Source organism: Acanthopagrus latus, chromosome 4 (assembly GCF_904848185.1).
Source record: "Acanthopagrus latus isolate v.2019 chromosome 4, fAcaLat1.1, whole genome shotgun sequence".
NCBI classification, from domain to species: domain Eukaryota; kingdom Metazoa; phylum Chordata; class Actinopteri; order Spariformes; family Sparidae; genus Acanthopagrus; species Acanthopagrus latus.
The window spans coordinates 27895826-28040004 of NC_051042.1; the positions used below are offsets into that span (position 1 = coordinate 27895826).

Here is a 144179-nt window from a genome sequence, read left to right on the forward strand (position 1 = left end):
AGGGCATTGAATTTAATGTGGACAAGCAGCTGATAGAAGACAGCTCATCCATTATTTTTATGCCCTAAATCTAATTATAATAAAAGTCAGAAAGCGGGTACGGTTACTGATGACTGCAGCATGCCACATAGCAAGTTTAGAGGCGCCATCCACTCAAGACAGTTGTGTTCGATGTGAGAATGTGGGCACCATTTTCTTCCCAGCTTCCTGTGACCTGCTGTCAATATCCAATCTTTCAGCATTTTCTTTTCTAGAATAAGATCACCGGTGTCGCGGTGTTGCTCCGCGGATTGGAAAATGACACATATGTTCCAACAAGCAGTCATCGCACTGATATTTTCTCATGACTTCACAAATGAGCTCTTGCGTGTCTGAACCGTCATGATGGGCTTGATAAGGCTGAATCACAGCAGGAGGTAATGTCTGACTCAGGAGGAGTTGGTGGAACACTGACATTACTACTCCTCCATATTTTTAATTATGGAGGAGGAGGTGAGAAGTTCCAGTCTAGACACTAACAATGAAATCATCGCCATACTCTACACTTTTGTCTGGGAGCTGCTCGCTCAGCTGCCTCGATACATCAGCGATGAACCACTCCAACAGCTCCGGGCTTTTAATTGTGGTTTGACTAATCAGCGTTTTGTTTTGTTTTTTTGTATTTGGTCTGCTTATTCCTCTAATTACCTGAATTACAGCTGTCGCTATGCTGAGCTGTGACGCACCAACCAAAAACCAAGCATCTATATTTAGATTTATGAGTTCTTCACAACAATAAATCAGTTGTGCATACGCGGCCATCAACAGACAATGGTCCCTTAATGAAAATCAACTTTCAGAGGTCTTTAAACTTCACAGGTGACTCTTCAAAAAGGTCGCAACATCATTGTTACAGGGACAAATGCTTCCCTGCGTGATGGGAATTGTGGGAATACTGAGGCCTGTGTCAGTTCTCACGCCCGCCACCATTAATTTGACTCACGGTGAGAATTCTTGTCAGGTGAACAGATTAAGTGAAAGTCAGATGTTTTGTCCAGAATCGTAACTCAGTACATTTACTCAAGTACTGTAACTTTTTGAGGTATTTGTACATAACTTCAGCATGTTACTCAATACTGCACAAATACTGTACTTTTTACTCCACCACATTTATTTGATAACTTTGGTTACTTTCAGATTTCATGCTGCATCAGAGCCAAATTTGTAAACTGATTTATTTATGCAGCAATCAGATAAAGAAAAACAAAAACAGTAATTCCAGTATTTAAGATAATGCTGAATATCAGATCAGATCATCAATTTGGCCGGCTGCTCGGTATCTCATACTTTTACTTGTACTTTTCATATTTAAGTACATGTATTGCTCCAAAATTACTGTTTATACCTGAGTATATTCAATAACATATACTTTTCTTTTAATTTTATTCAAGTACTATTTCTGCAGGTGAGTTTCACTTTTACCAAAGACATATTTTAACACCATATCTTTACTTTTACTTTAGGGTATACAGCACTACATACTGTGGATCTTCTAGTGAGAAATTAGACCTGTTTTTGCAATTTAGCGCAAGTCTGGCAACAGTTGAGAAGAGTTACAGTAACTTTAAACAGACTTTAGGTTGTGGCTTGTTCCTTCCATTAATGTGAACAAAAGAATGTGAAGAAAGGCACCAAGTAATTGTGAAAATGACTTATTGTTTTTGCTGTAGGCATAAATGCTCTGAGCATGATGTCCAGGACCATTGTAAAGACTTAGGAAGAGAATATAAAAACACAGTCAACAGTAAGTGTGTCTGCACTCAGAGAACTCCAGGTCCAAGTATGTATGTATGATGTAAGTGTAAGTATGATATTCAGACCCCTGAATCCAAACCCTCAAATTAATCATTAATTTTTGGACGGGTACAATGTGGTGATGTTCATCTCTCTAGCTATATGGGGTGCGAGGGTGACACGGATTGCGCCATGAGCCTCTGTGATCTCTGTATACGACAGGCATGCCTGGCTGAGTGCTCAGCAGCCCACAAAACACATGGTGGGATGACAACACAGTGACAGCTGACCGCCTTAAAAAAGCTCCGCAGGAAGGATATCAGACCGGACCACCACAGAGATACAATACTGGAGTATAACGCAGAGGGACAAGTGACTCAAAGTTATAGATATAGATTACTATTTCTACCAGGTTATTGAAAAATAATTGTCATAATCAAGTGTTTATTCTTCATTATGTATTTTTTGCTGAATACATTTTAATCAAAGGAGGAATATCTTCACTGATGTTTTTTTTTTATTTTTTTTTTATGCCTGAACAAAGTAAAAAAACTAATTAACTCTTTCATGACTGAGAAAACTAAATAAACAAACATCCCTTTTCATACTGTTTTACTTACTGGTTATATGTGGCGGACCCTGCCACCTGTTTAGCTTCAAACAGTGTTCTGTGGCACTTATTTCCCGCCAAATATGTATTGTTTATCCAGTTATGGGATGAATTAATATGTCTGTGTTTGTATATTGTAAATTGAGTTCTGACTTTGAATTTCTTCACCAAAAACCAATAAGCAGTCACACTATCATTACTGGTTCTGGGTTTATCCAGCTAATTCAGACTTAAGACACGTTGAGGTGTTTGTAGCATGATTTATCAAAACCAGACTGCTTGTTTTTATTCAGTTTCCCCCCTGATTCCCATCACAAATTAACCAAAATAGTATACGATCTGATAGAAGAAAGCTAAAGGCCATTTTCTAAATGCCGGGTTCAGTGAGAGTGGGAGCGGGCCACAGGGGCCATGGACGGAGTCAAGCAGGTGGAGGGAGTAAAATCCCAAATATACGCACTCAACAAAACTCAAGAAGAGTAGTAAAGGTACGGGGAAGGAGGCGAGGATGCTTGAGTCCAAAGTCTCCTTAGTAAATGACAGAATGCTGTCAGCTGGGCTGTTATGCCTCGAGGACAAGAAGGTGGTGCTCCTCATATAGAGTTACACAACATCAGTGCATGTCTCTCCGACATATAACCTTTCATTACAACAAATCTACATTTCACCCATTAACTTAAATTTAGCCACATTTGGAGATTCTTTTTCCCGAGCTCCAATTTCCCTAACATGTAGAAAAATTAATTACGGTAGTCGACCGTAAACTATTATTACTCAACCGGTCCTGGCCGCAGGTTGTGTGTGACAGCTGCTGCTGCGCCAGTGGCCCTGTGAACTATCACAGAGGCGCTGTGAGGGGGGCTGTTGAAATGCCAAAGCTTCTGTAACTTCCACTGTGCACGCTTCTGCCATATCAACTGCGGCCCATTTGAGATATAACTCTCAGGCATGTATTAGCTGAGAGAGGAGTTGGATGAGCTTGATGATATACCTCTACGGAGAGCAAAGCCCCTATCTGATTGCTGTCTGGATGCTGAACTATGCTGTGAGAGGGAGCCGCTGAAATGATCCCTGGAAGACAAACAAGCCGCTTTGGCTAACACGACACCCCGCAGAGGGAGAGGAACTTTCACAGGGGCTTATCCAATCAGATATATTTGTTTTTGTTTGAATAGCTCCGATGCTTGGAGTGCGGGGAACAATTCATTCTGGTACCCATCACTGTTGAAATGTGTTGTGTGAGCACATGATTCATTAAACAGTGCCAGGTATTCTTCATGCTGGCAGAAATAGACGTTAGAAAGCCCAAATGATTGGAAAATAGAGGTCAAGATTTTGCTCATTTCTCTTTTCGCACATGCAGTTTTATGGGTTATCTTCCTGGGTGATAATTAGGTCATTACTATCAGTATGTTTCTCCCAAATAAACCCCATTCAATAAACCACCTCTTGACACCCTGCTTCCTGCATGTCACTTGGAGGGTGTTGGTAAGAGGAGTGGACGTCTTGGTGTGAAGGGGAGGGTCCTCCTGACGTCCGAACCCCATGTATAGTCACATAAGCTGTCAAATCTCTTGGAAGAGCCAATCACCGCAGAGATCCAATAAAAAGATAGGTCCCGCGCTGGCAAACAGCTGCAGTTGTTTCCAAAAAAGTATTGGGTATCCAGTAACTTCCCAGCCGAACTACATATTGGACTCACTGCAGCCCAAGCGAGCTCGCACTCCAGCTTGGCGTTCGGTGTGGATCAGACGCTCCGGTCCTTTCATTCACTTTCTTTTGTTTTTTTTCATTTTTTGCGCGGACACCCACCGACAATAAGCAGCCATGGATGCCATCAAGAAGAAGATGCAGATGCTCAAGCTCGACAAGGAGAACGCCTTGGACAGAGCAGAGCAGGCCGAGTCAGACAAGAAGGCAGCTGAGGACAGGAGCAAACAGGTCGGCATCCCGATGTGAAAGACCCTCCGGTGCTTTTTACGCACCGGTGCCAGTGGCACGGTGCGCCTGGCGCTGCACGGTTCCCGCATGTCCAGCGAATGAGGAATAAAAGTGTATCCCCCACAGGATTAAGTCAACGCTTAAAAAGCACGACGTCTTTGCGTTTGCGTTATTTGACTTTATATTCGGGCTGCGTGATGTTGGCAACAATAAGGCGCACTTTACATTTACTGGATTGCTTAACATTTAGCTGTAATGGCTTGCAATAGGCATTATAATAAAGGCCTAGAATACATTTATTTCTTAATAGTTGATATACAAACAGTCATGTATTATTTTCACACTTTGGAGATTATTTTAGACACTATGTGGTGTGCATGCTGAGGAGTGTGAGAGTGATCATATCTGTCTTCTGCATGTCGGTAAGTGTCATCTTGTCTCACTGTGTCTCCCAGCTTGAAGATGACCTGGTGGCACTGCAGAAGAAGCTGAAGGGAACTGAGGATGAGTTGGACAAATACTCTGAAGCCCTGAAGGATGCCCAGGAGAAACTGGAGCTGGCTGAGAAGAAAGCCGCAGATGTGAGTTCCGGGCTGATTGCACCACTGACTTGTGGAGAAGCCCCCAGTGACGCAGCCCCTTGCCTAACACTTTGACCTTGAACCACTCCTTCAGGTCCCCTCAGGAAACTAAGATTACCAGCCACCATACAGATGTACTGTAATGATTATAATGCGGTCATCAATTATAAAAGGCTTATGGGCCATACAGGATGAAAAAATTGATAGTTAAATTTAGCCCTTGTGCTGTATATGGTAAGGTCACAGCTCAGTGGCTTACCAGTGCACTCCACAGCCATTTGGACAAATCTGATGGCCAGTGTAGGGTTTCACTCGAGTGTTTTACAAGCATATTTTGGCGTGTAAAATCCTTGACAGATTTGTGGTTGTTCTGGTTTCAGTTGGCAGCTCTATCCAGCCCTGATGAAATTACCAGTTTATTGGCTGAGTTTAATATTACACCAATTATGGCTAATTGATGACCTGACAATCAGCTGCACAACAACACATTATATGGTGGCATATAAGAGACACATAACATGGCATGAGATAAACTTCACTGACTCCTCACATGTGAAATTAGTCATTTATTTGGCCTTTGTATGGCTTTATTGATAAGACAGCTTCAGAGATGACAGGAAACAGGGTGTGTGTGTCGGGGGGGTGCTCAGGTTGGGACTCAAACCCAGGGTTGCTGCAGCGAGGACAAAACCTCTGTACATGAGACAGTTCACATTCACCTGATTTGGGAAACTAAAGAAAAGTACACAAACACATTCATGATAGAATAACAGAAAACAAGACATAAAATAAATAGTCTAAAAACTAAAACTACAACAGATTCTGAACACTTTTGACCAGATAAATGACAACATTTTTTTTTAAAGTAGAGGTACTCAGTACACCCCACACAAATTAAGTAGAAGAGTTGCTGAATCACATGAAATCACAAGAAAAATCAGGACGTCATGAAGTTGCATGAAAAAACAAAAGCAAAAAAACCCCCAAAACAACAAAAAAGGGACTGCAATAAGATGAGGGTCTGGACTGAAGAATCAGTGTTGGAAGCAGGATGCAAAGTTATTGCACTTGAAACCGGAAAAGCAATGTGTGAAGTCTAATTAGTGCCGACAAGAGGACAACAACAACAACAACAACAACAACAACAACAACAACAACAATAATAATAATAATAATAATGATTACCATAATTATAATGTGTATGAAAATAGTTTGTGTTGTGTTCATTAATTAGACTAATAACTACGTGTCCACAAGTGTAACTTTGCACTTGACGTCGCTGTGACTCATGATGACCAATGAGTGTCCAGTGCCCGGAGCTGTGATTTTATAGGGTCGGCTCAATTTACCAATAGGGGATGCCCTCAAAACAGCTCACGAATTAAACAGTCGTTTAACTCGCAAAAAGTAGAAGAAACGGCACGTAGTCAATTCGTAACCGCACTGAAAATCGTCACAACTGCGATATTTTCTCATTTAAATGGCGAAATCGACTCATTTGCGTGTAAAATCAGGTACTTCCGGGGTTGGTGGCACATCCCAATCCCCATCAGCCGTTGATTAAGGTGGGGGCAGGGATCAAACGCGCCGCATCTCCAAGTGTATGTGTGTCTGAGGCAGCCGAGAAGGGGGAACAAAAAATAACTAGCTTTAGCTGAGAAACAGACACACACATACAAGAAAAATAGCAAAAAAAAAATGGCCGGTGGGAGCTCTCTGGAAGCTGTGAAGAAGAAAATCAAGTCGCTGCAGGAGCAGGCCGATGTGGCGGAGGACCGGGCAGCGTTACTACAGCGGGAGCTGAACCAGGAGAAGAGCTCGAGGGAAGCAGTAAGCCGCCGCTAATTATTTAAGGCAATTAGCCCTCAGACTTGACTGTCGACGGCATTATTAGGCGTGATTCTGGGTTTTAAAACACATTAAATAAACGTGGCTTGCTAGGCCCCGAACAGCGACACAAGCGCTCAAAAAACAGCCAGGTATCAGGTAGACGTGTTTTGTAAAATTAGCCCAGTGCGGGATGAGAGTGAGTACAAAACGATGGGGTGGATGAAGGGACACCACCCCGGCGGCAGGTCCAGAATAAACAAACAGAGCTGTAACAAGTAGGCTAACAATGCAGCAGCAGCAGCACAGGTCCTCAGATAAAACCCCTGTGTCAAACTCCCGCAGGCCACTAGCTACTTTGAGCTCATCTCATCCCATCAAAACACTTAATTGTATCCGTATTATGTAGCTAATTTGTTTATGGGACAGGATGAGGATGCAGGTTGGGCTAGGGTTGGAAAAAAAAACAAAAAACGTAGTGAATGTGAGGCTATCAATGTCCTGAATTCATCAATGCAACATGTCTTGAGTTTAAAATATGTGTTTAAAAAAACAAAACAAGCAGTCATCCATCACTGCTAGATATATTATCTGCACAGGCTGAGCAGATAATGTGCACAGTGGAGCCTCCATCTCTCCCCCATGGGCGTGTTCCTGACCCAGCCCAAACTCTCCTCAGAGAGTCTGCAGGAGCAGCCTGGGATGCTTGTGGCCCTGCAGAGCCCAGCTGAAGCAACTGTATAGGTGGTTTTCAGGCTGTGTTACTGAACCTGATTTGACTCTGTGGGACTGTGTTGTTGTGGTCTTCCTAGGCTGAGGGCGATGTAGCTTCCCTGAACAGACGCATCCAGCTGGTTGAGGAGGAGTTGGACCGTGCTCAGGAGCGTCTGGCCACAGCTCTGACCAAGCTGGAGGAGGCTGAGAAGGCTGCTGATGAGAGCGAGAGGTGGGTAATACGCAGACCCCAACACAATCCACTAAGAAACCCTGCTGTTAGTCGTTGGTATTAGTCAGAAGAAAAGTCACAGTTGCACTCTGAATCCCACGGATGTTGTGAATGTTTAGGCTACCTATCACTTCATATAATTAGAAATTGTGAAATAAATTCCTCCTGTGACAAACAGTGTCCTGTCAGGATTAGGACAGGAAGTTTTGGGTTTAGAAGAAAAATGGAAAGTAACTTTTTAGGGCACAGTGATCATTCTTGCACTGGAAGCTTTTAAGACTAATGGGAAAACAAGTTTGATGACTCTAGTCAAAGATTTCATAATGTTTGCCGGTTGAGTACCACTCCCGACATTTTGTTGCCACTGGTGGCTGGAAGTCATATTGTGCTGATAGTAACAAGTGGGGACTAAATTGAAATATGGGGATAGACATAGCTAACATTTTGCATAATAACATAGCTAAATCATTGTGTTTACACCATCTTTAGCTTTAATGCAGTATAACCCACAGCCAGAGGTGGCGGCAACACATGTCTTTTAAGATGTGTGAGAAGGTCCAGGGACTGAAAATATGGATAACAAGTTACACTCCTCATATCATAGCTCTATTTGGAGTCATTCTTATGTGTCCAGACCATTGTGTCTGTAAAGTATCCAGATAGTAATCCAGTGTTAGTGGAAGTATATGTAGACATCAGTAGGAACCGCGTGCTCCGTGTTAACATTCTCTCAGTTTCCCGGGCCCCTTATACTTCTGGTCTCTTATCAAAACATATTGGCGCTCGTGATGTAAATGCCATGCTGTTTTCTGTCCCTCAGAGGCATGAAGGTCATTGAGAACAGGGCAATGAAGGACGAGGAGAAGATGGAGCTGCAGGAGATCCAGCTGAAGGAGGCCAAACACATCGCTGAGGAGGCTGACCGCAAATACGAGGAGGCACGTTTTTCGCAGCTGTTCACACCATTCTTGAAATTTGATCGTAGCATTTCCTACATTGTTGAACCTTGATGTACTAGCTGGCGTCAGTGGCGGCTTCCTGTCAGATGCTTATTATTGCCACAAAGTCTTCAATGACTATTGGAATTACAGTAGATACATTTTTATTTTTAGGATGTCACACCACTATGGGACTAAACTTTTGTTTGTGACTTCAGGTGGCCCGTAAGCTGGTGATCATTGAGAGTGACCTGGAACGTACAGAGGAGCGTGCTGAGCTGTCTGAGAGGTAACAACTTCCTTCCCTTTGCCCTGCAATTCCTGACTTGATGTAACATTTCAGGCTAATTATCTTGTATTTTTCATTTCTCCTGTCTGTGGCCTCTCCCTGCTTGTGCAACCCAACCCATAAATCAATAGCAAATGCTCTGAGCTTGAGGAAGAGCTGAAAACCGTACAGAACAACCTGAAGTCTCTGGAGGCCCAGGCAGAGAAGGTAAGCATGGGTGACCAAGACATTCAATACAGTTAAACAGTTCAATCTGTTAAAAAAAAAGAAAAAAAACAACTCTTTTGCGATGTCCTGTATATTGACTAACTTTGGCCTTTGTGTGCGACCACAGTACTCACAGAAGGAGGACAAGTACGAGGAGGAGATCAAGGTTCTTACAGACAAGCTGAAGGAGGTGAGTTAACTACAGTTGGCGTAAACTGACGCTAGTGAGTCATTTTATAAGAGTTTTATCCATCCTGTGTTTTTGATTATATGGCATTTTATAGAGTTTGATGTGTTTAGTAGCTTGAATTAAGAATGCTGATGATACATTATGTGTCTTTATTACGGCACTTGAACAGCACCTAAGTGCTTTAAGTGTCCTGTAGGGTTGTGGTTAGTAATGCAAACCTCTTAATGTGAATATCTAACGTTTGACTGTGATTCTCCTCTCAGGCTGAGACCCGTGCTGAGTTCGCTGAGAGATCAGTCGCCAAGCTTGAGAAGACCATTGATGACCTTGAGGGTATGAATCTTTTCCACTTGATTTTACACATTGGTGTTTTTACTAAATGTTGGAGCGTTCATTACAGTGCAGTTTTCCAGTTAATACTCAATAAGTCAGTACAAAAAGGTAACCTTGTTAGGACTTATGGACTCATCATAGAGTCATGGCATTTTTCATAAAGTAAACACCAGCTACTCTGTGTTTTCTCAAAACGACACTCATAAAAGAGACAAAAAGCACCTCTTTTATAAATGCTGGTGCAGTGTGAGGTTATTCATCTGGTCAGCAGGGTGTTAAATAGTCCTCAGGACAAATATCTGCACCGTCAGTGGTGCACCAGGGAGAGAATAAAAACAAAGAGGTGATCCACAGAGGCTGGCGTGATATTATTCATGCTGGCAACAACATTTCTCATCTCACCACAATGCTGTTTGGCATTCTGGTGTTGTGACTGTTCAAGGCCAGCTCGGTCCCAAGCAGTCGTCCCAGGGTCACGGAACATGTGAGGCAGTTTCTCTGTGACTCCTCAGGAATCTGACACAACATCACCAGCTGTTCCATGAGCACTTCCTATTTCTGTCTTGCCTCTTTTTCACTTTCTCTATTTGCGTTCAGACTTTTGTTCACTGACACTTATTATTATTCTGTTGTCTTCTTATTTTTGTTACAAACCCTTCACTGCCACCCTCATAATAATTACCACGCAATAGATGAGCTGTATGCCCAGAAACTGAAGTACAAGGCCATCAGCGAGGAGCTGGACCACGCCCTCAACGACATGACTTCCATGTAATTCACCATATGCTTGTTTCTATTCTTTGGCTTAGATCTCAACCCCCCTCCTAACCACCAACCAGTACACAACAGCTCCCTCTTGTGGCATGTATGAGTGCAGTGATTTGTATTTTGCTGTATTATAGATGGGGTGGATTCCTCTAAGATCCCCCTTCACTGCTTGTCTAACATTGATTTGTGTTGAACTAAATGGATGTTTCTGACTAGTTTCTCAGGCTAGATCCCCCAAACATCTAAAATTGGTAACTACTAATGACATTTAGCAGTAGAATTAGTTTCCCTTTGTTTCTTCCAACACAGCCACCTTTCTTCATAAGCTTCCTTCCTTTCTTGTTCAGTTCTGCATCTTTTTTTTTTTTTTGCTTCTGCATGTGATTTATATTCCATTCCTCCTTTTTAATACCTCCCTCCAACACTTTTTGTTCTCCTTTTTTTTCCACAGCTAAATCTTTACACCCCTTACCTCAGAAGCTGGTTGAACAACATCATCATCTTTCTCCTGTGCAGCTCAGCCCATCTTTCTGTTTCCTCTGTCTCTGTATTTCTTTACTTGTGCACATTGGGCCGTTACTGCCGCCATCCATCTGTTCATCTCTCGTACAGACCTCTTTGAGCCGTATTACTTCCTGTAAAATAAACATTATTCCATCTATGCCAGCCCTTTCCCCTTTCTCCTGCCATGTTTCTTCATTTCCATTTGTCCCATTTTTTTTTCATTTGTTGTCTGTCATGTGTTTTAATTTGTTTTGTCGAGTAGCTTTTGAATAAACTCTTAAGCTCCTCTCTCTTTCACCGTTCCCTTTTCTGTTTGAGAGGACTGTTACTTTGTATAATGGCACTATTGGTGTGGTGAAATATACTATTCACTTTCAACAAACTGTTGTCAACATAGGAATCAACGGTTTTCCTCTCAGTTTTCCTCTTGTATTAGAAGAATTCAGTTAAATCCCAGCTGCCATGCTTGGATAGATACTTTATACGGCCATTTGTGTTGCTACTTTCTGTACTTTATTTAATCAAGTTTTAAGCTAGAGATTACATATTTCTGTGTTGAGCACACTTAAGTTGCCAAAAGGATCAGCTGCTGCTTCAACATGGATTTTACATTTAAATGCTGTCTCAAGCATCTTAACAATGATCTCTAGCAACTAAATCCTATAAGTGAGAAAGTTAAATCACAAGACATTCAGACCTCTTAGGAATGTATTTGCTTTGATATGACAGTTACCGGCCTCAGTCCCTGCGCCAAAGATCGCTGACTCTGAATGTGGATCAGTCATTGGTCACTTATGTGTCGGCTTCTTCCAGACTATCTTTAGTATCTCAGTAAGTATAAAGTCAACAAAAGGGATAGTGAGTAATTTGCACCCAATTAGTGACAGCTTGTGAGACCATTTGGAAATGTGAATGACAAATGGAGTGAGTTATTGGTTCATGAGGAGGCCAGGTCGAATGCAGAACTGTTTTGTGATTAGCCTCGAAGCGGCACTAACTCTTTGTCTGTTGTACTAACCTGCCTTCTGTCTCTTTCCCTTCTCTCTTACCTGCTCTCTGACTGTCAAGACCATCTATACAAGCAGCTTGAGAAAAACCGTCTTCTGAACAATGAACTGAGAGTAGCTTTAAACGAGGCCTAACCCCGGACCGGCCTCTCGTATGCTTTCATTCTTCTGAAACTCAAATGTCCAGGCATATTGTCTAATGCTGTGGTATATAAAGAGTGTAGACAACCGTGTCCACGACACAAAAAAACTAAACCAAGTCATGCTTTCAACAAACGGGATACAAACGTACGACTTTAACATTATGCATGCTCAAACTGCAGATTCAGGTGGGAGGTCAGACGACCTCAGGTTATGAATGGATTAGTTTTTTTTGTTTTTTTTCGCTGTTATCGACAGGGCTGTACTGTAGCAAATCAGTCCAGTTGAATCCTGCATGGTGCTCCGGCTCATGGGGTGAAAGCTGGAGAAATGCTAGAGGTCGATGGCTGAGGAAGGCTCATAAAATGCTGAAAGGACTCCAGAATCCCTTCCAACATCCCAGAAGCCCCCTTGTTATGTCATAATGACGAACCAGAAAGGATACGTTTTCAACCAAAAAAACTCATAAATTGAAAGACGCAGTGTGTTCGGCGTTGCTGAGAACCAGAATTGGCTTGTTGGAGTTTTTTTGTATTTTTTTTTATCTCTTATCTGTAGCATCTCAGTCAGGACACACATCAGTGTTTTTGATCATTTGCTTTGCATTAACAATACATTTGATTTCGGTGATGTGGTTGTGAACCGTGTGACACTCCGGAGCAAGGTTACAAAATCACCCCTCAACTCAAATTAAATAAGCATGAGGACTGGTTAATGAAAGGAAGATAAATTGGGGGTAAAATCAGTGCTCAAGAGTTTTTTTCCTTTGAGCTGAGCCTGTTCTGGCAGGGTGCTTGGACACGATACTGTAGGTCACAAAATCTGTTGCCACACAGACTTGGTCAAGAGCCATTATTCTGTCCAAAACCCAGCTCACGCAGTCTTAAATACAGCCCTGTCTATAGCTTATTTACAGTGAATTGGCTCACAGACTTGGAGATGAGGACATGTACTTACTGAATGCTAACTTCTGCTATCAAAAACTAAATGTTTGTAACAATACCACCAGATGTCTAACACCTTTTTGCGGGACTAGAGCTTCGTCTGTTTATATTCTGTGCATCTTTATGCTGTCTGCCTTTTTTTTTAACTGATGCAATGCTATATTAACAGATAAACTCACACGTGCTAAAGAAGAAGGCCTGAGCGTAAAGCAGATGCTGGATCAGACTCTAATGGAGATGGTTAACCTTTGACCCAGCCACGTTGCCTCATCTGCTCTGAATATGGCTGGCTCCTATGTACGGCTGCTTCACATAATGCTGGGCCTTATGTTTTCTATGTGTCCTCTGACCTTGACATCGGGAAGAAAAGAGCTCTTACACAAGGTAGCACAAACAGCCTCAATGGCCTACAGTTCACCGACACTGTTTCCGTCACACACTGTAATCAAAGGTCAGTTTACATTCACTGTATCTTTAATAGGTTTACCTGTATATGTTGGGAGAATTTGCACTTTTGTAGGGAAAAATACTGCACATAATCATCGTGAACAAAGCCATACGTTCAGCCAAGGTTATGTAAAAGGGACTTTTATTATGTGTACTTTTGTAAAGTTGCTTGTGTGTATTTTTTTCCCCTTTCTTCTGTATTATAAACATTCATTCAGTGTCGGTCATGTTGTACGCTTCCAGTTTGGCGAGGAGGGAATTCTTGGCGCAGTTGCTTGAATGTACCATTATGTACAGCTAGGTGAATGAAATGTTTGCACACTGTACGAACTGTTCTGTTCATTTTGATAAACTGATTTGTTTGATTTTGGCTCTCCCATTTTATCATGGAAATGTAAAGAACATAAATAAATGATTCGATCAAGTATCATTTGTCGGGCATGATTAAATGATTTTTTTTTTTTTTTTAAATATATATACTGGAAAGGGAACAGAAAGAGGGGAATGTGAACTCTGCTGTCATCACAGTGGCTATTTTTTAACATCAAATGATCTATATGTCTGTGCAAACTAAACTTTTCCACTGGAGTTGTTGTTGAATTTTAAATAACAAGGCCAACATAAATACTTCTGATAAAAATAGTTACACATGACCTCTTAGTATGTTGCGTTTCATCATCAGTGCCTTCAAGTGTGCCTTATGTCAGTCCAACCTGTAGAGTTTCTTTGTATATTTACTTAAGCAGTGGCGCACTACTCTTTCATACTTACAAGGCTCTAAAATGACGCGATGTCTCACTTATTTCAGCTTATCACAGGTTAAGGCCTCAGTGTGGACATGCGTTGTATGTTTTTCCTCTTGAATAGGTTTACAGCTATTTGAAAGGCACATTTCACAAGAAAAAACAAACAAGAAAATTAGAAATATCAGCAGAAATAATCAACAAGTGTTTTCATGAAAATATACACTTTAAATATTAGGGGACAGTTTAGCCGCCATCGCTCCTCCAGGCCGCAGGGGGCGGTGTGACACCTCCAGGCGGCCCCGCAGCGCTGAACGAGCAGAGGTGAAAGTTCGCGCTGTCGGCAGCTGTGCTGGGAAAGCGCACGACTTGAGAGTGAAATATGGACGAAAATGAGGATTTTGCCGTTTCTTTACAAGACAGCAAGGCCGCATACGTACTCAGCAATGTCGCCGAGGTGGTTGAGCGAATCCTGACCTTCGTACCGACCAAGTCGCTTTTCCGGATCGCAAGGTAACGGAAAATATTCGCGTGCTAAGCAGTGAAGTTAGCTAGCGTTAATGTCTGTCGGGTGGAAGTGAAACTACTTCTCAGAAATACACGGAACAACTCGAAAGCTAATACCGGAGCTGGATTTTACAGATATAGCACCTGTATCTGGTGTAAATTTTCATTCAAGGTGCTCAGTCGTGTTTGACAGGCGCACGAACTAAGTAGCTAGCAGTTAGCTAACTCATCCTGCCAAGTTTGTACCAAGCTAGCAGGAAAAGTTGAACATGTCTGTGTTTGTCCTCAGTGTGTGCAGGTTGTGGAGAAACTGTGCCCGTCGGGTGCTGAGGACTCAGCAGCAGCTGACCTGGGTGTCAGCTACTGGACCGTCCAACACCGAGGTCCATGCCCTCTGCAGCATCCTGGCTGAGGAGGTGGAGGTAAGTCATCGCACCTACATCCAGTGGAGAGTAACGGGAAGCTGCTTGTGACAGAAGATTATTAGCCATAACAACACTGAACTGCACATTTATAAACATTTAAATGTTTATTTAACATACATTTTCAGCCAGGAATGATTCAACCTATCAGCCCTGAGGTGAAAACCCTAAAAATGTGCACAGGAGTTGATGAAATATATTTATTCTCTCACTTATTTTAGTTTAGAATTACTTCAGTCATGTGTTGTATTGTTGGACCATGTTTTGTGTCCAAAAAGCACTGAACAAATGTTTAAAGGCTGTTTTTTAATGCATGTACTTTGCCTCTGATTTTTTTCTTTCCCAGAAAGTGTTTCTCCTGCCCAAAACTGTTCTGGCAATGGTAGACTGCGAGGCCTTCAATGGACAGGCTTACTGCTACAGAGAGAATAAAGGTTGGTATTAGGTAATAGTGCACATTGCTACTGAACTATTATGTAATGTTAAATGTTAAAGAGCACATGTTTCATTCATACATTTTGTGTGGTTAGAAAAACCTGAATGGGGCGATTGAAAGTAGGACTGCAGGATATGATAACAGCAAAATCAGATTGTGATTATTTTTGATGGATATTAAAATTGAGACATTTTTACATCAACATTTTTATTTTTTCTGAATCAGCTATTAAATTCACAGTGATTGTTAGTTGCAGCTGCAGCACCAAAAGACTTCATCATGATGCTGTTTTGTCAAGTCTTTGACCTTAATCGAAAAATTGGAACTTTTTGTAACACTTTGATAAATTGTGCAACCTTACTTGTAAGTCCATCTCCTTGAAATTGCTTTTTTGAATACTGAAAGATGTAAAACCATAAAGGCCTATGCTGCCCTTTTTTTTCAGGCTGGTTTACAGTAGGTGTTCTCTCGCCGTGTATCTCTGTTCCCTTTCGCTCAGTTTCAACTTGTGACTGTTCCTCTTTTTGACTACAGCTTGAGTGGCGTATGTTTTTTGTTGATGTCATTCTGACATTATTGTAATGACTGAACAACAGTAGCCATAGTGTGTCAAAGAGCATTACATCATGGCTGACTTAAAAACCAAAGAAGATTACTTATAGTTGGTGTTACAGTGTGATGTAAAATTGTACTTGCTGTGATTACCACAAGTTTAATATACTTTGCATGCTGATAAAGAATAGTGGTGTTGATTAGAACTAACAAGAGACCTACAAGCTAACCAGAATAGTGTACTAAGGCTGATGCTATATACTCATTTGCTAGTATTTGCAACACTGTTTTACAGGTGGAACTTTCTCTGAATTATCTCATTTTAATCTCTAGCTACCTCTCCTTCAGTTGTTATTAAAATGATACTCATATAAAATTGTGACCTTTCTCAAAACATGCTCTTTTTTTCCTCAACGACTCTGAAGCAAAAAGGAGTCGCCACAGTCCTGACACCGTTGAAGAACTGAACCTGCTCTTCCCCAAAGGCTGTGACATCATGGGCATCGCAACACCGGGCATCGTCTGTAAGTGTTCCTCTTTTCTGTCCTTTTAAATTTTGCACATTGACCATAAAATCCCCCTCGCACCCATAATAAAATCATGGGTGGCTACATACAGAGAATCGCTTAATTCACTATTGATTGAAAATGTCTCTTGAATGGGCTTTTAAGCTGTGAAGAAACAAATGTGTGGCTTGAGCGTGTTCATCTACTGGGACGCTCTTAAAAAATGAGAAGCTAACCAGGTTTCTTGGATATATCGAGGAAGAATATTTCACCTTCCAGCCAAGGCGGACTCCACATTAATCCCCACTGGTGCTGCCTCGTTGGAAAGCTCCACTGGTGGCTGGCACCTCCCCGCCGCTCCCTCTGATAGATTGCCGAGTCCGCCTGCTGCTGCGCTCCCCATTTCTCCCTATAATCACAAGCCCGCGGTGAAGCGACTCTCCATCAGCCACGTTCTCTCTCGGCAAGATGATGGCTTATCAGGGCGCTCGTCGTCTATCAGGTTTAATGGCGGCCTCAGCTGTTTGTGATAACACTCATTTTGTGTTATTGCAGCTGAGGGGTCACCTCAGGGTCACTCTGCGCATTAAATTCAAATAAATTGAATCTTTAATTGGATAAGGTTGGATCTTTAGATTACTTGTAATAAGTCTGTCATACAACATTTATTACAGCTAATTAATTATGCATGTTGGTAGTGGGGCTGCACAGAATTAAAACCATGACTTGTGATACACCTACACGTTGTATTTCAGCATTATTCTTCGTGATTAAATTACATAGTAATGCGCAGTATTTCTTACACCACTTGCACACCAGAGGTTCAGCTCAGCAAAAAATTAAACCCTAAATCCAAAAGCTCAAGTAGCAGTAGTTAATGAAGCTGCCAGTTTTTATGATCCTCTGAATTCTACAGTACAGAAATCACGCCCAGTGTGTTGTGGTTCCTGAGTGATATGATGTGTACACTGATCTTGTTTGTGCTATTGAGCAAAAATCCTATTAAGCGTCTTTAGTCAGTGTTGGTGAGGGTCTGCCGGTGACTAGAGTTTTTATCTATGGTTATTAGCATATACTGTCTCACTTTGAAAATCGATTCCCAACCCCCAGAGATAACTCACACAGCTGATTGGTGAGGCCGATGCATTACTGCCCTTAACTGCACTTACTTGAATGGCCACTAGATGCTGACTCCAAGGAACTGAAAATGAAAATAAAAATGGTGTAACCTCTCACTACAGTGTCAAACATGATTTTCTACTTAAATGTAGTAAAAGACCTCCTCACATCTGTTTTTCTCTCCTCTGGCCAAATTAGGATCTTTTGGCTGCAATATGGCAGCAAACAGTGAACCCAGATCAAGTCCTCGACCCTCTTTTGACGCGAGGGGGATGAAAGATGCTATGACTGCTTTCTTAGTAACACTGCAAACAATAAGAAAAGTGGTGGTTACACTGAGAGTCTCAAATAAAAAATAGAAGTAAATAAAAAGAAAATAAATAGGCAAAAATAAATAAACACCTCACTCACCAAGTCCTAGAGTGGATATTTATGTTATTAGTGTGCATGTCCAGTATATCACATGTACTGAGTGGTTCTTAGTCATGTTTCAGTAATATTCAGCAGGTTTTCTTTCCAAGTAAACATGAAACAACGGTTGATGTCAGTTATGTCATCACACTGTCGGGTGTAGAGGAGGAACCTACTCACTTTGACCATAACAAATAGTCGGGCTCATGGGCCTCCATGATACGTGTAAGGTGCTGCATGTAGCTTATATATGAGTGTACTTCATGCTTTCTCCTCCTTGCAGTAACTCCCAGTGGCTCCTCCTCCAGCCCTCCCCAGGAGTACCAGGAGGGGGAGGCTGGCTTTGCGATCATGTTCCCCAGCATGGACGGTGTCCACATCAAGCCCTTTCATTTCTGCAAAAAGTCCATCTCCCCAACAGCCCTGAAAGAAGCAGGTGAGTGTAGGCTCATAGCAGTTATTCAATAATCTCAACAGAGCAATACAAAACAAGTAAAAAGAAAAATCTTGCAGAATATATTTTCATATCACTCTTTTAATTGTTGTTCTTGCTTTTCAGGACTTGTTGACAACCCAGAGCTTCGTGTTGTACTGATATTTGTCTATGAGGCTTATAAATCTGGAGGAGCACGCTTCCTCAGCCAGATACTGGAGCCGCTGGCTAAGAGCAAAGCTCTCATCGCTGGAGGGCTGGTAGAAAGTGTCTTCTCTCCCACCAGACACTGGTGAGTTAATGTCCTCTCAACAATCGCAAGTGATTTCATGTAAATTCCTGAAGTTCAAATAATAATTAATGGATATTTTGCTAGGTTTGGATTTAATTAGAGTTTAATGATTTTTTTTTTTTTTTGCACTCTCTCCCTCTCCTCCTCACTCTGTAGCTGTAGCCAGGGTGCGTATGGAGTGGTGGGTCTGGCCCTGAGCGGCCCCAAGGTGCAGGGGGCCTCTGTGCTCCTGGACCAAGACATCAGCAACCCAAAGGCAGCCGAGGCCACGATTCGGCGGCTAAAGGCGGCCAAGATTCCCGAGAGGAACACCCTTGGATTCATGTTCGCCTGCGTGGGGAGAGGCCAGAACTACTACAACAACCAGACCAACGTAGAGGCCGACGCCTTCCGCAAAGTGTTCCCCAACACCCCGCTCTTCGGCCTGTTCGGCAACGGCGAGATCGGCTGCGACCGAATCATCAAAGACGACTACACGCTGTGCGACACTGACACGGACAGTCTGCAGCACGAGTACACTACAGTCATGACCCTGGTGCATCTAGGCTGACCGACTGACCCGCAGTGACAATAGACACACAGGACGACCTGTCACGCTCCTGTTTGTCTCAGCAGTTGGGAACAAGAAAACATTCTGTACAGCGTAACTCACATTACGACTCAGAATGTCGCCGTCATCATTCCTGCTCATAAAGTAGGAAAATGGTCCCTGTAGCCATCAGTGTAATGGCATCGTTTGGGAAACTGTGTCCCGCCCCGGACGCTGTGTGTAAACACAGTTTCTTATCAAAACCAGTGAGTTTCACAAAGTTCAGATTTAAAAAGATGAAGCGATCGCCTCTTTTTACGTTCAAATGTGATTGAGCACTCTTGTTAAATATATGTGTTTATATTTCCCCACACTTTCAAGGCATATCTTACCCTCTGACATTAACCTCATGGTCTGTTCGCTTTGCAGGTGAGTAAATTATATACTCTTGTGTGTCCCACAAGCTTTTTGTTGTAGTTGTTGATCCAGCGCAGGCACTTTTTATTCTCGTAAGTAAGAGGAGTGTTGTCCCTCTTCCACAAAATCAAGGTGATCTTGATTTGAATTCTCTTCCTTGTGATGTAGATTTTACACTCATGGTTTTTACACTTTTGTCTTACCAATGGAAAAAATAATAAACCATGTTAGCCTACAAATTAATACTTTTTTTTTTTGCAAGATATCTATGTACCGTGGCTCTAGGTACCAGGAACGCAGTCAGGATTTTACAGTGCCTCTTCTTTTTCTTTTTTTTGTCCGCTACAGGTCATATCTCCTATTACTTGCGTCCAACTGTTAATAGTTGGGCCAAATGGTCACTTAATTTAGCTTCTGCAGTTTAAAAGAAAGCTTCATTTGCAAAAAAAAAACAAACAGAACAGGACTGTCCTGTTGGCTGACTTCACTTTACTTGTGGCTCTCCTACAATTATTTAGGAAATAGTGGTTAGAAAATGAAGATAAACTGTTACAGGTCTGGAAAAATATGTGATTGAGTTGGTGGAGATGATGTTAATATGGCATCATGTGCTAAAAAAAAATAAAAAATAAACATGTTAAAGTTTATAAGTTAATGTTTCTTATAAATCTTGATAGTATAGTCTGAGACTACCTACCTAGTTGTGCGTCTGGAAAAAAAAAGGCAAAATGAAAAGATCATAGAATATTCCTCTGTCAGAATCCAGTAACACGTCCTGTCACTGATCGATGTCGAGAACATCCTGCAGACACAAAGGTGCAGTAACACGACTGCTGATTGTTATTTGCTGTTACGTGTTAAAGTTGAGCTTTTGCAAACATGCTGCAGCAATAACTGTTGCAAGAATGGATGTTCCAGTATTTCCCCCCCCTTTTTTTTCTCCAAATACACAGAGCTGGCCTAGTTTTTGAAGAGATCATTCAACTGTATTAAGTTAGTGTTTATGGCTGATTCAAACAAAGTTCTGGTGTTGATGCACTTTTTTTTTTCTACATGTGCCAAATCATTTCTGTACTGCTCTCTTTTTTGTTTTCCCTCCTCTCAATAAATGACAGAAATTCAGTCTGAAGGTGTGTGCTTTTGTTTTTTCTTCAGTCCACTAACGGCAGCGTCCTTCAGACCTCCCTCTGTGCCTGATACAAAAAAACCTATTAGGCGTTACACATCCCTCGCCCCTCCTCAGTTGTAACCACAAGCTCTACTACACTCGATTCACATCACCACTTTTTTAAAAAATGTTGTTTTATCCCCCCCCCCCCTTTATTTGCGCACACCCTGAAACTTTGAGCCTCTCAGCCTATAGCATCCTCAGCAGCCCACGTCCAGGCGTGTTTTTAAATTAAAAAAAAAAAAAGGAAAGCGGCGCTCCGGATTGATTGATGTGCGCTTTAACCATCGACTGGCTAATCCCGGTGAATGACAAACGGTTAAGCCAATTGCTGTGAAGGCAATTTATATTCCCATAGTATCTTTATTTTGGGAAACCATGAAAAAAAGAAAAAAAAAAAACCCGCTCATGACACGGGAGAGGGACGACCTACCAGGCGTAAAGCTAATAAAAAAAATCATCTGTGGCGATAATCCGCGCACAAATTGGCCTGAATCGTTGAGGGAGAGGGGGGGAGACAGAAAAAATCTTTCTCACATCCATCTCTTTCTTTTTCTTTCTCTCTCTCTCACACACACACAAACACACGACCAACATTTTTTTTTTTCTATGTCGTGACCGGAGCGATTGCAAATGTCACACGATTCGTTGTCTGCTGTCAGTCCTCCGGCACGAAAGCGTCAAATGTTTTGATGGCGTTTGGATGAAATTTTGTGCGCCTGCTGCTGCTGAAGGAGCTGAAGGAGCTGAAGGAGCGCGGGGTTCAGGGGGAAGAGAGAGGGAGAGAGAGAGAGAGAGAGAGAGAGAGAGAGAGAGAGGGGGAGAGAAGAGACGAGCGCTTTCGACTGGGGGGGCTCTTCAGCTTTTCAGCACCTGGACAGCTCCTTTTTTTTTTTTTCCTCGCAGGGTTCCCCGCTGCGCTCGCCGGGGAAACCCTCGACTGAGGAGCGGAACCTGGATCTGGATCTGGAGCAGCGCAGCCCTCAACGAGGAGGAGGAGGAGGCGGAGGAAGAGGAGGAGGAGGAGGAGGAGGAGGACGAGGGGGAGGAGGAGGAGGAGATCGCGCTGTAAAGGCTCGTTATTTCATCTGAATAACACTCGCAGAGCTAATATGATCTCGCCGGGGGACGATGCTTCTTGAGCTCTTTTGGTTTTGCACTGAAATCCAAGCAGCGCAAGAAGAAGAAGGAGCAGCAGCATCAGCAGCAGCAGCAGCAGCAGCAGCGGCGGCGGCGGTGGTGGTGGTGGTGTTGTTAGTGGTGGTGGTGGTGGTGCTCGTCCAATGCAAAAGTGCTAAGGATAGCTGCAGCCTACACACACTGCGAGCCTGCTGCTGCCTCACTTACTCTCATCACCACCGAGGGAGACATTACTATGAGCGAGGGGGCAGCGGGAGGCACGATCAGCCCGTCCACAATGTGAATCTCTGCACAGGTAAGGTCCTCTGCTCCGCTCCGGATACATCACTCATTTATGTACGGGCGAGGAAGCTCTCTGTAGTTTGTGCACCACAGATCTCGTTTTGCTTTTTTTATTTCTCCTCTGTGGAATCTGATGACAGCAAGTAAAGAATAAAAATAATAATATTCGGTTTTGATCACAGGCGCGATTATTAGTCGGATGGCAGGGAGGTGAAAAGTCCTGAGCCAGGTCTGTTAGAGAAGGATTGTTTCAAAGTCAAAGGTGGTGATAATAAAAAGTTCATATGTACACAGTTGGTTGATGTTGGAGGTGACTTCTGGAGCTCAGACTGTGTAGTCTAACTAGTCTGACATTTCCATTTAAATCAGCCTTTTTGGAAACATTTGTGTCTCATGGTGCTGAAGTTTTTTTTTTTTTTCTTTTTCTTTCTGATTTTGATATTTGCCATTTTACCCCAAATACAATCCCCTTAAAGGGGTTCCTCGTGGAAAGTGTGTGTGATGAAAGCAAGCAAGAAATCATAGGATGCAATAGAGGAGTTTTGCTGGGCTCATCGATTTTCTGTTTTAATCCCAAATCCCTAAAATCAGAAGTTTTGACGTGACAGTTGTAACTGATATCGAAATGCCGCTGATCAAAAGCTGCTGTTCGGATCTCCTGCCATGCTTTTAACTGATATTAAAATTTTGCGGATAAAAAGCAGTAGTTTGAATTTAAAAAACAAAACAAAACAAAACAAAAAAAAACAAGTTTGGATGAAAAGCAACAGTTTGAGTCTCCTGCCACGGTTTTGATTGATATCGAAACGTTGAGGATCAAAATGAACAGTTTGGATAAAAAGCAACAGTTTGGATCTCCTGCCACACTTTAAATGATTTTCAAATGTTGCAAAGTCCCTAAAATCTGAAGTTGGGATGTGACAGTTTGAACTGACATTGACTCCTTGCAGACTGTTTGGATCTCCTGCCACATTTTAGATTGATACTGAAATGTTGCAGATATAAAGCAACAGTCTGGATAAAAAGTATCTCCTGCCACATGATCTGATCATCACTATTGAAATGTTGTGGATAAAAAGACCTGAACCTCTAAAATAGTTTGGATCTCCTGCCACTCTGCCTAGTTAAGTTACCAGCCTCTCAGATAGTTATCAGCCCTTTTATGAACCCCATCTTACATTTCTTCCCTTGTGATGACAACTGTTTGTTCCAGGGTCAACATGAAAGCAGCGTCTATCCGGAGAGAAGGTGAACTGCAGCACTAAAAACAGCAGGAACTGAGCGGAAACATTGTGACAAGCGACGCCGCCATCTCTCCCTCTCCATCAGCCGGCATCATGGCAAACACTGAGTAAGTACAGTCCTCTCCCTCCCCAGTCTGAAACCTATACATGTGTATATTCACATAATCAGGAATGTTGATTTGGGGGGAACTCGCTGCAACTTTTCCTCTTCATATCAGTCAGTCCGCCACCGTCTCTCACCATTTCTCAGGCTCCTTCGCCTCCATTTCCACAATAATGACCTTTCTTCGCTCAGACACTGCCACCGTTGAGGTGTCTCCGACCGGCGTCACTCTGAATGCTAAACGCAGATGCGCGCCGAGATGCAGAAACACACCTGCACACTGCTGACAAGACAGAGCGCCCATTCTGCAGCCCTGAACAGAGGTCACTATGTTAATCCTCCTCTCTGCGGAACAGCATACAGTATATTGATCACAGATGAACATCCCCTCTCTCTCTCACACACACACACCCCTCCCCAAAGTTTCCTCCGAGCTTTCCATTTTTAATCTCTCTGAGTGTGTAGTGAGAACAGCTGATGCATGACGTGCTGCGTCTCCTGTGTGCGTCTGTGAACGTGTGAAGTAGACAAAGTAAAGAAGTTAAGGAAGAAAGGTGGAAAAAAGCGGTTATTTTCTGTCAACTCATGGCTCCCTCTAATTTGTCTCGTCTTAACTAGCGGCGTTTGTTCTCTTGACCTAGATGAATGGCCCGAAATCATCGCTCCGTTTGTGCTTTTATAAGAGGACCGGCTCTGCTGCTGCTCCCATACAGAGCTCAGCTCAGCGGGCCTCAGCAGAGATGTCATCTCACGCTGTGGCTGAGGTGGAGCGCATCCTAAAACAGATGACTGTGGCTCACAGTTGCTTTTTTTCCCCCCACTACCCACCAGATAAAAGGGTCATGTCGAGAACATATAGTCGAAATAATAACCAAACGCAAATGAGAAAAATGAATTCAATACATTTTTTTTTTTATCTTTATCCGTACGCACAAAGTTATTTTAACCCGTCTTTCTTAATCTAGATATCGTGACGCTGTATTTAGGATCCTCATGTGGTGACTTTTAAGCAAACTCAACTCTACTTTATACAAATGAGTGCTTTATTCTATGTAAGGAGTTTACTTATTCTCAACATTATACAGATTCATGTTCAAATTAAACAAAGTAGATAATACATCAGTCTTCTTTAAAACCAGTCTTACAGTTTTAGTGATGAAGGATTAAGTTAAAATTAGAAGAAAACTAATAAATGTTTAATAAAAGTACAGTAGGATTATCACAGCCCCACTTTTTGTCATTTCATCAAATTGCTAATGATAATGCATCCGTCTTTAAGTATCATTGTCCTGTTGTAGCTGTATGAGTTGATTTTTTTATGTTTTCTATATTGTTGGCTGGTTTATTCCAGTGGCTCCCAACATAAGAGTCACGGACCCTCAAACGATTACAGATTGAATCCGAGGGGTCGTGAGATCATGGAAAGAGGTTTGATGGAAGAAAACAGTTTTATAATTGACCATGTATGGGAGCCACTGGTTTGATCTGTGTATTTTAATCAGCTCATCAAATGTTTTTTCAGTTAACCAGTAACCATATCAGATGAATATAGTTGAGAATAAATACTTGTATGAATATTTCCCTGAGAAAGGAAAGTCTTGCTATACTTACGATACTATATTTTGGCCGCTGCTTGTTTGTAGCTCACCGTAATAATGACAAAATGATCAACTTGACTCTGGCTTCAGAAAGAAATGTGTTCACAAATCATATCTTAGGCGTCTGTATACAGTAAATTACACCTGAGGCTGGATTTTTCCCCCTTTAAGATTCTGAAGGGTCCTCTGCGCTGGTTGGGACCATTCATCTTTCTCCCCACGTCGCTGTCTACCCTGTTGTTTATTCAACGCCATGGGAGGGTGGAGAGGTTGGGCGGCTTTGCCTCTTTTGTTCAGGGTGGGAGTTGACAAGCACATGGTGTCTGCTGTGCCTGTTGGGAGGAATACAGTCTACAAGCGTGGCCCAATTGGCTCTTTTCATAAACACGCCGGCATAATGTTCGCAGTTTATTTACTATGAATGATAATGTACAGAAGGTGAGGAGATCCCCACGATGTGCATTAGTGCTGCTTTAAAGGCAACAATGGGCTGTAAAACATTTAGCCCGAGGAAGTGTTTCCTAACTGTACAGTCGGCATTTAAATTAAAGGGGTGTTTCTAAGTTTTTTGCGGTTCTGGAAGGAGCTTTCCAAAGTAAAACAAGCACAAACATAATCTAATCTACTTTCTTTCAAGTTAGTGTTGCAGTTGGAGTCCTGCGAGTGTGTCACAGTTCATTGTAGGAGTCATAGTACGTCAAGATATTACCTTCTTTTACAATCTTTGAGAGCTGCTGCTGCTTTGAGAGCTCCGTGTGACATCACTCACAGGTTTGTTGAACACTGTTTTAAAGTATCGAGATTACAGCCATCGCCATCTTGGGTATTTAGAGTCATAAGGGACATATTTGGATAATAGGGTTTTAGCTGTGGAGGATACTGAATGGATCTGACACACTATGGTGGCAATTTGTTAATCGATTTTTTGTCTGTTTTACTCTAAACGGGGACATAACTTAGAAGACCATAAAGTCATTAGGAAACTGTTTCCTGAGGTACTAAATCAAGTGAGAAGTAGGGTCATTTTTTCATAAGCTTACAGCAGATTGGACTTCTTTTTGCAACCAGGGGTGTGGACCCTGCTGATCGTCGGAGAGAAGGCAAGTTTAAGGAACTTCCATAATGGCTTTACTTTCCAGACCTGGAGGCTCCGTCCATGTTTTATATAAGTCAGCGTGATAGACTCAACGACTTCAGCATCTTTATCTCTGATGACATTTGGAGCCCGAGGTTCCTTGCCTTTAAATTGTTCCAGGAAATGCCATTATAATTATAATTATTCACTCTGTGTTTACTGAATTAAACCTTCACAATTTAATAAGATGATAGCTGTTGCTGCCAATTTTGCATAATGCTCGCGACGCAACAGGCGGCACCTGAATACTGATGCGCAGAAAGTGCTGCACGTCTCCTCTGTTTGCCCCTGTATGCAAAAAATACAGCACAGAATTAGTCAGTAAAGTCAATTTCACAAAGTCTACAGAAATCTGTCTTTTCAGTCATTAAGTCTTTCAAGACCCATATTCCCTGAAGCGTCTGTAGAAATTAAAATAATCTATTATTGGAAACTGACACAGTGTAAAAAGGTCCACGGACCTCTACATTATGAAGGAGGCTTATGTACATCTGCTGTCTTAGTCCTGCCCCACGAGGGTCTCCGTGTCTCCTGTGTCTTCTACAGCTTGTATCTGTAAAGGTCAGATAAGAGACTGGTCACACCAGGGCCAGAACAGTCCATTGTGCAGTCCACCAATTCATCATAGTTTAATCTGTAATATTATTAATGAGCTAATGTGCCGGGCAGACTTCATTAATATCCACTGGCGTGAAATTACCAAAGTTTCTCTGGAAGTTTTTGGGTGTTCTAAGAAATTACCCGAAGCAATTTGTGAATTCTGCAGAAGTGACAGGTGTTTTGTCCTACATCATGAACAGCAAGTTACGTTTTTTTTCCCCATGTTATTGCATTAAGAAGAATGGAGGGTGAGTCGTCTGAGGTTTATATTGACCCAAATTCACTGCTAAGAAAGGTGAGGTGAAGTTTTTCTGCAGATATCACTGTTTCAGCACGGCTTCAATCTGGAAGCTGATAAAGTCCCGCAGGTAACAGCTGACGGTTTCTTTTGCCTCATCTTCATCTTTTATGTGAAATCCATATTACGTTGTGTGCGAGTCAGCAGTGCAGATAAACATTACTCACTGTCTTAACTTTGCTCGAAGCAACGAAAGACATTTCTTTAGTTTATAACAAACAGGAGCGTACAGAGTCTGTCAGCCGTCGCATCTGAGACACAATTATTACATCAAACTGATTCAGCCACTGAGTCTGAAGTTAGAAGTTTTTAGAATAGTTTGCAGTGTTGGCTGTTTGCTGACAGTGTACACACTCATCTGTAACACTAATACGCAATGATGTCCAGCTTCTCCAAAGTTCTCCACAGCAGCTGGTGGGAGCAGGGAACATCTGCTTCGTGTCTCCACGTTCTGGCCAAATATTTCGGCGCGTTTTAGATCCTCAGGCGTTGTGCTCGGACCGCCTAATCTAACGTGCGTGTGTGTGTTGATCTTATAGTCTGCTGAGGACTTGGACAGAATGGAGTTTGTGTGCCTGGATGGAAATACATTTTCTTTACTCCCCCAGAAAGTGTATTTTAAAAAGCTGCTATTGGGCTTCTTTTTTTTTCAAGGTGACGTGCAGTGTGTTTGATTTGATATTTGAGAATTATGGCTCATGGTTTGTGTGTTATCGTTCTTCTAGATGCATATTTATTTTCCCTCTATATGTCAAAACATGAAAGTGGTTAGGATTTCAGATTTTATTTTATGGCAACAGTTTTAACTGTGATGAACACACACCATGTCCATCACCTGATGTACCAAAACACTGCTGATGTAATGGATCTTATTCAGAGGATAGCAGATCTTATTTTCATAATTCAGACTGTAAGTGGAATTTCTAATTTATGAACAGCGTGCAATAAAAGTTTAAAAAAGGGTATATTAACACACTCAGTTCACTTTAAAGCACTTGGGAATCAAATGGATGCAAAAGAAATCAGAAAGTCCATAAAGTTTTCCTTTAATAGTGTGTTTTGCGGCATTTAATGCATTTATCAGCCAGCTGTAGAGTTTAAAAACTTATTTTACTTTAAAGTCACGTTAAAGAAGAATCTCCGGCCATGCTTTCAGCTAAATGCTAACATCCGCATGTTATTATACTCACAATGACACTATCGTGCTGATGTTTCGTAGTTTCAGTGTTTACCATGTTGACCATCTTTGCAAACAAAGCCAAATCCTTCCTTGTCCCCTCTCCGAGCCTGCTTTTAAATCTGTCTTATTTCATACGGGGTCACGAGGGTCACGAGCGAGACACTTCTAGTTGTCTGAGGAAGAACATTCTTCAGCGCCACTGGCTCCCAGTCACTTACATGACCTTCTGTTTTGGTCAGTGAAAATCCCTTGAGCAACTTTTGTCACATAATGACCTTTCCTACCCAGCCCACAACTCTAACAGTCCGCCATGTAATTTTATCTGCCGCCCCCGGGGAATCCTGCTCCCCTGAATATCACTTCTTTCCTGTGGGTGCTTTTGCTGCACTTGCAGTCTTTTTAGTCTTTCCATGAAATAATGTTGTTGAGAATTTTGCAATTGCCACTTTCTGTTGGTAAGATAAGAACACCGGGGTACACGGAAAGGTCAGTATTCTTGTTTAAAACAGCAAAAATGTATTTATATATTTGTACTCGGAGAGAAACAGACCCAGGTTTGTCCTTATGGTTCTTTTCATTGACATTGTTTCGACTTTAGGCTGTTAAAGTTATTCCCATGAATTATATCGATGCATTCTAACAACATCACTGCAACACTCGTCAGCTGAACAGCGACCTTTTAATGAAAGGAGTTGTTCAATGCATATTATAACTTTCATTATATTCATACTTTATGTCTCTTTTGGTGCAAATAAAATGGATATATATCATGTAAAAGGAAAACAGACATTCACTGTAATATCATAAGCACGACTAACCCTGTGAATGCTTCACATGACGGCTTTGCTGAACATTGCACAAACTCGACTGGCAGCCAGGCAGCACACCAGGTACATTACTGTCAGCTGTGAGCCGGTGGGGTCTGGACAGCTTGTGTCTGTCATGAGTAGTTATGTGCACGGTCCTGATTGTTTGGGAAGAGAGCCAACGCTGCTGCTGCTGCTGCTGCTGTGCTGCAGATGAGAGGTGGTATGGATGAGGTGTTGTGTGTAGGAGAAGTGTGGAGAAAACAACATCTATCAGGCCAACCCACTGTGGCACAATACTGTACATCCACAGTCTCAGAGTGGGAATTAATCCTTTGCCAAATAAAATAAGCGTTGAGGTATTTGTCATGGCAGATACACACACGCATGCACATCGACGACCAACACACTGCAACAACGCGCAGGTCCACTCCTGACACGCGTTATGCTCTGCGTTGCCATTTAAAGCCCTTGAAGACTAAAATCCTACACATTCATCGATAACCTTAAAGCGACGTTATGTAACTATTTTCTCTTAAAATAACAGCAAAATCATTTTGATGCTACGGTTTCTTGTAATAGGGCGAATGGTGTCCCTGTCTCAGCCACTGTGCACACCATCTGTTGTTTCTGCACTGTGTAACTTCAGTGAAAGGGTCGGATCACACGTTTACCTCAAGATAGAAGTTACAAACACATGACATTGTGATGATGTGATGAGTTTTGTTGTTGTAGTCAGCACCTTTATTTGTCTGACAACTGTTACGGACCTTGGATTTATATTTACGACAGCGGCGTTAACCTCGGAAACTGTGATGGGCCCCAAATTGCACACAAAATGCACTACATAATGTTGCTTTAATACGAAATATTATGTAAATTTTTTTTTTTTTTAAACATGGCTTTCTCAGCGTGATTTATACTTTTTTTTTTGCCCCTGCTGTGTTTCTGTTCATTATCTTATTTATTGGATTTTGAAGGTATACATCACTGAAATCACAACATTTTCAGGCGAGGAACAGACTGCTGCCCACAGAGAAAAAAAAAGTGATGTACTTTAATATCCATTTTCTTCACTCATATAACACATATTGCATTGAACATGAGTCAACAGCCTCTAGTGACCATGTTTCTGACTATACAGAATATGTATCTTGATCGAAAAGTAAGGCCCTTTTTGCCGAGGGGAAATAATCCCATCAAATTGGGATGAGGGCAGCTTCTCTTGAGACTAGACTGCAATAACACTTCCTCCCTGAAAGCAAAAGGTTTTCATTAATGAATGCCGGATGCTATACATGCAGAGTTATGATAGACGGCTCCGGGGAAACAGCCGCCACCTCGACTTTTGAAAAAGAAGCTTTTCAATCTTAACATCCTTATCAGCATATCGGGTTAGAGAATCAACAGTCTGGCAGTTATTATGTGTCGTAATTTGCCTTTGTGTCGTCCAAACTCTTTCTCAATCTGCTTCAGCTATTTTTCCGAAGTCCTTGAAAAAAAAACCCTGCCATTCAAAACAAACAGATCCGTCTGGCTGTTCGGTGCAGGAGTTTTGCAGTATTTCCACGGGACAGAAAGTGTGCACAGCTAAAGTTCTCTGCAGCCAGCGGGCACACGGTTACTCACCTGAAATAGTTTTTTGAGAATACACCTGCTTACAATGACTGTGACTCACTCATTTGGTTGCTGTGTTCATATGTTTGGTTTGGTAAGATGCTGCTGGTGCCTTTTTTTCTTGTAGTCATTCTCTGTTTGTTGCTCACAGACTCGACTTTTTTTCACTTGTCGTGCTCTGCTGTAGTGTTGGTTCAGGTTGCTGTCACATTATATTGTGGTGGGATGTTTTTTATTACCTGTAGTGCTGGTTTCACTATTGAACCAATAGCCATTTGTATTTGTTTTGTGTGATTAGAGCCTTTTTCATTTAGTTCATATAAATTAGACACACCTGATGCAACTCTTAAAGATTGATTTGTTTTGGAGCGTCAGATACTTTGCACAGTTTAACCTCCAGTTTATAGATTAGGGAAAATGTGATTTGATTAATCTTTATAAAACTGTTTCAAAGCTACCAATAAAAAATCACGGCAATGATTAATCGTTTCACTCATATAACAGTTATCAGAGAAAAAAAATGCTATGCTCAGAGATGTGGGAGGTTGACGGTGCAGTCAGACCGAACATCAATCCACATTCACCCTAAAGAAAAAGGGAGCAAGGTTGTTAATTGGTCGAGCCTCTTCAATTCAGTCTTCATTAATTGCTAGTATTGTTCTTGCCAATTTTAGGCGGTTCAGCAAAGTTCAACAAGATTCCAACATTTGCTGAGTAAATTTAGCCAAATCCTGTCTGACAGCACTTTGACACTGCTGTCCCTCAAAAGGGTGGCATGCTCCTTTAAGGCCTCGTTTCTTTGTCATTAATGTATTCATGGATCAGTTAGGTGCCGTTTGGTGCCTTGTACGACGAGCAAGAATGGCGATATTTCATCCTTTACGTTGTGGATATTTGATACGTCCTTCCATAGGAAATTTGTATTTGGCCGTTTACTTGCAAGCCTCCTGGTGTTTGGATCACACTGAGTCAGAGTTTAGATCAGATCGGCCATCATCATTATTTCCCCAAAGCTTGAAACCCACGATTCTCTGCCAAACACACACACACACACACACACACACACACACACACACACACACACACACACACACACACACACACACACACACACACACACTCACCCCAACACAGCCTCCAGTCACTCGCAGAGAACAGGATGCCCTCCAACAGCTCGGGTCGCTCCAGATTACATCAAAGGTCCTTTAGCGTTGACTTTATCACTGTACATTTTAATAAACTGTGGCTGGGATGTGGCTTGGGGTCATGGTGTGTATGTGTGCTTGTTCATGTGTGTGTTGGGGAGAGGTCAGTCTTTTATCTCGCTGCACATCCGTCCTTCCCGTCCCGCCTGTTCACCTACATCTCCCGTCTTAAAAAGCATGCCTGTCTGTCAGATTGCGTGTCTCTGCTCTGAAGGTTTTGGGTCACTCAGCGTCGTCTGTCATGGCAGTTTGAGGAAGTCTGAGGGAGGGAAGGTGAAGAATTTGGAAAAAGAAAAGTGGAAAATCAGCAAGGCAAATGGCTGCTGGGAATACCCTTTGTGTTCTGTCTTCACACAGCCGTTACTAGACTCCCTGTGTTTTATGAGCGACTGAGCCACGAGGTAAAATAGAGACACAAGACAATAATGAAAGCACCTAAGTGTTTGTGATTTTTACTGCCAACAGTGTTTTCTTGTCTCACCTTCTCACCTCTACGTTTCCGATTTTTTTCATTTATGGTCAACCTTCTGTCCTCCGCTACCATTTCTCCTCACGTTTTACCTCCTCTCCTCCTGAACCTTTGTGCCCCAATTTCACCACTCCTCTCTTTTACCTCGCTGCCCCCTTTCAGCTTTTATCTCATTCTCTCTGGTTCCTTTTTTTTTTAAAATATCCATCTTCCCCTCTTGTATTGTTCATAGCTCTTCATTTTCTTTATCGCCACTCCTCTGCTTGTTGTATAAGCCCTGAAATCCAGCCCCCCCTCCTTCTTTTTCTCCCTTCCCGTTTACCTTTTTCCCTGACTTCCTTTGACGTTTGAAGGAGAGTGGGGATCCACTCAGCTGACAAAGAGAGAGGCGATGACGTCACAGCAGACATGATACACCAGCATCTGCTCTGGTCTAAAAATACACACCACAGGGCACACACAGTCAGTCTACAGCTGCACTCAGCATTTGTTTCCACCTCCACGCTCTACTGAGATGGCCCAGCTTTTACACAACTGGGGCTTGTGGGCACGCTGGGTTACATGCCGTTGGTCCACAACTGAGCAGCTTCAGTGTATTTGGATATTAAGGTTTAAAGACTCTCGGCGGATAAGGGTGGAGGTTTAGTTATGTGAACACAGAGGGAAGCGGGCATGGTTATCAGATGAATATCCAACCTGTCATCTGTGAATTCATTTAAACGTTTTTATCAAGTTTGACTGTTCATGTGTTCATTGTAAACTCCATGAGTTTAAGTGGAAAATACTGATCAGAAAAGTGGGACACACAAGATTTAAATACATCCTACAGTCGTGAATGGCAATAACTTATTCGGTTTACCCTCAGAGGGACACATATGACCTGTCTGGTCTTTAGTTTTTAGTTTTTTAAATCTTAATCTTTTACTCTTTGAGTAAAATGAGTAAAACAGACAAATATAAATTCTATATGTTCTATCAGTTACTGCTGTCAGGTATTTAAACCAGCCAGTGTTTATGAACACAGCAAAGACTGTAGCTTATTTTAGCTTTTATACATGTAGGTGTTGTCTATATCTTTTACCTCAAAGTGGTGAAATTACTGTACATTATAGCTAGCTAACATTAGCTATAGCTGTGGACTAGCTGTTGCTAGCAGAACTAAGTGGCAGCTTGATAGTTCCAGTGCTAAATAGCATAAACTCGAGAGATAGAGGCTATTTGTATGGTTGGTAATTTATGGAAATTAGATCATAAACATTAAAAACATTAAATGACATTGTTGTAGCATTTATTTAAAGGCGCAACATGAAAGAATCCTGTCGAATTCATACTACCAACAAATAGACCGAGTGAAAAATATCACCACAGCTTACTGTGACGCTAATGCTCCTGTTAGCTAACTCTGCCTGGACTAGGAGCTTGGAGTGCTGGGGGAGTGTCGTTTAGGATCCGACGACAGGTACAAAGAGGCTAAGGGGCTAGCTGGTTAGCATGCTAACTTAAGTACATACCTCACAATACATAGACGTCTTTGACTCAATGTCAGCACTGTTATTTTCTCACATGATGATTAAAACAAATTATTAAAAACAAAATTCTGACTTAGTGCACCTTTAATTATTTTGAGCAAAATTATGAAGATACCAGCTATTCTCAGAATCTGGCAATGACAGCAGGTGAAACACTGGAAGCACTTAGAGTTGTTGAATGGAGCTTGTTTAGTGCTGGATGATCGTGGCTCAGTTGCAGCAATATGCACTCGACCTACAGTAATCGCTGTCTTTGAGCAAGGCAGCGTACCTGCAGCCCCTCTGCTCCTCAGCAGTGGACCATCGTGCGAGCGCTCGGTAGCTCCCTGCTGCTTGAGTGGGTGTTTGTGTGTAACCCTCTCTGACCCTGCATTTACTCCCCGAGGCCGTCACTGTAAATAAGAATGTGTTCTTAGAGAAGTTGCTGGGCTGAATAATTAGTCTTTTTTATCTCTGCTGCTTTTGTGCTCGCACATTTCTGCTTCTTCAAGAAAAACCCCGTCTGTCCTTTTCTTCCTCTGCTCCGTTATCTTGGCTGCATCTGCTGCTTTTATGATAATTGATGCATGTCATTATGGTGCGGTTTTGATATTTAAACTATTGAGATTTTTTTAACCTAAAAATGGTAAAACGGAATGACTTTTTCAACACATTTAACCAGAGACTGAAGCTTATGTAGCATCTTTCTGCCTGTAGGTCAGACGATGTGGATCAATTTAATGGCGTGTAATAATTCCTTACACATCTGACAAATGTAGTTTTCATTTCAAAGTAATGTATGTTTTTTTTTGTGTATTCTCTCTCCTTCTCGTGCATGTGTGCGTGTGTGTCTTCTGTCTGTGTGTTGCTGGTGGTGGCATGTAACTAGGGAAGTGGAGCAGGCAGGTCTGTCAGACTTGGAGATCATCTCCCAGCCAGTGGAGGATGAGAACCAGTGCTTGGCTCCTCCGGTCCAGCTGGTGAGTTTTGGCTACAGAGATCTGCCCCTCGCAGCTCTGGACCTCTCGCTGGCCGGCTCGCAGCTCCTCTCCAATGCAGACGAGGATGAAAACAGGGACGGGTGAGTGAAACTTTTGTAGCGTAGCGAGCCTTGTTTCCTGTGATGGGGACATTGGATAAGTTTGTTTTTTTGTTGTGTGAGTGACACACAGGTGATTATGTACTCGTTTCAGGAGCGACAGTGATCTTCTGCAGGGAGGTGTGATCGACACACCGGTGATATTTTCAAGTACTGTAGTTGACTTTTCTGAAATTGTTGTGAAGTGGCACAAACACACTCGCTGGTGGTGTTGAGTCAACAGATGCCTGCATCTTCTGAGCACTGGTTTGCTTTAGGACCTCAAAAACAACTCAACTTTAAAGCCCCAGTGAATGTAACGCTTCCAGCCTGCCAGTGAGCTCATCATGTGAATAGGTTTGTCAGAAAAACTGACCAGATTTTTACCTGCACAGCTCTTCAGTTATCCCGCTGGCTTCAGATCCCCCCTCTCTCTTTATGTTCACTTTTACTACATTGTGTTTTTAGAGATTTCACACGATAGTGGATCCAATCTTCTAAAGATGTATTAACTTGGAATTCAATATCAACAAATGAACAGCCTGACTTTGAAACATCTTCTTATTAGTACACAAGCATAAAGTGCATCCGGGCCAATACCCCTCTCTACAAAAACTGATTTGATTCAAACACATAATGTGGAGTGACACGATTAGCAGGATTTCCATTTCTCAGTTAACCTGGCCATATTGGTTGTCCTTGTCCAACTGTACAGTAACAGATCGACAAAGTGTGTTTTCTTGTGCGCGTGTTTGGTTTGCTCCAGGATTAATACAGTTATTTTGAATGGTAGTCAAACTTGTTCAGGCCATATTGTTCCTGACTCTTGATACTTTTTTCTCCTTACAGTTAAAGTGTTAAGAATTTAAGTTGAAAACATTCAAAATTTAATAAATTGTTAATAGAAGTTTTGACCTAATGATGTTTATGTATCGTTAGCACGCTAACCAGCTAGCCTCAGCCTGTCCCAGTCAAAAGCTCCAGTGTGAACACCGACACTCTTCTGGTGCTCCAAGCTCCCGGTCTGAGCTGCTAACTGCACAGCTAACTGAGCTAACTAGCTACGTAACTGCAGCTGCAATTAGCAGCAGTTAGTAGTAATTTTGGTGATATGCTGCCAATCTATTTATTTTGAGTATAAATTCAGCCATTTCTTACATATTGCACCTTTAATGTCACATATTCACTCAGCGGCTATGAACAGCTCAGATTAACATGACCATTTTGGACTTTATATTGCATTAATATCCACTTAAACAGCACCTATTGTTTTAATTCTTTGAACATAGTGACATTCCATCAACAAATTTAAGTGTTGCGTGTTGTGACGTTATTCTTACATCTGCTGTCGGGCCTGAATCATCACAGATGTTAGGACAGGGTCAAATGCAAATTCATTTAAGGTGTGTAATAACTGCAGCATCATCTGATTCTAAATTAAATATGAGATCGATAAGATCTTTTGCACATGTATGTTGTGGAAAAATGGTTCGTACACTAACGTCAAAGATTGTTGTTAAAGGGTAAGCACTTACAAACAAGATGTAAAAAATGATTCAGAATAAAACAGCTCTGTGACACATATTAGTACTCAGAGCTCGTCATGTTCATCCCGAGGTGATTACATTGGCCACAACATCAGACTCATGAGCCAGTGACAGCAGTGGCCTCTCAGCGGCCCTATCCAAACATACAACTCTATTATGAAGGCATCCATCTTTCAAATTCCCCTGATTATGAGTGTTCTGAAGACCTTGTTGATGCAAAGTAAACTTCGCTGATCTTCCCACTGTCAGCAGTATAGCATGATGAGATATTAGTTTATGAAAATATGGCATAAATAAATTAGAGGGACACACAGGTAAGCACAGGTTGTAAATTCAAAGACAGTATGGAAAGGGTCAGAAGTAGACATGCATCATGCACGGATGGTGAATCACACTGCTTCAGTGAAACCAAAAATGACTGGAGCTCTGCTGGACCTGGATGGGAAGGTGGTCAGTACTTTACCGCTGTTGATGGTGACCAATAATAGCAGCCAAATGAAGTTACCCAACACATGGCACTATTTATTATAGAAATGTCACATACATTTTGTGCACATGGTTGTGACAGTCAAGGCTGAATTATAATGCATTAAAAAATAACTTTCGAAACATTACAGCTATAGTAAAAGTAAACTTTTAGGTAAAGATTGTGCCTGGTATAGAAAGTGTAAATTCTTTGTATCTTTGTCAGTCAATAGGTGCACTTCAGCCTAGTGTTGTCACAAATTGTGTGAAAAATGACATTTTTTTCACAGTATCAATACTCCAGTACTAGCTGTATTTCTTCTCTCTCCCCCTGACAGCGAGTTGACACATTCACCACCGTGGGGCCCACATAGAGTCACCTCCTCCAGAAATACACAAGTACTTACATGCTGGTATTCTCAACACACAGTTCACATGTCTCCTTATATTTATCTTTAATAAGATCTTAAATTTAATTCCTTCAGCGTTTTGTCTAGGTCTTGTATCGAAGGTTAGAAATTCCAGTACCATGACAACAATAATACAACCTGTGATACAGCTGAATTCTCTCTTCTTTGGCTCTGGAAGTAAGAAAAATAACCCCAGTGATGTCATCAATATACCTAACCAAATTATGCCACACAATAGAGTAAAAAATACTAAACATTTTTTGTATCGTTTTAGAAAGCCTTTGTTATGTGGATTGTGAAAGTCACCAACATTTCCCAAGTAGGGCAGGTCTGTCAAAAGCATCATTAGTTGCATTATGGGAAATGTAGTGCCTAGTATTTATAGAGTTTGGCTGGACACATGCAAGGGACATAAAGTTAGGACCTTTTAGTTCCATGTGCTTTTATTTTGAAGGTTCCTATTTTCTGTCTCTTACAACCCATTTTTACATAAACACATTTAAACTGCATTTAACTGCTCTAAATGAAAAATATCACTTAAATCCTCCTTGTTTCAAAAATTTAGTAACAGTCGGGTTTTTATATAGTTTTTCTTTATAGTTTTATTTCTTCATGGTACTGTATATGTATAAACATGTCAACAGTACACATTTGTAAACAGGATGCCATCATGTTCTTGGCATGAACAATCTGTGCTCTGTTCAGAAGACCATGATAGAAACTCAATGGTGGCACAAGAACCTAAAGCTGTTATCTGCAAACATTTCATGCACACACACACACACACACACACACTGTCCCCATCACACTTGCATTAATGCCACATAGTATGCATGATCATCATCCATCATGTGTTAAGTCTCCTTCCCCAAGTCCTTGACTTGCTGTCCCTGTTGCTCAGTATTACGTCCATTTATCATTAAGTGACAACCTCTGGGTTGTACAGCGTCCATAAGTTAACTGAGATCAATTCATCATTTCAGACTAAATACCGCCCTCCTCCCACTGCCTGCTGACAACCGGAGCCTTTATTGTGAGCGACATTTTGCGACGCGTGTGCCAGAAGCCGATAATATCGCACTCTTAATTTTTTGTAAGTCTTTGGTGCTGCCTAACTGTACATGCCGTCGCATTCGATTATTTTATTTGGCGATCAAAAGCAGGCTGTTTAACGTTTGTAGTTCAACATACTTCCAGTTGATGCCGTCAACGTTTTTAAGTCGTTTTAAACCTACAAATTATCACAGGTTGTTCTTGACTGATTTGTAAGCCTGTTTTTAATGACGTGTAATTATTCAGGCGTCAGCACGTGGTGCTCAGGGGAATTCTGTTTGGATGCATGACGAGGAAGGTTTACCTCTGCCTACACTGCACCATGCAGGTCAAAGCTTAGTCAATAAATACATTTCAAGTTGAAGATGGTAAACAAAGTCAAAACAGCCAATAGAATAAAAAACAGTCATGGCTCAGGTTTTTGATTTAGTTAGTTCCTGTTTTATTTTGGTAAAAATAAATTCCCCACATTTCTTTTCTGTGTATACCTGTGGCTTATTAGTTAATCACTCCCTGTGTATTTACGGTTGTATTTTGCCTCCATTCTTCGTTAGTTTGTTTGTTTTGTCCAGTGTCTTCCGTGTTTCTTGGTCCTGTCTTCCCGCCGCGCTCTCGTGCATTTCCTGCCTGTGTCCTTGTGTTATTCTCACAGTCATATCAGTCAGAGACACATTAAACTTATGACCTGCTGATAACAGGTCTTGTTTTTCCACTTTACTGTGAGTGCGAAATGCTGCGATGGCATATGGATGTGATGTCACATCACAGCCGTCTTTTTGATTAGTCACAACCCTAACAGATTTTCTTGCCCCATCCTTAAAACCTGCCCACCGTCCAGTCTTTCCATTCCGTCCAGTAACCGTGACTCAAACCTGGCTCTGTGTGTGGGCTCTCACCAGGACGCACATAAACACCATAAGCTGTGGCACCGAATCCAATGCACGTACGCACAGGTACACAAGCGCCAAATCCATACACGCCGCCTCATCCAAGTGCTTCGTTTGACACCAAATCAGGTCTCACTCCATTGGTTCCCCTCAGTCATGGCCAGAAACAGATGGATTTAACAGACGCACCGTCAACAGAAGGCGGTGCCGACACTCACGCTGCGCTTGTGTCGCAGGCAGCACACAACTTCATGTTTTCTGTTTCGCATCGGGGGAGTGATGGCATGTATTTCCGTCCCTGTGCATAACAGATACAAGCGAGTGTTTTTGATGTGACTGTCCGAACTGTCTTGGCGTGATGAATTGTGCATGCAGCGCTTCCTATTGTAGCTCAACCTGTGAAATACCTGTAAGTCTGCTCAAGCTAAGAATTGGTCGGTAACTGGGTCACAGGCCTCCTGTTGTCGAGTAATCAAAAAAAAACAAAGAAAACGAGACCACCAATATGTTCAAATGAGCTTGGGTCCGAGGTTCTTCCTCTGGTCCCGTAGAACCCCCGCTGCAAGGAGCACTAATAACAGCTTCACCAGTCACTGCGGTGAAGGTTATTTTACCAGAGAGCTCAATTTACTCAAACTGTGCTTAGTGCGATGGGGTCACTATTTCATATTGAAGTCATTAGCATGAAATGTCTGCCTGTAAAAATGCTGCCAGTGGGAGTTGTAAAAGTCATCATTCTTTCTTTTAGCTCTAATGAAATCCCATTTAAATCCACCAGACAAGAGCTACAGTAATGTGTGCGTTACATCTCCGCTATGCTTTAAATGCTACACTAATCTCCCACATTAATCACTATCACCGGGCCTCGTGTCTGGCCATGTATTGGGAAGTTTCAGAAGGATGCTCCGACACCTCTTGCTCTGCGATAACAGAGGTGAAGCATCAAGAACCCCTGCTGCTCACAGGTCTCGCATCGAGTCAGGTGTTTCTGCCAAAAACAGCGCGTGTCAGCATCGAGAGGGAAGCTCCTCTGACATTAAGGCCACGTCATTAGAACCAGTCAGATGTAGGCAGAGAGCGTCCCGGTGAAGGTGTCAGTCAGGACCCGATGCTATTCTATTCTGTGGATTTCAGCACCGCTGGGCTTTCGGTGATTACGTCTGTGCATCGGTCTCCTCATTACCGTATCGATCCACCTCTCAAACAGACAGCGGCCATTAGCCTCCCTTAATGACATTCACGAGCACCACGCCCGTGCACCATCATCATGTTGTGCAATGGGCTCCCGTGGCTCCTTAAAGGTGCACTGTGTATGTAGGAGGCTGGGACAGCTAAAATTATCCTTTATAATTTATTTGTGGTACTTTATAGTGGATGGATGTATTTTTTGTTTTGTGCAGACTGCACCTTTAATGTGTCACTCTTTTGCGAGTGTATTTGTAGGTAATGTGAATTTGTGGTCAGTCAGGACAAGCGGGGAGTGGAGCCAGATAGTTTTTTGACCTCTTGCTCTCACTCTCTCTCCCTTAGGACATGATTTGCATTTAATTTTGTGACATTTTTTGTATTATTCCTACTTGAAAGCAAACGTTTCAAGTTTGCCTACTGGTCTCTGTGGATTCTTTGGATGTGGACACGAGGGAGACTGTCACGAGAGTCAGACTCAGGCTTCATCTACAGTGTAGTTTTGGGAAAGAAATGTTAATCAGAAGAGAAAGATCTTCATGGACTGATTCTTTTTTTATGCCTAGACAAACTGAATAAACAAACTGATCTTAAAGGACAACGCAATGTCATACCGTTTTACTTTGTTTATATGTGGCGGACCCTGCCACCTTCTAGCTTCAAGCCATGTTCTGGGGACCCGCATGTTTACTCATTCGTGTAAAAGATCAATATTTCTGAGTTAATTAATATTGTTACTATTAAAATTCTGAGTTTGATTTTTTGTTCCTCCAAAACTACATAGTGCCCCTTAAAGTCAGGGCTTTGACATGAGCTACCTGTGACTTGATTTTGCCGGATCATGACAGGTTGTAAGCACCATCAGGCTTGTGTTTGTACTTGCCGTCAGAGTGCAGATAGGAACTGCCGGAGAAACGATTGCTAAACTCACCTAAAGGGAAATGGGGCGGAGGAAATGAACCTTTTTATGGGCGTGTTGAATGATGAAGTGTTGTAGAGAGAAGGCGAGACAGCGATCCACAGCCATCAAAATAAAAATGCATGTGGGAGAGGAATCTATTGACTGCTCCGCTGACTCTACCTGGGAAAGTGGATTGCCCCAACACCACCACCACAACCGCCCCACACACACGCACACACCCCTCTACTCCCAGTCTGTATTAGCTGGCTCATTGGCTTTGAGGCAGTGAGGGAGCATGATGGAAAAAAAAAAAAAAAAATTAACTGCGCATGGGGAATGTTTAGGCATGCTCGGTAGTGATGTTTGGCAAAAAAAGAAAACTGAGAAGCGCTCCTGAAAGTGAAACAGGGGTGTTTCATCAACATGGCGACGGCTCATTGGACCAGTCCTGGAAGTTAACTTCCCCGGTAGTGTCACTGTCAGCAAAACTTCCCTCCGTCTACTCATTCCCAGGAAGAAATGAACAGCTAAAAACTGACACCAAATTGAATATACTGGCTCGAAGTGTATGTTAAAGTTATTGAACTAATCAGTTTCATCGACAAGTCCCCGAAATTGAAAACTGCAGGAAGAAAAATCATATATTTAGACAACACACTAGCTGTGTCTCCCTTCCAACACACACACGTTTTGCAGCTTAGACGGTAACCGAACAGATCCTCGCGTTATTACGGTTTGCCAACGCTGTAAAGGCTGCAGCGCGTCTCATAGCAGGAAGCAAGCAAAGGAGGATTAATCAAGAGAAGAGGCTCCTGTGTCAAGCTGCCACCGTGTGATGAAGCACCCACTGTCAGCCATGTTTGCATATCATAGCCTGTAGCATTGTGAAGGTGGAGCTGACCTTACCGCTATCTCTCGTATAGTGCACTGCCCTCACTTCACATGACGGCAAAGTGGTCACTCGCATAGAAAATAGAAAAAAAAAACAACCCTCTTATCACTCTCTCTTTCTTTCTCACTCTCTCTCTCTCTCTCGCTCTCTCTCTCTCTCTCACGCACACACACACACACACACACACACACACACACACACACACACACATACACACACACACACACACACATATTTATGCATGCATGAACAGAAACACAGCACATAGAGTATTTATACACAGAGAGAGGAGGAACAGGCCTGAAAAGCTTTCTCACTGCACTACATAGTGGTTGTTAATCTAATCCTCTGTAATCATGGTTCACTTCATATTCCAGTTTATACCGGGCTGTCACATCTCATTAGGAACAATAGTGTTCCTTCATTGATGCTACTGCACATTTAGATCAGCTCCTCTTCTTCCTCTCCCTTTCACCACCTTTTCTTCACATTTCTATATTTCTCCTGATTTGCCCCCCCACCCCACGTTATCACTTCTTCTCTTATTCCAGTTTCACACTCACTGTCTCATCTTTTTTCCGTCCTTTTCTGCCCTCGATTTCACACAAAGCATCCCTTCCCCATACCGAATACCAATCTGCACTGTATAAAACTAAAAGCCAAGAAGCAGCCCCGTGTTTTCTCATCGCTCCACGCGGTCATCAGCTCATCACGCTGACCGAAAACTACCGTGAGCACCTTTCGGGAGCCTCCAGGACGTCTTTTAGGTTTGTCGTCCTGTGGCGAGGGTGAAGGAAGGTGGACAGGTTGGAGGTTTCCAGCCCCCGTTTCGCTGTATTGTTGCCGAGCACAGTATTCCTATCAGGAGAGACGTGGGCGACATTGTGGGAGGTGGTTGTTCTAGCTAGCATCAGGGGGCAGTTGCAGTGTTAGCAGTTTTGGCGTCATGGTAAGTGGAGTGTAGTTATTAATAGAGTTGGGCCCATCCATCTTCCTGTCTAGGAAAAATGCTGGGAGGACCAAGGTGGCGTGGGCTTGTGTTCAGCACTTTCATGGCCACCCACTCTCCTCCTAGTCATCAAGCTGCTTTTGTTTGTTTGCTCACTTCTTTTTTTTTTTTATTTAGGTTGAAGAGTTTTTGGTGCATTTCAGCTTGTATTTGTGTAGGCTGCTGCTGCTGGTGGAATTATTTTTTTTTTTTAAATAGAAAAATAAAGCCAGTTTTAACAAAGAATGACATCATTTGAAGGGCCTGGCATCGTCTGCGGCTCACATTGATGGTTTATACTGGCAATTAAACAAATCTTTAAATAGAGCAGCAGCTGATCAGAAGCGATATTTCATTGAGTTTATGTTAAATGATTATTTTGTGAGTTAGAAATTGTCACGTATGGTTAATTTCAGAAAAACAGACAGGTCAAACTAAGGGAAAAACACACAGAACTGGGAATTCTGAATATAGGCAATGACAACCAAAGCCATGGCTGTCAATGAGTAATGTGACACTAAACTCTGAGCCAGAGCCAATTAAAAAACCACACAACAGCCACTTTTCAGCAAAACACCTGACACTCTGCAAGCTGCAGCAGTACAGTGGCAGAAAATATCCTGCTGTCATCGCCTGTGGCAGGATACGCACATAAAAAAAGGTGTGGAGAAGGTCAGGGTGGAGAGTACGATGCCGACAGTGCGATAAGGGATGAGGAGAATTACCTGGGCCTATTATTGTCTGACGACGGTGGGGATAACACCTGGATGAAAGCACGCGGTGTAGAAATATCTTCAGATTGAAGTTGCCCCACAGGCTCACCAGACCAACCCTTCCACTGCCATCACAAGTGCACACCTGAGCAGTGGAATGATGTCACCTACCATCCCGGTGATGGGTGTATGGTTGCCAGACGCGGAGACAGAAGCATATGTTGCTGATACGGCTGTTTCCAAATGTGCAAGGCGTCCAGGGTTGGGCCCGGGCACCAGATGGTTCGTCTAAATCTGTAGCAAGCAAAAGGGGGTGAAAAGAGGAAAAAAACAACTTCTTTCTGTCACCCACCAGCTTTAGGCCAAGGGTCCAAATGTTCCATTTTGGAAATAACCACTGGCCCATTTGCAAGTTTCATAATGTGGTTAAAGATGGAAAATACACATTAACTTTGCATAATGGTCACAGCCATCTCTGGGGAATTCTGTGGCAAGCGTAGAAACTCGACTTTTGTAACCCGGACATGAGCTAAATTATAGCATTTTTGCATAACAAAGACATTTCATGGACACACAACATGATGTCCTCTGATTAAAGGGACACTGAGGAGTCTCTTGTCTTATGTAGGCATGTTCGTGGCATGTGGAGTTACTTTCAACATTGTATCTCTCTGTCGGTACGGAACACTATAAAAGCCCGACTGTTCACGGGTTCAAAAGTTAATTATTTTGTCATCTTGAGACAGAAAGCTTTGTTTTCTCAAGAAAAGAGTTGTGTTTATGTCATGGTCCTCTATTGTGAATCGGATGGAGTTTTTTTTTCCTCATTATTCAGATATCTTTATATATCTATCTGCCTGTTGTTAAGATAAATTAACCTGCTATCGCAAGTAAAACAAGCTTTGTTAACTTGTGATAATGACATGATTAACTCATGGTCTCAAGAGAACGGCATTAAAAAAATTATTTGCCTCGTCGGCTTCCATACAAAACCAAAATAGACTTGTGTAACCTTTCTCTGTGGGTCCACCGCTGCATTTTTACTTTACACGCTTTACAACTTTGTTAGAGGAGGGGAACCAAAGTCAACTGTTTGAAGCATTTTGAAATAATGCATTCTCTGAAGGCTCTCACCTGGTCGAGCCAATTTGGCCTGATTTAATTAGAGAGCGCAGGAAGTTGTCTGAGAGAGCGACCAGAGAGTGACCGGCCTCCCTGTTATCTCCCAGGCTTCTTAATTCCTCCGCCACAGGGAGGGCTGCTGGCCCATGTCAGCGTAGGAGCTAAATGTTCAATCATTTGTCAAAGAGATGTTTTTTCCTGTCTGTCTTCAGACGTCAGAGATTCCCTAAATTATGAAAAATACTGAAATAGTGCTTCTTTCTATAAATATACCAATAGTTCAGATAGACCTAAAACTAAAATGCAGCTCTATATTGAATAATGTACACTATGTCCTTTTCAACAGTAATCGGTTTTGTATTTTGCATGCCCCGACATCTCATACTGTGTGTCCACAGGCTGCAAAACCTCAGTATTGATAATATGGCAGTGGTCACAAAGAAAGACCTGCAGAGCACCATGCGTAGCTCAGTTAACGCCCGTCCTCACACCCGGCCCCTAAACTGCCTTCAGAGAGGAGGTGCAGAGTGCTGACAGAGTGGTTGATATTCACACACACAAGATGTGTGAGGCTGCTGTTCCGGCTATTAAGGAAGAAGGATCAAGTGCCGGAGCAGAAACCTGTTAGTGGAGTCCAGTGCAGATGTGAATAGATAGATTTGTCTTTTCCTCTGTGTTAAAAGATAGACGATTAATGATAACAGGATTAATCCTATCACCCCATCGTATCCTCAGACATGACGCGTGGGTGTTGTAAAAGGTAACATCAAGACATACTCCCATCTGGAAAGTTTTAGGACTTGAAGATAGAAACTTCCTTTTATCAGCGTGCCTCTCCCTGAGCAACTCACGCTGTTCACACCTTGTTATTACCGGCCACCGCTGGGATAATCTTTATAAATAGCATATGATTGCAGAATCCACATGCAAGGGAAAACAGTTTGGTATCGGAAGCGTTCTGGTTTCTGTTTGTAGTCCAGGAAGGTTTGACCAGGGATGATGAGTGTTTACAGGCAAGGTTATTGTATGAAAATGTAGATATTATATCAGCTATGTTAAACTTATCTGCATTTACGTGTCCTCGTATGCCACTGCCTACACTGGATACCTACAAAACACTGGTGTATTTTCCCCAGATGCTAAATTGTTGTCCAGTTGTCCATGTTTTTTGGATTAAATGTTCAGTTGAGCAGGACACACTGAGGATTGTACTCTTTGTTCGGCTGCTCTGCCCTAACATACACCACTAATCACACATGTTAAGACCAGTTACATGAACTGATTCCCAAAAAGACTCTGACATGTATTGTTAGTTATGCTAAATCGATTTGTACTGTAGAGAAGAATACTGTTACGGACAGTGTAGTAGGGAACTGATCATAGTGACTGTAGATGAAGTCAATGACCAAGCATCAGCTAAGAAAAATAAAGCCCATCTTTGTTCAGCTCTGATCACAGGAGGAATAGTTGCACCATGCACGTTAGTCTTTCTCTGTTAATGAAGTCGAAATACTTTAATTTTTTGTGTGTGCTGTATGTTTAAACACGCTTCAGAGCGGCTTCCCTTCCAGTTCGACTCACGTCTGTCACCTCAGCTGACATCCAGAACCAACTGCAGTCTATAGGGTACTGATCACGGCTGGCTCTGATTGGCTGTGCACATATGAATGCACACATATGGTATATACACACACAGAATACAGAATACACCGTTGCAGACAGACAGACACACACACACACACACACACACACACACACATGCATTCACACACACAGACACACACTGACCTTCCTGTCCCCTTGTAACATACAAATGAGTCTTTTCCCAGCGTTCCCACAGGACTGCGAGGGAGAGCCGAACACCAGTTGCCCTTGTTCATTGTGTTGTGTGTGCGGGAAACTGCTCACGGTAAACTTAACTCACTTAACCCTATAAGTTCCTTCTTATATTGCACATCACATTTCATATGATACAGTTCAATGTGGGGAGTTGAAGCTAATTTGGCTGTAGTTTGACATAGTTCAAATAATGTTATCGGCTGTCTGTATGAATGTCTATACGAGGTACCAGGGAACTAGAGTCTCCAGTCAGATTCCATCTTTCTTCGTGAATGAGATCTGTATATATAAATGGGCCCTGGGTGCCTTTCAGTTTAATTAGAGTGTCCATTACAAGTGAGAGGAGGATGTGTTAAGATGCACAGAGCAGCAGAGTGCATCCAGGCAACTTTCAAAATAAAACAGACTGTGCAGACTCGTACAACAGCACAACAATGTCAGTAATAACAATAAAAAAAATCAGTTAAACAGGCAAGAAAAAGAAACCATTAAAAGATTAAAGTCAAAAGTCAAAAGGAAACTTTATAGTACATAGACACCCGGAAACAGGTCAGCTCTGCCGATCGCTGCTGCAGTCAGGCTGATAAACAGGAGTGAAGATAAATCAACTTTAACCCCAAATGTTAGAAAGTAATCTACCTCATGTCATTAAGTGGTTTTTGTTCAGAGCAGGATCTGAAGTGACTCCAGGTGTTTATTCTAGCCCCCCTAAGCAGCTGAGCAGCGGCTCTCGACCCACCGCTCCACCTGGCCCTCCAGACACTCAGCAAACATCTTTTATTTTGGTTTGATCGAGAGCCCCCTAGCAGCAGAAGTTACATATCGTACATATTGCACTGCATAGCTCACTCACCCAAGGTAGAAGCACACAAATCAAGGATAAATGAAGGAATAAATAGGAACTGAACAAGTTAACAACATCAGGCAGGAATGACGTTCTTCTTCTGAAACGCTCCCGGTGGGGTATGAAGCTGCGCGGAGGACAGAACAAAACTGCGTCACACATGCAAAGTCACAGAGACGTGCCCGGTGCAATGAAGGCATTAACCTTGTAAACTGCATTTTATGCGGGCATTGTAATCACATACAGATTGACAATAGCTTCAATCAAACTTTGGATTACCCTCCAAATGCTAACATTTGAAGTGTCATACACAGTAGAGTATCAGCTATTGCTGCTAGAATGACTTGGAGTGAAACTAAGAAGCTGTTACGTAACTGTCACACATAAACAAAGGAACAATTTGAATAAATAATACGCTTGCCTGACAATACTGTTGATGTATGAAGGTAGATACTGTTTAGTAATAATTCACTTGTCTTATTTCCTTTTAGCTATTGCCAAGTTTAAAAAAAGGAAAACAAAAACTGCTCGATCTTTGAGCCTCAGAGATTTATATCTGACTCCAGGGTCAGTCATTTATTCCTTTGGTTCTGTTTCCCCTGAAAGTGCTGCAGGAGTTTTGTGGCTTGCCTCTTCCCTGCTGATGTTTTGTGATCAATGGTGCACAGGCATTGGTAATGGGGAACCTTTCAAATGTAAAATTAATTACCTGCAATCTGACAGCATCAGGGAAACTCAGCATGTATTTTATGCTTAGTTGGTACTCCTCCTTTTCCACGCTTGCTTTAGCATGAAGCATTGTGTACGTGTCTGTGAGTGTGTGCATTGGTTGAAATGTGGAGCCTGCTGGAGACAGGAGATGATAGTCTGCGGATGGCAAAGTCAGCCTCACCTGACAGGCAGCATCCTGTGATGTTGCCCGGAGGGACGCTGGACCTGTCCCTTCTCTTCTTTCCTGATAAAACACAAGTCCACGAGCACTGAAGTGTTTCTTGTCGTTTGGCTGTAAGTACAGTGGTTTTTACATTGAAAAACGTTTGCCCTGAAGCCACTGCCGGGAGCGCTTGCACCAGAGGTTGATGGTGTATTTAATGCCAGACACATAAGAATAAACAAACAAACAAACAAACAAAAAAACTGAAGGGCAATAATCTATATCCAAGTTTGTTTTTTTTATTTTGAAATTGTCCTCAAGGAAATCAGGTGACATGTGGCCAGAAGGTATCCCGTGTTTTTATGTTTCTGCTTATATTTGAATAATGTAACATAACTTGATAAGTAATTTGTATGCTATAATGATGGTATAAGTTTGCTTTTGTGTTGCTTCCTGACCTCTAGTGGTCAGATATTACCTAAGAGACCTAAACTAAACTAAACCGTAAATTTCAAGGAGACATATTCTCATTTTCAAGATTCAGAAATTTATTTTTGATCACTACTAGCCAGTAAGTTATACAAGAGAATGACCAGGCGACGTAGTGTTTTTCATGAAGCGATAACACACAGAACAAAAGAAAAAAGAAAATGAAAAAGCACAATATGTCTCCTCTAATGACCTTGATTAAATACATCTTGTTTTATCCCTTTTTCTGTTTCTCGTTTAGGGTGTAAATTAGTTTCATGGTGTCACATTTCTTGCGGAGCAATACAACATAAAAAGTGTCAAGACGATCTCACTGAACTTCTTCATTCACGACCGCAGCTCTCATCCTCAGGAATAGTTGTCATCACCAGATTCAAAGCACCCGAAAAGTGAAATCGCCAATAATAGAACTCGAGTCAAAGAAAAAGTAGGGAGTAAAAGTTGAAAATTAAAGCGGTCATTGAAGTTGATTCATTACACTTAATTGAGTCTGTAAGGGTTGTATATGTTCTTTTGAGCTTACAAAAAACGCATCAATCCAACGTATCATGAGTCTTCAAAGGACTCAGTCTGCAGCAGCACCAGCTGTACAGTGAGCTTTTCCCCCATTGATAGATAAGATAATGAAAATTTGATTCCAATACCTCTTTTAATTGGATAACTATTGTACAGAGAGTGGACATAAAATTTAATTTAAGGAAGGCATCAAATTAGCAGTGTTTGTCCCTTTCAGAGCTAAATAAAGGCACTGACATTGATATTATTTTCATTTTCTCATATTTCCTTAAAGTCCCTGATAATACACAAACAAGTCAAGAGCAAAAGGCAAAGTAGAAACAAAAGCATCATACTTCCCAGTGAAGAAACCTTCAAACTTAAGTATTTGAGTGAAATTATTTATTTCCGTATTGTGTTCGATCAGAATGAGGATGAATGAATGTTACGCAACACAACCTCCTGCACTGAGCTGGAGTACTTTATCTGATGAGACCATCAAGTGCTCTGAGTCTTGACAGTCCCAGTGTTTGGTGGCTCGCTGGACACGCTGTTATCGATTACTTTGCCTGATTTAATCTCCCTCCTCTGTTTCCCCGTCCAGCCCCACTCAATCTCGCCGACAGTGGGAAACAGTGACAGCTATATCAAGCTGCTCAGCGAACGCTGGCAGCAGACAGGAGGCAGAGAGAGACGGAGAGGACGGACGGGGGAATGAAAGCGGGAGCGACAGAAATGCAAAGAGAGAGCAAATGCAGGGAGACCCATGGTGCTCCATGTTTGTGTGCAAACGCTCTTGGGATTTGACTACATTTGCAACATGGCTTTAATTTTGTAAATCAATATGAGGCTGGGAAAAATGTTGATGTGAAAATCCATGAGGCCAAAGTGAGTTTGAAAACGGGCAGTTTGAGAGGTGACCTTGTCCGCTGTTCGTGCTTGTCTACTAGTGACTTGGGCCAGGTGGTTCTGTCAGGCCGTCAGGGCTGAGTGGGTCAGAGAAACAACATTTGCTACTGTTCTGTTGCTTTAATAAGACTCATTAATATACTGCATGTGTCACCAGCAGCGTCTGACTGCGTCCCCTCTAGGCTGGGCTAGTTTTGGCATGACATGAAGTAAGGACACACATTCACTGGATTTAGCCTATTTGTCTAACGCATCAAAGCTGAGTCTTTGCACTGCCTGTGAACTTGGACCCCTTGTACTTCTGTGTGTGTGTCTGATGAGTTGGCTTGTACGGTGGAGTTATCCTGTTAAAAGACGGCGCATGTTAATATCCCAAGGTGATGGATTTGATCTTGGCCTGGATGTTGCCTTTGAGGTGCTGGCTACTAAATGTTGTGCTTATTTTTATTTTTATTTTTTTTGGGGGGGGGGGATTGTGCTTTTGTTTTCCTTTTGAACCAAAGACAGACAAACTCACACGTCTGTTTTGACCCAATTAATGGTTGTTTATCGGATCAAGCTCTGCTCAGTGAGGAATGGTAAAGGAATAGTTTGACATTTGGGGGAAGTATGCTCATTTACTTTCTTGACAAGACAGCTGAGCTCACTGAGATGCGTCACTGGAAATGTGTTGCAGCAAAATCTTTGTTATTCCATCGATTCTACTGTTTGCCAGTGGTGAGTTTTTCATCAGTTTTTAAATAGTTTTAATATTTTCATTTTTCACCTCAAGGCCCGGGATTGTACTGCTTTTTCCATTAATTACAAATGACGGTCGGTTGCACATGCAGACAGGCGCACCATGCTGCTTTGTACACTTTCCCAAGATGTTTTCAAACAGCCACCGTTGTCTTTACGAGTCTCCATACCATGCTCATGTTTCTTTCCTGGATATGAAGCTGTCTCCAGTCACCCATTAGCTTTGCATAGACTGGGAACAGCTAGTCTGACTCAGTCAAAAGCTAACCTCCTGTCGTCACCCTGAGGTTGCCGTAAACAAATGAAAGAAATCCCACAACTTGCCACTTTTACACTATCAGAGCCAGACGAGCTGTTTCCAGTCTTTCATGTGTGTATATATTTATATATATATATATATATATATATATATATATATATATATATATATATATACGTTGATGACAATACGTTTTATTTTATCATCTCAACAGCTTTTAAAGTTGTGATTACCTGCATGGAGATGCTACACCCACTCAAGCACATAGACATCCGTTAATTGAAATACGCTCGGCAAGGCTAACGACACTAATCACCATTGTCTCAAATTATACCAAGAGTCAGAGTTAGGGGGGCAGTGAAAGACAGGGTTTATTCCTAGAAGCAAATTACCTCCAGGTTCCCCCCGAGAGATTATTTTGATTCCTTTGGCCCATCCCATGACCCAGAGACAACTGACCTGGTGCCCCCTCTCTTTGTCGATGGCCCTAATGGGGAATCTCAGTGTCCCTAAATCTTTGGCTTTTGCCCTATTTTGGGGTTAGGGAGGTAAATAAAAATGACTCCTGAAGCGGATTTCCTCACCACGTGATATATTCAGTAGCATTCATTACGATTAGCTGCACTATGCCATGATTCCTGGAGCCAGTAAAGCCTGAGGAGATCACGGCTCTATAAAGTTTGTGAGATGAGTATTTCACTTTTACCACTTCCTTTTTACTACTCCCACTCATGGAGTTTTATTGTTCTGGTAATTTTTTTTCTATTTCTTTTTTTTTTAACTTCCCCGCAGCAGTTGAATGAAGCATGAAATCATTTGATATAAGATGCACTTTGATGGACTTTCTAATCATATGGTGGAAGTTTGCTAAACCATAACCTCTGGAAATGGAGGTTTGTTTGAACCAGTGAAATGTTTGGATGACTCAGACGCACAGATCTTCTTTTCTTCTTCTTTTCCTTCAGCATGAAGTAAAAATTAAATGTACTCCAGAACTGCCTGCAGTCTCACTTGCACTAACATGACTCACCAAGGGAAATACTATTGTTGGTGAGACGTTGTTGATTTTCATTATTCCATTTATTATATTTCATATAATCAGATCTGATAAAAAAAGGCTTTTGTTAAATTAGACTCTGCTGTGCGCTTCTATAAGTAGCCACAAATCCATAAAGGTTAGAGAAGGTTATTACTGGAGGTTTACTGGTGCAAATCCCCGGAGTCTCGTGTAAAATGTGGGTGGAGAGGGTGAATGAGTAACTCTCCTCACCTTCAGCAACTATCAAGGTGGCCTTCAGCAAGGCACCAAATTCAACCTGCTCCAGTAGAGCGAATCAGTGGCTGTCGGTGAATACTGGAATGGAAAACAATGCAAAGCTGAAGGAGGTCATTCCCTCAGTTCATGTTAAGATGGTGATGTTTTATTTTCCGCGCTTAATGGCCCCATGAAAAAAAACTGAAATGTTTCCCAGTGACGTTGGCTTCCTTTTATTACATTTATGCAGTTAAATATAAAGAGCTCTGACACTGTAGATTTCTTTGTTGAAACTTTACATTTCTGTCTGATGAAACTTTGAGTTCTTTTAAGTTCCATTTTGTAACTAATGTTGTGACACTCCCGTGCTTTTGACTGACTGATTTTATTAAAAGGTACAAAAACCACTTGTTTAGGTTTAGAAAAAGATCGTGTTTTAGGATATATCTGTTTTAGTCACAAAAAACAGAGCTGGAAATTAACCCGCGGTCTTTAGGTAAAATTATCCAGTGGTGTCTTGCTTACAAATGTTGAAACACACAGTCACCCTCCTCACCCAAACTTTCTGATTTGAGCGTGGAGTGAGGATCTGTTTTTTTAACAAACCAGTGACCACAGCCTGTTTCATGTCCTTTAGTATCTAAAAGGAGGCTGTGGGGGGAAAAAAACAAACTCACAGTCACCCACTGATTCTTTCAAAATGATAGGCAGACAAACTGATTGGACCCAAAATCAAAAGGTGAACTTGGAGTCACTGGACAAGGGGGAAAAGAAATCTATGGAAACAGACCGAAAGGAAAATCTCAAACACACTCAACTGATTGCAGTCAGCTGAAAGAGAACATCACAGGTGCAGCCAATGGCTCCTGATGACCTGTGACAGTCTCTGCTCACAGCAGGATCTGTGGTGAATCTCTGATCTCTGCGGTCTCGAAATGCGGCCACTGAATCGGCCACCTTCTAGCCTGTAACTCCACCATTACCCTCGTCTACCTCCCAGTATGAAAGTCAGGTGATAAACACGTAACGTGAAGGTGATATGACACATTTTGTAGAAATGCCAAGATGGTATGTGGACTGTACAAAGTTGACGGTATCAGTGGTTTAACTGCCAACAATTTGACCTGGCACATTGGCTGAAAATGTATAAATGTGAAATAAATATTAAGAGTTAAGTGTGGACACTGAGTAGATAAAGGATTGTAGCTGTGACCAGTGGTCAGTTGGTCCTTGCTCACAAAGTAAAGTCTACTCATTAGAGCTACACAATCTACCAAAATCACTCACAGTACTGAGGTGAAATCAAGTGAAATTTCAGCTCAAGTATGTGTCCAACATTTCTTTGGATAATTCTGTTGTGATGTCACATGATGATGCAGATTCATGCAAAATTATTTGGTGTCTTTTACTGTTAAATACCTCAGAACATTTCATCGGCTTGTCCCTTTGAATTTGTATATACACAGTATATAGGTTGGCATGCTGGTTCTCAAGACGACACGATACCTGGCATCCTCAGAGTCTCGCCGAGACTCTGGAGGAGCAGATTCTCCACCATCTGGAGCTCGCGCATTTGTGCCACCCCACCCAAAGCCAAGAAGATGATTGCTATCAGCATGATTACGCCTTTATTAGATTAGCTATGCATTGTTTACAGGCTTGTGGCTCTGCCCATGCCAGCCTTCCAACAAACACTTTCCTCTGACAAAACCAATGGGAGGGTGGAGCGATCAACCCAGCAGCCGCGGAGAACATTTCCCTTATTACTACATGAATGTGTTACTCTGGGAGAAAGTTATAAGTCGAGCTTGAGAAAAATTATCTCAATTTGATTCTCCAGTGATGCATTTCTCTTCAGAAATCGTCTTTTATTAGGGTCAGACACATTTCTATAACAGGTCACGGCAGCTATTAAAGCCCAAAATCTTTCAAAATTGATGTCAAACATGAGAAATACGTATTTTGTGGTAATTTGAAACAGGAACTTATAAGATTGTTTGAATACAGTGGTTGGAATATTTATTTTCATGTTGATTATCGTTGATCTGTTGTGAAGGTCGTGTGAAAATTCAGCAGTTCCTCTTGATCAAATAGCCAAGGAGCCACACACGAAATAGGAAAAAAGACACATGTGTGGCCTCTTCCACTCACTGAGCTCAAGTTAATTTGTCAGAGATGTGAGGCGGTGACACATAAATAAAAAGTCTCTCCCTTGGGATAACTTTTGCAGTTGAATCAACCGCAGTAAATGCTCAGGGTCTGTTGTCATGTTCTTACAGTGGACGCTGGCCAGAAAATCATCCACCCCACATCATCCTATGTACAGAACGGACTTTCACATGATCTGCTGCGGAAGGAAGTCTATATATTACCATTAAAATACCATATCATTGTCATTTCAGAGCTTAATTTTCTGAAGTTAGATACACAACAATGGACTTTTACTGTGGCTGATGAATTTGCATCATCTCATTCAAATAGGGCTCTTATAAAAGTCAAGGAGAGAACTTGTCCTCATCCAGCAGTTTGTGATGTGCTTTAATAGGCTGTAACTGATATTAAAACAGATAAAATATCCCCAAATCTTCCGTAATGAGTGCAGCAACACCAGGTCTGAAGCCGCAGAGGAAAATAGAGCCATTTTGCCACCGTTGCAGCTCATATTAGCACCACGCCAAGGAATGAAGACATGATCAGAGGAGAGAAGTGCTCTGCCAATGTCTGTCTCCTCCATGCCAGTGCATGGGGAGAAGGGAAAGGTAGTGGGCAGAGCCAACTTTCCACTCCAGCTGGAGAGCTGGTGAGAGGCATTGTTTCTCTCATCCCCTACTGTCAGCCCTTGTAGTGGCTGGTCTGTACGACTAGCCACTATTTCAAAATAGCATTGAGTCATCTTGCCAGACGCTTTAATGGCCTAAATGCTGCATTCTTACGCTACTTGGCAGGAAAAAGTCTTAAAAATGTTCACCTGTTTCCTCTGGAGCCTAATATTTTTTATTTTCTATTTTTATTTTCTAACTAATGTGGCTGATGTCAAAATGTCAGGGTCAGGCTAACATGTAGATGTGAATCTAATTTAGTTTCTTTACACCTCAGATTCTGGCTTCAGCCCCCCCCCCCCCGGTTTTGCAGAGATCCTCCCTTCCAAGCAGCATCCTCTACAGTGACTCCCTTCATGGCCATGTAAAAAGGAGTCCATCAATATTCCAGTCACACCACACCCACGCCACTCGTTCACAGAGCCTCACTGTCCCTTGTCTGTCAATGCTGCCTCTGACCACACTTCCTTTTCTTTATCTCTGGCTTTATACCCCCAAACTTTACTCGGGCGGAGGACCTCCACTTTCATAAGTGTGAACTACTGCCCTCTGTTGGCCGTGTCAGGGAGTTCAAATATGAAGCTCAGAACCACTGAAATATTGTTCAGCCAACTGCACTCAAGCTGGGAATCAGTGCACGAGTAGATTCATCCATTTGTCAGTTTAAACATGCTGTGCTGCTATATAATTATTATTAGTTTAAGTTTCACATGTCTGTATGTTTTTGTTTAAAGGCAAAACACTGAATGATTTTATTTGAGGATGTCAAGGATGGACCATCTTTCAGTGTGTAGGATTTAATTGGCTCTGTTAGCAGATATGGAATACAATGTTCATTATAATGTTTTGTGTAGTGTATAATCACCTGATACTGAGAATCATTTTTGTTTTCGTTGCCTTAGAATGAGCTTTTCTATCTACAGAGTGAGCAGGTCCTCCATGTTGCACCACCATGCCTCTACAGTAGCCCAGAATGGACAAACCAAACACTGGCTCTGTCTATCAGGGCTGTCAAGCAATGTCACTATACTGAAACTGATCTGCCTGATATTCAAGAATCCCTATTTTTTTTATGTTTGCTCTCTTCAGGTCCAACTGGCTGAAGCCCTGCTGTGGCCGTCGAGTGGCCCTGTGGCAGGTCTGTCTGCTCAGCGCCGGCTTCAACTGTATCCTGGTGGCCTGTGTCATCCTGGTGGTGCTCTTCCTGTCCTTGGAGCTGCTCATAGACACCAAACTCCTACAATGTAAATACTGAGCACAGCTGCTGATTTGTGTGTTTTTCTCCTAATTTAACCTTTATTTATTTATTTCATCAAGAGGAAGGTTTGCTGAGCATGCACATTCACCTAACAAACACCTGGGAGGCATCTGGTGCAACACGCACCGACAGCTCCAGTGGAGCAGCGGAGACAGAAATGTGTCCTTGAGCATCCACCCGCTGCATCTTTACTGCCTCCACTGGTGCTGTCTACCTGTCGACAGGGTCAGATTAAGAGACTTTTGCTATTTTGCTCTTGTGCCCGTGATGAAGACACCATGTTTAGAGGCGTGGTCCACATGATGAATGTAAAAAAAAGAATGCATACTAGTGAAAAGGTCCTGTTTCAAATCTCAGTTGTGTTTCTAAGGGTAGTTTGTTATATATCCCCTTGTGCAAACCCAAACTAACTATACTGAACCCCACTGAACCACTCCTGATGAGCGGGTCGGCACCTTCCATGTCAGCCTCTGCCATCTGTGTATGAATGTGTGTGTGTGAATGGGTGAATGTAAAGTTCAGTAAAGCAATCTGAGTGGTCAGCAGGCTGGAAAAACACTGAATGAATGATTTAAAAAAGTAATGCTGCTTTAATAAAATTACTCCAATTCAGATGAAAAATATTCAGCTTTTTGCATTTTTTTTACTGCATTTATTCTGCAAACATTGTTATATATTAAACCCATTTTCTAACCCTTTTGGCAAAAGCCCTCTAAAAAACAAGCAGTGTCTTTAACAAACAATGAGATGCTTTATAGTCCATTTCCACACTCACATCCAACATTCTCACATCCGGTCGTATATAACCACTCTCTCATCACCTTCATCCTGGGCAGTCCTGCCAGTCACAGACGAGCGGGCGGTGCTGGTGATGGTAAATGGTCGTGATGGAGAGTGATGGAGAAAGGTGATAATGAACCGAGTCTCTTGTCAACGGCAGCCGGCACCGGCCCCATCGATTACTGGCCAGCGTCCAGCTCTGATGATACCTGGGTCTCGTTGCAGGGACTGCAGGATTCGAGTCACTTCCGATCTGTTGTAATCTACTGCTTTGTCCGCTGCCAGTCCCGCAAGACAAATAGCGGAGTAGGCAATAAGGCGGGAGTGAGTGACAGAATGTGTGGAGAGATTAGTGGCATACATGGGTTTAGTGCTGTGGATTAATGGATGAAAAAAAGGAAAAAAAGCTGGTGGACAGAAGGCCAAGGAGAAAAAACCAGTATGGTGAATGTTCATAATTAATTTAGGCAGTGTTAGACCTTCCTCCAGACGTGAAGACTTGTATTTGCACTGAATGGCACAAGATACAAACTAGAACACACAAAAGAATTTAGACAACTGTTTTTGTTTTTTTTTTTTTATCTTTATCTCTCAACTGATCTCATCTCACAATAAGACCTGCTTCTACCGTTCCTCACGTGCTCGTCTTGGTTAACATTCACTCCGGTCTCTTCTCTCAACAGTTTCCAATGCTTTCCAATTCGCCAGCATTATCCACTGGATCAGCCTTATCATCCTGTCGCTCTTCTTTTCAGAGGTAAGATGTGTTTATTGTTGTCCATAAAAACTTACCTCTGGTATCACCGCTGATAAAAAATCTTTCTGCCTATCCACAGTCACAGGAGTGCTTCATGGGTACAACAAATCTGATCAGACTTTTACTTGTATTTAGGTTTTTGTTTTCCGTTTAGTTTCAGTTGGGTTTGTTTGTTTGAGTTTAATTTTTATTATTTAAAAATATTGAGTTAAATCTTATTTTCTAGGCATCATATTCAGGGACAAGTTTTAAGAGGTTCAGGATAAGTCTTACAATACAAACACAACACACTGTGAAGACATCTGACTCACAGCCATGATGCCCAAATCTAAAGTCAAGTTTTTATCATTAAGAAGGAGACTTACTGTTTTTTTCAAATTTTCCTTTTGCTCATTTGGGTTCTTACACATAAATGGGCCATAAAAACAATAAAAGCCAAAGTCCACTTCAATGGAAGCTTTTTTTTCCCTCCACAGAAAACACTGAAGGCTAAAGCGCCTGAAAAAACTTATCAGTAGTCTCGTAGTCCTGACATCATACTATGTCATTCATATCTAGTGGCTAGTTTGGCATGTTAGAATAAGCTTAGTACACCTGCTCTGCCAAGCTGGCTCAAGCATGTGTGAACTGACCAATCAGAGCAGAGAGAGCATTCAGGAGTGCAGGGCCTTATAACAGGAGCTAAAACAGAACATTTCAGACAGAGGGTAAATAAAGTGCTACAGAAATGGAAAGTATGAGAAATTATGAGTATGAGTATTTTTTTATTCATGAAGCATGTAAGCCTAATCTAGTAGTAACCCAAAATAAAATTATAGACCTAGAATTAGCACAACATGTCCGCTTTAAGTGATTTCTTCACACCTGGTTTGAATTTTTGTTTTGGTTAAATCATAATAACCTCGACTCTGTCACGTTACATTTCTTTTTAATTCATAATTGAATTACGACAAACTGAACTTTCTAGATTATATCCTGTCTGCAGCAATGCAAACCCAGGTACAGGCCTGAGGGAACTAGAGTACGTGGCTACTGTGTAATTTCAATCATTGTCTCATTACGTTTTAGCTTCAGCTCCAGAAATGCTACCTTGAGGCTGGATGGCCTGTAAAAAAAAAAATAAATAAATAAAATAAAATAAAAAAATCAATCGTTTGAACCATAATTGTGATTAGTCTTAATAAAATTTGAGCCATTGTTTGATAAAATAATGTCTTATCATCACTTGCGGTGAGGTGAAAAACAAAATGGAGAGGGGAGGATTTGGCCCAAAGGCCTCCACTCCAGTGCAAACCAATTACCCTGACAGCCTCAGCCCCAATGCCCTAAACCAAACATTAATTACCAGTGAGCCAGCAGGAGCAATAATTAAAGCTGAGCTTAATGAGCAGTGGGGATGGGGTTACAGTGATACGATCCATCCAAACACCTCGCCCACTGACATCACAGAGGAGGCGTCATCTGGGAATGGTGTTAGATAGATGGAGCATATGAGCAGCCACTCCCTCTGCACCAATCCGAAAACAGGATTCCAACATGCGGGGCGGAGTTCCGGCGCTTCTCACTTGACACCAGCACTGTTGTCCAACATGCGCTCTGGATGATGGATTAGCAGGACCGCTCGTACATGACACCTCAGCGCTAATTGGAGTGTTAATCAATGGCCCCGCTTCAACAAAGCCTCCCACACAACCGAAGGCATTTACAGAGCACAATGTGGAATTTGATAGGTGATCGGATTACAAGTGTTGTCCTTTTGTAGGTCAAAGATCAGGGGAAAAAAAATCTCCTTATAGCCTCATCAACGAGCTATAAGTGCTGTTAAAGGAATTCTTTTCTGTCTTTTTGTGCTGCAAATTAGTTTCTCTGCGTGCATTTACTACTTTGCAGGTGGAATATATTTTACACTAATCAAATACATTTATTCTTTTTATTGTGGACTACTTTGAGGGTGTCTAGCCTCTTATAATCCTAGCTTAGTTATTATTCTATTTGAAAAAAAAAAGATATTTGAGGGAGAAAACAGGCCTTTTCTCAGTTTTTTATTCTGTTCACACATCTTCACGAAGGTTGTTGGATGTGATGACAACTCAAAAGACTAAGAATATCACAAGAGCTTTTGATATGTATTAGCATACCCCTTCACCTTTCTATTTTAACGCTTTCATTCATCTCTCTCTGTCTGTCTGTCTGTCGTAGACTGTCTTCAGAATTGTTGTGCTCGGGATCTGGGACTACATCGAGAACAAAGTTGAGGTTAGTGCCGGTGCTGTGTGTTTGTTGGCAGATTTTGATGACCAGTGTCAGATACAATTTTCAATTTAGCCACCTGTTCTAATATTATACATCTGTATTTTATTTTTTGTCCCACGAGTTCACCCTAAATAGTTCAACATTTTGGGAAATACACTCATTCGCGTTCTTGCTCGAGTTAGATGAAAGGTTTGATACCACTCACAGCTCTGTAAGTTAACTCTGAGGCTGCAGCAGTATGATTGTTTAGCTTAGCTTAGCATAGATTCTTGTGGCATTGTAAGCTAACAAAATGTAACTTTCAGTGGCTCTATATTTACCATTCAGGCCTTCATGTGGTTCTAACCTTCTCGTTTAACTCTATATGAGAAAGCAAATGAAAAAATCATAATACAACATTTCCCTTTTGTGCATGCACAAATGAATTAACTTTCCATGTAATCCTATTGGAAACAACAACAATTTCACATATTTGATTTGGATTTTCCAGGTGTTTGACGGTGCTGTCATCGTGCTGTCCCTGGCCCCCATGGTGGCCTCCACGGTGGCCAATGGGCCCAGCAGCCCCTGGGATGCCATCAGCCTCATCATCACTCTACGCATCTGGAGGGTCAAGAGGATCATCGATGGTGAGGCGGGCCAAAAAAACCTCCATCAAAGTTGTCTTGTCTGCATGTGAGACCGATGCATTCTGTGGAGCGACTCCAGGAAATACTCAGTCTTTGTTAACTCAAAGGGCTACACGGATGCATAAAGATCAGCTTGCCTTGAAAGAGCCAAACGACCCCATTCTCTCCATGATTATACAAATTATTTACTATTCAGAGCAATATAGCTATTGATCATCCTTCATGGTAAATTGCTGCCACTCTGCTACTCTAACTTCTATTGATTGTAAGGGCCTGGTTAAGTAGATTCAGAGAGGCCATAATGAATATAGTGGTTGTTGTCCCCTATGCTAATGCTGACTGGTTCGATATCTGTGCGGAGGTCACCCTCACCACGGGCCTCTGACTGCATACACAATCAGCTGCGGGGAGACAGTGGACGACAAAAGGGTCGTGTCTCCACGGAGCAAGTTTTACTTGGGGGAAATGCATTAATTTGCTTTCTAGAGGTGGATTGTGACGGAGCTAGCTTACATTGAAAAAAGAAAGAAGAAGAAAGAGGAAGAAAAATTCAACAGTGTCTGCAAGTTACGTCTTATGAAACAAGAGGGTTTGTGCTACAGTAACTGTTTGTATGGAGCTTTTCATCTAACACATCTAACTAAGCATTTCTCTGCAGATTTTAAACTATTCCTTTATATCTCAACTCAAAAATGATCTTTCGTTATGTCTCATGTATTGATTATCAATGGGGGACACATCCATTTCAAAGAGATGGTTATTTTATTATTATTTAACCAGTGCAGAGCCCATTCAAAACATGCTGTTCAGCACAGATTAGTGTTTACAGGTCCAGTTTTCAGCCTCCTCAACTGTCGATAATAACAGATAACACTGAACACGTTTGACATTTGGGTTTTCAAAATCTGGATGATTTTGTGGTACTTTCCAAGCTGGACCATGACAACCGAGGACAGCGTAAACCTTGTGTCCCTCGAGGCTAATGTCACCAGAAACTTAATATCTCACCTCCAGTTTTCACTGAAGAATAGAAAACCCACACCGACTGCGTCTCTCGACTCATTCAGACTTGTTAAACCCTTCTCACTGAACTGTGTTACTACGGGAACTTGTTGCACCACATTGATCTCATTCTCAGCATTTTGTTTACATCTGCTTCCCCATGAGACCGGGTGAGAGGAATCACTCGAGGTGGTACATTCCTCCCTCCAGCTCAATGGCTTTATCATTAGTGTGTGATTTGCCATTATTGTGAACGTCGCTGTAAGCCCAGCTTCAGTCTGCATAGCCATGAAGCCACAACTCTGCAGCCACGCCCCTTCTGCTTGCTGTTTATTCAAAATGTATTAATATTGACTGTGTTGTGTGTCCAAATCGCACTAAATTCGACACTGGGTGCTCCCTTACACATCTGTGTAAGAGAGATTCCTTACTTCATAGTTAGATGAAAAAAAATCTGGTTTCCAAGTAGTTATTTTCCTTTTGCTTTCTATTTTTGTATATACAGGAAGTTTCTTCATAGAAATGTCTGTCCTGGGGCTGGTTTTAGTCTGTATTCTTAGTCATGCATGAGCACATTGTCTTAAAGGATCTTAATCTATTGGACTAAGAGGACACGTCATATCAGCATGACTAATAATTTCAGGAATCGATACATTACAGCTTCCAACATCATTGATTTACTCCGGTGTACCTCGTTCAGCAGGAGGAGCGTGTTCGCTGCCTATTAACATGCAGCTGCAGTGTTGCTTTCCAGGGAATGAAGTGATGATTGTCCCGCCGCACACCTCGACCTGTTGGGTTTGATATTTGTGAGTGATTGAGTTTCTTTGCTAGGCGGGTGGCAAAACACCACAGAGGATAAAAAAAAAAAAAAAATCACACTCAAACCAATAAATGTACAGCTGAGGGACCGGCTCGGTTATTGTAGGAGATAGATTGAGCCTCTCGCAGAATTATCTTGATGTATAATAGTGGCAACGTTTCTGTCAGTCAGATGGGAAATACAGAAGTGTGTACTGCAGCAGAATTTCTAAAAGGACAAGAAAAGATGAACGATGGAAAATATCAACCTCTGGAAAACAGGGGATTGAAAAGAAAATTGTCTCAAAGATGAAACAGTTTTTTTCTTTTGAGCAGCGGAAGACTTGACTCCAGGTGAGAGTGCGGCAGGGCCTTGTGTGAGCCTCTGTGGGGAAGATGTGGGATCAGTGGTGGTGTGAATTACACTGTTATGCAGCAGCTGTCTCACCACACATACACACACACACACACACACACTCACAAACAAGCACACACGCTTGTAAACACATACTGATACAGTGCTATATACAGGAGCACACATGTATTATAAGTGCCAAAAAATCAACCTGTAATCGAGCTTTTCACGCCTGTTCGGACCCCTTCTGATGCCCCCACTTCTTCAAAATGTGTGTGTGTGCGCCAGCGTGACTATAAATAGACACAAGGAAGCATGTGGCGTTGGCTGTGTGCTGAGGCGAAGGCTCATCATTCTCCTCTCAGTGTTTTTGACAAAGCCAGCAGTTCAGATCCACCATCACACCACCAACCACAACAGAAAATATTGGAACGAGACGAGTATAATTACTGACGGCGCTTCACCTCTTTATTCTGGCCATAGCAACAGTTTCCATCAGGATACACAGTATGTGTGATATCATGTGGCTGGCTTACAAATGTGATCACAGAGAGGCGTGAGGTGCTGACTGTCTGCCACCTGTGATGACAACAGGTATCCAAATTTACCCCTCGCCGTCCTTTTTTTAGGTTCTACTTCCCATCCGGCTCCAGTAAAGTGTGTCATGTATAAATAAAATGCTCAGGCAGATTGTGAGAGGTGAACGTGCTGATTGATCTGCCCCGCTGATATTTTGACGCACTCATTATACCTTCTTATACCTCACCAGGAAAAATATGAATGGTAATAAAAAAAAAAAAAGAGTAAACAAGCAATCAGCTATGAGTCAAGAACAACTTCTGGTGAGTGATGATGAGAGTCGAGGTCACAGGGAAGAAACGAGCGTGATTCAAGTCCAGCCAAAGTGTGCTGGCAACACTTCAGTGCAACGCTGCAGAAGGAAGAAGGTCATGTGAGACACACCACTCGTACATTACTGAAGGGTGTGGACGTCGTCATCTGGCAGCGAGAAAATGAAAATCAGATGACCACGTGACCACCACGATTATACAACCAGGAAGAGAATACTGTGTCAAAATGTTATCACTGATCAAGGCTTGTCATTTTCGGTTTTCACTGATGTGCTAAAGTTAGATTAAACTTATTTTCTTTGTATTTTACAGTAGCTCACATACATCCAAAGGTTACTGTGTACTGCTCCAAGAGGATGCTGTTACTTTGCCATTACTTTACTTGCAAGTGAATTAGCTGTCCCCATCACAAGGACAGTTCAGACATGCTTCTGACTAATTAGAAATAAAATAAGAAACTGGGATTCCCTGCAAATTAGCTGCTATTTTTGCAGCCAAAAATGAAAATTCAGTCATTATCGACTCACCCTCATGCTGATGGAAAGTCAGTTGAAGATTTATAGTCCACAAAAACATTTTTGGTGCTTCACAGCAAAACAGCGCTGCAGTATTCTCCTAAACAACGAAAATAGGTTATTTGTAACATGCAAAAAACAAAACAAACAAACAAACAAAAAAATACAACAGAAAAAACCCAATAAAAACTTGTCTTTCCACGGCATGAGGTCAAGTTGTTAATGAATGATATTCTTTGATTTTTAGGTGAACGTGTCCTCTAAAGTAACTAAAACAACAATAAAGTGTTCACATGTTGATATAAAAAAAGTTCACATTTTTTTCCCTAAAATATCAAATTATCAATATCAGCACACAATAAAATTCTCACTTTTTAAAAATGTTTTTTGAAACATCAGTGACTCCACCATTGTTTCATTATCTAAAGACTATCAAAGGACTGTGACCATCATCTATCCAGATGTTTTAAACCCCAGATGTCGCCTTTTTGGATGATTTGATGAAACTTTGTGACACCTTCGAGTCAGCATGAAAGAAGATCCCTGTGGAACACTTTCAGCACCTTGCTACCTTCAGTACTGGTATAGGATTACTGGTGGTAACCAGTAATTAATGAGGTCTGCATATGTGATGACAGACATATATGGAGCAAAGGAATAATGGTGCACCAGCACTGACCTTTGACCTCAATGTGCTCAATGTCTATTAACATAATGACCTTAACCAGCTGTCTTACCTAAAAAAAACTTTTTCTCTTGATGCCTCCTCAACAATCGTTTTCAAACCATTTATTACATTTCATGATCTAAACAATTATTGTCATGTTTGTTTTAAAACTCTTCTCTACTCTCTTCTCCCCCCATGAAAGCCTATGTGCTACAAGTCAAAGTGGAGATGGAGCTGGAGATCCAGCAGTGTGAGAAGACCAAGGCTGTGAGAGAGGAGCAGCTGGAGCGTCTCACTCAGATCTGCCAGGAACAAGCTGTGAGTACCAACCCACCTCAGATTTAACCGCAATATCCCCCCCATACGTGTCCATAAAATTAGCTCGGAAGATAACAGAAATAGAGATCGATAAGCTTCTCTGCTCAAAACGTCGGTACGATCGCAAGAGTTGAATACAGGCTTCTTGCACAAAACACAACAAACTGTCCACAGCATCAGTTCTGTGCGATGGTCGACACTACAAGACATTTGCAGCCACAGTTTAACCGAGAGACTGGGTGCATCGTACTCAAAGAATAGAGAGTGAGAAGAATGCAACTTATTAAACCGGCTTTTACATACGTCACCCTGTATAGGCTTATATTTTGTGCCAATAGTAACAACCATCACCCACTGCTTTATCCAGTCTTTGAAACAGGTTGCACGTCTCCATATTACACTTGTGGCCATGTGAGAAACAGTCATTTCATGTGCCACCAGAGGAGGGCAGCAATACCTCACAAACAGGGCCGGTCAGAGCTCCCACTGCGATGAGCTCATACAGGAAAATGCAGACTACAATAAATATTGATCAAGATTTAACCCTCAACTGACCAGCTTAGATTGAAATCTGACACCGGACATAAAGTATATAATAAATCACTGAATAGATTATCGTCAAGGGAATGATTTCTTTTCCGGTCTCTGTTTTAATGATCACTTTAGGTAACATCTTATACAAAGAATTCATATATAGCCTCTGTCAAAATGTTATTTAAAGGTATATTCTGAATATAGGTTACTATACGTATCCCATGCTTGTTTATCTGTAAAAGTAGTTGCCGCAATGTGTTTTCATTATTTTGAATTAACTTCCTTTGAAGAAACTCCTGCGATGTTTTCTTGTTGATGAACAAGATCCTCAAGGCCAAAAACCCTGAAATAAATACAGACAGAAATCACAGCTGTACATCAGTGAAGCGCACTAGTTCCAAAGTGCCCGGTACATAATTAGATAATGCACTTGGATTAATGCTGAAAACAGTTCACCAGTAATTAATCTTGATGTCTTCAATATGTGCTGTCAGGTCTGGAGTAAATCTCAACCATTGATTTCAGAGCAGACCGTTTCAACGATTTGTACGGAGCGTCTTCTTTTTTTTTTCTTTTTTTTTTTGCTCTCTCTATGCTTACGTTGTGTATCTGGGAGGATTTCACTCCATCCTTCCTCGTTATCTCTTTTCCTCCTTTCTCTCCACATCCATTTCTGCTTTTCACTTCATGCACTCCGACTCACTCCTCCAGTTTGAGATCAGGCAGCTGAGGGCACATCTGGCCCAGCAGGACCTGGACCTGGCAGCAGAGCGTGAGGCAGCCATGCAGATTCACCACGTGTGGGGCAAACAGGGCCGGAGTTTTCAGGTTGTAGAGGGCTTGACTCCCGGGGAGTCTGACGACGAGGGCGGCCAGAGAAACCCCAGAGAGCCTCATGCCGCTGCAGGTGCAGTATGGTTTCTAAAGCAGACTTATAAGGGACAGGAGACAGGTTCCTAAACTCTAATGATGAAGCCACTCATTTCACAAAACTTCCTTGAGTCTTAAATATGGAAACCCTTAAGAAATAGAACTTTTCACATCTGAAAATCACAATTTGATGCTTTTGAAATTAAGAATAGTGACTGGGTTGTGTGTTAGTGTTTCCACATGTAAAAGTAACTGGACTTTTAAAAAATGTATGCAAAATAAAGCACACTCGCTGTACAGTAAAATCCATTACAATCCCTAATAAAAAAATCGGCTCCAATGTAATCTGAAGCGAGGTTAATAAAGTAGCTTCTAGGAATAGTAAAACTTGATTCCCAAACTGAAACGGATGCATCTGAGACAAAAGCCTGATGCATTTAAACTATAGCTTGTCTGAACACACACCATGCCAGGTGCAGTGTTTGCTTGAGAAAGCAGCATGACAAACCAGGGGAGAGGTGCAGCATCAAGTATGTACATAATCGTGTGGAACAAAAAGTCTCTAACGGTGTAACATCAGGTGAACTGGGTGCCAGAGCAGTGTACAGTTAATCTGGAGCAGTAGCCCTGGAGCATCTTCGAGGCCAGCCTCTCAGCCCCCGCACGCTCACACACAACACCCATCTGACCGCAGGCGCTCTGGGATCAATACGAGGGCAAAAAAGCTTTTAGGATCGAGTGAATCCTGGAGAAAACAAGCATGTTCTCCGACACTACGTCAGCTCGCATGGGCTTCTGTCGTGCCCCAACTGTCTCTCTTACCCCCCCACCCCCCTTGGCGAGGCCGGCCTAGCCAGCCCAGACCACTCGGGCCATTTCAGGTACAGAGTGCTCTGTGGATTGGGCCTTGTTAGGAGAGAGTGGGCTCCTGTCAACATCTGTTCCCCTTCACCTGCATACCACAATAGGGCACCAGGAGGCTCCATGGCGGCCGCAGTATTACCCCAAGGGCATAGTGGGAAATCTGGCTCTCCGAAACAAGTGGGGCTTTTTACAGAAACATGGACACTGGGATGCACGCTTAGGCCACAGGGCTCAAGTCAAGTCAGGACGACTCACAATCAAGTCAGCTGAACACTGCACACGCGGCTTCCCTCACACTCACCTGCAGAGTGCCATCAAACTATCAAAAAGTCTTCATAAGAATGAATTACCCCAATGAAAATAAGTAAGTTATCAGATAACACACTTGGATTAAAACTGAAAACAGTTCAGTAGTTATTCATCTTGATGTCTTCAATATGTGCTGTCAGGCCGGGAGTAAATCTCCACATCGATTTCAGAGCAGACCGTGTCAATGATTTTAAGGAGCTTTTTTTCTTCTTCTTGTTACGCTGTGTATCTGGGATGATTTCACGACATCCTTCCTTATAATCTCTCTTCTCTCCTTCTCTCCCTTCCCTCCAAATACATTTCTGCTCTTCTAGCCGGAGGAGTTTACTTAAAGACGATTGTAGTGACAAAGCAGGCGGTACAGGATGGCAACAAAAGAATGAAGGCCTTGCAACGCATATTTGCTGGAAAGAAACATATTGGCTCCATGGAGCACTGAGCTGAGTGCACAGACTGCCAACATGCTGATGTTAAGCTTTTATAATCTTTAACATATTCACCATCTTAATTTAATGCAGACCGTGGGCCAAAATCAGCCCTTTAACAACCTTACTCTGGCACTTTGATCAGTTTGTCAGCGGGCTAATTGACCCGTTCATTAGTTTTGACTCCTGTCAACCCCCACAAAAACTCTTATTTCATCAAAAAGTTTTAACCCAGGCTGTTTAAACAGAGGGAATTTATGAGAATCAAACTAACCTCCCCAATTTAAGATTAGAAAGGTGCATTGGTCTTTTTATTTTCAATTGTAAAATGTCCTCAAAGAAGAAGAGGGAAAAAAGGGGCATTGTTTATGACATTATGATTCCGAGCTTTTCTGGTCAGACATAGGGAATGTAAAATTCGGGCTCCTCAGCACTTTTTCAAATCGGGCCCTTCTAAAAAAGTATAGTTGAATGGGCCTGATTTAGTGTGTCAGCATGCTGATGCTTGATAAGCAGCACCAGGCACAAACTACACCAGAGGCTGACTGTCTCTGGTGGTGTGGTAGCACCACATGTTTCACCTGAACCTACGCTGGCTGCTAAAACACACTAAAGATTTGAAAGGTCGTCACCAGAGCCAATGTTTGATTTGTCTGTAAATGTGGTGTATCTGATGTCGCAGTGTTAGTGTTCCCGAACCTAAAATAATTCATTTTGTCACAGGAGCATCATCTCAATGTCCACATCTGGAGCAACCAGTTGTTGCTGAACAGATGAAGTACAGGATTCTCACTCAGAAGACCTGCATATGTATCCTGTTTGGAACATTATACTGTATTATTTTAAGTTCACTTTTTCTTTTTCTTTTTATCAGTATCTGTTTGGTTAGATTTAGGTTTAGGACAATTAAATGCAATAAATCCTTTCACAACTTGAAAGCTATGACATTATAAGCATGTGATTGGTTAGTTATGATGGCCTTGTGAGTGACATTAATAATAAACATGGCAATTAAAACATCTTGCTTGCAGATAGAAAAGGCTCATTCTAAGATAACAAAAACACTGATAAAAACATAATGAACATCCATTTTCATTTTGCATATATTACATTATAACTGGACCATTAAACCAAAGTGCTGGACAAGATTTTAACTCAATGATGATACAATATGGAGTCATCCTAAGAGTAGAAATATCTGACATATCTGAGTATTGCTGCTAACATGGATAAAAAGCCTATATGGCCAGTATAGGACATGAGGGAAAAAAGAGGAGATATACATCTTCTAAATTATGCTCTACAATCAAAGTTTATTTCTTTTTAACCGAAATAGTAATGGCCTGTTCACTTTGTTTATCTGTATTATTGTGACATTAGCTGCAGTGGTTGCAAACCTTCCTGGGTCGACTTTCATACCTCTCCACTTGTGGTATGGAACTCGTACTTCACCCGTCAAAATAACAGTTTAGATTTGAACTAAAAGGACCTCAGCGTGTCACCTCTCTTCTCCCACCGACAGCTGACAGCCTGGTAAAGTCGACTGTCACAGACAGATGAGGGGAGTCTTTTATGTATGCGCAGCCCATTCTTTTTTCCTTAAGACTCATGCGTTATTAATTGCGGGGTGATTGTCTCAGTCTTGTTTTAGTGAGTGCAATGCTTCCTCTCCAGGGGTGGCTCAGGGATTAATATTTTAGACTGAAAAATAAATGAAATTACCCATCAGAGCCTGCAGCCTGTCCCGGGGGACAGGGGCTAGCACTCAGGGTACTCTGGGTTCGCACTCAGCCAGCGGACAGTGAGCTGAAGGCCAATCAAGCGGACAGAAGAGCATAGCAGATCTCGGCCATTCACCAGGCACGCTGAGGCCCGCTAGACTGGAGGGATCTGCGCCTGAACAAAGAGATCCCACTCTCTCTCTCCCCCCCATTTCTCTCGTCCCTGAAACCAACCCCACCCTGTCCCCGTCCCAGTTTATTTCTGGTGCACCAGGGTGCAGCTAATGCACAGCGTGGCAGTGCGTGATCCTGACCACTCGCCAATAAAAGCACCTGTGGCCTGGGGCAGAAGTCCTCTCCGTCAATATTGTGTTGTAAACATGAGAGATAGTTTTAATCTGGACTCATTTGCCATGTTAACACTGAAGGGGACCAAAATGTTTACGGACAAAAAGGTGTGAAACAATTCACTGCCTCACGGTGTACCGGTAGTACATGAGTCACCCTATAGTAAACTGTAATTGACAGGACACTTCCTGATGTCTAGTTACAGTTCATGGTGCATTCTGTATTAATACCATAACAATTTTAGAAAAAATAATAACACGAATTTAAGTCCAAATGTTAAATTAATTACTTTTGTATTTTGTTTATGCATAATACAACATTTCTCTGAAAGACAATGCAGTCCAAAACTAATGAGAATAAATATTATTAAGAGTGACAACATGCATATCAGACACTATTCATATTCATACGGAGTACATCACAGAGATTAGATAGCAGAGCACATGTAAAAGGAAATTAATGTGTGGATGCATTTTTGGACAAGACTCCCCCCCCCTTCAAGTTCTGATGCAGCAGCGTAGTTCATAATCAGATAATGAGCAAATAGAAGAGGAACTTAGAGGTTTTTATGATGTTTAAAAAATTATTGTCTGCATGAAAGCTTTTATCTTGTCATATAATTTGACTGGACTCCAAATTGGATGCAGTCAGACGTTTATTCAAGAGCAGAAAGAGTAGAAGGTACAAAAGGCATCCATGTTTAGATTTATGGTCATTTTGCCATGTAACAGAATAATTTAATGCTTACTTTAGTTTAAATAGTTGATTTTTAAACACCCACTATGAGAGCAAATGTAGGTGTTGCAACTTTTTTTCTTTTCTGAAATATTAAATTTATTCTTCCTTTATTTGGAACTCAGATCCAGTTGTACGTGATGACATGAACAACTACATCAGCCAATACTACAGTGAGGCAAGCAGTGGTGAGTGTCAGTGAATGCTGAACTTATTATAAACACGGTGCACAGATAAGAACTCAACTGAACTCTTATCACATACATGCAGAAATTTCCACTACATGACTGTATGTTTAAATACGTAATTACTATTTATTTATATCCATTTATTATTTTTGTGAAAAAAAGTGTTGACAATAATTTTGATGCCCATTGTTTTATCCTGTTTTCTTGTCACTACTTTTATCTCATTTTCTGCACAATGCAGCTCAGGGAGATGCCTCACTATTCTGTTGTTTTGCGCAGTGACAATAAAGATTTGTGTCTTGAAACATGTGAATGCATTTCGGAAAAGCAGTTTAAACTCTTAGTTACAGGTCCAACGTCCAAGGTTTGCTCATAGATTTGGCGGTAAAGAAAAACCTCTGAAGAGGCAGATTTTTGTTGCAGTCCTACATAGAATCTGAGGAGAGCTGGAGAGCTGATATTTGATGTATATTTTCAAAATGTAAAGTCAAAACTATATACAGTTTTGTAATTACAACAACCTTTGTATCATGTTAGTTAACACAATCTATTGTCATACTGAGCCAAAATTAGAAAATCTGTTTTAAACTTTTTCTACAGGGCTGACATAAAGCAAACTGGTTTTGCGAAGTGATCTGTTTTATCTGTGTTGTCCAACCATCTCTAAAATATATATAATGTCTTTCAAGATGCTGGAGCTTCTGGCTTAGGTGCCCGGATCATCACTACGGCAGCCATTGACGTTCACCTCCCCACCAGTACAAACCCCATCCAGTCGAACCCGATGCTGGCCATGGAGCGGGTGGGCAGCGCCGTGAGTGATGCCTCGACCAGCATATCACGGTCCAGTGGCAGCCTGACGGCCCGTCCTCACAGCCTGAGTAGCCACACCCCGGGTTCATCCATGACAGACTGCAGCAGCAGCACAGCTCAGGACCTCAGTCTGAGCTACAGCTCCCATCGCTGCTGCCCTCCATCCTTCTCAGGCCAGGAGCCCTGCAGGGACCCCAGCATGGTGGTGCAGGAGCTACTCTCCTCCCTTTCTGAGGACTCCTGCCTTGCTCAAAAGGGCCTGGCGGTGGACCCTGTCAACCTTAAGCTTCCCAGCCCAACTGGCTCAGAAAAGGCCAGCCCTGAGCTGGACAACAGAATAAACATCTTCAACCGCAGGAACCAGGAGGAGAGGCGAGGCCGGGGCCGGGGTTGCGTGCTGCTGCAGACCAAGCCGCTGATCCACCTGCAGGGCAGCAGCACCGAGCCGTCCCTGGAGGAGAAGTACCGGCTCCTGGGACCGGCGGACACGCCTCTGGGTCACATGCCTGATACATAAGCTACATTTACACAGAAACAGAAGTCTCTTCTATTTTTACTGCCACCCTGTTCGGACGTTTGTCTGAACTCTTGTGGCAGGTCAGAGACCACACAAGACTTAGGATTTTACTGTCGCTGTGTAAATCCAATCTTAGCCAATTGAGAGCAAGCTTGAGCCTTAGCTTCCAGCTAACACTGATGCTCCTCAAATTGACATGTGCAGAAGTCAATAGTAGACAAATGACAACCAGAAGTCGTAGGCCCTTTGCCATATTGTCCAGCCTCCCCTTGTTCCTCCTTGATGGATTTTCAGAAATGCCCTGTTATAGCACAACAAAGACTGTAACATCCCGGTAAAAGGGGCGTCTAATGTGTTTCCCGACACATTCTTCATCAGGAATTCTCACTTTGAATAGGTCCTAAATGCACTGAACTTTACACGACTTAAAACCAGCAAGGGGCCATTCAAGCCTATACTGAACAAAAACTTTAACTTCTGAACAGTGTTGCAAACAAGACACTGTTCTCTGTTCTTGGAGGAGTGTTTTCTAATGCTTTTTTTGTTGGTTTTTTTTGTTTAGATGTTTCTTTTAATTTGTACGATCAAAACGTTGATCATGCTGTTCCTTGTTCAAACAGCCACAGGGTACGTAAGACTGGCTTTACTATACAAAACAGCCAATTTGGTTCTTTTTTTTTTTTTTTTTTTTTACCTTTGACCTTTCTGTCACCTATTTTGTTTGATTTGAAACCATGGACCATCAACGAAGTTTATTGAATAGTATTTTTTTTGTTTTACTTGTTGAAAAAAAAAAAAAAAAAAAACATTCGTAGGGTGTGTTTGTGTGGATGAAATTGAAAAAGGTAAGTTGAGTGGATTCTTCACATGAAACTAGATCGGAGTGCTTGTAGCATGAACCTTTAAAAAGATATGTGCCCTACATGGCAAGCAAATTCTTTGCACTTTAATGTTTACAGACACTTTTTTTGTAAACTTGATATGGAGGAAGTTATTGCCAAATGCAGGTGTTGTCATTTGAATGAAAATAGCAAAAATAAAAGTTAGTATTTCCTTAAGTGCTCAAGAGTCTTGTTAATCTGTCATACTGAAGAAACAGCGGCCGGTTAAAATGTGAAGAAAGGCGTCTCAATCACACCTAAATTAGAGAGACTTAAAGTGGGCTCTGATCATCTACACACTGAACTGTACAGAGTTATTTCATTAGCAGCATCTCTGTATGTGCATATGATTTGGAAAAAACCTGAATAATTTAAGGTTATTAACATTGGAGGACCTGTCACAACAACTGCTAATTGGTCGAGTCGTTGTAAGTGTGTCATGAGAGGACTCCGCCTCCCCTAATTACTCTCTTCATATCATTAATTCACAAGATAAACTGCTGTACCATTTTGTTGCTTGTCAAATGTTTACAAGTATCCAGAGAATGTTTTAATTGTTAATAACTATTACGGCTGCAATTAAGCCATCAACACAAGTGTTGTAAGTTTGGAGTAACTGCGCGGTTAATTTTCAGAGCCGGGTATGAAGATTTGTTTAATTCACTCGTAAATGACGCTGTATGTGTGGGGGACTGATACAGATACTGTTCTCTTACACAGAAGAATATCTGTTATCGTTATAACATTACACACATTCTGTCAGAACTGATCTGGAGCCTTGATACTGTAGTCAAATTACACCAGCCATGAGACGTACAGGTTTGTGATTGAAACATTAGATCAAACTACAGCTTTTTCTATAACGGTGCAGCCTAAAAACATGACTTAACACCATGAACCTGTGACAAAAAGAGGCAGAAAAAGAGGATGTTTATTCACAAAAGGCTTTAAAAAGAAACATTTCAGACATTTTCAGTTTTATTTCAACAGACATTACAATGCTTAATTAACTTTATAGACCACTTTCAGATTATCTTGGAACAGTAACTAATCCAATGCTGATGTCCATTTTTTCTGGCAATGACGCTCCTGGTTTTTCTCTTATAGGGAGTGTAGTGGGTCTATTTGTGAGAAGGCACAGGACAACATCTGACATGGCAGCCAGGAATGTGCCCCACTTAGAGTGACCATAAAGAGTATGGAATATTTTCCATGTTAAAATGAAACCAATTTATTCATTTATTTATTCCAGTTTAAAGTTCCTCTCTTTTTTGTTGTTGCATTCATCTAATATTTAGACAAAAAACATGTCACCTACCAACTACAGTCACTGAGCTACTCCAGACCGCTCTTGGGATGTGTATTTAAACCACACTGGTTCTGCATCCATCATAATTTATCTTATCACAAATAAGTGCTGATGGTCAGTAACCAATGTTTTTTATGAAAGAGCCTCCATACTGCTATTTTACAGATAACGAGGCCACGTGTGAAGACTGTGCCTAATAACAGCAAGGTGAACTAATCAAGAATGTTTTGTTACAATACAAAAATCAGAACATGGACGCGTGATACTCTTCTTCTGAGGACCACAACGCTATATGAGGACCGTGGCTTAAATGCCTTTCGTGAGCAGTAGTCTCAGTTTCCTACTGTATAATCACAATAAATGCAATGTCAAAGCAAATGCAAACATTTTGTTGCAAACGATAGCTTTATTAAAGGTATTAGTATTAAAAAACTATTATTCTAAGTAAAAATAAATGATTTACGTGTAAAAAATAAGGCACCTATTTTGAATGCGACAGAATCATTTTTAAAAAATGTGAAGCTGGGTTGTTGTCTTGGAGGTCCACTTGTCACCAGTAGGGGGCTGTTGTAAACATTTAGATAAAGTATAATTTAATTAAACTTGCAATCACATCATCGAAGGTTGGGTCATCAGGGGATCGGCCTAAAACCGACTAATGAAATAAAACACATTCTAAAACCTTTTGGAGTTGCAGTGAATCATAAGGAAAATGGCAAAAAAAACAGCAAATATTGATGATGTGACACTTCTCTTCCTAAAACCTTGAAATTAAAAAACCTGTTCTGTTTTGTCTTCAGCATGAGCCAACTATGTTGTCAGTTGATGACACAGATCTGCAACCTTCTGGCCATTACTAGACCCATCACATCAATCTAGTTTACAAAAAAAAAACAATGCTTATCGCATGCCAAGTAGAAACAAGTAAATAAATAATGATCTGCTTGGCTCTCGACACACACAAAGGAATCCTGTTGAATATGGGTGCCAAACTCTGGCTCGGCCTCTGTCTGTCACAGCTGCCTCGGTATTAATGTCTGGAGTGGAGGTTGCTGCGCCTCTAATCTGAACCCCTTCCAGCTCAACCAGCCATGTAAAAGAAGAGATCACTCATATGGTTCAACTTCCAGCTCCAGCCAGAGCAGCGCCGCTCAGTGATGAAGACGCCAGTGGGAAGTCATTGTTCACTAACCGTCTTTTCTTTTGCAACTACAGGTCAAACGAGAGGCGCGCCTAAATGATTCATATGAACCCAATTTGTCAATACGTATCATACCAGGACAACCTGAGCTAAGTGTTCAATTTTGACAGGCAGGGACACGGAGCAGACCTATAGCAGACACGCGCAGAGGTAAATTGCTTTTGGGACGTCTCCGACGAACCACGAGCTACGGTCCCTGTCATACTCACAGGAAGCTAAGTGAATTAACAGTGACCATTAGACTCTTAATAATTAAAATGTTTTAATAATGGCACAGAGGGAGTCACTTTAGCTGCATTAACATTACATGATCATTGTTTTCATTCTCATTAACAGAGGGAACACGGACCAGTGATACATTGAGGTTCTTCTGAGGCTGAAAACCACGTGGAGTGAACAGTAACCAGGTGCCATCAAGCTGCGAGACATAGACACACTTCTGTGGGTGACATGAAGGCCTCTGACATTAGATTTATCTACAGACTCTTAGGTACAATAAGATAATGACTTCCTTCCTTCCTTCTGTATGTATGAAGAGCGTTAAATCTTTCATTACCAGTAAGAGAAGAAATGATTTTAACTCACTGACGATGGACACTTACTGGAGCTTAGTTAAAACCTAATGTTTGAAGGATGACTTTGTTTGAATAATGTTTCAATTCACATATTATTGTAGAGGTTTTATTCTTAAAAAGCACAGTGGTGCCAGTTTGGTGGGTCACATTTCCTCTAATAGAGTCCAATATTTCCTGTTGGGCTGCACAGAAAAAATAAAAGACATTCACAGTTGAATTTAAAAAGCCACCGTGAATCATATACACTGGAGTTTTTATGACTTTGAGAAGCTATGACTTACTGTATTTAAAGCCAAGGTAAGATGGTATAACATTATACTCGCCACTGTCAATGATTTTACCACAGAATCCGATGGAGCTGATGAAAGATGAGTCTTTAAACTACTAACCACTTTCAAGACTGAGCCCGTTTAAAATCCACCTTGTATTCACTCAATGGATTCTTCATGAAGCTATTTCCTATAAAGCACATGTCCATCATTTCTAGAGTGAATTTAAAGTGGCTACAATCAATATTCAAATAACAAAGGATCACGTGACTGCATGTACGCGAAAGGGGATGATTGTAATGATAAACTCACAGACACTTTGCACTTTCTGTGCGGATGTTTACGGCTTCTTTCAGCTCATTGTGTTGGTTTCGCTGTCTCTTGGTTCACTCTCACAGCTCTCATAGTGTTATTCCATGCAGGAGCAGGCAGACATGTTTCACAGAAGGAGCTCTGAAACAAACTGGATCTACATGTCGAGAGTCTTGTATCGATGTCTTTAGCACGGCCAGGTTTGTAACTGATATAGAGATAGCTGCATGTGACAGCAAATGAAAAATATTGCCCCTTTTCGTAAATTAGCCCCCCAAAAATATTTTCCTTATCCTCTTTCTGTTGCATGTAGGCGTCGCTGAAAAACTGTATGCGTGTATGTGTGGTTGATGTTATTGATTCATCTATTTCTAAAGCGACGCCCACCACTGATACCAGAAACAGATCTGAAAAGGAGAGTGAATATTGGCCTTCGAACCATCAGATGGTCAGAAATCTGTTGATCCATATCTCATTTACCGGTTTGCCATATCAATTTAGAATATAAGCAATATATTATATAGTATTATATATAATATATGTCAGTATTTACAGCTACCCCAGGTCGAGGAACAGTTATTTCAGGGTTCATGTTTTAATGCCGTCATTGCACCTTAACAGAACATTTTAGCTGGTTTGGTGTAGCTGACAATATTCATCCATGTTAGCTGAGAGCAGCTGCAACTTATCGAAAACTGAAAATATTACTGCAAAAGTCAATTAACAATGTTCACATCTGGTTTCCTCTCACCATTGTACCTTATTGTGTATTGTGATCGAAGCAAAAACTACTGGAGCATCTAGTATTATTGGTCAAAAATGAGCTGGTATTAACACGCAGCGTTAAATGGTTTCAGTCATCCATCCGAGAGGAATGTACTGATTCACATCTAAGTGGTTTTGTTTGTGAGCGTCCTTTCTTTTCAAGTGCGTTGAAAAGATTTTAAATGTCGCCTTATGGCACTGAACAGCTGGTTATATGTTAAAAAGGCTCAATCTCATCGAGGACAAACACATGCGGCGAGTGCGGCTGCGTTACTGCTGCGGTCTGACAGATTCAGAACACCTCTCACACAGGGCCCTTCTTTCAGGAGGCTCTGAAGCAGGAGAGAAAAATACAAATAAATTATACATCGTTCTTTAAAAAGCTTCTCAGGTTCTCTTTTTGAAACATATTTCTTAAGTGCACAGGATCCAGAGGTTCGCCTGGTGGAAGAAATCCACTCGGGAGACGGTTGTCATGGCTACAGAAGACTTTTTTTTCCCCCCTTCTTCTTTTGCATTTACATAAAAATACAGTTTGCTTGTGGTGACCTTCCCTCAGATGCTTGTCATGGTTTGTGGGATAAAAGTGGGTCAACAACAGGAGAAAAAAAAAAAGAAAAAAGAAAAAGGAGAGAACTAGAAACAAGTCCCTCTGAGTGACCAAGCTCAATCACTTCAGTCCTCTTGAGACAGAATATTAATTATTAAATCTGTTTTTAGTGATTGTAGTCACAGTTTTTAATTTGCCAAACAAAAAAGGACACCGACAAACTATGAGCAGAAATAAAAATAGGAATCAATTCTCAAGTCTAATTTACTTAATTTCAATTCTTTGGGCTTTTCTACGATTTCCCACTGAAAGGAAATTAAAAAAAAGGAACATTCCAGCTAACTTCTCTTGTTGCTCCTGCATATGTTATAAGCAATCAGGAGAAGAAGATGTACGCCAGTTAGTCATGTCACAAACACGGAGACACGACTGAGATGCTCCTCTGGGAGGTGGGACACTACATCACGCTGTGCTCCACAGAACTGAATGAAATAATCTGCGGAACATCAAAATTAATTTAGCAATCCGACGTGTAAGTATGTAGTTATGCATGACTTGCTCATGAGGGGTGAATTAGCAGACATTTTTGAGTAAAAAGCCCGACTCTTCAGGGAGACGGCTGCTACAGATTCAACATTTTTCCAAATCTCACTGAAGCTGCGTACATCGCCATGTGCAGTGAGAAATGCATAAACATCTCGCCCAAACATATACAGCAACTTACGCACGTAGTTTTAAAGAGATAGAAGTAAATGATTTACAAACCTACAAACAAATCTTTAAGTGTTTTTCCTCACTCTCTGACTCTCTGACATGGCCTGTGTTTATTTCCAATTTCCTTATTGAATTAAATAAGAATTTTGAGATTTGGGGTCCGTGAAAAGCTTCTGCTATATTCATAGAGGATAAACTGCATAATCATGAGGGGAAATACAAAAACAACATAGATTACAAACACAAATGTCAGTGTAACGGCTGAAGAACAGAATTATACTCATTACATTAAAAGTCTACCTACGTTCACAGGAAGTTGAGTTTTTTGTCTCTTTACCAGCTTGTCAAAGACTGACGCTTTGGGATTGCAGCTCAGGTCGGCAGCCATCCTGAGGTGTCGGTATTTAATGAGTTTGGAATGAGACTCAAAAATCAACTGTCTTATAAATTGGACCTTTAACATTTTGATTTAATTCCTTCAACCTTATTTAAACTCGAGAAACCAAATGAAGAGACGTAAGAAAGTCAGTGTCTTTCTGTCAAGTCTGTTCTTCAGACTCACTTTAATCATATAGCTTTTTCTTAATTGATGCTATTTATTGTTATTTCTTTATTGGGTTCATATCTTTAGTTTTGGGTTATTGTGTTAACTATATGTTTTTTATTTATCTATTTTCTTTAAAGATTCTATAAAAATAAAGGTTATCATTTATTATTATTATTATTATTATTATTATTATTATTATTATTATTATTATTATTATTATTATTATTGTTGTTGTTATCATCATCATCATCATCATTATTTACAATAACATTAAGAAAAAAAGAAACATGTATAACAACAATGAGACATACCTAGAAAGAAAAGGCACTACCACAATTAGCTAATTAATTCAAACTCTCATATTATGTGGGATAAATCCCAATAATTAAAATATAAAATAAACACACTTATGCAAAAGCTGTAAACTTGTCATCACTGATGATCACAGAGTGTGTAACATTTCCATCTAATTCATAAAATCTAATCCCCACTGACTCAAATCCCTGAAATGTTTTCAGCAAAAGTTGCCGTCAGACAACTTAAAGCACCAGTCTGGGATGTTTGTGCCAATGAGAGATTTTCTTTAAATATGATGTTCTAGCGTTATATTATCTTTGATAGAATTTCAAGTTGCCAACTAGTTTACAACAGAGCATGCTGAAGCAGACACTGACGTCAGCCGTCCTGAATCCAGTAGCCTCCAACTTCGTCTGACTCGGTAGCCTCCTCGGCTAAATCACAATCACTGTCCGGGCCAGAGCTCGGGGTGTCTGCCAGCGCGTGCTGGGGGCCCTGCAACATTTCCATTTGGCGTCTGGGGAGTCGCACATCAATTGCTCTCAGCTAAATGCACTCACATATGAATATTTCAGTACAATTTAATGTTTCAGCTACAGCCCCAAAGGAGCAGAGCATCAATTTGTGAACACAGTTCTCCTGGAGTTAAAAGCCAGGCCGGATAATACAGTATGAAAGGCGCTGTCAATCTAGAGGGCCTTTTTTTCACTTGAGAGACAGAAAAAAAAAGAAAGAAAGAAAACACACACCCCTTTGCCTTCAGTATCCAGCCGCATACAAACAGCTTTTCAAAGTTTCCCCTGGTAGGTAGCTGACTGAGGCAGCAGCAGGCAGCTTTTGGTTCACCAGAGTCACAGGTCGATTTGCCAAGCTCGGTCAGTTTTCCCTGAGCTCTGGTAGTCTGCCATTTGGTCTCCACATGCTCACACACACACACTCACACACACACAGATGCAGGCAGCTGGTGAAGGAAGCAGGTCAGGGAGTCGTGCACCTGCTGTCCTGTTAATAAAATACCCCAAAGTGATGCTGAAACCTCTTCCTTCACACAGCAAAGCTTCCCTCAGGTGTGAGAACATGAGTGCTTTACAAAACACGTGGATTGTGACACAACTGAACTAATCAGCTGGTTCAGACGCAGGAGCGCATGGCAGAAAGCTTAAGTTGTACACATAACATTAAGTCAGTGGTTGTGTTGTACAGCTGAGAAAGTGCTCAGTGATTTTTCTTCAGGGATGAGCTGCAACTAATGCTGAACATCATTACTGACCCATCTACTGATGATTTCCCCAATTAATCAAATCATTGTTTGGTCTATAAAATGTCAGAAAGTGTTTGTTTGGTACAACCAATATGTCCTCTAATGGTCTGAGCTCTACTTAAACCATCAAAATAAAGTTTCAAGTAAAATGATTCATAAGTTGATCTGTTGCTGATGAAAAGAAATGATCAGCTCAAACAATAAGACAAATAAATAATATACAACTTATGCACTCTTGCATTAGGTTACACTGTAAAAGGTGTTCCTGTTTTTTTGTCTACCCTTGACACAGACAGGAATACGAGATTTATTGTCTCAGATCATGCTGTTTAATTTGAAACTACTCAAGCGAAAAAACTATAGACTATAAACTGAAAATGCAACTAGATGACAGTCCAGCTGTTGGAGTTGCGTTCAGGGGCGTCAGGCGGGAGGGGAGAGCGTTGTTGTGACTGCTCCAAACAGAGATGCTTCTTTCCTCATTTAAGTGACACAGCCTCTTGTTAAAGCCGCTGATAAGCAACGAGACCGCCGCTCTGCGCTGATGAGGGCAGCTGATAAGAAAATACAAGACGTGCATTTGTAAAATAAAACAGGCGGCTGACAGTTACACTAATAAGGTAATAATGGCACAGGTTCTTCAGCCCCACAATGCAGAGCCGCCCCGGGGCACCAATCAAAAATTAATACTAATTATCATGTGAATACTGCATTAACTCTGAAGAATGATGAATTATAAATCTGCAACATGGTTCCCCTCTCAGAATGGCCCTGCTCGGATGGTGATGTGATTTTTTATTTTTTATTTTTTTCCTTCTCTCTCTCGCTGAGACATTTCTGAGGAGCTGTCATAAAATAAATAACTGTACATGCAGAAATACCACCACTGCTGCAATACACATATAAATAAATAAAGTGAAATATACTGTTATTATGTCTTACTTTACTTTTTTGTCTTGAAAGCAATTTTAAAATAATATGAGGAGTTTACGCATTCTTAATATCTCATAAACCGAGTACTTATATTAGCCTCACTTTTGGCTGACTCTGCACATCTGAGTGGACTCGGAGCACTCAAAGTTATTGGTTCAGGTAAATCATTTAGAGCTCTAAACCAGCTACTAACCGCATTTAAAGAGGGTGAAGCATTACTCAAGTGTCTGTGAGAGTAAGCAAACACAAACCCAATTAACTTATTTACATGTGTATAAATACAGTCGTGCTCTCAGGGATGTTGGAGTTGTTTTAAATGGTGCTAGTGTGTGCTCAGAAAAAAGCACATACCTTTAATAGATCATGATCATTGTGATTACACGGTTGTTAATCAATAAAATATGCAGCAATAGTGATAAAAAAAAAAGCCAGATCAAGACGGTTTACTGCAAGAAATCTTTGTTAAGAGTTTTTCTCATTTATATTAATATTTGTGCCAATACCCAAAGATTTTTATGTTTTTACCAGCTTGATACAGTTGTTATAAAGTATACATCATGCATTATATTCATTTATTGTAATTTGACAGTTTTTAGATCAGATTGGTTTATTAATCGAAAATAAATATCTATTTTCACACAGGAAGTTGATAAAAATAATTAAATATGATGAATTATCATAGAATCTCCAGTCAAAAATGTATTTTTTCCTCTTGTTCCTGCAGTTTGATATTTGAGCTTCACAGTGAAGAATGATGCATGTAGAGTTCAACACTCGAAGACTGTTTCACATTGATTGCTGACAGTGTAAATGTTCTCTGAGGTCATCGATAATCTAATTTTAAGAGGACGACTGTATGATTTGTGACATCGCATGTAATCTGGAAGCTAATCCTGGTCCAAGATTCATCCCACACAAATGTGTGATGTGGAAACTTGAAGCTTCCAGTGCACAAACACCGAGAATTGACTTAAACTGAAATTTAAAAAAAAATATATTTGCATGTTCAGATTCTGGACATTTTTATGAGTCAAAAGGAGTTGGAGCCATTTTAAGGATAGTCATGTCGTAATTATACTTTTGGTTTTTGGTTTCAGTCACTTATCAAAAATAGATTTATTATAGATCCTTTGGTGAGACAAAAACAAAGCATGGATGTGATTAATGATTCACAGGAGCAACAACCTGCATGTCAGTGGAGACAAAGCCAACATCTACAGCAGCCTTACGAGCTCTCACTGTATTTCAGCAGAGATGGTGATAAAACTTTCTGTGTCTCTCTCTCCTCTTCACACAAATTAGTTTACTACAGCATTCAGCAGCCGTCTCTGCTCTTCAGACCTACAACTGAAGAACACAAAAGCGTTATAGGTCAGGTGAGGAGAGGTTTGAGTCTTCAGACCACATGCACTAAAGCTGCATGTACTTTTGCTGCTTCAGGTACAAATACACACCGAACCGCACATGTTTTCCTTCACATCATTACCTCGACAGGCCGTTAATAAACCAACAAACATGTGCACTGAACACATTTCTCAGAGTGATTCAAACTTGGCCTCAAAAAGGTTTTACAACTCGAGTTCAAGCTCTTCATTTGTCACTTGGCATCGGCCTCCCTGCGAGGGAAAGATCGCTCTCCACAGCGGCAGCAGCATTCAGCATGATGGACACGATGCTGACTACAACAAGAAAGCGTCTCTGGCTCAAGTTTAAAAGGAAATACGGAGATTCAAACCAAATGTAGCAAATGCAAAGTTGAGCATGCTTTCCTTTTTTTTTCATCAAAGCAAAAAGAAAAGTTACTTCCATACACCAACACTTTAGCTGTAGCTCAGGAGTGTTCGGTTCTGCTCGATCCACTGTGGAAGTGGGTAAACTGTGAATACATTAAAAACATACAGTGTGCAGGGTGGCTTTTGATTTCTAATCAAGAACATCACTTTGTGTTGGAAAGTGGTTGGGACATCAGGACTGAGATAATGTTACTGACAACCAACAGTAAGTACAAAAAACATGTCATAAGTTATGTTTCAGCAAATTCATACAGACTTAGTTAACATCTCTTGGTGCAAGCTCCTTTAGAAGATTTTTTTTTAACTAATGATACTTTAAAAAAGTGATGGAGAGAGAATCCTCAGTGTGATGACAACCTACTGTATGTATCTTCATTACATGGCTAGACAAAGATGCTCTAAGCTCTAAGCATCATTTATGCAAGAAGTTGTGTAATTCATTTGATGTGGTCATCAAGATCAGACAGTCAGAACTCACTTTTCATCCACAAGTAAGATTTGATATGCTGTTTTTAAATTCATTTTAGTTACAGTAAGACACTGGGATTAGAATGGTTATGGAAAAAAATATATATTTTGAGGAAGATTAGAAGAAAAGTCTGTTTAAGAATACTATGCAAGAGTGATAGTTATGTAATAAAAGTGTATTATTCTGTACAAGAAAAGCAATTTCATAGGTGCAGCCTCATATGAAGCCCCAGTGACGACCCCTGACCTTCTTGTTGCACAAGCAGAACAGCAGCAAGATCTCACACAACACGTCGCTCAGCCAGCACGCCACGTAATAAACAGGCACTCTGCCGACAAACATTCAGTGTTACGAGACGAGTTTGATGGTGTTTTTTTTTTTTGATTTGTTTTTTATTTTATGTGGAAAAAAAAAATAAATAAAAGATGCTCCAGTGGACGTAACCAAATTGGCACGACTTCAGCCGAATCAAGCTTGGGGGAGTTCAAAAGGAATTGGCACAGTAAATTACTCATGGGTCTGACAATGAAGGCAAAGTGCCATAGAACCCTAAAACATTCAAGAGACGAGTCGCTGTGAAAAGTTCGGTATAATGCAGCCCTCCCCCCCGCCGCTCCACCTCCTCTGAATTCCAAACAAGAACATTTCGCTCTTGCCAAAGTTTAAGTGGATGATTTCAGTCGCACATATATATTTCATGAGGTTAATGGGCCCCATCAAACTGTGATTAGAGATTCTTCAGGGAGGCTTTTACGCTGGAGTGACAGCTAGGACGTCTGGGCTTGATCTGGCAGTCATTAACAGGTCACAAACAACAGGGCTGCATGGGATATTTTGTTGTCGCTGTTTACTGAATAAACTATATGTGCATGACAGACTGACCTTTGACATGTAGAATAGGCCCAAACAGTGAGTGTGCATATATTCAATATTTGATTCATTCTGTGAAGGATACACATTGTGGAATATAATCATGACCAAAAACAAAGTGGCAAAATGTGGTTTAATAGACGATCAGAAGAACCACATGTGATTCAAGCTGATGTATAATTAACCAGGCTACACAAACGCTCTATTATATTACTGAGTTTTCATAATATCTGGGTTTTTCTGAGAGTCAAAGAGAAGCTACGAGCGTCATAGAGAACTCTCATGTGGTCGGTCTCCCGCCCCTTTATATTTTCATTGTTGTTTGCGCCACTTACTGCATTTACGACAACAAGAGGCTTACCAGTGCGCACGATCCCAACAGAGGCGTCTCGGGATTTGACCTCAGTGATGTCTGAAATAGTAGCCACATCCAGCTTAGCAGACACTCTGGGGACGACATTCTGTAAAAGGGGAACCCACAACATGTTAAGGCTTACAAAGCTCTCGAGCGACAGTGACTATAAATGTTAGAAGTAATGGTTATAATGAGCTCTCTAAGGGGCCGGGTGGAAAAGGTTACGTTAAAGCATATAAAGAAACAATTCTCAGCCTGGTTTTAAAAATAATCCTCAACAAATTTCTATGACATTCAAGTTTCACAATGAGAAATAAAAAGTGGTTTGAATATGACACGACTCTCTCTGACACAACGGCGAACCTCTCACAGTTTGAAAGCAACTGCTGCGGGTGAGTCAGTCACATCGAATTAACCGCACGCTGCACCTTGTTCTAATTCTAAACAGAGTAAAGTCTGGCCTAGGAATAAAGATCAATATGAGCTGTAATAAAATACCTAAGATTTAGTTTAATGCATCCTAATTCAATTGAAATGCCATTAGACCTACGAGCTGACGGCTCTATTGAACAATCACAGATTACAGAGTGAGGTCACTTATTAAAAAAGAAAACTAAAAACTTTTGGATGCATTAGACATAATCGTTGAAGTTGCAAAATCCAATATGCATAAAAACAATATCTGATTTTATTATGTGTGCATGCCCAAACACTTCACTGCATAAATGAATTAGAGAGAATTCGTCTACTGAGAGGGAGTCGGGATACGCTAAAATTGGAGTCGGAGCTAGTGAAATTCAGTACCGGACAACTTTCACGGGTTTCTGTAAACTCATGATGTACAACAAAGTTTTCAGTCTTTGGAAATGCGTTTTTAAATGTTAAAAAAGTGCAATATGTACCAAATTAACCCACTAAACAGGTGGCAGTGTATCATCAGAGTAACTGCTAACTACTGCTAACTGTAGCAGTGCTCAGTTAGCCGTGCAGCTAGCTGTCATATTTGCTGACTCAACCCTAACTGGGGGCTAGAAACTGGCCTGGGCTAACTGGTTAGCATGCTAGCTTCAGTAGATAACTCATCTACACATTACAAAGGCATCTGTGACCTATCATAACCATTATATCTTAATGTTATAGTAAACTCTGAAATGTTTTAACTAAATTCTTACATATTGCACCTTTTAATATGATTCTATACAAATGATGAGAAAGAATAAAACTTAATCGTATGTCTCAAAAGGCGGTACTGACAGTAAAATGCATTAAAAAAAAACACAGAAATACAAACAACACCTATGGGGAATACCAAATATCAACAACTTGGACTGTGAACAAACGCCTCTTCAGGGGATAATCAAACTGAAATGCACATTTACAACTCTTCAATTACATAAAATGTAAAAAGAAAAAAAATAAATAATAAACTGGTTGTGTATAGGTGCTCACATTTCAAGAGGTGCAGTTCAGTTATAAACCAAATATAAACAAACTAAAGAAAGCCTACAAGCATACAGTCTGTTTGTAAAGTAAGTAACACTTGTACAAAAAAGGACGGCCTTGATGCAGGCAGTCTAGAAAGAAAGAAATCACAATAGAGACCTAAACAGACCAGAGTTTCTGGCAGGCAGGAAATGGATCAGACAGATTCAGAATGAGAGTGAGTCCTACCTGTCTTCCAACTTCTCCCTTAAACCTTCACAAAAGGGCGTTGTCACACCCTGATTGGCTGAGAGGGCGAATGCCTCAAGCTGCTTCCACTCATTAATTAGGAGTCAGTCTCCACAGTCTGCACACAGGTGAGTTGAATCCACTGCAATCAGTCCAGAGGGATTCTGATATTCAGCACAAAACAAACAAACACGGCAAGTCTCACACAATAGGACAAGTTGAAAACATGCACACTAAATTAAATGTCTTAAACTCTGTGGTGTTGATTGCCATGTTATGTTTTTCACACCTGAAAAACGGAACATTCAGAATATGCACATCATGAGTGAGAGATGAAAGAAATCACCTTTTTTTTTCCATCGGCAGGTGTACAGATGTGTGTGAACTTAGACATACTTGTTATTTACACACCTTACTTGAATGATCTGATTTTAAATGGAAAGTATTAAAGGTCAATATCTGGCAGTGAAGAGTATCAAAGTGTATACTGTAGATTATAGATCGACTGACTATTAGCTACATCAGATTTGATATTCAGTGTTTCTCAGACTGGAATCAGTGTTTCTAATGCAGCGTGCAATCTGCAAAGTAACAAGTAATTAAAATATAAAGTACTATATTCGCCTCTATTACGAGTACAAAAGTAGCAAAAAATTGAAATATTCAAATGAAGTTGGCTATAAAGTACAGTACTTGAGTAAATGTACTTAGTTACGTCTCATTTCTGCCTTTACAAAGTTGCTAGCAGCTATCAGTCATGATGTATCAGCGCTCCTCCTCCTCCTGACCTCGCTGCCAGTCAGTGTAACACGAGTCAGTTTGTCGCTGTGCTCTGCAATGACCCGCATGCTCCGGGCTGTTTGGAAAGTTTTAGACGTATGTCAGTATATAAAAACAAGATTAGGGGTGATCACATCATCCAATACAAAACACTGCCGACACTTTACTTTCACTGCAGCCAACAAACCTGCAGTGAGGTCAGTGGCCACGCTCCCTTTAAGGCTGAATCTAGTATCAATAAAACCAGCTGTGTCAAAGGCCGACAACATTTTCTAACAGAAGATCTGATGTCAGGAAGACTAAACCGCACTGAGTGACCCCGTCCTCAAACACGCTCACACAACAGCAGGAAAATAGAGAAGCCTCCTGGCAAAGCAAACAAGGTTACAAAAGATATATCTTTAAGGTGAGGCTGTGCACCGACGGTTATTGATTGTGTTGAGACATTTTCAGAAGAAGTTTGTGAGAATTGAATTAAATAAGCAGAGATTTTATTAACATTTTCTACCTGACACCAGAGGCAGACTGATGTGTAGCCTCCAGTGCTGCAGTGGGCCGATAATATACTTACATGTGCCGTCTGGAATGTGGGAAATCAATCAGAAGAATAAGTATTACATCTTTGTTTGCAGAAATAAAGGAAATTTGCAAGCTTTGTGAGGGCAGCCACAGCTCACCTGCAAGAAAAGAGACAAAAGCACATCAACCAATCCTGACTGGACCGTGATTTGACCCTGCAGTGACACGTGCACGCTGGGGAGCAGCATCACCACAGGTTCTTCAGGTCAGCACTGTTTCATGCATGAGCAGTAAGCCCATATCTTTGTGGCTTTAAAAATGAGAATAGTTACTTAAGATTGGATACTTTCGGCTTTGGTGGAGTGAATGTTAAACCTATTGGGGCAACATGGCACGAGAGGGATGAGACAGCAAAACCTCTCTGTTTCATGTTGTGGTCGACAGCCGGGCGTTTTGCTGGTCTACATCAACGTCATGGGAGCTGCAGGAGAAGCTTGATTTTGCTCTGTGAGGTTCTGCAGGATGAAGGAGGGAAGGAGATGAGAGGTAAACGGTGTTTGGACAGAGTAGCAAACAGCCACATCGTGCTTCTACAGTCTCAACATTCAAACACACCTTTCAATCAATCATTTAAAAAAAAAAAATAAAAAAAAAAAAGATATAAATATGCTTTAAACTCAACCTGCAACTATCCGGCTCACTCGTCCTTTACATGAGATCTGTATGTTTCATTTGATTTAGTTAGGAGGCTCTTATGATTATAAACAGATAGATACATGGATTAAATTTAAGTCTCTACTAAATCTATGCTCAGCATTTCAAAGAACAAACCCTCCTCTTCCTCCTCCTCCTCCTCCTCTTCTTCTTCGGTGTTGGTTGTAGTTCTGGTTCTCCTCCAATAGATGGCGTTGTTCTCGAGTAGATGAGCATGCAGAGGAGAGCTGTCGACCATCCTCACGTCCTGCTGAAAATGACAAATTACTGCGAGAAGTTCTTCATTTTGGCTAACATGTTTTTAATTAAAGGACCAAAGCTCCAAATTTAGAGTCTAACGATGCGGCTCGTGGGTTTTGAGGGGACGTAATTTCTCCATCGTGACGATTTATTTAGACGTTTGACCAGGATGACGTGAGGAGCTTAGATAAAATAAGGAGATATGATGATCTTCAATGCAGCACAGTTTATCTGAACATGTTATCAATTGGAATATGGACCAAATAAATTCACGTCAGTCATCATTTTTAGACGAGTTGTGCAGGAAAATCACCTCTCAGCTCGTTTAAATAAACCATTTCAGATTTTTTTTGTGGTATTTTTAGATGCTTATTGCCTCATTTTTAGTATCCCGATGATGATGATGATCATCATCGCCATCATGAATGATGTGCATCCTAAAAAAAGAAAAAAAAACTTAACTCAAACATTTATTTTCCTTCATCTCTATTTAAAGTGGCAAAATACGACCGTGTGCAGTGTTTCTCAGATTTCCTCACGCACGAATTTATCCCCTTTATCAATTTAATTTCACAGGTTTAGAGAGGAGGGGGAGGAGAAGTGCGGTGTCGACGTCATGACGTCAGAGCGGCAGCGTGCAGGGACCCTGCATCCTCTCCTTGCCCGTCCCCTCGCCTCCCCCCTGTCTCCCCCCCTGAAGTCCGGAGAGACACACGTTATCAGGGAGGCAGCCGAAGGGCCAGTCATCTCCTCACATCTTTTCTGCATCGACCACAATCCCCTCTATCCTTCCTGTATGGTGGATATTATTTTCAGCTCTTCTTTCTTGGGTGATATGGGGGATCATTCCAAAAGTAAGTACGCGTTTCAAACCGGCCGGTGCAGCTTCAAGTGGCAGATTTTCTTTCTTTCTTTCTTTCTTTCTTTTTTTTTTTTGGTTTTTCGTCGCAGTGGCATTATGGAGCTGCACGATAGAATCCAGCAGTGCACCGACTGCTCACGTTAATTCTAAATAACACACACTGTGCTGTGGTGTTTCCTTGGCTTTGCATTTTGCAGTTGTTTTTTTTTTTAAATGTTTTTTTTTTTTTTTTTTTTAATTTCCTCTTTACGCATACTGGCAAAGTCTTCATCTGTTACATAACATCAAGACTTGTCCAGTCTGCAAAACAGAAGAGATCACTCGCGCTCAGAGGGTTTAAACATATATACATATATATATTTTTAGATGTCGCAGTTGTTTGTGATAATGTGTTTGTGTGGCTCTGTCTGTCAGTCGGTCGCTCGGTTACAATGCAGTGAAACTCTTTGCAGAGAAGCCAGGATTCGCGATGTGTGTAGGATGTGGAAGTCAGATCCATGACCAGTACATACTGAGAGTCTCTCCCGACCTGGAGTGGCACGCAGCCTGCCTGAAGTGCGCAGAGTGCAGCCAGTACCTGGATGAGACCTGCACTTGTTTCGTCCGGGACGGCAAAACCTATTGCAAAAGAGATTATGTAAGGTAGGAGTTTGGAGATACGTTACCCGTATAATGTCACTGAATCATGTTGGATCACCTTTATATGCAACGTGTTTGAGTGCAGTGAGACGTTTTCTTATAATCTGGACGTTAAAGAAAAGTGCGCTAAAAAAAAAAAAGCAGAATAACACAAGTTAACCGCGCAGTTTGATATCAAGTTTACATTAAAAAAAGAAAAAATACATATTATTTTCAATTCCACTAATAATTGATAAAAGCTCCAGCACACACCTCTCAGTCATCAGCCGAAACTTTCCTTCGTCTTTATGTTTTAAATTCATCCTGGATTTTTTTAACCAACTCGTCTTCTTCTCTCGTCTTCCAGGCTGTTTGGAATAAAATGCGCAAAATGCAACCTGGGCTTCAGCAGCAGCGACCTGGTGATGAGAGCCCGGGATAACGTGTACCACATCGAGTGCTTTCGGTGCTCGGTGTGCAGCAGGCAGCTGCTGCCGGGAGACGAGTTCTCTCTGCGGGAAGACGAGCTGCTGTGCCGGGCGGACCACAGCCTGCTGCTGGAGAGGAGCTCCGCAGGAAGCCCCATCAGCCCCGGACACATCCACTCCAACAGACCGCTGCACCTGACAGGTCCGCTGAACACCGTTATCAGAAATGATTGCTATTATTATTACTACACCGTTTCTATTTTACTCCAAGCAGGGGAATAGTTTATGATAGTGCCATTTTAAAAAGGCCTTCCGTTTAAAGAAACCTATCAAAGAAATTATATTTCTTTACTCCTAAATAACAAAAGTTGTCTTACAATAGTACAAATAAAAATCTTGGGTAAAAAATGCGAAATTAAAAACTTATACGAGATTCTGACCTGAATTATTTTAGTATTTCGAATTTGCTCCTTTTTATTCTTATGGTTTTTTTTTACATCCTGTTTGTTGTGGTTGTCGATCTTGGTGTGTGTGTGTGTGTGTGTGTGTGTGCTGCGACCCTTTCTTTAGGCTAATTTCATAATTGATCTCATTAGCCTAACCTGCTCTGTTGCCATTATCTGAATAATCTGGTATTTGAGTCAGTGTGTGTGTGTGTGTGTGTGTGTGTGTGTGTGTGTGTGTGTGTGTGTGGAGCTGTCATTCCTTGAGGGCGCATGCCAGCAGAGAGAGAGAGAACAAAAGCAAAATGTGTGAATAATATTCACCAACTTCCTGCTCGGTTCAGTTCAGCTCGGTTCAGTTCAGCTCGGTTCAGGAGGAGTTCGGCGGCTCGGTTCGGTGACGCGCGGGTTCTGACAGCGGCACCATCTCATGTTGCAACTGGGGATTTTGATCAGAGAGGAGGCGGGTTAGATTTAATGTTTAACCGCGACACAATTAAGGATTATTATCGTGAACCAACACGACACAGAGAGACGTGATTGGTCGAATTGCAAAACGCAGCCTTAAAAAAAAAGACGAAATAAAATATGATAATAACCTTTTAAAATTGTAGTTATAAAGTCTGGCTATCGAAATGCGCATAAACGGCTTTATTTCTCTCATGGAACAGAATTATGTTTGTGTGTTTTCACGCAGGATGTCAATATAAATTCTGTCCTCACACATTTTTTTTTCCTCCTCTCATTTGTCCGAGTCTCTGATTTAAGACGCTGCAGACATTAATCTCATAAGATCTCATGTCAGATTGATAAATATAATCGGCCTTTTCCTATAAAAATAAATAGATAAATAAAAACAGTGCAGATTGAGATGGATGAGCTGCAGAGTCGCTCTATCAGCATGTGAAGGCTCTCTGAGGCCTCTGTAGCTTTTCAGGTTCATCGGACGGATCCTGACCGTGTTGTCTTCTTCTTCTTCTTCTTCTTCTTCTTCTTCTTCTTCTTCTTCTTCTTCTTCTTCTTCTTCTTCTTCTTCTTCTTCTCGGACTCTGCAGACCAGGTGGCGGTGCGGCAGGCCCCGCATCGGAACCACGTCCACAAGCAGTCGGAGAAGACGACGCGGGTCCGGACGGTGCTGAACGAGAAGCAGCTCCATACGTTGCGGACCTGCTACAACGCCAACCCGAGGCCGGACGCGCTGATGAAGGAGCAGCTGGTGGAGATGACCGGCCTGAGCCCCAGGGTGATCCGGGTCTGGTTCCAGAACAAGCGCTGCAAAGACAAGAAGAAGTCGATCCTCATGAAGCAGCTCCAGCAGCAGCAGCACAGTGATAAGACTGTAAGCATCTTCGTAAGTTTGGCCGCTTGATTACTCTCACTGATTTGTTTGTTTCTTTCCTTTTGAAATCATGATGGATGTGAACTCAGCTGTCCCAGATTTTTTTTTTTTTAATTACCTGAGGCTGACATGAATCTTTGGTTAAATGTGCAGAGTATGTATTTATATTTATAGATATATATTCAACGATTCAAAAGCTTTATTGTCCATTTATGCAGGCAGTAATGGGGATTTTTCTCTCGCTGGTGCATCTGCTCATATATAAAAGATAATATTTATAAGAACATGAAATGCACATAAAATGCAACATGCGATAAAATGTCATGTAGTAAAAACAAAACAAAAAACAAGCCGTGTGAACTTTACAGCTTAATGATATTTTAAATGAAAATATAATCATTTTTTTCTGTTTGTGCTGCTGGCTCCAGGTTATAGTCTGCTCCCTCTGATGGGAGTCACACATGTATGAGCCTTTTAATCTGACTCTTGTCTGAACTTTATCTTTTGTACTTTACTCACACCAAGACGCAGCAGAGCCATTTCCAGTTCCAGTTGGCTCCTGTGTTGTTCTGTAGTCAAACTTTAGGTGAATGAATAATGAATCAGCTGCTTTGGCTTCAGTTGCTTCGACCTGGAAGAGAAAAAAAATAGAAAAACATCTCTCACATCTGAAATGTGGTTCAATCTCTGTTATTATGTTTCCATGATTCCAGATTTAACATGATTCTCCCTGTTTTTGAAAAAGCATCAGTGCTCAGTGTTGCAGGACACACACAAATGCATCCACATGCTTTATTTTTTTGTATCTTGTGTCAGAACCTGCAGGGCCTCACCGGGACGCCTCTGGTGGCCGGGAGTCCCATCCGGCATGAGAGCACCGTGCAGGGGAACCCGGTGGAGGTTCAGACCTACCAGCCTCCGTGGAAAGCCCTGAGCGAGTTCGCCCTGCAGAGCGACCTGGACCAGCCGGCCTTCCAACAACTGGTGTGTGTGTTCAGGACAGACTGAGACAGATGATGTACACAAACACACACACAACACACACACACATACACACCATCACCATATCTATCTATCTATCTATCTATCTATCTATCTATCTATCTATCTATCTATCTATCTATCTATCTATCTATCTATCTTTCTTTAAATCATAGACAGAGCTGAACTGTTTTTACCAGCCAAGTTTTTCAAAATAAAAGCACACATTTTTTTGCCCCCATGTTCTGACACATTGCTTCTTGTGTGTGTTTGTATCCAGGTGTCTTTCTCGGAGTCGGGCTCTCTTGGGAACTCCTCGGGCAGCGACGTGACTTCTTTGTCCTCCCAGTTACCGGACACCCCCAACAGTATGGTACCCAGCCCGGTGGAGACGTGAAACGGGGCCCCCCTCCTCAGACCCATCGGTTCCTCCCCCCCATGACACCCACTGACCCACCGACCCAACGACCCTCCGAACCACCTCCTGCAAGGACAATTGCAGCATGATCCCAGTCTCCCCCATCTATCCCTCCCTCCCTCCTCCTCCTCCTCCTCCCCTACTTGCATGTGACCAGCTCATCACATCGCCCCAACTACAAAGAGGAGAGTGTTTTTTTTGTTTTGTTTTGTTTTTGTTTTTTTTTTATTTCATTTTTTTTTTTATTATTTTTTTTTTATTTCCTGACATGTAGGACGAGGAACGACGAAAGCACCAATTTTTTTTTTCTGCCTTTGTGGAGCTTTCATTGACAAGAAAAAAAAAGAACAAAAAACTGAGCAGAACAATTGTTGCATGACTTGACCCGGAGAGAGAAGATGTACAGAAGAACCTCCCAATGGATATACTACTACAACCGAACCTCTCCCCCCCTCTCAGAACAAAAATATTGGAGGGGAAAAAAAAAACAAAAAAACATTTCCACGTTTCCGGTACTGACGGGGGAACATCTCTGCGATTTCATTGTGATCATACTGTGTCTTGTTTTCTTCAACATGAGAACATGTTTTTGATACATTTATTGCGTTTGTTGAGTCCGGTCGGACTCTTTGTCTTAAAAAGGTCAGAGCATGATAATCTGCAAACTATTCGTGTTGTAAAAAAGAAAAAAAAAAAAAAAGAAAAAACAAAACAAAAAAAACAAAACTTTATCTTAAGGGCAGGAAACAGGCTGTTTGAGCTCCTCGAACAAAAAAAGTAAATTATTGTTATATTATTTATTGGTAGGAAAGCGATTCGTAAAGGGATTATTAACTGATAAAAAAAAAAATAAAAGCTGGATACATAACTTTGTACAGGCGCAGTTTTTTATTTTCAATTTATTTATGTGGTTTTTTTTTTTTTGCATTTGCATTTGCAAGCCAATTTCTTAATTTATTTGAAAACCTTACTATGACTTACACTTTTTTTTTTTTCTTTTTTTTATTGCAACAGCAAGACGAGAAATGATTTCACTGAATTAAAGATGGATTTATGGTGACGAATTGAAATTCACTGTCCACGTAACAAATTGTTTCTTGCTCGATAAATCCCGGAATTGTTGGGGAAAAGAAGGAAATATTTGTTTTGAAAGGAATATTCACCCCAGTCGCTCTGAATATGTTGCTCGTCCTGTTCAACCTATATCGAGTTAATCTTCACGAGGCTCTTGTTTGCCTTTATCACCGCCCTCCATCTGCCTCGGTTGTGCAGCAGGACTCTCGGCCAGTGGTCATTTACTATCTCGGGGGCAAAAATCTGCTGTAAATTGCGCTCCGTCCAGTTCCTCTGGTTGAGTCACAAGCCCCCTGGTCTAGACAGCGCGGAGGGATCGGCGACCTCTTATCTAGTCCTGGCATCACCTGCAAGCGATACACTGACTGAAGCCACAACAAACTAACTAAACACACCCCCTCCTCTCTCTCTCCTACACACACACACACACACACACACACACACACCCTCCCCGAAGCTCCCCCCTCCTATGTGAGGGGAGCAGGGAGCAGCTCGTAAAGGGTCACTTCTCCTCCTCGGTTTATTTTTCCTTCAGTGAATTGCGTTATTGCGCGCAGGGTCAGCCGGAGATGACAGCTCGGGCTAAATGAACTAAAACGCAGCTGACCTCCCTTCACACGAGACGGAGCTGCCATGTAGGCGCTGAGAAATCTGCGGCGTAACCTCTTTTTTTTTGTTTCTATCTTTTTTGACACGTAATTTATTTCTTTTATTGTATATTTCATGGTTTTTTTTTTTTTTTTTAGTCAGAAAATCACGCGTGGGAAAAAAAAAAACCGTGCCAGTCAGATGAGATCATTTCAGATTAAAAAGCAGAAAAAGTGAAAACATGACTTTAATTGCAAGAAAATTCATCTTCATTTGTTAAACAGACAGAATTACACCGGAGCACTGATTTATCCCTGTTTGCTGGATTGAACAAAGCTGGACTCAATAACACACAAAATAATTTATGGACATTTTGTTTTATATATACATATTTATTTAAGCAAAACAATCCAACAGATTTTTATTTCTTTTAATCGTTTGTTTGTTTGTTTGTTTGTTTGTTTGTTTCCACACCGACGGCGTCTCAATCGGAAGTTTGAATGACAAAGGGGCAGATAATAGATTTGTAATTGAGCTATTTCAAATAAGATAAGTCAACAATGCGAGCAGATTAAGATAACACAGATAAGTGAAGAATAACAATGGCGTTTACGGACAGGAATGCAGGGGGGGCTTATTACCTCTCCCCGAGAAGAGAAAATCATTGTGGGGCCCATTTATGTTCGCAAGAAAACCAGCTCGTTTTGTTTTTTTTTTTTTTTACTTTTTTTTCGTCCCAGCACGGACACTGTTGTAACTCATCCCCCTATAGGCTCACAGGAGGCAGACTGAAGCGATTTTTATTAGCCCGTATGTAAAAAAAAAAAAAAAAAAAAGCTTTTGAACTCTGAGAGGGTTTTGATAGTTAAAAAAAGGAGGATTTAAAAGCGTTTGTTGAGAGATAAAATATGGGGAAATAAAAGGAAAATAATAATTAGTCAGGAAAAGCTCGTAAAATGTCTCCAAAATTCAGAAATTAAAACAGCAAAAAAAAAAAAAAAAAAAATGGCAGATAGGAATTAAATGTATGATTGCACAGACTAAAAATAAAGGTAATTCTTTATTTTTAGTCTGTGTCGCTCACACTGATCCGAGATCTCGTCATCTGACAGCCATGAAATGACTCGTGAGCACCTGAAGGCCTGCACGCGATCCTCCATCAGCTCCGGCGAGGGGCGTTTCCCGTCCGCGCGCTAAAACAAGGACCAAAACAAACAGCGCTGATCTGCGCGAGTCTGCAGCCTCATCAGCTCGCTGTGCTCAGTACACACGCAGGTTTCACTTTGAATCCTCACTGCACTGACCTGCACGCAGATGCAGGACGTCTCAAACACACCCGAATTATTTATTTTAAAAACAAACAAACTTAAACTCCAGAACAGTGCGACAGTTCCTCCTCCGTCACATTATTAAGGATTAACTCGGAACTGTGTCGAGTTACCGCGGCGCAACTGGACGCTGTCAGAGGGAATGACACCGTATCATTAATGATTAAGAGGACGAGTCCATTTAAAGGTGTGATGTAATTCTCTAATTGGCGGAGGGGTGGATGTAATTAGATCATCCGGCGTCGCTCGCGAGGACTTGCAGCGCCCGCCCACGAGCGCGAGTCACTAAACGGCCACCGGCCACTGACTGACAGACACATGGACGTGGATTATAGGTGTGGATTTTAAATATATATATATATATATATATATATATATATATATATATATATATATATATATATATATATATATATATATATATATATAGTGGGGTTAAAAAAAATAAAACTAGTAGGACTGACTTTGAAACATGCCACACTTTGCTTTTCACTGTTTGTTATTCTTTTCAAAATAATGAAAAAAATAACCAATACATTTCTCACATTTTGATGCCAGTTTAAAAGAAAAAAAGTCACATTTATAATCTGTATACCAACACGCCAAATTATGTTTAGAGCTTAACCTCACAGCAAAACAACACATTTTAATATTTTTATTTATTTAATTTGACCTAAAGAAAATACAGTTTCTGATGCTCTTCAGTTGTATTACAGCTGTGGGCATAAACACTCAGCTGCCAGTTTATTGGGTTCACCTGGCCAAAATAAATACAGTCCAATACAACAGTCCTGCAATAAATCCTTTATTTGTTAAAGCAATAATGTTCAGGCTGTGTTGAATTTTCTGCCATAACTTTCTCAATCTAATAATTGTTTCAAGTATTTTTTTTTTTAATCAGTGAGAATTAATCAAATATCAGAAACATGTCTCGCGTGTCTCAGTAAAATTGTGGATCTGTTTTAGAGCCAGTTGCCAGATGTTTGTCACTATTGTTCACCAAACAGTAATGAATTGATGAATTGGTAATTTGCAAAGCCAATTACCACAATTCAATTTAGCAGTTGAGCTGGGAGGTCTGCTGTCTATTAATCGTACCATCACAGAGGAGAAAATGGGACAAAAGACTGTACAAAAAATGAAATCTTTTGTCTTACATCAGACATTCTATTCTGAAAGGGAATCTGGCAGATAATGAATAGGAGCCATGTGAACTGGTACTGATCCAACATTTATTTTTTTCAGATATATTGAGTCATGACATTTAGATTGTTCTGAAAAAAATGACACCCTGCAATATAATTCACATGTATTTGAATGTTGAATTTTTAAGTAGAATTAATGAGGAGGATTATATTTCTATTATAAATAAATAAATAAATTCAAAAATAAATGAACAAACATATACATGGACAACAACAACAACAACAACAATAATAATAATAATAATAATAATAATAATAATAATAATAATAATAATAATAATGATAATACAATTACAATATAATAGAATCAACATGATTTCATTTATTTCTAAAATTATTATTACCATTGTTTGTGCTTACACGCGATTCATTCTATCAAATTCTTGAGCTGGCAGCAGAATGCACTCACATGATGATTCATATTATATGACATATAACAATTTAAACTTTTTTACATTTTAACCTCTAGAAAATCATACAATCACACTGTTGTATGCAAAGACAGAGGTTTTATCAATCATTGATAGGAACTGAAAAAATACACTAAAATAACACAATAGCAATATGTTTTGGATTTATTGTCTTCCATAGAAATTTGCCTCCTGAACCCTTTTGTATCATACAAAGAAACCGTCCTGAGACTTTTGAATTAGCGTTACTGCCAAAAATCGTGTAAAAATAAGTCTGTGGCGGCTCTGTGAAAGTTTCGACACTCGGGTCCACTGTGACCTCGCTGCTCCAGTGGGGGGCCACCAGCAGAGGAACTTCAAGTCCAAAACTCTCCTGGGAAGCATTCTGACAGGCTGACTTAATGCAGAGGCCGAACTGGGAGCGTTTTATTTTTCTGCAAGAAAACGAAAGAAAGAATGGGGGGGGGGGGGGGGGGTTTCGAGAGCGAGTGTAGTGCAGTTGAGTTGAGAAACAACAACGTGTGGGGCTAAGGCTCTTCACAACTTATATAAAATTAAATCACATTATTAGAGGGATATAAAAAAAATAAAACTGTGTCCCAGCACGCTGGTTCTCCACCTTTGAAAGGATAGTGAGAAATTACACAATTAAGTAAGCACTGCAAAACAGGATCCATCAAAAAGACATAACAAATCTCTTTCTTCTCCTTCGCCTTCCTCTCTTATAATCCACACAGTGCAGCTTTAACCCCCCTGTCAACATCATTATAACCATGTGTTGTGTTTGCGCTGTGTTTTCTCCTCCTCTTGTCAGGTGTTCTTAATGGGAAATTTAAGGACCAATTCATCTTCGATGGGTAATGGCCAATTTAACATCTGGTGACAAGAATTTAATCCTCTCTGCTTGTGGGTTACACTGATAATGAAAGGGCAGCATCAACATCTATGTGCAGTGGTACCCAGGCTACTTGTGTACTATCGATCCTGGGGAGTGAATGTTGCTTTTATGGGAAACTGACACAATGAGTAAATATCCAAGTATTATCCTTTAAACTTTTAAAAGCACTGGGGACCAACAGGGGAAGCTGTATTTTAGAGAGCTGCATTAAAAACAACAAATATTGATTTGTTTTTTTTCCTTTTTCTAAACAAGACTTTCTCTTTAAGTGTTGTGTTGACATAGTTTTTAATCATTATTTTACCAACATCTTTCAATTTTTTAACGCCACATCTTTGTCCAAATTTAAACAAAACAAAGAGGAAATTCTGCACAGCTTTAAACTTGAAGAGGCACTATGTAGAAATTCAAACTCCGAAATGTAATATTCATGTGTGTTTGAGGTTATAATATAAATCTCAGAAACATGTTTTTTTTTTTTTTCATAACTGAATAAACAAGCTGTTGAGGTCCGCAGAACACTGTTTGAACCTAGACAGGTGGCAGGGTCCGCCACAGATAAACAAAGTAAAACAGTATGAAATTGTTTATTCAGCATGAAAACAAAGCGTGTTTGTTTATTAACTTTAAAGTCAGTGAATGAAGATCCTTCTCTTCTGGTTACAACATCTTCCCTAAAAACTTCATACTGCACCTTTAACGTTCAATACCTGCAGGCCAGCACAACATGCCCTCTTATCCTTTTGTACTTCAGGTGAACCTTAAGGGAGGAAACTGCAACAGTAGCAGATTGGCTGTTCTATCAAAACACACAAACTGAGTGTGTGTGTATGTGTATTAAAGCATCTGTGTGCTCTTATTTTGTGAGTTCCAGGGCATGTCGCTCACGCTGTGTGCATGTGTGTGAGCATGGATGGTGAGCAGACCTCGAGCTCACCTGGAACACACACAGAGAGCCACAATCAGCCTCTCCGGTCCCGCCGCTGAGACAGTGTCAGAGCTCCGTAAATCACAGCGCCCCACCCACGCATAAATCTGCAGCAAAAACAACACACCAACGCCCATTAGGAGAGGAGAGGAGGGTCGGAGCCGTCCCACTCGACAATGACTCGCTATAAAACACAATGAGGGTTCACCTGTACTTGCCTCCCCCCCCACACCCCCGCCTCCCTTCAGTCTTTGACAGGACCAAACTGTCATTAGCCCAGCGAGGAAGACAAACACGTGTCGCTGGAAGCAAACAATGAGGCATCGAGTGTGAGTCACTCGAGATGAGGAACGGCATCAAAAGGTTTCGGGGAGACTCTCTGGCGTTCATCAGGGTCATATCAGTGTCAGTTCAGGAGTTCAAGAATGTTTTCAGGAAGTCTTTGTGTTTTAGATTTAGTGCTAAAGTTCAATTAACCTCGTGACTCGAGAGTTCGGATGGAACAGAGGCAAACTTTAATTATAGCATACAGAGCCGAAACTGAGATGTAGATGCCGCTGATATACTGCTGCTGTCAGATGAAAACGCTGTGAGTCAGAAGAGTCGCTGATTCACACGATCGGGGAAAATTACCTCCTGTTCGTATTGACAGGCTTTCATTCCTGATGAGCCATATCCCGTAAAGCATACAGCACACAAACATCCATTGTTGTATGCTCATTGATAAAAAGGAGTTATGCAATTTTACTTGTGCACTTTACCCCCTTATGAAAATAGCACAAGAAATGTGCTTCACTTTCTTCTGTAAGTTGTTTACTCACATGCAACTGGCTATTATCATATGTGACCTAAATTTGAAAATGTTAAAAGGAAGTAACTGCATATGTGAACTGGACAAGCTGTTAGGATTGTTTTCATATAGTAATGACAATTTCCACCTGTGGAAACAAAACAATGCGCATTAAATGTTGCGTCTTCACATGTGAATTCCACATTTTCATCTATTTTTGTATGCAATCAGCTATTGTCACATGTGAACCAAAATTTTAACATGTGAAAAGAAAATGTGATGTTAACTGGACATTTTCTTAAGGGATTCGGTCACATGTGATAGAAAATCTCTACATGTGAATGTTACCTTTTCACATGTAAATTACACACAATAATAGAATATTTGCTTGTTTTTTCACACGTCAATTCAATTTTCGCACGACAGACAAATTCCTGTGAAATTTGCATCTTTGCTTGTAAATTATCCATTTTCACTTGCAAGTGGCTATTATCACATGTGAACTAAAATTTTAACATGTGAAAAGAAAATGTTTGCATGTCTGAACTGGACATTTTCCCAAAGGATAACGCTTTTTGCTTTTTTCACACTTGAATGAAAATGTCCACATGCACACATGAATTACATACAATCGTGTGTGATTGGCTTTTCTCACATGTGGATTAGAATTTCCACATGTGCAAACAAAACATGGCCCACGAAAATACACGAAATGTATCACATGAATCGCACATGCTCACATTTTTTCGCATGTGATTGGCTGTATGTACATGTGAGCTAAAATCCTATCAAGTGAAAAGAAAAGGTTACATATGCATTGTAAATGTTCAGGTTAACTTTCAACTGAAAATTGAAAAATGAATCAAAACCTTTCCAACAACACAATAATCACATCACTCGTGTCCCGTGACACAGCAGCAGTCTGAATCTACACACATGCTGCAAGAGATGGTCCGGCAACACTGACGACATACATAGAGCGACAGAAATGGTCCAGAGTCAGTGAGAGATAAAGAGATTCAAAAAAAAAAAAGGGGGAAGAAAGAAGGTAAAAAAGGGAAAGGGGGGTCTCTGCCTGCCAACTGCAGCGATCCCCTCGTCCCAAGGCGTTCCTGCCACTTTAAGAAATGAAGCAATATCATTAATGGAGGCCTCTGAGGGCTGACATCTTGCTCCAATTCACCAGTCCCCGTCCATCACACCATTACGGTGGGCCCAGCAGAATTAAAATCCAATCACTCCTCTGGCTAGTTTGATTAAGGAGGGCAACCGCACAAAGAAGGGGCTCTGACCCATTGTTGCCTCTGCCAGGGAGTCCCCAGAGGCTGGAGCAGGTTTCTGGTCCCAGGCAGCACCCAGACAAGGCCTGGTCACTGTTGAAGCTTCACACTAATGCAGTTTGACGCCCCACTGTTGAATGTTGTGAAGTCCTTTCGATGGCTCAGAAGGGATTTATATACAGTGATGGCTGAATATAAACTACAATTAAATTTTAGCTCATGGTGGGTGATGAACAAGAAAAGAGCGGTTGTCTTTTTTTTTTTTTTCTTTTTTTTTTTTTAAGAAAATAGCAAGTTCCAAAAATACATTTTAATGACGTCTACATCAGGCACACGTCATGTGAACCAAAAATAAAAGTTACGGCTGCATTTAGAAGGTCACATGACACAAAATAACACTAATTTAAAATGTGTATTGCTATAGTTGATTCTGTAGGATTGTGTGGGTGGTCTAGACTGAAATATCCCAACAAGCATTTGATGAATGCCCGTGGAAATTCGTTCAGGCGTTCATGGTCCCCAGAGGATAAATCCCATTCACTTTTTTAACAACCAGCTTTTTCCTGTAAGACCACCAACATCAGTGACATGACATCTATATCTACTGGATGAATTGGCACAAATATTGGCACACATATGCATTGTGCCCAGACAATTTATCCTGATTACATTAATAACATTTGTGTAGTATCCTGAAATATCTCAACCACTAGTAAATTGAATGCTATGATGTTTAATAAAGATATACACACTGGATATCCTTGGACCTCACGTCTTAGCATTACCACAAACTTGGCTTTTACACTAAAACGGTGACCACGCAACATTTCAACATTTTGCCTGCATAAGATGAGCATGTTAGCGTTGTCATTGGCATTTAGCTCAAAGCACAAACGTGCCTCACAGTACAGCCTCACAGAACATCCACTGTGGATAAAAGGTGTTACATGGTATCATGTCATCTCCTAACTGTAGATGGAGCTGTCATATTTTCCCTGCATAGCCTCTTCTTGATCTCACAGATGTCTGCTTGGCAAAGAAACTGTAAGTTGAAACTTTGCACCAGTTGAATCCTTTTGAGAGCTTGACCTCTAATTTCTCATGCTGCTTTTTGCTCACCTGTGCCCGACCGGGGATGGATTTGCACAGTTTCTTTGCTAATGACACACATTTACAGACACAATATCTCTTTAACTTTCTTAAAAAAAATAACTTTTAATTTTAGTGTCTTGCTCAAAGGTGTATCCAGCTCAGCTGCTACAGGAAGATGGACTAGAGTTTTCTGCCTCCCTGATCCAAATGTGTTGATTTAGTTGCTGACTTCTCTAAATTTGAGGCTACCATTACCCCACCGAAGGGGTCACATCGGTCAGATTGTGTCTGGGAACAAACCCCAGCATCACAGGTACAGACCCCGGAGAGCAGAGCCTTCCCCAAATTAAAACCAGAAGGCCAGGGTGAGCCTCCTCGAACACAGTGACATAAATTACGGGGATTTACAAGATTTTTAAAACACTTTTAACAATACTCCCCTTTTAATGTGCTCTCTGTTTAATAATGCACTTTAGGTTTTAAGAGCATGATAAACAAACCAATAATTCACTTTTTTATCATCTGAGGGTGAAGCCCTTCAGGACCGCGTTCTACAGCAGCGTTCAAAGGGGCCTCGACCAGATCAAATGAAGGGCTGTCGCAAGATGTTTTGGACAACAGTTGAGACGTAACTGGTGATCTCTCGCTGCTCTCTTGAGGATGAAAGCACACCGAGGTTCATCTTCCCAAGAACTGGCGAACATTTAGACGAGACACTGATACTAAAAAAGAATGAACACAAGGTTTTGTAACAGAGGTCACTGGGCCGTGTCATGGGATGAGACAGACAGAGTCTTGGGTCATGTGGATGGCACAGCGGTTCAACATCAGAAAAGGATGTCGCAATTTTATGCGAAAGAAGAAAATGTTTTTCTTCATGGAATGATGAATAATAACGACGGCGAGGAATTAAAACAATTACATTCACACAATCGCTTTCAGGGAAAAAGAAGTTTCCTTGGCTTATTATATTCAAGAACACATGCCTCCATCTCTCGTCCTGCACCCGTTTGCTGGTGTGTCAGGGAAATCTGTCAGTGTGTGAGATCTGGGAAAGCTCACAGTAGCATTTGGCCGAGTTTTCAGCGTGTGAAGCTTCACAGGCTAAGTCAGTGATTCTCCTGGCTGCCAAAACATATAAAGAAGACTCGACAAGAGGAGGGTTTCATAAATCTCAGAACAATGAAATTTAGCGTTATTAATCGTTCAGCAGGCAATGAATGTTATGGTGCGAAAGACGAAGGACAAACGCGTAACAAATGTCTTCCTATAGCGACGCATACTTCATTGACATAAACGTAGAACGATGCAGGGTGGAAGACAACTGACATCTGTGTTAGAGCGAGGACCTGGAACTGAACAAAGACTGACACGCATTCTCACTGTTTGTCTGCGCACACACTCCCTCACACGCACCAACACGTATACTTACTCCAGCCCACTACCAGCCACCACAAATCACTGGACCATCTCATATAATCCTCCACCAGCCAGCGCAGCAGCATTTAACATCCAAACAAATTGTCCTTCGTCAAGTGCTCGCTGCAGGAAAAGACATAAAGCAAAAGCAGATAGCTGGGCAGGGCCATGGGGTTGGATCTGGAGCGGTGGCAGCCTCAGTGTTGCTCCAAGAAACAGGACAATAATGTCTTGGCTGCTCTCAGCCTGTCAGCCTGCATTACGCTGCTCCTCGCAGCTTTTTTTTGCGAAAGAGATTTCAGGGATAGCAGAGGCACTGAGGAGCCACTCGATAAGACAAATGGGCATCTTTGGTTTCTGCCCTATGTTTTCCTCTCTCATCTTATTTCTGTATTGGTTTATCAGAGTTGAATAAAGTAAACCCACACAGATGTTTAGATTCAGTATAGCAGAATTTTACAAACAACTCCTTTCTGGAGCAGATAAATGATATAAAGCAGGCATATAGAGGAATATCTGAAGTGTTACTCTTTGGATGGCAATGTGGACTCAGTCCACAAATTTAACCAATTAACAACATTATAGGATGGATTTCAACAGAATTTGCCTCAGATATCCATGTGTAAAGATGATAACTCCTAATGTCATTGGTGACCCCCTGGTTTTTCACCCAGTACCATCAGATCAAATACATATTCTGATACTTTAGTTTATGACCAAATGCCTGCAAAACCAATCAAAGTTTCGGAAGTCTCAGCTGTACCTCCTGTTTTAGTGCTATCAAAGTAATGGTAGCAGGCTAACATGCTAACATAAGAGGGAAACAAAAGGCACAACAATGTAAACTGTTATTATTTTGTTCAGGTTAACCAATCATCCAAACATAGATAGAGATATGTAGTCAATCAAAATAGACACAGACAGAAATAAAAAATACACATTTCTTTATGTTGCAAACTCTACATAGCTTTGGTTTAAATGTTTCTCTTGTCCCAGAGCTGTGCTGGTCTGCCACTTGGTTGGGGTTAGGAAAACATCATGTTTTGGTCGCTACAGGACCAAAGTCATTGGAAATGGCCTGACTTCCCATCCAAAATATGATTATATTATTATTTTTGTTGCCACAAACACGACTGGAAATTGTTCCAGTGGTTTGAAACATACAAATGTTGAACCACAGCCTTGAACAGAAGTCACTGGGTTACGCAGCCTTTTTTGCCTCTAACACCGCCACTGTTCCCTGATCGAATTAAACGGTTTCACTTCCTCCTTTAGAGAGCTTGAACATCTTTTATCAGATCTGATAAGCAACCTTGACAAATATCATCCCTGCGAGATTTCCCCAACCCACACACACACGCACGTAAATATTGCTAACAATGGACTTGACTTCAACTCTTACCAAACGGGGACTTCTGTTTCTGATCATCAAAAACTTTTTTTTTAAAGAAACTGCCAAGAGGGGACTTACATCCTCGAGTAATGTCTACCGATAAAAGACGGGGCTTCCATTTACTGCAATGGAGCTGTCTGTACACATTCTTTCACCTCATGATAGATTGTTTTTATTTCTTTCTGAGGTTGATAATTAGCTTTGATGTCATCAACATTTAAACATTTATCTATGATACTGATATCATGAAAACAATCACAGCCACTATAATGGTGATGTCATGCTGCTCATGCAAAGAGTAAGTCAATCAAACAACATATGAAAGGAAGGAAGTGACACATGATTGAACTAAACCTGTTTCACTTCCTCCTCTAGACACCTTGAAAATCCTTTATCAGATCTGATAAGCGACCTTGACAAATATCAGCCCTGCAAGATTCCCCCCAACACACACACATACACACACACACACACACACACACACACACACACACACACACACACACACACAGACAAACACCAGATCTCGATCTCACTCTTCAAGCACAATGTGGAAGTGGGCACGGTCAGGTTTACTGATAAGAACGAGGGCACGGCCGCATATCTGAGAGATCTGAGAGATGCCGAAGGCTCTTGTGAAAAGGAAGCTAAGCTTAAGCTGCTGTAGGAACTTATCTTTACAGTTTCCTATACCACCTACTGACAGATCCACAGACTGTGTAAATTCCTCTGCTCCCTGAAGTGACTGCTGCGCAGACAATGAGACGACACTCTGTGTACTGATGTGTACTATAACACAGAGAACAGAGGAGATTTTACAAGAGATGTGGGAGACAAAGCCAAACACAAGTTTCACGTGTTGCCAGTTGTGTTTGAAAACGGACAATCCTTGAAGTAAACCAATGAAGCATGCTTTATTCCCTCTGTATATAAGCCGGCTCTGTGATTCAGCACAGATTCCTACAGCAGACATTAATATCTCATTTATTTGTTACATTTGTCAGCCCTGATTTTATTTTATATACTTAGTAACAGGTGACATATTCTACTTTAAGCATCTCAATTAAAAAGTGATACAGTTTGTGTCCGAAACAGTGCTTGACAAAAATTCCCAGAGGATGATTCAATATGTGAGGAACACCAGGGGTGGAAACACGGCTCGATGTTATTGTAAAAATGACGGAGAATAAGTCACTCCTGAGATTGCTTTTGTACTATTGGGAAGAGTTATTTATATCCGAAGAGCAGGGGGCATTTATCATCCGGGGTAGTGGTTCCCCTTCAAAGTTCTCCCTTTTTATGACGTGCATTATTTCTCGTGCACACACATAAACAAAGCCAGGGCTGCCGGCACTGAATCAGCAGACTGTGTCACCGTGTGGCCCCTGGGTCAGGCCAGCTTTCTTGTGCCGCCAGTGCTTACATTAGCATGTGAAAGGGTAAAGCTGTTCCAAATATTCCCTCTAAACATTTACCCTGCCCAAACGCCGCATGGAAAAATTCCAGGGAGCGGGATGAGCCGAGGGTGCAACAGGAGGATTTGAACTAACAATAACATTTTGGCTAATAAAGCAATTAACAAGATGGTTAAAATAAATGTTGAACTATTACTCCAAATACTGATTTTTTTTTCTTTTAAGATAAAAAAAGACATTTGAATCGTCATGACTGCTGATGTTTAAGTTTGATTTGATTCAGTGAAAGCATTGTTTGTAGCAAAAAAAAACCCCCAAAACATTTAACATTGCACAGTAGTTTATACGTTTGAATTTTATTTTCCAGGTTTGTCATTTTAAAATGGGTTTAAACTATGTTCCACGTCTTTTGCCAAGACAGCCATCATCAGCGAAGTCGAGCCCGTCCGTAATGTGGCAGGCAGGCAGGCACCAGGAGTCTGTGTTTACATTGGAAGTGCCTGGAAATGAATTTCCCCACACTACTCTCATTTGTCTTATCAATCTGCGAACGTGTAGCCGCGATGACGGAGGAACACATTCAAAACAGTCAAAAGAGAATTTCTCTTATGCTCAACATTGCCTCCATTCCAGTTTATGCATGGCGGAGGTGGAGAAACAGCATCCCCTGTCATGCGAGCACCCAAGTTTAGCTGCTGCTGCCCTGCTGCACATTTTTTAAATTAGCAGAGTGCGTCTGCTGGGGGTGACCACGGCGGAGCGTATAAATATTCAAAAGGCACATGTTGTATTCCCAGTCTGCTCGTTCTGTTAACTTTTCCACACTGCGAGCTGAATCATCTGTCATTCAGCCTAATTTAATCATCAGCCACTCTCATTCAATTATCCAATATAATATGCAAATGAGGCGAACAATGGCCAGCTCATGCTAATTATGTACATCAGAATAATTAAATTGGATAGAAGTGGTGGAGGGGAACTGAACTATCATAAAATGGGGAGCAGATTCTTTAATTAAGGCAGCAAAAATTTTATTAGAATCTGTAATCTGCCCGTAAATTGTTGAATGGTGGCCATGCACAGGGGGGACATTACTCTTATTGGAAAGCGCTCCCTGAAGACTCGCTCGGGGAAGCACCGAGGGACGCTGCTCTTATCAAGGGCAAATCTGACCTAAAGCACGGTTCCCATTTATTACAGCAATGATATTGGACTGTGAACAACTAACCTAAGAAGACTGCAAACACTGAGCAGCTAATATGCTGAAGAAATCTAGAGGCAAGTGGTCACTAACCAAAGTTTATTAAATGGAGCATCTCAAATCTTTTGCTCTGTTTTCCTTTGTTCAAGATGGAGCTGTACGAAAAACAGCACTCCCCCAAACCTATTGGATAATCTGGGCTCTATCTAAACTAGATTTTCTCTCCACAGTAAGCAGAACTAAATGATGTAAATTGTGTGTGCTGTGCCAAGGCGGCAGAGCATGCCTGGCAGCCAGTTAGACAGAGAAACATCAACCCTAATCCTCTCCTCTGCTACTGCATGCATGCAGGCACTGCTGCCTCCCTACAACAGGCCAGCCATGTCCAGCGGCACAACACAAAACAGTCTGCCATGGCACACACAATGGCTCACTCTGAGGACCAGCAGACAGCGAGCAGCAGGACCCTGAACGAGGTGCTGAAGCCACTGAAATATTTACAGAGGCGTGTTTTGTTGCTTTTGTGCCGAGTGATTGAAGGGGGAGACCTCTGAGGAGGGCTCCCTCCCCGCTGACAGTCTATCTGGCCTCTTGGTTAAAAAGACAGCCGCTGAAAAAAAACAAAGAAACGCAAAATAATAAAAAATAAATTAAATACAATTTTCATGTCTGAGGAATCAGAATATTTGCCTGTGTGTGGTTTCTTGAAGTGGACAAATGTGTTTGAAGTTTGAAGGTATTGATAAGAAAGCTTGGATCACATATAATCCATCACCTTCAGTGCAGGCAGACAACAACACCTCTGGTGTATCCCGTCCCCGCCAGACAGTATTTGTTAAACATGTCAGGGTGACAGAACAGCAGTAGGTCGGGAGCACTGTAGATTAAAGTGGGAGTAAATTGGAGTGAGGATGTAGACATGTAAACTGACACATGACACAATACACAGCAGTGATAGCCTGTCTGCTATCTCTTCCTTTTCCAATATATCTGCAGTAAATGTGCAGAGCGGAGAAGCACCAGTGTTTACGTTGAGCATACTCTTCACCATCTTCACCGTGATATGCATGTGTGTATAACCTGAAATATAAACATATTCATAGTAAATCAGTTCAGTTCACGCTATTCCCAAATTGCGTGTTATTAAACTGAATCCTCGATTATAAGATGGACCTTCAACTGACAGGAGAACATAAATCTGGGCCTTTGCTTCACAATTAAACCTCACGCAGATATCAAACAATAACTTTCAAATGGAAATTTGGAGCAAACATCAAAAATCACAGGTACTTTTTTCATGGATAAAGAACACCGAGAAGGAGTTTATGACATATGAACATATTCTGCTTTTAATTACAATAATTTGTTTCTTCCACAAAAAGTTCAATTACATGGTAAATATCTTAAAATCCAGAACAAGCAAATATTGCTAATTCCAATTTCCTCCTTTTCTGTTTAGTATCTGTGCGCTGGAGGCTCATATGTAAGCTGTGTTCTGTGTCACGATGGGCTTTCGGCTGAAACTGAGCACAGAGGAACTTTCCCCCCTTCAGCAGACGACTGTGAAAACAGCCTGAGAGCGTCAAACGCTGCGTCATACATCACTCTGCACAGCAAAGGCCAAACATCTCAGTGAGGAAACAAAAAGCACACAGCACATCTTGGCTTGAGGGGGACTTTAAGCTGGGGGATTTAAATCCTACATGCTCTTTTCGATGTTTAGTGGATAATGAGAGCAGTGGGACCGCAGAGAAAACAGGCAAATGTGAGCTGGTGTTTTTATTAGATTTTTCTTTCTGCATTTACAGCGTTCCAGTCAGCTCTAAGCTTTACAAATGGACACTTATCAGACAACCTTGTGGAGATGCTTGCTTGCAATGACTTATCACTTAAAATATGAAAATGCAATCGTTATCTACTCATTCCCATGCTGATGGATAATCTGGGGAAGTTTTGTTGTCTGCAAAACATTTCATGAGCTTCGCCGCAAAAAACCGCTGCAGCATTCTCCTAAACAATTAAAGTAGACAGAGAAACATGATGGGGCTCTGAAACATTGAAAAAAAACAAAAAAAAAACCAGGAAAAATCATTAAATGGCTTAGTTAACCCCTGATTTATGGTAGCGCCTGTGCACCTACTTCAGAAGGGGTTGATGCTAACGCTTTTAGCTTTAGCTTATTGAAGAGATCGGCTTTAAAAAGGGAAACCAACATCTTTACAAACCAATTTGAGACTTGGATGAGCTGTATGGAGCAATTTTATGTCCTTTTTTCAGTTGTTTTTTTAGCATTGCACTTTGTCACATGGTGTACAGCAGTGTTAGTGTTGGCTAAGAACTTTTTAGAAGGTTCATTTTGCTGAGTATTTTTGCAGGTACGTGCTGCTGTCTTAACAGTTCTCTCACAATAGTGACTTACTGGTGAAAACGATCATTTGACCTCCTATCTTACAGTGTTACCGCCATGTAAATACAAACTGTGCTGAAGCCTCATGAATCTTCTTATCCAGACAAAACATAGTATTAAGAAATCCTTCATGAGTCAGTCCAACTGATTTAGCGCTGGACAAATTGTGCTTACTCTCCTGACGAGTTTAACTGCGGTAGTCAGCATTAGTCAGAAGAGTTGTGCGTATTAGACTGAACAACCGTAGTCTGGTTTAAGTGTTTTGATGAATGTAACCTGAATCACCGACTGCTCTGTCTACACTTTGCAGCAGGGAGTCTGTCTTTGTACGGACGCTATTTAGATCTGACTTCCATCAGGGAGGAAATCACAGTAGATCACCTCAGATGTAATCACACTAAAACACTGATTTATGAGCTACTTCCCTGCTCGTGTTTCCTTCTGTTTGTTTGTTTCTGGTTTTAGAGCCCATCTTGTGGATTTGTACCTTTATCTTCAAAGCAAACGTTTCATGACGGGGCTTGTTTTTGCTTTTTTTTTTTTTTTTAAAAAGGTTTCTCATGAAGTACCTGAGGCACATAAAAGACTTTACAAACTCACACCGCCTGAACTAAAACAATACTTGAACAAATACATGAAAGCAGCAGGTTGACTTAGCTCTGCCGGCGCACTAACAACACTATCTCAGCCCTGCCTTGTCTGTCTCCATGATGGATTGGCGGGGGTCAAAGGTCACACCCGTTTGTTCTCGCAGAGGAAACGTCCTTTCCTGGTGACAGGTTAGAGGTAGAATAAGAATGCTTTTCCCGATTACAAGCACATCAGGCTGGAGCACAAGGTGATGGTGCTACTGCAGTTTGTGAGCTGCGTGAATCATTGAAATGCATGTTGACGAGAATATGATGTTCCTGCATCGTGTACACTGTAATGTGTATGTGGTGTGTGTTAAATGACATCAGAGCAGCCAGACTGCTATCGATGTTAAGTTATTATAGTGTTTTTAAGAAAGTGCAAACATAGATTTGTTCCACTTGAATTAATTTGTACTCGCTTTATTTTCAAGACTTTAAATTAAGTCTCATGTTAGTTTTTGGTTACCTGTGGTGCTATTTTTGTGACCCAGCGTGCCAAGATATTGAAATTCAACCAGGTGTGAAAATCTGAAGTTGAAGAGCACCACAAGAAAACCAAAAGTAGCGTTGTAAATCTGCTAACAAACGTTCTGTCACCCTGCCGGAGAAGGACCACGACATTGCCAGCCTCTCTCACTGACTGGAATTCAAACAGCTTGAAAACACTTTTGAACCTTAAAACTGTGCTTTTTAAATCATTACTGAAAATACATAGTTATGTTTACAGTGATATATTGTGAGGGACACATTGTGATTATGCTCTGGTTACTAGCGGCTACAAGAAATTCTTGGTTGGGGTTAAGAAAAGAACGTGTATTGACTTAAATTAGTGGTCGCCACAAACACAGCTGAAAACTGTTGCAAGTTCTCCTTAAAAATATCCAGCGCTGTCAGGTTATAGACATCTAACTTTATTCATGGAACTGGGCTGTAGCATTCTTGATGATTTTCTTTTGATCACATTATTGGTCTGTAGTAATAACTTGCATAGTTTGCTCTCAATTATTAATATCATATAGTGTGTATTGATCCAACCTAGTATTTTTAATATGTCTCTACAGTTTAATCTGTATGTTTGTGGGCTTGTGGCACTTGACAGTTTTCACCTTCTGGCAAACAACCCTTATCTTATCGCTTATATGGGGCTGTAGATTGACATGAAGGCAGCACTGCAAGATGTGTCGTGCGAAAAAAAAACCCACAAAACCGACTAAGGAAAGTCATTCTTGTATTGTTTCCCCACCTCAAAGGCGAGCCTGCATTGGCTTATGAAAGCGCCATGACAGCAAAGAACCAAGTCCAGAAAAGTATGAATGTAATACTAGTTTTAAGTTATTGTAAGTAACGTGATAACTGAAAAGTAATAATAAGTTTGTCAGCAGCAGATCTGTGCAGGAACTGATGGTTCTGTGAATTCAGTCCATAGCATTATGCAGCAAGTTGCTCCCTTTGTGAGAAAGTATAACTTCTGCAAGTCATCAGCATGTAACTGAGTCTAACTGACTAACTGAGTGCAGAGATGACTGGCGGCCTGTCAGCCGAGCAATAGAAAGACTCTGGATGTTGGATATCTGAGGTCCAGCTGTCAGAGTTCTCACACTGACAAGAAATCCTTGTTCTGGGATGAAGGTAAGGAAAGCAGGCTGGAAAAGTGATGATTTGATTCGACGCAATTATCGCTAATAAAGCAATCATGCAATTAGCCTCCAATCTCCAGTTCAACCGGATAAATGTTAAAGTTGTTCGCAGCAGGTACACAAACAAACTCAAATCTGTCTGATCTCTCGGAGTGTTGCAAGTTAAAGCCCTGTCGGGATTCGTAATGAGTCAGCAAACATTTTCATTACAAATTTGCACTTCTTTCCGCTCCTAAATGAGAGCCGCACTTCCTCCTATAAATACCATGAGCAGGTATCTCTTACTCAGCGGCATGCTAAGCACAGGATGGAGACCTGTATGCCAATACCTCCACAGTGTAAGGGCCTGATTGTGTGCGGGGTTGCCTGGTCACACTTAATGCAGCTCTGAGACACCTGAGCATCGAGGACGGCTATTGTACATCAGCCAACGCCGCTCCAAGGCTCTCCTGTCCTCTGAAAACCAAGGGAGGAGGAAGCAAGGCTCACTTCTACTTCGTCCCACTAAAATCAATGCATCTCCCGGACACCGGAGGGTCAGGACTGTCAAATGGCACTGCAGAGACACCATTAGGTCTCCTAGAGGCCACAGGTTACTTCTTGATGTACTCGTCTAAGACAGCACTAAAGACAAGTGTGCCTCTGTGCAAAAGGTAATGTTTTAAGGAAAGATACACACCAGGGCAGGAAGACTAAATCTAGAGGAAACGTGTAACATTGATCCTCTCCTCTCCTCTGCAGCATTCCCAGACATTAAAACTCTCTCATATTATCCACGACTATAGGTTACATTTACTGGCTACTGTGCAAACTCTGGTTATGGTGGGACTGTGAAATGAGCGAGGGGAACAAACGGCAGGTTTCTCACACATATTCAGTGACAGGCATGCAGCCGATCAAACAGCTGGCTGTCATTAGAGCGCAGCAGCTGGGGTTGACAGGGGCTCTGGCTGCAGTGCACAGCGAGAGCTGACACTGACACAGACAGGAATCAGTCACATGGATGCGAGATACATCGAGCTGCCAGTACAGTTTCTGTTGTGTTGATTCATCAGTTGATTAATGGAGTTATATATTATATGGACATGACATCTGACTTTATCCCAGACTTCTTGCTGCACCAGTACATTACCTAAAATCACTCAAATCTAGCTTTTCCTGCCTGGCTTGTTGCAAATGACTTTCAGTGGACAGCAAATAATACTTACAACCGTATGACAAATGACATACTAGCTAAAAATTGATATGCAATATGTGAATTAATAAAATGTTCTCAACATCAACCAAGCATTCACTTTCATCCGCCATGTTTCTGCATAAATGGCATCAAAGTTGAAGGGTCATGCACCACCAGTCTCCTCAGCTTTCCGAGTTTGCGTCTCAATGTCTGTATGCCTATTCTTATTTTTCTTTCTCTTCAGAAAAATGTCTCTGCTCTTTGATATATATGTATATATATATATATATATATATATATATATATATATATATATATATATATATATATATATATGTATATATATAAAAAAAATTTATTCATTCACTTGCTCTCTTGCTGAGAGTTGATACTGCTCTCAGGTCTGTACACCAAAGCTATATCCAGTAGCTCGTTAGCTTAGCTGAAAGAGCAGAATCTTTAGAAACAGACAACACAGACAACCGAGAGAGACGACAAAGGTCTTGTTTGTCACGTCAAGTTACAAACTGCTGCAGCTGATTTTGAGTCTCATTCCAAACTCGCTAAATAATGACCCTCTGGGATTGGAGGATGGGTCGAACACCATCCCAAAGTGCCAGTTTTTGACGAGTTAGGACCTTTCTTACAAATAGCACCTTTAACAATCAGTTATTGTCACCAATGTCACACATTTTTACTTGAAAAAGACTTATGATACTGTAAACCGTAAACTGTGAATCAATAGGTGACACATATGTCTGGAAGTGAGCTCAAGTTGAGCAGTTGAGAGGTTTCCACCTCTCTGTTTGCCTCCTAGATTACTATCATCACCTCTTCTGCAGAGCAGACATGCTATTTCCACCAACGAAAAAAAGAAATTCACCAGGCGACAGAGCGCTTCTGCCAGTTTGAAGTAGAAAAGAGACCAGCCTCGGGAAAGATTTGCAGAAGTTGAACTCGTATATATGTATGTATATATATATATATATATATATATATATATATATATATATATATATATATATATATATATATATATATATATATATATATACATATATATATTGGACTCGCTTAACACACAGACAACAACAGATGCGCATCACAGCCATCTCTAGAAAACAAATCCGCCCACAGTAGCTGTTCTGACATCCAATATGCTGAGCTTTAAGGGAGAGCCCACCATGACAATGCATTATTGTGATATCACAAATTTGTCTGGCAGTGACAGGTCCGGAGAACATTCCCTCCCCCCACCCACTGCAGTACAAATCACTTGTAATTGGCCCATTACTCTGTCACCAGGCCTGCCTGGCTGAGCCCTGGGAGGAGCCGGTGCAGGGGATCCGTCTCACCTTGTCTGAGTGGCTCAGGTATGTCGACCCTGGAGAGACTGCAGCCCACTCCTCTTAAAGGGATGTCCTGTGGGGAAAGCTGTCGATCATCGGACCTCCCACCGTGTCAGAATTCTTCTACTTGGCTCTGGAGGCCGAGCAGCATTCGATCATCACCGCTGAGAGCATTTTAAAATGGCTTTCCCCACTTCTGCGAGCCAATCCCACTCCTCTTTCACGTCTTTGTTGGAGCTGTCAGTCAGTGCCGACTTTACATTTAGCAGTAATTACAATTTCAAACTGCTCGGTGTGTCAGATGTCACTTGGACTTAAGCTTGTTGTTATGACATTCTCCCCCTAAATGGCTTCACTAAGGCATCTATTGTCATTTTGTCTGTCTTTGGCTCAAGAGGAACAAGGTGCATTTACCTGCAGTCATACTAGACGTTAAGGACTACAAGAGCACTTTGCTTTACACACATCCAGTCAACTTTTAAAATTTCACAGTGTCGTGGTTTTGACACAAATATTAATAATTTTCTGTGGTGTGTTTTCTGATTTGGTTCAGCGTTTGCATCAGTGATACCTGCCTGTTATCTTCTGTACACACATAAATGGTAATTGTCATATGATGTTTATGTGAAACTAAACCTCCTTTTTTACATCCTAGTTCAAATGAGTAGAAAATTTGATTTATTCGTAATTGCTGGACCCTCCAAGTAGCCACCTGTCTTTAATTTAGGCTTTAATCACTGTTCTGGGGACCTTATTCTCCTCTGAGGACAGCTTATCTATTCAGTTATGAACAAAATACATAGCTTAGAGTTTGTTTTTGTGTTCATGTTGTAAATATGATCTGTTTTGAGTTTGAATGTTTTCCACAAACTACAGAGTGTACCTGTAAAATATATTTCTTTTGTCCTAAGATTTCTTTTCTTTTCATTTTTTGTAAATGACTGTGCGTTTTATCCTTGTAGATAATTTGTTTTGTATTCCGCTCGCATCTCGAACACGGAGCAGTGCAGCTTTACTTCCTGCTTTTTACTTCTTGGAGTTTTAAATTTGAATACCGGTCTTTTAAATAAAAGATGAACACATAAATCCCAGAGCGTCAAATTCAGTGATATTACTTGAATGAAAAACAAGCTGAAATGTTTGCTGGCAGAGAGAAAGCCTCATGACTCACGACTTCAGCGACGGCTCACATCTGCTCTGAATGCAGCCTTTGCAGAGTTGCTGCATTTCCTTTATTGTGGACTGGAGCAGAACTGAAAATCATCCTTTTTTTTTTTTTTTTCCAAGTCTCTCATATAATGGATGCCTCACCTCTGCTCGCTCCATTAAACGGAGAATAATTTGATCTTTGAATAAATTTTAATGATGTTTAAAATGTTCCCCCCAAGCAGACAATTACTTAATTGTACCGCTTTGAGAGGGGACAATAGCTATATCTTTGTGTTACCTAATAGCGTCTAAGTGACTGGCCAAGATCATTTCCACCGCGGGGCACCAACACAAGTCTCGGCCCCTGCCAGCGCCCAGTGAAGAGTGGGCTCAATTAAAAGCCCTTCATAAATATTAAACACTATCTATCAGCAAGTTATTCATATAAATGATGTACCCACTTGTAAGCACAGACTATCAACATCTAAATGTCCTCTGTAAATACAGCTCAGTCATGGAATCCTCGCTCCGCTGTAACTCCAGAGCCGGCCAGTTTTTTAAAACGGGCACGGCGCCAGCTTAGCACTCCGCCATGCTAGCTAACAGAGAGGCGGCAGCACTAATGTTTGGCTCCCGCTCGTATGGTAAGTGATCAGTTTCGTCAGAGCGGGGAGATCCCTGCACAGGGCTGATTCATCTGTCGGCAGAGCGAAGGGGGCCGGCTGAAAGACACACAACGCTTGGAGGGAAAAATAAGACTGGTGAATTTATTCATAGTTACACTGAGCTGTTTGATATTTCACGGCTCAACCTGTTGAAGTTCCGTGTCACAATTCTGCAGTGATGGAGCAGATCTAATTACCCTGTAAATATAAACTACAAACCATTTAGCATAAACAAAACGTGGCAGTGCTTACAGATCCTGTGTAAATGAACTGACAATACATCTTTTGAGCCTTGTCAAAAGTGTCACTTTTAAGATGTTTGATTATACAAAAGTAAAGTAAATTATATAAAATCTACATTTGAGACCAGGCTTTACATTGTCCTTATTCTGACGAAATAAAATGTTCCAAAGCATTTTGTACCTTCTCAGAGATGATTAGTCTCAGAGAGAATCCCGCAGCATTGTACCATGAATAATAGCACATGTCTCTATATTATTCATCAGCTCTGGGCTAAAGTTGGTCACTTGGAGTCACCGTGACAGATGCTTTCTGGTCGGGTGCCAAGCGCAGGCAAGTGAGAAGTCTCGGAAGTGTTTGCAGCGGGGTGTAAAGGAGCCCTGCAGGTCATGTTGGCCCTGTTCAGATAACCATGGCTAAACACTGGGGCTAACTAGGAAAGCTTCACAATGAGAAACCGCCAGGTCCCGGAGTTAACCCTTTAGTGTCTCAGCGGAGGGCGACATTGAGGTGTGTGGTTATTGTAGATTGTCTGTTAGATAGAGATGGGCGGGGGGCACGGCACATGGAGAAGCAAATATAAGTGCATTTGAGGAAGAGTTACTGTATGGTTTATTTTGCGAAAACAATTCTGTGAAAGTCTGTGGTGGTTTCTTGATCAGTGTTAGTGAAGTGAGGTGAAAGCAGCACAACAAAGAGAGGCTGTGAAACTTTTAGGTTTTGTGTAAGTGTCAGTTTGAGTTATGTCATACATAAAAACATATAAATTCACGCTAGAACTGTTGACTTTTGGGCGTAGGTTTGAATTATTATTGCAATAAGACAGTGCTACATGTTAAAGCAAAACTCTCGCCAAAATGTAATCTAGGCTTTTCTTGTGAATTTCCTGACTCAAACCTTCGTGTAAAAGCATAATTACAACCAAAGAGGCACTTTTAAGATTGACTGTATTCTTGTTTTTGGGTCAAACTCATTTTCGGTGGGAGTGCTACGGGCAACAGCATCAAAATCGGCATTTTTAAAACACTAAGAAGGCTCGACAGAATATGAAACTTTGCTCGTAGTATCGCCAGGGTCTCTACACGACTGTATGACTGTGGTGCAATATTTTTGCCAGATTTTAAATTTTGAAAATTAAAATCCAAACCTTGTTGGTCAATGTTTGATTGACACCTGTCAGATCCTGTCAGTGCAAGATGATACAGCACAACAAGTGTTTGCATACTACAGCTCTGTCGACATCCATGGATAACATACATTGTATGTTTCATAGTTTTATGGAGTTCGGACACTCTTGTTTCATCCGACTTGCTGTGAGGTTCTGTAAGTCAGCGGCCCGCACAGACTCGAAGTGAAGCGGTCAAAGCGTCTGATTTAGGTTTTCCTTAATTTGAACCACATGTGTCAAAACGCCCCTGAATGATTCTGACAAGTCTACACTGTTTAGTCTGCGCGGTTCCGTTTACATGAAAATGTGACAAATTCAACATCGCCGCTGTCTTTCGATCGAGAGATAGGCTTTAAAAATAACACATTATTGCAATATGCCACAAATTAAGTTTTCATAGAAAACAGAGAACTTCAGTCACTACGGTCACCATTAACATCTGTGACGAGCTGGAGGGGGAAGCTTTGGGCTCTTTTCAGGTATTAATGCAGTCCGATTTTTGTAACCAGTAAAGGTGGAGACAAATGTTTGGTCATATTGTTCTTACAACTTTCATCAGCTGTTTTCTGAGTATTTTCAGACGGCATTTCATGAAATTAAATGAAATTATCGAGAAAACATGTCTTTAGCCAAACACAAGCGCCTCTTTCTTCTGCTCGTACGGTTGCGGAGGATTCATTTGTGCCTGTGAACACGGTTGCTAATTCCAGAGACCCTGTATTCAATTATTCATGCCAAGTACATAACTTTTCAATTAACTAATTGCCAGGCTCTGGAGATTTCACTGCGCCCCCGGCAGGTTACGAAGCAGCCGTGGAGGGGATTTCTTCACCTGTATTCTTAATACACAGTGACTTCAAGAGAAAAGAATCGAGTAAATATTTAAGAGTACAAAATGAGCTTTTATAATTATACATCTACAGACTTAAGAATCACTTTTGTCATTGATGGGCTTTCACTCTGACAGACATTTAAAGGTTAATATTTTGAATTTTTGAATAGTCAGGTGTCTGTCGTAAAACCGACAGCGTTATTAGTTGATGTAAATAATCTTGTTGTCCATTCTGGCTGCAAAGAAAACCCTCCCTGAAGCACTTTCAGCGTGATTGCATGTAAAAATCAATTAAAGGCTAATACCGGGCTTTAGCAGACTGACAATTTAAGTGTTCTGTTCTTTTTTAGTTTTTATCTTTTTTGAAGTGTTTCCCTGCTGCACCTCAGCATGGACAAACTCTCTGTGGAGAAACAAAAAAGGGATTTTATACTAAATAAAACCCCCAAATCCCGGACGACAGTTGTAAAAGTTCTCAATCACAAATAAAAAAGATATTCCACAAGAGAAAGAACAACATTTTTTCTTCCGTCTCTAGAATAATGCTGACAACATTAAGCTGAGCGATGTTGTCCTGAGATCCAGCAGTGATCAGACCAGCAGCTGCATGTCTCAAACATGAACTCACAGGGCCTGAAGAAACCGTGATGTGTGAGGAAATGCACAGCAGACTGCTGCAAGAAACTCGTTTCACTCACTTGCCAAACTCCGCCATGTTACGGACAATCTAATCTGTCTGACCTGATGACCTGTCCACGGAGATAAGGAGCAACAGGGAAGTTCCCGGGACCAGCGACGCACTGAGAGCTGAGCCACACTCAGTAGCAGTTGTCTCTGTGGTGTTTTGTATTTGTGAATGGCAGATATTCATGTTTATCCGCAAGGAGCTGCAACACCAAAACATGTATGTAACCTTTCACTTTATTAAACATGAAAACTGCAAAAGAAAGTCACATGCACAGAGGAATTTATCCACACAATATTTTAGGCTTCTATAAAATGCATATAAACACTTAAATTTGAACATATGAAGATTGTGTCTTTCAGGACAACATTAATCAAAAGTAGTCATCATGACATAAAGATTTTTAAACTGTTAGACAGACTGAAGACTCAGGTTTTCTTTGTGCCAGAGTGCTAACCGTGTCTATGTAACTATTCATGGCTCCAGCCTCAATACGTGTGCAACAAAAAATGCCATTTCAACCATAAATGGAATTTGAAAGGGGGCGACTTGCGATATTTTAAAGCAAGCCCCTGTTTATTCCTTGTCATAAACATCTCAACATCCATGATAACTTTCTCCAGCTGGTCCTCATTCTCAAACCAATCCTCAGTGGAATAACAGTGGACATTATAAACCGCACAACATACGAGCTTAAAGAAGCCACGCATGGACTTGTGGTCGCTTCAGATCGAGCAGATTTGAATATAGTTAGAGTGAGGCGGCCTCCGCCTTCAGGCAGGTAAATAATGTAATGGGAAACTGTCACAACTGATTTGAGGGGGCACACAGCCAACAGCAGGAGACGATATGACATTTCTTCTCAGATCGCAGCCTCCCGATTGCAATCTGTTAAGTTGGGGAGCGTGTAAGGAGCAGCGGGGCACGAGAAGGAGGAGGAGGACCAGGAGGAGGAAAGAGGAACGTGGAGAACAGAGCAGAGATGACAGGAGGAGAAAGAGCAGGGGGGTGGGGGGAGGCTGAGGAGGTGACAGGGTGAGCGCTGTACAGTGATAATACTGGCTCCTTTCAGCCAGTGCACAGGGGTAAGGTGAGACTCCCTCCAAACTGTGCTTTCTGGGCAGTGGCCCAAGCTCGGGGCTGCCTGATTGATTCTCCCAGTAAAAGGCCCGTTTGTGCAGCTGTGCCAAAGCTGATTTCTCCCGGAGAACCCACATTAACCAACACGTAGAGACCCCCGGTGAGAGCAAATGAGGGTGACAGCACTTTCCTGCTCTGGCAATGTATACGTTTGAAAAACAGATGCAACTATACCGTATGAATTAAAGTGTAACGATAAGCCAGATACTTTGTTTTTATGACAGATTATATTCAGTGTCTTTTTTATCATTGACCATGTGATGTAACAACACGAGTTAAAATAACAAATCATGGCCGCAAGATGATTTTAATGGCTACATTTACATGCAGAGGGAAACAGGATGTTGTCAAATTCCATGCAAGTGTGAACCCATCATGACTTCATCCATTGGTTTGTGTGCTTCTGTTTGGCTTTATTGTTCTCGCCATTTTGTTTTTTTGTTTTTTGGAGCCAGATGTTACCATATTTGGATGAAAGGGTGGAGCTGGAGGACCTGATGCACCGTTGTAGCGACTTGAATCATATCCTGCTTTATCATGTATTTTACTCTAAATGGGACCATGATTTACAAAAAGAACATCATGTTGTGTTGAAGAAGACTTGGAACTAGCAGTTGAGACCATGAAGTCATTAACTGTTAACTGAGGTAATAAATCAAGTGAGTCATTTTCTCATAAGATTATATATATTCTGACTTCTTTTTGAAACCAGTGGAGCTGCACCTGCTGGCCTTTTTGACAGAACACAGATGTAAGGCACTTATGCATCAGCTTCACTTCACAGACCCAGAAGCTCTGTTCATATCTTATACAGTCAGTGACTCCATGTCGTGTTTTAGTTTTCACGGTCCTCACCCTGCAGTTTCAATGAATACAGCTGTATATTGTGTGGGTGCAAAAATGTTTCAGATGTGGAGCAGATTGTCTCTTATTCATTAATTAGTAACAGGTTGTCTATCGTGGGAAACAAAAGGATCTGTAAAATCATCTCCGCAGTGATTTTCATTCGCCGTAAAATGTGCTGTTCACCTCATGCACGTTTGAGCCCGAGTATATGGAGAGAACTGAAATGAGAAGCAAAGCAAAAAAGCAAATTTGACCAATAGCAACATTTTACAATCAGAATTGTCAACAAAATGTCACATTATTATATTATGTTAGTGTTGTTTGAGTTTGAGTGTTTCCTATAAAATTGATAAAGCAAGGCAGGATGATTACATTTTCATTTGGAGTTACATTCTGGGTACAGATGGGAATGATGTAAGACTGGCTGAACACTGCAGCTGACTACAAATGACCGCTGAGGCTCTAAACATGGCTCCTTTTGACTGGGGAATCGTTCATTTATTGGCTTGTGGAGCTGCAGCCTCTGAGTGCTGCGCTCATCCCTGTGTGAATCAAACCCTCTCTGATTAGCCATTCAGAGTAGATGGGATAAGGCAAGGCCCCAGGTGGCCCCCTCTGTTAAATGGCAGATTAAAGAGTGCACAACTAATTTCTTTAGCCTAATCTTATTAAAGGAAAAACAGCTGTCAACTGTCACCGTATGAATACAAACGGTCTGAGACCGGAGCAGGAGAGTGTGTCTGCACCATGTTGGTGCGGCGCACACACACTGCTTCATGCACATCCATCACCTGTGAATGTCAATATTACACATGTCATTTATAAACCACTATGGCCTCTTTCATTTCTAATTCAAAACCCAACCAGAATAAATGTTGGCAGTTGTAGGGTTTCTGCAAATCACTGAGATGTTGAAACTTTAAGGTTGATATTTTGCACTTTTCCAATTTCTTGTTGTTACAGTTCTGTGCTTTAAAGCTGGAAAAAAAGGGGTTGGAAAAAAATCCAGTTTGGACTAATCTAGTTTAGTTCCCACAATGGCTGGAAATGGTCCCGTCTGTCAACTGTCTCATCAAAAATATTTGATTTTTGTGCTGGGAAAATATCCTGATATCTCGTTGAAGATATCCAGTGTTTTCATACTTGCAAGTGTTGAAACGGCAACTCAAACAATGGTCCCCTCCTTCGCTATCACACCACCACCAGCCCCTTTAAAAGGTCAGCTCACATACATGTAATCCGATCGCGATATGACACAAAACGTTAATATACAAATGAAATGTACAGATTTTGTACAGAACAATGCTAACATTGTATTTGGGTGTGTGGCTGCAAATCGTTTTTTGTTTTCTTCAGTCCATGACCATCACATTATTGTATAACAAGGGATACAATTACAAATTTAAGGCATATTATCCTGAAAACATATGAAGAAATACAAAATTATAAATTGATTTATTTATAGCAAATTAAGGATAACTGTAGTCCTGCGATCCTGAGTATATAAAAAAAAATCTTCAACCATGATCAGACTATTTAAATTGGAAGAAACACAACTTTATACATCCTCCATCTGTACCTCCTCCCCGTCATCACTCCCTCACACTCACCGCCCAGACTCAGAATTTCTTGGCCCCCTGCCCTCAGACATGATCTGACACCAGGTGCTCGTGACCCCATGGGTCTTTTGGGGACCCCTCCATTTTAAAGCCTCATCACCTCTGAATCCCCTCCCACGTAATCCTACCACCCCCATACGCTCACATGCACACTGAGGCAGCTCCAGCGCCGCGTCTCCATAATGCATAAAGAACCGGTCCTGAGAGTCACAGCGTTTGAGAAATGGCTGGTTTGAGTCTCAGTGGCTTATGACACCCGAGTACCGCAGCCCACACACTCCAGTGCCGCGCCATCACGGCCTTTTGATTGCTCCTCCTCTCTGTAATTGCCAGTGATTAACCCTGGCATGAGAGCAGGCCAGAGAGAGTCTCTCTCCCCTCTCTGCTGACAATCCTTGTCAGTGGGTTTGAGGGGCAATTTGGCTGCTGACATGCCTTCCCCAGTCTCCTGTTACTGGGGAAGTATGCTGCGCTTGACCCCGCCGTGCTAGACTATCTGAGGTGGCTGAATTCCTTTCTCTCCCTCTTTCACTTCTTCTCTCCATTTCCCCCTCTTTCCCTCTCTGTTTGTCTGTCTCTCTACGCTTGTTGCCTCTCCTCCCCACCCTCCTCCTTCCTTCCTTCTTCTTTTTTTTTTTTTTTTTTTAGCTCCAGCCTCCATCTCTTTTCTCAACGCTTCTTTCTCTTTCTGCTAGAGTTCACATCGGACAACCAGACTCCCTGGCTTTTAATGCCTGGGCTGCCTGTGTCTGCCTGCTTGCAAGACTGCACGGGGGCAACAAACAATGGGCATATTGTTAATCTGTCCATAAGAAAGCCTTATCTTGTTGTAGACATGGTATTAAATTTCGGAGCGGCCCCATGCGGCCAGCCGGGGGGGTGGGGGGAGTGGAGAGAGAGGGAGAGAGAGAGAGAGAGAGAGAGAGAGAGAGAGAGAGAGAGAGAGAGAGAGAGAGAGAGAGAGAGAGATGTGGATAATAAGCTGTGTAATCTCCTCACCTACTCTAAACAGCTTAACCTTGTCAGTGGCTGCTGGCCCAGTGGCACCCTGGCAAGGGATCACATAGGGTTAAAATCTACTGTATGCAACCTCCAATGTACGGCGTGGAGACCGAAGTTGGCAACACTTAATTATGTGCATATACTCCGAGCTGATCAGAAAAAAAACAGTGTGTTTATGTTTGCAAGTACATAAAAATAGTGATCTAAAAATGACCAAACACACAAACAGATATCTTTGTGTCATTGTCCATCTTACTGTAAAGGGTTTAAAGGTTAAGATGCAGGAATTTGGCGACTTAGACGAGCTTTCTTAACTCTGTATGAAGTCCAATCTGAATTCCAGAGCAGATGGTTTATCTGGGTGGGAGAAAAGAAGATTAGGAGGGCTACAAATTACAATTTTGACTTGAAGACAGTGTCCTTACTTCCATAACGATTCTGCTCATTTGGCAGTTGTTCAGTCGCAGGATGTGGAAGAAGAGTATCCTCACACACTTCAAAGTCTCCGGCGAATGTGAAAACTGATATCAAGCTTGAAGTGGTTACAGTCGATTCAAGCAATTTGAGTTCAAGAAAAAAGACAAAAAAAAAATCCCCTCATGTGGCGAGGGATCACGGGGGATTAGATAACCCAGGGGTGTGCACCCAAAGTTCAGATCCCGCAGTTCAAACTGTGTTAACAGGAAATAAAAAGGTGGATCAGGAGATCAGAGAAGTGACCAGAGGACACAACGGGTCAGTCTTTTTTCATACAGAGGCAGACAGCTTCACATGAACAGATGTTTGAGTGTTGAAGAATTAAAAAGTGGAGAAGACTGGGTGAGATTCAACCACAGTCAATTAAAAAAAGATTTGGTCACAGCATACCTACTTCTTTTTACCCAACCTGCCACTTTTATCTGAATCATGTGAAAAAAGAAAAAAGTATACTAACAACATTTAATTTTTCCATTATTGCTGGCTAAACTGACACAGATTTAAACCACCTCCAAAGTCCTTTGGCAGTGAGCAGTGCTCCTGTGCCTTTGTGCCATTACATGGCAAAGGAGACCAGTTTAACCAGTTGGTTGACTGGTTTGTCTGGTGTCACAACCGTCCTCACTACATTTAAAACTGCACATTTTTTAGACAGAGTCAGACATATGTGGAGATAAATGCACTTTTGTTGCAGCATATTAGCTGCACGTCATAGTGGTGCAGTGGTGTGTATTAGTCATTCCTGACTGTCTAAATTGTCCTGATGCAACACAAATCCACATGTGTCCACTAATAAAAATCCAGTTAAACTGATTTTCTGCAAATACTGCCTCAGGTGTGAATTTGGCACTTAGTGCTGCTGTGGCTTTTTCTATCAGCGTCTCCCTGGAGGCGTGGTGAGTCGTGGTCTTGTACGCTGACAGGAGGTTGGTGGCGAGCCCAGATTGTGGGGACAGGCTCGCACACCACCAACGTCCAGCTCCACTGCTCTCCAGCAGCACCTACTGGAGCCTGCGTGAACCTACAGACTACATACAGCAAACACGTACTGTACAGACGGCGAGCAAAATCTGCATCACATTATGCATCATAAAGGTGTGTTTGCTCACTCGTGCTAATCCAAAGCCACACATGGAGGCACCTATAAATCCTGTCTTATTTGTTCTTTGATTAGGTGTGTGTGTGTGTGTGTGTGTGTGTGTGTGTGTGTGTGTGTGTGTGAGTGAGAGAGAGAGAGAGGGAGAGAGAGAGAGAGAGGCTGCTGTTGCATGTAGGAAGAAGAGGATTATGGTAAAGTGTGGATACTTGAGCTGTATAAACTGTGCTTCAGCATCTGTTCTAACCCAGCATGAATAATCACCGCTGAACGCACAATAACGCGGTGAAGCCCAACAGAGCATAGACATGAATAAACCCATTTTACAAAATGTATATATAAAATAAAATATATAAAATCAATACAATAAAATTAATGTATCTGTCCCTAGTATACAAGATTTTATGGTAATCTACTACATCAACAGACATTCATAACAGTTTGAGGGCCTTTCATATGTTCCTTTTATATGTATATGCAGTAAATAAATATAGCATCTGCTTATTATCTCTCTCCCCTGACTAAAGGTCCAATCTGCTGGGTCAGTACAAAGAAAGAACCAACATTACCAAAACAAAAATCAATCATCATCCATTTGAAGGATGTGGACAGTGAGGAAGAGACAATATAGTGTGTGTGTGTGTGTGTGTGTGTGTGTGTGTGTGTGTGTGTGTGTGTGTGTGTGTGTGTGTGTGTGGATATGAATGCGGGGCACTCAGGGAGATGGTGAATGCCGCTAATGTGTGTAAGCTTGTCTTTATTTATAAGGGACGTGCAGGGTCAATGTCTTGGAGACTGTCCATGCACATTACATGCATATTCCTGCTGCACGTTCGGCAGACGGTTATTTATGTGGACGAGAGCAGCTGCTTCTGCCTCAACATCAGTCATCGATGTCGACGTGCAGACAGTTAGAGGTGCACCACCAACAAAAAGACACAGCGGATGTCCGTAGTGCATAACTGCAGGTGGTACACTCATGTTAAAAACCAGGCTCTGAATAGACTCAAACATGGCTGAACATAACAGGCGGCACAGGAACAATCCTATTTCTTCTCACACAGTGGGGGGTGGGGTGCTGATTAGTTAGCATTTAACTTTAGCCTCAGTCTTTTTTATGATATCATGCATGTAGCCATTAAGTAAGCTACGCCCTCGCTTAACTAGGTTCTTTTACTAGGGTGTTTACTGTTTATCTATTGTCTACTTTCTATATTTAGCTAAGAGTTAATTGTTTACTGAGGTTGGTTTACTTTCTATATCTAGGTTGTCACAACCTGGCTCAACAGCCGTGACAAAAAAGGGAAGCCACACGTCTACTGATCATAATAATATAAATTTAATAAAGTAAACAGGAAATACTGGTATGTCCATCTGTAGATCAGTGTGCATGCAATGTTGTTGCAAGTGGGTGAATGGTGGTGTGTACAAGATACAAACAAATTCAGTCAGGTGGCCAGCCAGGTGAGAGAGAGAGAATGCAAGCCAAGGCTGGCTTTATAGCCTCTCACTGCAGCCTCCTCAGGTGTGCTGCATCGGGGATAATGTTGCAGCTCCACCTCTCCAGCTCCGGCAACACCAATTACATCCTCCCACACCCACACATCCTAAACCAGCACTAGAGGCCGTCACACTCCCCCCCAGAAGACAGGGTTCCTACCCTGACTGTAAACAAAAACACATGAACATATACCAGATTACAATGTTTGCAACAGTAGCCAAGTATAACCACAGGCCCACTACCAACACCCCTTTCACCACTCGACCCTTGTTCCTCTTCCAGACTCAGCCTCCAACCTCAGCAACCTTGGTACCTAGGAGCAATTTAAGAGAAAGAAAGATAGATGCTGCAGAGGACAAGGCAGAGAACAGTGAAGATGACATGTTAGTAGTTATGACCACAACTACAAAGGTGCACGGGACAAAGCGTCTGCCATAACGTTATCTTTGCCCTTAATGTGCTGGATGTCCAGGTTGTAAGGCTGCAGAAACAAAGCCCACCGCATGAGCCTCTGATTTGGGTTCTGCAGGGAGTTCAAAAAAATTAGAGGGTTATGGTCAGTCAAAACTACAGTTGGCATTCCAGAGTCAAGATAAACATGGAAATGCTGCAAAGCCAAGATTAAGGCTAGTGCTTCTTTCTCTACCACTGAATAATTCAGCTGATAAGAGGTAAACTTCTTGGAAAAGAAGCTAACAGGACGTTCAACTCCGTGTTGGTCAGTTTGAAGGAGTACAGCTCCTGCTCCAATATGGCTGGCATCCACATGCAGCTTGAAAGGCTGATCCAAGCGGGGAGCTAACAACACAGGGGCAGAGCACAACAAAGCTTTAACATTGTAAAAGGCTTGTTGACATGAGTCTGACCAAATGAACTTCGACTTCGCCTTCAACAAGTCCGTCAGAGGAGCCACCACAGATGAAAAGTTCCGGCAAAAACAGCGGTAATAACCAACCATCCCCAGAAACCTCATGAGTTCCTTTTTGGTGGTAGGAACAGGAAAATCATCAATGGCTGAAACTTTGGCAAGATCAGGTCGCACATGACCCTGACCCACAACCTTACCGAGATATGTCACTGTGGCTTTTGCAAATTCACATTTTGCCAAGTTTACTGTCAGATTTCCATCAGCTAGTCGTTCAAACAAAGCACCAATACGAGTCAGATGCTCCTCCCAGGTATTACTGTATATCACCACATCATCTAGATATACAGCACAACCTTCCAGTCCATTAACCACCCTGTTCATAAGTCGTTGAAAAGTAGCTGGAGCATTACGCAAGCCAAATCCCATTACTGTATATGAAAACAGGCCGGAGGGCGTTATGAAAGCAGATATTTCTTGAGCTCTAGGGGTCAACGGCACCTGCCAGTACCCCTTTAACAGGTCGAACTTGCTCACATACTTCGCAGCACCAACTTGGTCGATACAGTCCTCCACACGAGGCAATGGATAGGAATCAGGCTTTGTCACAGCATTTACTTTTCGAAAATCTGTACAACACCGTGGTGACTTATCAGATTTTTCAACGAGCAAACATGGAGAAGCCCAGCTAGAAGAAGAATGTACAGCAATGTTGTTATCCAGCATGTATTTAACTTCAGCATCAATGATCTTTCGCTTCTCCTCAGACACTCTATAGAACCTCTGACGAATTGGTTTTGCGTCACCCACGTCAATATCATGTTCAGTCAAATTAGTTCTGGAAGGTGTGTCTCCAAATAAAGATGGATAGTTCTTTATCAAGTCAGCCAACTCAGTACGCTGATCATCTTTCAAGTGAGCCAACACCACATCTAATTTCTGAAGTGATTCAGAGTTTTTCAAACGGCCGCGCAACAGTGCATCATCAGGCACTGCCACATCTTCCCCCCCACTAAAGGCTGACTGCACCACTGTACATGCAGCCAAACCAGAATGAACAACTGAGGAAGAGGAACCTGCACAATCAGACTTGGCTTTTGATGAAGTACGCACATAATATGGTTTTAACAAATTTACATGGCAAAGCTGATTTCTTTTCCTGCGGTCTGGAGTGGCAATGACATAGTTTTGTTCAGACAGCTGACGCACTACAGTGTATGGACCAACAAACTTTGCCTGAAATGGTGACCCCACAATTGGTAACAAAGCAAGTACTTGATCCCCCTCACTGAATTGACGTGCTTCTGAGCGCCGATCATACCACTGCTTCATCTTAGCCTGAGACCTTTCCAGTTTTTCCTTTGCCAACTGGCCCGCCATATATAGCCTGTGTCGAAATCCATTCACGTACTCTATCAAGTTTGATGGGGGATCCTCTGCAATCCACTCATCCCGCAGCACTGCCAACGGTCCCCGCACCTTGTGACCAAAAACTAGATCATTAGGACTGAACCCTGTACTCTCCTGACACACCTCCCTGGCTGCTAAAAGCAACCATGGCAAACCTTCCTCCCAATCCCTATTCATTTCAGTGCAGTATGCTCGCAGTAATGACTTTAGAGTTTGATGGAACCGTTCTAATGCACCTTGACTCTGTGCGTGGTATGCTGATGCTTGATTGTGCTTGATGTTCAACTGTTTCAGAACCTGTGAAAACAAATGTGATGAAAAGTTTGACCCCTGGTCCGATTGAATGATCCTTGGTATTCCAAATATGGCAATAAACTGAGTTAACGCCTTAACTACAGATTTGGCTGTGATGGTACGCAAGGGATAAGCGGCCGGATAACGTGTGACTTGACACATTACAGTCAACAAATACTCAGACCCAGACTTTGACTTGGGCAAGGGCCCCACACAATCTACCATTAAATGTTGAAATGGTTTTTCCACTGCAGGTATTGGACAAAGTGGGGCAGGCTTAATAGTCTGGTTAGGCTTACCTGTTACCTGACATGTATGGCAAGTCTTAACATATGCTGCCACATCACGCTTGAGACGAGGCCAAAAAAAATAACGCAAGATGTGATTGTACGTTTTCCTAACTCCCAAATGCCCTGTCTGGTCATGAGAACATTTCAATACTTCATTTCGATACTTAGTTGGTACCACCACTTGAACAACTGCGTCACCCACACAATCAAAACCCTGGGGAACCCACTTACGGACCAATACGTCATTCTTCAGGAAATAGCCGGAGGTTGCACTTTTAGCTTCATTGCTAGGCCGCACCTGATCAAACAGCCCCCTTACTGCAGCATCAGCTCGCTGTTCACTGGCAAGCTCCTGCTGGGAAACAGAAAGAGATTCAGGTACATGAAATTCTGTTTCCAAATCACAATCCATCTGAACTGAAGAATCTGCCCCAGGTCTAGTCATTGCTCGGGTCACAGCACAAGCTGTGAACACCTCTGGGAACTCCTGTTTACAATCCCCCGTTTCTTTCCACAATGGTTTTGGCTTATTTGGTGGATAGCCATCAGCCCAGACACGGTTGCCAGCCAAATCATTCCCCAAAATCACATCTATCCCATCTATAGGCAAAGCAGGGCGCACGCCAATGTGGACATCACCATCCACAAGGCCACAAGACAGATTGGCTTTGTGCAGAGGAACACATATAGTGGTCAAACCCATTCCCCGTACCAATACACACCCTCCAGTATCTGTGTCTGGGGAAAAATCCAAGACAGAATCCAACACAAACGAATCCTTTGCCCCTGTATCTCGCAAAATTTTCACTGGCACCTTAGTACCACTACCAGTGAGAGATACAAACCCATCTGACACAAAAGCTCCAAAACCATCATAGTCTCCAGTCTCAGGCTTAACTGACTCAAGCACCCCCTTAGAAACCTCTGGTGCTATCCTAACTGGAGCACTGAGAGCAGCTGGTTTAGCCTGTCTCCCCACTGTACGATTTCCTCTGCTTCTCAGCACAGGACACTCAGCTTTCCAGTGTCCCTTTTCATGGCAATAATTACACATCTCACCAGATCCGACCGAACGTGGACCACGATTCATTTTTGCAGATTCAGACCAAGGTAACTTAGACGGACCACCAACTTTAGCGGAAGCACTGTCTAACCCACAGTATTTTCCAAACTTCTCCTTGTGTGCAAACACATATTCGTCTGCAAGCGTGGCTGCTTCAGAAGCAGTTCTTACCCCACGGTCAGCAATATGAGTAGCAACCTCTGGTGGGATGCAATTTTTAAATTGTTCCAATACAAGTAGGTCACACAGATTTTTAAAAGTTGAAACCTCCATTGCTGAACACCACCTGTTGAAATGTTTGATTAAGTCCCTTGCAAACTCCACATGTGTTTGTCTTTCTGACTTCCTCCAGGATCTAAAACGTTGCCGATAGGCCTCTGGTACCAACTCATATGCTTTCAACACTGCCTCTTTCACAATATCATATGTACGGCTGTCACTTGTACTGAGTGCTGAATATGCTTCTTGGGCTTTTCCTGTCAAAACGGCCTGCAACATTACCACCTGGTCGGCTTCAGGCCACCCTCTCAAATTAGCCACGCGCTCAAAAAGGGAGAAAAAGGTGTCTGGATCCCTTTCATCAAATTTTGGGACTAGGTGCAGGTTCCTTACCACATCAAAAGTTTTTAATTTTTGTGAACCGGATGCCAACTCCTCTGAAAACTCCAAATCACCAGACAATTTACCTGCTTTAATAAGATCCAAACGATACTGCTGAAACTCCAACTTTTCTTTCTCAAAAGACTGCCTTAAGCGTTCCTTTTCTATACCTAGTTTGTCCTTTTCCATTTGTAACAACAACAGTTCTTTTTGTTGCTCAAAGGTTAGAGCTACCACAGGAGAGACCACAGAATCACCACCACTAGTACTTGGACCCTGCATTGTAACTGATAACACACCCTTTTCTATTAAAGCAGCCCTCAATGATGCCTTAATTTCCTTTTTCAAATGTTTTTGTCCAACATCAATCTCAAAATGTTCCACGAGCTTCAAAAGTTGTTCTTTTGTACAGCTGTTCAACAATTCCTCAGATGGAGACTCAAGAAAACCAGCCACAGTAGCCATCACAAGATAGTGGTGATCTCTGAGGTGCCAAATGACCTAGAGCCCTCCCGCTAACTACCTGTCCAAAAACTGGCTAATCTCAACCCTAGTCTTCATGCAGTTACTTACAGTGGGTACTTATGCACTACAAACCACCGGAGTGAGAAAGGCAACTGCACATACAGCAACCCCCTCAAGTCCAGGGATGTGCCCCCGAGACAACTGCTCTAACCGCTTTCACTGCAACACTACAAAGATTTATGAATGAATCCCAAAGGGGAAGCATTCCTTCATCCTACCAGGGAAAGCTCAAAGTCTAACATGCGCACCCCAAATAATCCACTCTGTCCAATGGCCTTTATTTTCCAAAAACTGTCTCCAGTCCCACACAAGACAGCACTAAAGCTCTCCCCCTAGCACTTTGCACTACTAACAACCAAACAACTCCAGCACTAAAACCTCAGCCCACCAAATTCAGTTAACAGCACTAACAAAAACAGTAGACTATGAGGTCTCCCTACTCTAGTACTTAACAGATTTTAATATTTGACTACAAGACTCCACATAAACCATCATGATAGTAACTCACTCTTTACTTCTACAAGCAAGCCCCAAATTTTACTAGGAAAAGATGACAGAGAGTACTAGTCCCAAACTAACGAAATACAAGCTTCTAAATCTACATAGAGTCAAATAAAACTTACCAAACAAAAAGAAAACAAAAGAATCGGACGAGCCCCCATTTGTCACAACCTGGCTCAACAGCCGTGACAAAAAAGGGAAGCCACACGTCTACTGATCATAATAATATAAATTTAATAAAGTAAACAGGAAATACTGGTATGTCCATCTGTAGATCAGTGTGCATGCAATGTTGTTGCAAGTGGGTGAATGGTGGTGTGTACAAGATACAAACAAATTCAGTCAGGTGGCCAGCCAGGTGAGAGAGAGAGAATGCAAGCCAAGGCTGGCTTTATAGCCTCTCACTGCAGCCTCCTCAGGTGTGCTGCATCGGGGATAATGTTGCAGCTCCACCTCTCCAGCTCCGGCAACACCAATTACATCCTCCCACACCCACACATCCTAAACCAGCACTAGAGGCCGTCACAAGGTTTTTACCTCTTTTTCTACTTGTAAGCTGTTTGAAATCAAATTTCCTTGCAGGAGTCATCCCAAAAGGATCAATAAAGGGAAGTCTAAGTCTTATTTTAAAACAAATGAGATGGTGTTTTCCACTGGCTCATGGAGCATGTTGGCTGTAAATTTAGCTAGCTACAGCTGATAAAAACTGTGTTTAAGACAGGAAATGGATGGAAAGTCCAAGTGTCTGTACAAATATCCACATGATATGTTTGGCAGCCTTGTTGCCTGTATCAGTGCCAACACTTTCCTCTCCACCTGCTGGTGACAAGTCAGCTAATAAGCATTTAATGTGAATGTGATATGCCAAGTTTGGTACAAATGTAAACCTTGGACGTATTTGTGGTTTGCAGAAATGATAACCGCTAAAATTATACAAGGGTGGCTCAAAAATTGGGACCAATTGTTTCAGAGATTACTTAGAATTTCATCTGCATGAAAACATCTGCATCAATATCTTAAGTCTTACATGTTTTTAGGAGTATGATCAACTATACAAGCCCCAGAGATCTCTTGAAAGGCCATTATTTTCCTCCAGGTGTCTCTTTTTGCTACCGTTGTCCTTTTGGTTAATAACTTGACTTACCTAAAGTGATGCTGATCAATATGGTCTGGAGGTGAAGCTGCTGAAGTTACTGTCTGCCCTCCCTGGGATTAGCACACCTCCCGCCAGCATCGAGTAAAGACTCGAGAGTGACGGGACAGAAGGGGTTGACGTGTATGTATCATATATGATACGAGTCTGACCTTGGCGATGGAGAACACGACATCAGTGCTGAGTGGCTCATTTTGTGGAAAAGGGAGTCTCGATGGAGAAGGAACGGGTGGAAAGATTTTAACAAATCGTGTGTGTGAGATGAGTTGTGAGAACGTTGTGACTTCTGTGTCCTTCCTGTGGTCCATTACTGTAAAGCCCAGGCCCTGAAGGAGACAGACCCCAGCGGACCACCATGGAGGCTGTGGGTTTTTACAGCTTCCTGGTGTTTCTGAGTGTGTGTGTGAGAGAGAGTGTGTGTAGTGTAGTCTGTTTGAATTCTTACATTAGTTGCTCCTAATTCAATTCTACAAATGCAGTAGAATTCTCATTTAAACAAGTTAAAATATCTGTGTTGTTTGCCTCAGGTCTTCAAAAGGAACCAGTGTTAAATGACAAATGATGCAGACTTTATGAGTGTGTGCAGGTTTGTGTGTGTGTGTGTGTGTGTGTGTGTGTGTGTGTGTGCAGGTTTGTGTGTGTGTGTGAGTGTGTTTGGTGCTCTAGGGTGGTGTGTGAGTGTGAGAGATTCCTCCTCTTGTGCTATCGCTGGTGTTGAGAAGCGTGAGTCAGTGAGGAATCCCATCACAACTGCCTTCAACTCGTACAGACTAAGCTTGGACACACACACACACACACACACACACACACACAGGAAGCAGAGGTGCTGGGGAAGCCCTCTTTAGACCAGGAGCAGAGCCCACTTGCTTATCTCACACACACTCACAGAAATGTAAAGACGACTTGCAGGACAGAACCCAGACAAACCCGATGCAACTTTTTAAGATTCCACAGAGCAAAAACTTTCTGAGTCGTTAATCCGTTGTTTATTTTTCTCTTTACGGCTACCTATTGCACCGGGATTCATATATCCGCTGCGGACAGCTACCACGCCCTAATCAAAGTGTTTTCTTGTTTTGCAACTCAAACCAATACTTTCTCCCTAATGCCCGCAAAAAACCTTACTTCATATTCCACAATCATGTAGATTATGATATTGATCGGCCCTCTCTGTAAAAGCATTATAAATATAAAGAGCATTTCTCCATTAACGGAGAGTAGGAAGCTGGCTAATGCTAATGAGCCTCAGAGTGCCCATTCCAGTCCATTAAGGGCTCTTAGCGCTGGGAAATGATTGTGTTTTCGCAGGGAGAAAAACTAACACGGCCACGCGGACCCACAACTTGCACGCGGGGAGGTTAATGATAAATGGTACTAATGGACTTTCTGTACGTTTGAGGGGAGAAAAAATAGGAGATTGGAAAAACGGGGGGGGAATGTATTTGTTGCTGTAAACTTGAAAGACTCAATTCATTTTAGGGGGTCTAATTTGATTTCATTGCATGACATGAAAAGAGGGGAAGGAGTTTTACGAAGCTCAGTGAAGTTATGCTGATGTCACGTCATGCATTTCTGAAAAAAAGTTGTAATGAGGTTCACTTCATTTGGTATGTGACCTTCAGGACCTCGTGTCATGTAAGTTGTCATGCTGAGAAGTTACAGCGAAGCGAACCGACACGCGAGGATACGAGGGCAAGAGGACCTTGAATGATGAGCAGTGGGACGATGCATCACATATGGTTGACAAAACTCTGGACTAATGAAGTCAATCAAATCGAGTACAGTGAGTCATGAGACAAAATCTTCAGAGAAGAACATTTGTGAATATAAACAATCATTATTAGATATTTGTGTTCAATCATTTGCATCTAAATGCCACAGGCAATCCTTTTCATAATCTTGGAAATGTATGTAAAATGATCTATCTGGAATTTGTCTGAAGGAGTTTGAACACTGAATTATGTATTTATTTTTTCATGCAAAAGTTAGCCTGCAGATGACCTGTAACTTCCCCCTTTTAGCTGGAAAACACAATGGGTCCGCATCATGTAGTCTTACGTGGTCCAAGTACAAATTAGATAACAATATCACTGAAAAGAAAGAGCACACATGTTTATCTAAGGGAACATTCAGGCGCCTGGCAACAAAATGCAATTTTGTGACCTCAGTATACCTTGGCTTGAGAGTAACTCGATTATAATTCTTCATTTCCTTATTTGCACAAACGTAATGCACATAAAATAGTCCTAAACAAGTGATTAGGCGGAAAAACAGCAACAGCAAAATGCATAAAATTGCATTATTCCCCAGTTAAGGGCTTCAAAAAACCTGATACAAACTATATATTGCTGGATTTGAAATTGAGTACATGATGCATTGTGCATTCTGCCATTTAAGTTGCTCAGGAAAAAAGAGGAAGAAGAGAGAGTGGGTTACTTGTCCACACGATCCCTCTTTGGCTGTTGTAGGCTCTAGAGCGGGCATCTAAGGATCTGTTAGGCATTCAGCAGACATTTTTGTCCAAAGTGACAGTGCTGCCATGCAAGGTGCCGACCAGCACGTCAGGAGCAGTTTGGGATTCAGTATTTTGCCCAAGGACAGCTTGATGTGCAGACCAGGGGAATCAAACCAGCGGCCTTCCGATAACAACACACCGGCTCTACCCCTGAGCCACAGCCACCCCAGAAGTGTAAAGTATTGGCTTTTGCTGTGAAACGAGGAGGATTGTGTTTTTGACTAATTATGTTACTGAAATGGACTCAGTGGACTTTTGCCAACAAGAGAGGACAGTAGTTGTTGGAGTTTGATCCACTACTGAAACACCAGGGCACTTTTTTAGTGAGCTGGCAAAATGTTGTACATGCTAGTTTGTGAGCTTGTTTGTATGTCGATTGTACCTTTTAAAATAGCATCTAATCTTTATCATCCATCAGTTGAGGAGTAGTTTTTATTTAATTTTCCCAGGTCTTAAAAAAAAACAAAAAAAACATGCTGTCTGGCCTACGGAGAATCAATTAAAACAACCATGCATTGTTCGATGGACAGCCTTCTTGTGAAAAAGGTCTGGCAAAGGTCAGCACATTAAACAAAGGAACAGAGCGAACAGTGTGTAATGAATGGTGTGTTTAAAGGGGGTGGGGGGGCGCTTAATACGGAGTCAAAGGAATGCACATGGGGCTGTGTAAAAAAGAAGGGGACGGGTGGTGGAGGTGGTGGGGTCAGAGTCAACTACCTGTCTACTGAATCAACAGGAGACGGAGCGGGTGAGAGAGAAAGAGGAATACAATGAGCACATAAGAACCAAGGAGGGGTGGGGGGAGTCGGGGAAGAGAGACCGGTAAAGGGTGAGAGCGAGCATGTGAGAGAAAAGAGATGAAGCTTGTGTGTGTGTGTGTGTGTGTGTGTGTGTGTGTGTGTGTGAGGGGGGGGATGTGAGGAGGAGGTAACTACCTGTCTGGAGAATCAGTGTTCCCCTCCGACCTGAAACGTTACTCCATCTGCATTGTTCAGTGACGGACAGAACAAGACACAGTCAAGAACAGCGAGCCAAGCCAGGGGATCAAATTATTCTCACAGAGGAGAGATTTACCCTGAACACCCCCACCACCCATCCCCACCCACCAACCCACCCCTGCCCTCATCTACCCACATTCTCCCTTCTCCTTCCTCCCTGCCTCCCTCTCTCTCCCAATCCTCTCCCTCCCTCCTCCGCCACGTCTAAAACTGAAGTGAAATCTGAAACAGAGTGATCCCCAAAACATTCCTGCTAAATCTCAAAAGCCAACGCATACGCCCCGTCCACCCGCCACCCCCCTTCAACCACACACACACACAGACAAAAACACAAAAACATACCGACACACACTTGCGTACACGCTCGAACATGCTCATATAAAACACTGCATCTGCACACACACACACACACACACGCTGTTGAGAAGTGAGATTGAGAAATTGAGAAGAAGCAGGTCTGTGTGTGAGCGGCGGCAGGGAGGTCTGCTCTAATCCAGGGAGTCCAGGAGGAGGAGGAGGAGGAGGAGGAGGAGGAGGAGACCCTCAGCAGAAGGACATTCATCAGACACCTACGTGACAAGAATACATCCAAGTATTTATTTTTGTATTTCTGTAGTCAAATACGAACGCGGATGCAAACACAAATTCACGTGACATACCTGTCTTATTTGATTCTTCTGACCTCACACCTTAGAAGTAAAAGTTGCTCATACTTTCTAGTTTTAACCCTCCTGTTCCTTCACTGCCATTTTATCTGGTTCTGTGCTGCATTCTGCTTCTTTAGATCGTCAATAAACAGATTGTGGTCGATCAGGAATCGTTTGAGATCATAACGCGCCGAGCTCTGCAGATCCGTGGTCGTTAGGTATCTGCTCGGGCATGCGGTCATGATGAAGATGAACTGTTCCCACAGATAAATATCTGAAACCCGGTGATGGCGGTAATGTTTGTAACCACAGACGATGGTCGAGTCAGATTGAAATCAAACCTGCGTAATCTACGAAGAGAATCCTGCAGATGAAACCGTTTTCCGCGTGTCTGCCACACAGTTGTTAAACAGCGAACTTAAAGTAATGAACTACTGCTCTGTGGACAATGGAAACAAGCAGACACCGAAAAACGTTATCAGCAAGTCTACACCTCCTCCATTGTTCCTTCTCTGCGTACACAGAGGTGATGTTTGTACAGGAAGCATCCATCTTAAACTAGTTCAACAACATAGCTATTACTCAGTAAAGCTTCTGTGCATTTCAATCTCATTCTAAAGTAAGTAAGATCTCTTAATCACTACAACAATGAAATAAGAAAAGAAAAGAATAACACCCTGGAAGCTTTCATGCTGCATGATTGCTGCAGTCTTGTGAGATGACCTAGCTAAGCCCAGGAATTAACAGGCTAGCTGCCCAAACTGCCTGCAGACCGACTCAAACTTGTGATGTGTGAGTTAAACACCACCCATTTTAACGATTTTAGAGGCAGCGGCTTTGTGCAGGACCTTTCACTGTGGGCAGCAACTAAGCCTTTATGATCTGTTTGCATTGCTGACATACTTACCTGCTTCCAGCACATGCAGCCTGAAGGCCCTCTGGAAGGACTCACAAACGATTTTGCAGGGTGGTAATGAGGCTCAAATGCTCTGGTTAAGTAAAACAGAAGCTATAATCACACTCAGTTGTACCAATTATATTTAAATGAATTATATGATGATTAAATGGATGAATTTTGTGAAATGCGTGAGATCAATGGCTGAAAAAGAGGATTGATCAGTTACAAAATCTGCACTGATATGATTTATAGATGTGAAAAACAATTTATCAACCAAAATGAATCTGACCATAATCACAAATAAAATGATAAAATAAAAATCTTTCTTTCTGTCAGAGTGAAAATGGTAAATGACAGGAACAAATGAAAACATTTAAAGTGCAAATTCGATTTTATATCAAAGGCCAAAAGTCTCGTATTCCTCCGTGAGCGTCTGTGCCAGTGATGTTTCGCAACACCTGGACTCGGCCACGGTGAAGAAACAGATCTGAAAGTTCAGAAAAATGAACATCACAATTCTGCCCAGCCAAACTTCAAACACGCAGCATGACAGTCAGTGTGGGCGCTTTGTTCCGACGCCTTTGCGAGTCTCAACACATTTCGGTTGGAAACATGGGAAAGTTTCCCCTCAATTGCGTCTAAGCAGCTTTCTGTCCATCACTTCAACCGCTCAGAGGTTTCATCGTGCGGCAGTAGCCAGAAGAATGATATGTTGGCATGCAGGGGAATACTTGGGTTTCAACTGGCAGGAGTCCACTCATGCAATCGACCACCGATTGAACTGTGCTCCTGTGATTTCATGACCAGACATGTTCCTTAGTGAGAGAACAATCGTGTAAGTGTTTACTTCACTGAAACATGTGTGTGTGTGAGCACACACGAGTGTGTGTGTGTGTCTGTACAATTTGTTTTATTGACCGATCAAAACTAATCTCATGTTAAATGTGCTTTAAAAACACATCCACCACCTGTATACTATAGAAAAAAGAGCGAGCCGGCAGTCTTAGAGCCACAGGTCATGACAATAGTGACCCTTTGGCCTAAAATGAAGGAGAAAAAATACAAATAAGGACAAATAAAGCTTCTACAAGATATCAAAGACTGTGTTCAGACTAACAGCTCAAATCAATTTTTAGGAAGTCTGGAAAGCAAAAAGCAAAAAACAACTCACATGAAATGCGATTCTTTTAAATAGGATCCAAACCACATTTGAAGGTGGTTTGATATTTGATTCAAAATCTGATTTCGGCAAATGCGTCTCCGTCCAGACGCTCGGGCCGCTCACATCTGAGTGTCTTTCTGCAAGCTTGGTATGGACCAAACACAGTTAGAGTTTTGTTATTTTGTAAGTCAAGCTAGCTGCTGCTTTTCACACAATGTTGCCTATGAGAGCAGAGCAAATACTTTCCACTGGTTTAGTATTTAAGAACAAATCAGACAGAGGCAAAGCCACTGAGGACAGATACACATATAACAGACAATATCTCTGTTAATGACAGGCTGAGGAGAGAGACAGACTGAGACAGACTGAGACAGACGGTTTGCCTCGCTGACCACTGGCTAGATTAGAGGCTCAGTTCTTGGGCAGCAGACCAAAGACAAACAAGAGAGGTGGGCAGGGTGGGACGGGAAGAGGACCATCCCAAAGACGAGCGACACAGGCCAGCCAGTTGTATCCCATGATTACCCCTTTGTGTCTAGGCGGTCTCGGCCCTAATCAAAAGACTAAGACAGGGCTAATAGCTAGAAATGATGGCTTAGAAAAGGGTGGAACGGGGTCAGTGGGTGGGCCAGACGAGGTCATAGCACTGCCCTTCCTCACCCCTCCAATTAGTAGACACTGAGGGAGGTAGGAAGAAGAGGAGGGTGAGGATGGAGAAGAACAGAGGAGGAAGGGAAATGAGAGATATAGAACAGGAGGAGGAGAACATCAGGAGAAACAGGAGTTCCTGGAGATGCTCCTGCTGTAAGATCTCAGGCAACAGATGGGGGAACAACTGGGGAGGGGGTCCGTCAGAGAGCGGTGGGAGTGGCACAGGGCGGTCAGGCCCGCTACTGTTACAGCACATTTGACACAGAAACGCCAGGGTGTGATGGAAACTGACACACCGTCACACGCACTTCAACATAACTAAACAAATGCTTAGTCAAGCTGTGAGAAACGCCCTTAGGTGTTTCATTCGGCGGCACCGAGGTCCCGCTGTTAAATTCACAATATCTGAATT

The 144179-nt window shown here is 41.7% G+C and overlaps 4 protein-coding genes and 1 long non-coding RNA gene across 16 annotated transcripts; 4 read left to right on the forward strand and 1 right to left on the reverse strand.

The window, feature by feature from the left end:
- Nucleotides 1–4048: 4048 nt before the first annotated feature.
- Nucleotides 4049–13873, forward strand: LOC119018740 (tropomyosin alpha-1 chain-like). Of its 7 annotated transcripts, XM_037096637.1 has the most exons (10): nucleotides 4054–4324; nucleotides 4780–4905; nucleotides 7545–7678; nucleotides 8499–8616; nucleotides 8835–8905; nucleotides 9037–9112; nucleotides 9240–9302; nucleotides 9566–9635; nucleotides 10328–10406; nucleotides 10855–10997. In XM_037096637.1, exons 1-10 carry the CDS (start codon nucleotides 4211–4213, stop codon nucleotides 10856–10858), a joined length of 855 nt encoding a protein of 284 aa, XP_036952532.1. In that variant the 5' UTR covers nucleotides 4054–4210; the 3' UTR covers nucleotides 10859–10997. The 7 variants fall into 7 exon arrangements, with proteins under 7 accessions (XP_036952538.1, XP_036952532.1, XP_036952533.1 ...); XM_037096643.1 differs by lacking the exon at nucleotides 10328–10406 and having other exon boundaries at nucleotides 4049–4324; nucleotides 10855–11193; XM_037096638.1 differs by lacking the exons at nucleotides 10328–10406; nucleotides 10855–10997 and adding an exon at nucleotides 11976–13155 and having other exon boundaries at nucleotides 4055–4324.
- Nucleotides 13874–14441: 568 nt separating this feature from the next.
- On the forward strand, nucleotides 14442–20942 carry fbxo22 (F-box protein 22). Its single transcript, XM_037096633.1, has 7 exons — nucleotides 14442–14702; nucleotides 14986–15118; nucleotides 15465–15552; nucleotides 16532–16630; nucleotides 18426–18578; nucleotides 18702–18867; nucleotides 19024–20942. Exons 1-7 carry the CDS (start codon nucleotides 14572–14574, stop codon nucleotides 19415–19417), a joined length of 1164 nt encoding a protein of 387 aa, XP_036952528.1. The 5' UTR covers nucleotides 14442–14571; the 3' UTR covers nucleotides 19418–20942.
- A 943-nt stretch (nucleotides 20943–21885) lies between these two features.
- LOC119018734 (transmembrane protein 266-like) lies at nucleotides 21886–74486 on the forward strand. Of its 4 annotated transcripts, none has more exons than XM_037096624.1 (12): nucleotides 21886–22416; nucleotides 23617–23754; nucleotides 35038–35247; nucleotides 57018–57172; nucleotides 58650–58723; nucleotides 60923–60979; nucleotides 61467–61605; nucleotides 65999–66114; nucleotides 67360–67555; nucleotides 69840–69926; nucleotides 72046–72108; nucleotides 72798–74486. In XM_037096624.1, exons 2-12 carry the CDS (start codon nucleotides 23741–23743, stop codon nucleotides 73436–73438), a joined length of 1752 nt encoding a protein of 583 aa, XP_036952519.1. In that variant the 5' UTR covers nucleotides 21886–22416; nucleotides 23617–23740; the 3' UTR covers nucleotides 73439–74486. The 4 variants fall into 4 exon arrangements, with proteins under 4 accessions (XP_036952519.1, XP_036952520.1, XP_036952521.1 ...); XM_037096625.1 differs by having other exon boundaries at nucleotides 35056–35247; XM_037096626.1 differs by lacking the exon at nucleotides 69840–69926 and having other exon boundaries at nucleotides 21888–22416.
- Nucleotides 74487–82425: 7939 nt separating this feature from the next.
- Nucleotides 82426–88193, reverse strand: LOC119018743. The gene is made up of 3 exons (XR_005074838.1): nucleotides 87989–88193; nucleotides 86546–86645; nucleotides 82426–82673 (listed from the first exon to the last, which is right to left on the reverse strand). It is a non-coding gene; the product is annotated as an uncharacterized LOC119018743 (long non-coding RNA).
- Nucleotides 88194–89210: 1017 nt separating this feature from the next.
- On the forward strand, nucleotides 89211–96420 carry isl2b (ISL LIM homeobox 2b). 3 transcript variants are annotated; one of them, XM_037096629.1, is made up of 8 exons: nucleotides 89211–89396; nucleotides 89623–89799; nucleotides 91040–91317; nucleotides 91778–91967; nucleotides 92311–92573; nucleotides 93870–94165; nucleotides 94970–95137; nucleotides 95415–96420. In XM_037096629.1, exons 2-8 carry the CDS (start codon nucleotides 89789–89791, stop codon nucleotides 95529–95531), a joined length of 1323 nt encoding a protein of 440 aa, XP_036952524.1. In that variant the 5' UTR covers nucleotides 89211–89396; nucleotides 89623–89788; the 3' UTR covers nucleotides 95532–96420. The 3 variants fall into 3 exon arrangements, with proteins under 3 accessions (XP_036952524.1, XP_036952525.1, XP_036952526.1); XM_037096630.1 differs by having other exon boundaries at nucleotides 93870–94153; XM_037096631.1 differs by having other exon boundaries at nucleotides 89623–89774.
- Nucleotides 96421–144179: the final 47759 nt, after the last annotated feature.

What these genes read in the sequence shown, in the direction of transcription:
- fbxo22 (XM_037096633.1), top strand. Translation starts at nt 14,572, where the DNA reads ATGGACGAAAATGAGGATTTTGCCGTTTCTTTACAAGACAGCAAGGCC. An exon ending in TCCTGGCTGAGGAGGTGGAG is followed by an intron (nt 15,119 to 15,464) that starts GTAAGTCATCGC and finishes TTTCTTTCCCAG; the next exon opens with AAAGTGTTTCTCCTGCCCAA. An exon ending in CGCAACACCGGGCATCGTCT is followed by an intron (nt 16,631 to 18,425) that starts GTAAGTGTTCCT and finishes TCCTCCTTGCAG; the next exon opens with TAACTCCCAGTGGCTCCTCC.
- LOC119018740 (XM_037096643.1), top strand. Translation starts at nt 4,211, where the DNA reads ATGGATGCCATCAAGAAGAAGATGCAGATGCTCAAGCTCGACAAGGAG. An exon ending in TTACAGACAAGCTGAAGGAG is followed by an intron (nt 9,303 to 9,565) that starts GTGAGTTAACTA and finishes TTCTCCTCTCAG; the next exon opens with GCTGAGACCCGTGCTGAGTT. An exon ending in GACCATTGATGACCTTGAGG is followed by an intron (nt 9,636 to 10,854) that starts GTATGAATCTTT and finishes TTTTTTCCACAG; the next exon opens with CTAAATCTTTACACCCCTTA.
- LOC119018734 (XM_037096624.1), top strand. An exon ending in GGTCAAGAGGATCATCGATG is followed by an intron (nt 61,606 to 65,998) that starts GTGAGGCGGGCC and finishes CCCCCATGAAAG; the next exon opens with CCTATGTGCTACAAGTCAAA. An exon ending in CACTCAGAAGACCTGCATAT is followed by an intron (nt 69,927 to 72,045) that starts GTATCCTGTTTG and finishes TTTGGAACTCAG; the next exon opens with ATCCAGTTGTACGTGATGAC.
- isl2b (XM_037096629.1), top strand. An exon ending in TATGGGGGATCATTCCAAAA is followed by an intron (nt 91,318 to 91,777) that starts GTAAGTACGCGT and finishes AACTCTTTGCAG; the next exon opens with AGAAGCCAGGATTCGCGATG. An exon ending in ATAAGACTGTAAGCATCTTC is followed by an intron (nt 94,166 to 94,969) that starts GTAAGTTTGGCC and finishes ATCTTGTGTCAG; the next exon opens with AACCTGCAGGGCCTCACCGG.